Raw genomic sequence first — 144,179 nt, 5'->3', positions numbered from 1 at the left:
AAACAGCCTCTGCTGTGTCTCCAGTGTGAAAGCCCTGAAGGCTTTCACACTTGAGTGGTGCACTAGCAGAATGGTAAAAAAAGTCCTGCAAGCAGCATCTTTGGAGTTGTGGAGGAGCGGTGTGTACACCGCTCCTCCACCACTCCTGCCCATTGAAATCAGTCGGGCACCATGGCTATACTGTACCGTCTCGGCCGCTAGCGGGGTGGAAAACCTCCCCGCCAGTGGCCGAATACCACCTTTAAAAATAGCGGCGCTTTACCGCCGACGCACCTCCCGCCCCAGTGTGAGAGGGGCCTAAATGGCGGAGTGTGTGCTAAATGCAGACCGAGACACTGTGCCATCCGGACCGCCACAGTCCAGCCATTTAGGTGCCGGTGCTGTCTCCCTGCTTCTGCTGCTGTCACTATCACATTGGAGCAGAGAGCAAGAGGCAGAACTGTTCTGCACACAGAGCCAGAGACACAGCAGAAGACAGAGCAGGAGACACAGCAGCTCATAATATTGGGCAAGAACAGAGCTTCTGAACATAACTTTCCAAGTTAACCAGCAGGTGATTGGTTGCTAGGCAGTAGGCAGCCCTAGCAACCAATCACCTGCTGGTTAACTTCAGCACCTCCCGTTCCTGCACTCTATTCAGTGCTGCTGTGCCTCCAGCTCTGTGAGCCCAAATAAGGTAGCAAGGGGCAGAGCTGTGGAGGCTGTATTCTGATGGGAGCAGAGCTGTGGAGGCTGTATTCTGACAGGGGCAGAGCTGTGGAGGCTGTATTCTGATGGGAGCAGAGCTGTGGAGGCTGTATTCTGACGGGAGCAGAGCTGTGGAGGCTGTATTCTGATGGGGGCAGAGCTGTGGAGGCTGTATTCTGACGGGGGCAGAGCTGGGAGGTTAGGATTGGAAACTGGCAGAGATGCTGGGTGGCTGTGATCTGAAGGAGGGCAGAGGACAAAGCTGTGGGGAGGTGCTGTGAAAGAGGGGGAGAAGATTAAGATACCATTGTGAATGGGGGTTCAGAACACAACTGTAGTGTAAACTGATGTAAGAATGGGATTGAGAAATTAAAGAGGGTGGCTGTCAAAGCACAAACCGTTTAGCAACGATTTGTCCTTTTACCTGGGACTTGCTAGGATCCTTTTTTGTTATGAAGTCAGATTTACGACACCTGGCTTCTGCTGTGCTCCCGAAGCCGGATGACAATCCTGCCATCCATTCTCTGGCTGAGAGATTAGCTGATTGTTCTCAGCCAATAAATGGCACACTGTGCAAGAAAAAAATAAATATTAATTAAAGCTCAAATAAGTCCTGTAGCATACCACTTCTCAAAATACGACACATCTGTACAGCACTTTGAGGAAGTGGTTGTACCGGGGTGATAAGCAGCTGCAGCCTTCACCCCGGTACCAGTTTTTACATCTGGTGGTCGGCTAACAACCGATGCGGCTCAGAAACTGCTCAGCTATCATCATATGGAGTGGGAGAGGACACGACACACCGACACAAACCCAGTCCCCCTGCCCACCGCCTGCCCCCGCTTAAAGCGTTTGTTAACCTAAAAAAACCAAACCTGTTCCCTTAACCACTTTAGGACCGCCAGCCGCAGTTATACGTCAGCTGTTTGAAGAGGACCACCATTGTTATGGCAGCAGATAGCTGCCATAACCTCGGTATCTTCTTCGGTATCTTCTTCATCTTCTTCTTTCAGATAAAAGTGGTATCTGTGGCGGATTTGCAGCGAATTCATTTTAATCGGAGGAGTGAGAGACGCGGCGCTCACCGGTCGCCTCTGCCGCATACCGGAGCCGTCTGTAGCGGTGGAGACAATCGGGTCCTCTTCCCTGACAGGCACTTCCGCCCTCCAGTCTTAAAGGGGCTTTTTGAGGGGGAAAAAATATGACATTTTTATTTTTATTAGTTTTTTATTGCATGTTAGTGTAAATATGAGATCTGAGGTATTTTTTGACCCCAGATTTCACATTAAAGAGGTCCTGTCATGTTTTTTTTCCATTACAAGGGGTGTTTACATTCTTTGTAATAGGAATAAAAGAGACCCAATTTTTTTTTTTTTTTTAAAGGACAGTGTCAAAATATAAAATAAAAAGTAAAATAAATATTTTTATTCTAATCTCTAGAAATCCATTATTTTGAATGCTATCATCAACATCTCGTTTATTTCAGATCAACAAGACCAGCCAGAAGGGAGAGCACAGTGCAGCCTGCCTCGCTCACCTGTCCTTTTTTGCAATGGCATTGAGCTCCAGAATGAGCCAGAGCTGACTCCTGTGATTCCCCAGACTCCTGCATTCCATTCTCCCTATGGCCAGCGGAGGAGGAGTTCATGGGCCATGTTTCCCGCATCCTACCACCATCTGATGCTGCCCCTGGTGTGCCTCTACAGGAGCAGCCACAGCTGTTGCCTCCTACCCGGATGCCACTGGCACCTACTGCTGTACCCCCTGGCCCAGCAACTGTCCACAACACAGAGAGTCAGAGGGTCCTCACAGAAATTTGGAGGCTGGCAAGTGACAATAGAAGGTTGTTACGGGCCGTCAGGAGGTTAACCCAGACCATTCAACTTGCAGCCAGGCAACAGACTGACCGTATGGAGATTATGTTGGCCTGGGTAAACCAACAGCAGAACCAGGCAATGGAGCATTTGAGACTCTCATTGATGGAAGCAATTTCCAGGCACAATGCTCCATTGTCTGGGAGCTCGTCTGTTAGTACTCAAAGCAGCAGAGAACCCTCTCCTTCGGAAAAATGAGGGTTGGTTCTTCCTCTGCCCCAGGACCCAAGGTAGCTCAGTTCACCTTTTTGTTTATAGTTGCATATATATGTATACGTGTTAACATACATGTTTTTTTTTTTCTACGTTTGTTTGTGCAAATGAATGCAAATAATTTTCGCCTAATAAAAGCATACTTTAGTGCTTATATATTGATTATTATGTGATATTTTACACTTTATTACATATCTAGTTGCTTATTGCTTAACCACTTGAGCCCCGGACCATTATGCTGCCTAAGGACCAGAGGTCTTTTTCCAATTTGGCACTGCGTCGCTTTAACTGCTAATTGCGCGGTCATGCAATGCTGTACCCAAACGAAATTTGCGTCCTTTTCTTCCCACAAATAGAGCTTTCTTTTGATGGTATTTGATCACCTCTGCGGTTTTTATTTTTTGCGCTATAAACGGAAAAAGACCGAAAATTTTGAAAAAAAATGATATTTTCTACTTTTTGTTATAAAAAAAATCCAATAAACTAAATTTTAGTCATACATTTAGGCCAAAATGTATTCGGCCACATGTCTTTGGTAAAAAAAATGTCAATAAGCGTATATTTATTGGTTTGCGCAAAAGTTATAGCGTCTACAAACTAGGGTACATTTTCTGGAATTTACACAGCTTTTAGTTTATGACTGCCTATGTCATTTCTTGAGGTGCTAAAATGGCAGGGCAGTACAAAACCCCCCCAAATGACCCCATTTTGGAAAGTAGACACCCCAAGGAAATTGCTGAGAGGCATGTTGAACCCATTGAATATTTATTTTTTTTGTCCCAAGTGATTGAAAAATGACAAAAAAAAAAAAAATATTTACAAAAAGTCGTCACTAAATGATATATTGCTCACACAGGCCATGGGCCTATGTGGAATTGCACCCCAAAATACATTTAGCTGCTTCTCCTGAGTATGGGGATACCACATGTGTGGGACTTTTTGGGAGCCTAGCCACGTACTGGACCCCGAAAACCAATCACTGCCTTCAGGATTTCTAAGGGTGAAAATTTTTGATTTCACTCTTTACTGCCTATCACAGTTTCGGAGGCCATGGAATGCCCAGGTGGCACAAAACCCCCCCAAATGACCCCATTTTGGAAAGTAGACACCCCAAGCTATTTGCTGAAAGGCATGGTGAGTATTTTGCAGCTCTCATTTGTTTTTGAAAATGAAGAAAGACAAGAAAAAACATTTTTTTTTTTTCTTTTTTCAATTTTCAAAACTTTGTGACAAAAAGTGAGGTCTGCAAAATACTCACTATACCTCTCAGCAAATAGCTTGGGGTGTCTACTTTCCAAAATGGGGTCATTTGGGGGGGTTTTGTGCCACCTGGGCATTCCATGGCCTCCGAAACTGTGATAGGCAGTGAAGAGTGAAATCAAAAATTCACGCCCTTAGAAAGCCTGAAGGCGGTGCTTGGTTTTCGGGGTCCCGTACGCGGCTAGGCTCCCAAAAAGTCTCACACATGTGGTATCCCCGTACTCAGGAGAAGCAGCAGAATGTATTTTGGGGTGTAATTTCACATATTTCCATGGCATGTTTGAGCAATATATCATTTAGTGACAACTTTGTGCAAAAAAAAAAAAAAAAAAAAAAAAAAAATTTGTCTCTTTCCCGCAACTTGTGTCGCAATATAAAATATTCCATGGACTCGACATGCCTCTCAGCAAATAGCTTGGGGTGTCTACTTTCCAAAATGGGGTCATTTGGGGGGGTTTTGAACTGTCCTGGCATTTTATGCACAACATTTAGAAGCTTATGTCACACATCACCCACTCTTCTAACCACTTGAAGACAAAGCCCTTTCTGACACTTATTGTTTACATGAAAAAGTTTTTTTTTTTTGCAAAAAAATTACTTTGAACCCCCAAACATTATATATTTTTTTAAAGCAAATGCCCTACAGATTAAAATGGTGGGTGTTTCATTTTTTTTTTTCACACAGTAATTGCGCAGCGATTTTTCAAACGCATTTTTTGGGGAAAAAACACACTTTTTTTAATTTTAATGCACTAAAACACGCTATATTGCCCAAATGTTTGATGAAATAAAAAAGATGATCTTAGGCCGAGTACATGGATACCAAACATGACATGCTTTAAAATTGCGCACAAACGTGCAGTGGCAACAAAATAAATACATGTTTAAAAGCCTTCAAAAGCCTTTACAGGTTACCACTTTAGATTTACAGAGGAGGTCTACTGGAAAAATTACTGCACTCGATCTGGCCTTCGCGGTGATACCTCACATGCATGGTGCAATTGCTGTTTATGTTTGACGACAGACCGCCGCTTGCGTTCGCCTTAGCGCGAGAGCAGGGGGCGACAGGGGTGTTTTTTTTTTTTTTTTTTTTTCTTTATTATTTTTTTGCTTTTTTAATCTTACTTTTAAACTGTTCCTTTCATATTTTTTTTTTTAATCATTTTTATTGTTATCTCGGGGAATGTAAATATCCCCTATGATAGCAATAGGTAGTGACAGGTACTCTTTTTTGAAAAAATTGTGGTCTATTAGACCCTAGATCTCTCCTCTGCCCTCAAAGCATCTGACCACACCAAGATCGGTGTGATAAAATGCTTCCCCAATTTCCCAATGGTGCTATTTACATCCGGCGAAATCTAAGTCATGAAATACTCGTAGCTTCCGGTTTCTTAGGCCATAGAGATGTTTGGAGCCACTCTGGTCTCTGATCAGCTCTATGGTCAGCTGGCTGAATCACCGGCTGCATTCTCAGGTTCCCTGTTGAGACAGGAGAGCCAGAGAAAAACACGGAAGACGGTGGGGGGGGGGGGCATTCCCTCCCACGGCTTGTAAAAGCAGTCTAGAGGCTAATTAGCCGCTAGGATTGCTTTTACATGAAAGCCGACCGCTGGCTGAAAAGAATGATACCAAGATGATACCTAAACCTGCAGGCATCATTCTGGTATAACCACTCAAAGTCGTGAATGGCGTACCTGAAGACAAAAAAATGGTTAACAATGGTTAACAATAAAGCACAGTAAAGTGTAAATAATTACACACCTGAAAAACAAACATGATAAAACATAATAACAATAACAATAAAACATTGCAGAATAGAATACAGTAAAAAAGAGCAGAACAATAGAGAGAGAGAATAGAGAGAGAGAGAACAATAAAACAACAACTATTTTTTTTTATTTCATATTTTTTTTTTTTTTTACACTTTTTTTGTAACTAACTTTTATAACGGTAACCGGTTCCAGGTTCGGGTCTCTCAAAATGCGATGGCATCTTGGGAGACCCTGTGAAAGTGTGCCTAGTCTGTGCAATGCTGTACCCTACGCTAATACTCAACTAGTGAATGGTAGCGTTCAAAACATTCACCAATGCAAAGACCAGGATTGTCAGGACAGGAGGGACAATAATAGCGGGTGTCACGCCTATATCCGCGCTTGCTGCAGACACGACATCTTTTTTGGGGGGTTCGTTGGGTAGGGGTACTCGGGAGGACATAAAGAAAATGCCTCTCATGCAGCCGACTGCATTTGGTTGGGGATGTGAATGGGGGAAGTACGGGCGCTGCAGAAGCGGTGGGTTCCCAATTAGGATTGGCGAATGCAGCAGGAAGGGCACTATGGGCATGACGGGCCTGTGTTTGTCTTTTTGGTGGCAGCGGGACACTACTTGTGCTTGCCAGCTCACCAGCTTGAACTGCACTTATGGGACTCGCCACGTCACCAAGTGTTACTGCAGTGCTGGTTTGACTACGACCGGGGTGTACTAGGCCGCTGGCGCTTGCCAGTTCACCAAAACGCTACCAAAAAACGTTAGCGATCGCAGGGATCAGGCCTGACTCTGCGAACGCTGCAGTTATGCGTTTAGTGTTTTGTAAGTGTCAGTGATCGATCGATACTGCACTTGGGTGGGCTGGGCCGGGCCGGGCGGAGGGGCAAAACGCAGGTGCTAGCAGGTATCTGGGCTGATCCCGCTAACACTGCGTTTTTGGGAACCCTAAACTGCTGGTGACGCTAGTATAGATCTGATCGGATCAGATATTGATGCGATCAGATACTATACCACTAAGGGAGGTGTACGGTGCGTGCGTGGGTGTTAGCGGTACTGGCGCTAATCTGACGCTGCCTGGGGCTGGTGCTTGCCAGTTCACCAAAACGCTACAAAAAAAACTGTTAGCGATCGCAGGGATCAGGCCTGACTCTGCGAACGCTGCAGTTATGCGTTTAGTGTTTTGTAAGTGTCAGTGATCGATCGATACTGCACTTGGGTGGGCTGGGCTGGGCCGGGCGGAGGGGCAAAACGCAGGTGCTAGCAGGTATCTGGGCTGATCCCGCTAACACTGCGTTTTTGGGAACCCTAAACTGCTGGGGACGCTAGTATAGATCAAATCGGATCAGATATTGATCCGTTCAGATACTATACCACTAAGGGAGGCGTATGCTGCGTGCGTGGGTGTTAGCGGTACTGGCGCTAACCTGACGCCTGGGGCTGGTGCTTGCCAGTTCACCAAAATGCTACCAAAAAAACTGTTAGCGATCGCAGGGATCAGGCCTGACTCTGCGAACGCTGCAGTTATGCGTTTAGTGTTTTGTAAGTGACAGTGATCGATCGATACTGCACTTGGGTGGGCTGGGCGGAGGCACAAAACGCAGGTGCTAGCAGGTATCTGGGCTGATCCCGCTAACACTGCGTTTTTGGGAACCCTAAACTGCTGGGGACGCTAGTATAGATCTGATCGGATCAGATATTGATCCGATCAGATACTATACCACTAAGGGAGGCGTATGCTGCATGCGTGGGTGTTAGCGGTACTGGCGCTAATCTGACGCTGCCTGGGGCGACGCATATCACCGCCGGGCGATCAGGGGGCTAAACCTTTATTTGGTAATAAACGGCGGGTGCCCTGACACTATAAAAAATAAACGAACTAACCAGCGTCATCCGTAACGGTTATACGGTGATCAGTGGTGAAAGGGTTAACTAGGGGGCAATCAAGGGGTTAAAACATTTATTAGGTAGTATATGGGGGTCCCTGACGCTATAAAACGCTGACGGCGAACCTAAATATTTACCTCACTAACTAGCGTCACCAGCGACACTAATACAGCGATCAGAAAAATGATCGCTTAGTGACACTGGTGACAGGGGGTGATCAAGGGGTTAAAACTTTATTAGGGGGGGTTAGGGGGGTACCCTAGACCTAAAGGGGGGTAATACTCACTGTCCCAACACTGTAACTGTCACAAACTGACACTATGCAGTAATCAGAAAAAAAAAAAAAAAAAACAAAAAAAAACTGCTGGTGTCAGTTTGTGACAGGGGGGGGGTGATTGGGGGGGGATCGGGGGGCGATCGGGGGGGGGATCGGGGTGTTTTGTGTGCCTGGCATGTTCTACTGTGTGTGTGTGTGTATTGGTGCACTCACATAGATGTCTTCTCTCCTCGGGCCGGAACGGAAAATACCGACCCGAGGGGAGATGACATCACTTCCTTTGCTGCTGTTTAGCATACAGCAGCAAAGGAGTGTTTTCATTGGCCGGCGGCGATCGCGAGGGGGGGGCCACGAACGGATGGTCTCCCCCTCATCACCGATCGCCGCTGGACAAAAGACGACCACCTCGGGCACCGGGGGGGGTCCGATCGGACCCCCCACCCGCGGAAGGCAAATCACGTACCCTGTACGTGATTTTGCCTGTCCGTGCCACTTTGCCGACGTACATCGGCGTGAGGCGGTCGTCAAGTGGTTAATAATAACACACATGCTATCACACATGGTAATCATCAACTTAAACAGTTAAAAGAACATCCTTGCCAGTTGTCACCAACAACTTCATTTAGATTTAGTTAGGTATTGTACTGGCTCGCTGACCTTACTATTCTCTTTTTATTTCCGCATCATTATATGTTGTAGTTCAAAGTTGCAGTAACAGAAATGGAAATAGTATTAGTCATGATGACTAATACTATTTCCATTTCTGTTACTGCAACTTTGGACTACAACATATAATGATCTGGAAAAGTGTATAAGTGTTCAGTATACAGCTGTCTTGATTTTATGTTTGAAATGAACATGCATCACTTGAGATTCCCTCTATGTAGGGATGCACTGATACCGGTATTGGATACGAGTAATTTTTTATCTGTACTCGTCAATACCAAATGCCTGCCAATCAAGAATCTGGGAGGCCTGGCTTTCTATTAAGCTGTGAAGCCGGCGTCATGCTCTCTAACAATACATGGATGCACCTGAATGGTCTTTGGTATTGAAGACGAGTACAGAGAAATAATTACTAGTATCCAATACCGGTATCGTGCATCCCTACGTACAAGTTTGCCATTATTCATACATCCTAAAAGATGTGTATGATGGTTAATACGTACCTGTGAAGTCTTCAACTTGTATGTGTCTGTCATGATGAAGCCTCATCCACTCATTCCAGTGGTACTTACACTACATTGGCAAATAAAACAAGAGTTACATAAATGAATGGAAATCAATGATGGATGGGGGAGTATGTGGGCAGTTGAGCAGGTACTTACCTATTTCTGACTCACAGCAACACAATAACAGTCTTTCCTTCCTTGTCATGGATGATGACTTTCCAGAGTGCCAACTTACAAGTGCCATGTTGCCAACAATGTGGCCTGGAGATTACATGAATATCTTGGTGGACTGGATATATTAGCAGCCAAAAATGATTTGCCACAATGTAGGTGCCATCAGAGGGTTGAACGAAAAACATTTTGGTGGTGGGGGTATAGGAGACTTGTAATACCATTGTAGGCCTTCATTTTCCTGTGTCTGTATGTATATTAGCATAGCAGCAGACTCAGTATCACCACTATTTCAACCACCAGTACTACAAGTATAGGAGTAAGCAAGCAAGCAGTCAGGTTGGCAAGCTGCATAACAAAACAACCAAAACAACAACATATTTAACTTAATAAATACAAATACAGTAACTTGAGCCAATTTTCACATCTGTCCAGGTAGTGAAACCCCGACAGAAGGCAATCCTCCAAGGTGCTGTTTGCACTCATGCGTGGTCTGTGCTTTCCTGATATATTGCATGACCATGTGCGCAGTCGCACTGCCAAACGGTTTGCCTTTCCCCTTCATGGTGCTGCTTATACCGAACTTAAAGGGAATGCGTTTGTGTTACAGTGTACTAGGTATTCGAGATTTTAGAAGAAGGCAGGAGGAGAGGAAATAGCAGGAGTCAGGACTATTGCAGCAGGTAAGTTTCACAAACTGAATGTTTTAAGGTTTTAATGTATATGTACAAATGATACAGCTGTCCAATTTATTTTTTATGCTACTAAATGACACAGTTGTCTCAAAAGGACAACTATTTATAATACCAGATCAGTAGCTAAAACCTTGGGCAGTAAAATAGCAGGGCAGAAGGTATGACGTGGGACTTAGTAGGGGATCATTCCATGCCAAACCATCACAAACCAAATGGAACTTTGTTTTCAACCTGACCATCTCTGTTGTTTAATAAATTTGATAGGATGGTATAGGGTCAGACATGGAGTAACTAACTACCATATTTAATACCTCCCAGTAATGGTCAGGATAGGATATGTGATGATTTCTGGCACGGAATGAGGACCTTAGGGGAGACGTGGGACTGGGTCAGGTGGAGAATTCGAAATTATGTTAACATGGATGAGTATTATTTTTTTATTCAGCATCAAACTAAAAAGCAGGGTAACCAAGCTTTGGCAGGTTGACTTTTAAAAAAGCCATTTGCTCTAAGAGCTGGGGGAGCAATTGTGAGCACTGAGGGCATAAAATATTTCCTGTTACAGAAAACACCCGCTCACTCTGGACCATGGTTGAGGGACAGGAAAGAAGCTCCTGGGCTACCGAGGACAAAGTAAGCAACACACCCTTCTTCTCATCCCAAAAACTTAAGGGATCTGTACTGGGGGCAAAGGAGGTTCCTGTAGGTAAGCCCTAACTATGTCACCAGCAGTTTTTTTCTTTTCTAGGAGGCTGTTTAGTGGGTTCCACAAAACTGTCAAGTGCCTCAGCCCAAAAGGCTGATGCTCTGGAGGAGTGAGCACTGGCTTCTTCTCCCTCCTCTAACTGTATTCCCATTTTCCTTTCCCTCTCACATACTCTCTCTATCAATATATCCCTCCAGGTGGTGAGAGTATTTTTCCTAAGTGCTATCTTGCCTTTTATTCTGGGGTCACAAATTGTAGCTAACATGAACTCGGGGCGAGAGTCGATGAGCTCTTTTATGCGCCAATTGATTTGCTCCTTCAGTCTCCTCAGAAGGGCATCAACTTCAGCAAGTATATTGCCACCAGGCCATCGTTCCCTATTGGAAAGGAAGGAATCAATTTTATTTGAAAGGTGTGCAAAGAAGGGAACCACTTCTGCCAGGCTAGCACTCTCTTTGCTTAAATTGTCAGTGACATCCTCAAAAGGCCTGAGCACTGTGACAACTTGGTCAATCATGACTCAGTCCTCCCTGCTCAGTGGTGTGGCAATACCAATAAAATGTTCACATGACATAGCATGAATTGCCCTCTGTTGCTCAAGTATACACTCTAGCATATGTAAGGTGGAGTTCCACCTCGTTCCAACATCCTGTTTGAGGCAGTGCTCCACGAGGCTTGCCTTTCTCTGTTCCTGCCTGAGAAGGTGGCTATTCTTCACACTACGGTGGAAGTGACCAGCAATTTTGCGGCACGACTCTAAAAGTGCTGCTAACCTTCCACTGTTATGCCCCGTACACATGGTCGGATTTTCTGACGGAAAATGTGTGATAGGACATTGTTGTTGGAAATTCCGACCATGTGTAGGCTCCATCACACATTTTCCATCGGATTTTCCGACACACAAAGTTTGAGAGCAGGATATAAAATTTTCCGACAACAAAATCCGTTGTCGGAAATTCCGATCATGTGTACACAAATCCAACGCACAAAGTGCCATGCATGCTCAGAATAAATAAAGAGATGAAAGCTATTGGTTATTGCCCCGTTTATAGTCCAGACGTACGTGTTTTACATCACCGCGTTCAGAACGATCAGATTTTCCGACAACTTTGTGTGACTGTGTGTATGCAAGACAAGTTTGAGCCAACATCCGACATAAAAAATCCTAGGATTTTGTTGTCGGAATGTCCGAACAAAGTCCGACCGTGTGTACAGGGCATTAGTGTTATCATCAAGAGCACACCTAACGACTAGATGCAGGATGTGTGCACAGCAGCGCACACCAACAAATCTTCCATCATGGATAGCCTTTGTCATGTTAGCTCCACCATCACTGACAAAAAATCCCATTTTGACATTCATGCCTGCCTGTTCCCCTAGCCACTTCCCTATCATTTTCTGAAGTGCATTTAGTATATTCTGTGATGTGTGCTGCTGATCCATCACCTCAGCATGGAGGAGGAAGGAGTGCAATCCTGTCTTGTGCACTGTGGCAGCGGCCACAGCACTTGAGGTTTTTCTTGACTTTGCAGTTGTTTGTGGTGGTAGTTGTATATCTTGTGACACATTAGGCTGCCACCAATGGGCAGTCAAGGACAGGAAGGCATGTTGGCCACTTGTAGCACTCCATAAATCAGTTGTAAAGTGAACTGATTGGCCAGCAGCCTTCCCCAGCAAATCCTTCAAAACCCCAACACATGACCGGTACAGCGAGGGCACTACCATTCTACTGAATGTGGTGCATGAAGGGACCTGATAGTGTGGTGCCACAGCCTGCATCAGCTGCTTGAAGGGCTCCCCTTCCACAAAACTGAAAGAAGCCCCCCAACAGCTATAAGTTGTCCGATGAGGCGCGTAAGTTTACAGGATTGCTGTTTTGACATACCCCGGTAATGTACCCCTCCAAAATGGTCAATAGTGGGCTGTATGGATTTCTTTACCATTTTAGTATGACCTGCAGCTGCAGAAGTGGCTGTGACTTTGACACTGCTGCTGGTAATGGTGATGGTAGATGGGGAGCCACACCCATTTTTTCCCTCAGCACCACTGGCCTGTGGTGGGTAAGCATGTGTTGCTTCATGCGTGAGATGAGCCAACAGTCTCCCACGGCTGACTTCTCTGCTGCATAGTTTACTAATGTCACAAAATGCTGCCAAATTTTAGAACGACGGGTGCTGCCACTGTGTAGTGAAGATTTTTTTGAGAGAGTTTCCTCTTTAGCTGCAGATGCTAGAGCAAGTTGCTTAATTTGGGTTGTAGCCTGGCCTGTGCACTCTGCTATGCTGCTGTGTTTTTGTGATAAAAAGGGAGGTGGCCTCATGTCAGGGATAGTGAAGGAGGTTACTTGACCAACAGTTTTGCTGGCAGCTCTAATGTTTATGGGAGACTCAACCGGAACAGGAGAGGCAGGTGCCACTGGTGCTGTTCTTTCAGGGGAATATAACAGTGGGGAATCACATTTAATATGGGAAGGAGAATATTCTATCTCATCAATATTTGGTTCCTGATCGAGATTAAAAGGTAGGGTATAATCTGAATCTTCCATTTCTCCGTTTCTCTCGGAGAGCTAATGGGAAATGTGACTAAAAAATCTCCCTCATTACATCTATGACCTGCAGATGTAATTTTTTCAGTGGTGATGGTGGTGCCAATGTGAGTGGTGGTGGTGGAACTATGAGCACGCAAAATGTCTTGCTCATATTCTATTATTTCACGCTATTTATGGTAGAATTTAGTTCGGATTCGGTTTTATTCATGATTGCTTTGTTCGGATATTCGAATGCTTCGGAATGCCCGAAAGTTGCTAAATTCGGACGAATTTTGATTCATTGCGAAACGAATTGCACAAGCCTACCAGACAAAGGCCCATCTATTGTCCTATTGCTCTATTAAATTCAGACTACAAAATCCTCACTAAAACATTGGCAAATAGACTTTCGAGAATTTTACCGTTATTGATACATAAAGATCAAGTTGGGTTTGTCCCCACGAGACACGCAGGTGATAACACAAACAGTACACCCGTTACGTAACCCCGCCCCCTCTGATGTCACGGGGAATGCCACAGGGAAGTCCCTGTCAAGTCCCTGTGTATCAGAGGGGGCGGGGTCACCGGGTGGCCCCGCCCCCCCATTATTTAAGAACCGTCAGAAGAGGAGAAGCGTCACACAGCGGGAGCCTCCCATCATGCCATCATGTATGCGGAGCGGCCCAAGGAGAAGAAGGGAAGAAGACGGCGCGGAGGAAGATGCCGGACGAGAACACCAGAGGAAGAACCAGAAGAAGAAGATGAAGGAAGAAACCGAAGGAAGATAGAAGATAGAAGAAAGAAGAAGCATTTAAATAAAGGAATTGTCAAAAACTGTCTCTTGTCATTTTTAAAGTTTCTGACACTTTTTTTGTGAAATGGTAGGTGTACTTTTGTACCCCCTTACTATTTTACACAGGGGGGAGGGCCGGGATCTGGGGGTCCCTTTGTTAAAGGGGGCTTCCAGATTCCGATAAGCCCCCCGCCCGCAGACCCCCACAACCACCGGGCAAGGGTTGTGGGGATGAGGCCCTTGTCCCCATCAACATGGGGACAAGGTGTTTTGGGGGGCTACCGCAAAGCACCCTCCCAATGTTGAGGGCATGTGGCCCGGTATGGTTCAGGAGGGGGGCGCTCTCTCGTCCCCCCTCTTTTCCTGTGGCCTGCCAGGTTGCGTGCTCGGATAAAGGTCTGGTATGGATTTTTGGGGGGACCCCCATACCATTTTTTTTTAAATTTTGGTGCGGGGTTCCCTTTAAATTCAATACCAGACCTGAAGAGTCTGGTATAGATTTTGAGGGGGACCCCACACCATTTTTTTTTAAATTTTGGTTTGGGGTTTCCCTGTGGGGAATTCCCATGCCATTGTTATCAATGAACTTTTATGTGTGTTGTCGGACCGGCAATTTATTAATAGCCGCAAGTAGTTTTAAATGACTTTTTTTCCTTTGAAATGTCATTTTGCTGTCAGACTGTTATAAACACGGGAAACATGCGCCCCTTTATAGGCATACTATAGACACCCCCCAGGTACGAAATTTAAAAGAATATTACACTTTTATTGTTTCACTTTAAGCATTATTAAAATCACTGCTACCGAAAAAACTGCCATTTTTAAAACTTTTTTGCATTGATACATGTCCCCTGGGGCAGGACCCGGGTCTCCAAACACTTTTTATGACAATAACTTGCATATTAACCTTTAAAATTAGGACTTTTGATTATTCATGTTCGTGTCCCATAGACTTTAACGGTGTTCGCACAAATTTTGTGTCTGTTCGCATGTTCTGCTGCGAACCGAACAGGGGGGATGTTCGGCCCATCCCTAGTTATCATTGAGAATCATGGGGTACAACTTGTCAAGCAACTCAGGAGGTCCAAAGTCGCCCAGCTGTGAAACAAGTCATATATATTTTAATAGAAAGGAGCTCTCATTTATACTTGCATTTACATCAGCAGAAAAAATGCAGGCAGTGATGTGTGCACATGGGCCAGAAGCAAATGTGTGGGGATGTCAAACAAATCAATGAACCCCACCCACACCAAATCTAACTACCACATCCACCCCCGCATAGATTAAGCACAAGTACATATCATACCCTTATCCGGAAAATGAGCAGCACCTCCTCTTTGCTAAAGAGGGACCTCACCATGTCCACCTAGGAGGTCCTGACCAGCACAGGAACTTCTGGGTGATTACAATGACTTATTTCTGGGTCAGAAGGCAAAACCACACTCTTTTGATCGCTGCTGCAAATATTTAATCGCCACCACTATTAGAATTTTATTATTTTTGCAGATATGAAAATTTGTATTTCTACTTATGATATTTAAAGGCGTTCGATAATAAATGGTGTCCCTGGGTTAGCAGCAGGTGAATGACAAAAACAAAAGGCCCAGTTTGAGCCCTGTTCACACTGACAGAGGGAGGAAATCATTCAGCTGAAGTCACACACTTTCATTCCCGCATGTTAGTTCCGACTGCAGGGGGAAATTCAGAGACATCTGTGCAGGTTTCTGCACTGATATCAATACAAATTGCACCCCAAAGTCGCACCAATTAAAACAGTGCAATTGTTACCGCTTTGACATGTCAAATCACAGCAATGTGAACTAAAGCTGACACATACAACACTGTCTATCCACCAGCTGAATTCATTACCTGCAATTCTCCATAGCTGTTAAAGAAAAAGGTGGAATATTTATATATAATTTGCAGGTGTGCAGAAGCCTAGGTTTACATTGGAGTGATTTTTTATGCGATTTGAGAGATCAAATCGCATGACTATTGGCAGCAATGGCACTATTCCAGTCAATGCAGCATTTGTTTGGTGGAACCGCACCAATTTGCTAAAGTAGTTCCTGCTCTACTTTTGCCGATTTCAGGTGCAACTTCAATAGACATTTGTGTATGAAGCCACACGGATGTCTATCAAGTTGCACCTGAAACCACGCTGACCTTGCTAATTTGAAATTGTGCTACTTCAAGTGAAGTAGCTTGATTTCAAAGTAGCATCAATGTGAACCAGGGCACAGAGATTCGTTTTTTGGTGCACAAATACGTATTGAAATAAAATAAGATATTGCACTTTCCCAAAACCACCACCCACCAAAACTAAAGAACTAAAACTAAAGAAAAAAATAGAAGAAAAAAAAAAAACACCACAATAAAGCTCAATAATGTACTTTTACCAGCAGAAAAACAAAAACAAAAAAAACAAAAAACAAAAAGTACATTCATTTACTAGCTTCAAAAAAAATTTGGACAGGATATATGGTGCTACATTTAGCAATGGGATTTTAAGGGCCCTGCTGATAGGAGCTTACAATCTAAAATTTGACAAAACCTTAGAGTGGACACAGCTTTAATTTCAGTGTATAACGGGCAACACATCACATTTTTATCTGCAAGATTATAGTAACATACTTAACAGTCATTCTTACAAAGCATTCCAACATAATATTACAAAAGACTTATTCAAAACACCCACCACCAACCCACAATCCACACATACATACATTGGTGACCATGTTCTGCTGGAAACTGCACTTCGGTGTACACGATTAAACGAGTTCAAAAAGAGTAGGTCAGCAGATGCTTCCAAACAATGTTTGCATGATTAGACAGGAACAATACACGCACAACATTGACAGCATGGCCACATAAACCCACTTTTGATTGAAAAAACGTACAAGAATTTCATCAAATCTCCCAATATCATTCCTTCTCCCCCACAAATCACAGCAAAAAAGCTGACCTTCCCAGGCCAAATGAACCCCCCTACTGCAGGGCTTTATATAAGAGAGGTTGTATTGTTAGCACACTGACACACTCAATAGAAGTACACGCCCACCAGTATCTTTCAATCTGTCTCTTCATGTATGTCTAAAGTGATTGCACCTGATGAGCAGGAACACATAATAGTATTCGCAACTGTGTTAGCTCTTGGCTATGCGCATCAAATCTCCAACTACAGGCCAAAGATCAAAGTCCATTTGCATCCACATAAACAAAGCAACAGTTTTCTAAGCATATGTACCCATGCAGTGTAAACCCTAAAATTTGAAATGTCCAAGTCCCTGGGCATGATTAGTGCTAATAAACATTAACATCAGTCCCTGGCTGCAATGAGCTTCCAATCTAAATTCCAAAATTAACTTTCTTACATTAGAACCTATTTCGACAGGAGACAAATAATATGCCAGCATGTCTTTAGATTGTGGTGAGAAACCCACACAGGGAGAACATATAAACTTCAACACAAGGAATAGCATGTTGGGGAATTGAACCAACATCCCAGGTGCTGCTAGACAGATCTGCTACCCACTTAGCCACCAGGCAGCCCCACACATGTTCTTTGCATCTCTGTGGTGTGAACCAGCCCTAAGTCCATAGCCATGCTCAGTGTCACAAGCAATATACAATATATTGGCGTAAGTATTGGGACGCCTGCCTTTAAACGCACATGAACTGTAATGGCATCCCAGTATTAGTATTAGGTTCCAAACTCATTTGGCCCACCCTTTGCAGCTATAACAGCTTCAACTCTTTTTGTCCATAAGGTTTAGGAGTGTGTCTATGGGAATGTTTGACCATTCTTCCAAGTGCATTTTTGAGGTCAGGCACTGATGTTGGATGAGAAGGCCTGACCTACAGTCTCCTCTCTAATTCATCCCCAAGGTGTTCTGTTGTGTTGAGGTCAGGACTCTGTCCAGGCCAGTCAAGTTCCTCCACCCCAAACTCCCTCATCCATGTCTTTATGGACCTTGCTTTGTGCACTGGTCCAAATGATTTGGTGGAGGGGGGATTATGATGTGGGGTTGTTTTTCAGGGGTTGGGCTTGGCCTCTTAGTTCCAGTTAAGGGAACTCTTAAGGCATCAGCATACCAAGACATTTTGGACAATTTCATGCTCCCAACTTTGTGGGAACAGTTTGGGGAAAGCCCCTTCCTGTTCCAACATGACTGCACACCAGTGCACAAAGCAAGGTCCATAAAGACATGGATGAGCAAGTTTGAGGTGGAGAAACTTGACTGTATACAACATGCGAGTGTGAGCGCTAGGTCCAACACAATTAGAAACAATTGAAACCCCCCCACCTTATTACTCTTAATACAGAGAGGATGAGATGATTGGGAAAATTAATACTGACATAAATGCAAAACTGAGGGCTGAAAACAATATAATGGGTGATTGAGTCAAAACAAACTATTAGCTGCTAAAAGTCCAAAAAGAAACTAAAATATAGTCCATTGCATATGAAGGCAACTGTAGAAGGCAGCCCTGTAGATAGGAAGAAGCAATCCTCTGGGTACTGAAGAAAAAGAACAACGAGGGCGCCACTCTAAGTGCAGTATTTAAAACAAATTTAATACATCTTTAAAATGGGTACTCACAAGGGTACATGTAAAAAGGCATGTAGGTAACAGGTAAAAGGTGCCAGATATCCTGGGAGTGGTGTCCAATCACATAATTCAGTGACGATTTCCTTCACACGACAGACTGCACTGCTGGATAATCAATGTTTTCTGCCGCTGGAATGCACTGCTCGTAATCGGGGGAGTGGGGTCACTTCCGGGTTTATGCAGAGATAGACAGGCGACGCGTTTGCGGAGTTACGCTCCTTCCTCAGGCCTAACGTGACCTGTGATTGGTCAAAACTTATATGGTCTGTGAAGGGCATTGATTGGAGGAGGAAACCGTCAGTCAGACTGGGGCACAAAGCTATGTAGTGCAAATCGAATGCTGATGTATCTGATGTAGAAGTGGAAAGCGTAGTCTTCGTATGTCTGCTGTGACAGATCTAATAGGACAGCGCTGTATATATATATGTGTGTAAGAGAAAGGGTTGCTGTTATTGTGGTCTGTAAGAAAATAAGAAAATGTGAATAAATGTGAAACTGAAGTTGCATGGTATTTAGATTACTGATATTGATAACATTTAAATAACTGTGAAAATGAAAATAAAGAGAAATAGATGTTAAAAACGAAAATGTTGAAGAATGGGAAATAAAGAAAACTAATATAATTGAATGAGAAGAATGGAGAAATGAATTTAGAGATGGAAATGGTGAATAATAAAAATAAATGTAACGAATGAAAAAAATGTGAAAAAATATATATAATATAATGAAAAATATGTAATGAAAAAAATATATATAAAAAATGAAAAATAAATAAGATGAGATAAAAATGATAATAATAATAATAATAATAATGATAATAATAATAATAATAATAATAATAATAATAATAATAATAATAATAATAATAATAATGAAAAGAGAAAATAAAATAAGAAATAAAAATAAACACTGAAATTAAAAAAATAATAATAATAAAAATAGAAATAAAAATGGAAAAATAATAAAATAAAAATAAAAATAAGAATAACAATGAATTTAGATAGACAAAATACTGATGGTGAGATTGTATGTAAAAGTTGTTGTAGTCTTGGGAATAATACTAACGAAAATATCGGTTTTCATGGATTGTGAAATCGGAACGTGACTAAGTCATAACGTCTAAATCCTAATTATGGAATGAGAATATATAAAAAATGTGTGTGCACCCACGTTGGTTCCTTGTGTGTAAACACACATACACACACATATCTTCTTATGAGAATTGGGGGAGAATGTGTAGTGGCTTTGGAATAGTACTCAAATGAAAAATGAACACTGTAACATCACAATAAGAGAGAAAAATACATAATGGTGGTAAAAGGTGCATAGAGACTGAAAAAAAAAAAAAAAGGGCAAAGGAAACAGGTATATAGGGGGAATCCAATGATCTATGGGACTTGAAAAGCAAGGGGAGCGGTCAGATTAAGCTGCTCATCTCTATCTCCTCGTTGAGACCTCCAGGGGCCAAAGAGTCCAAAATGTATATCCAGTATGTTTCCCTCTGGCAGAGACGTTTAAAATGCTCTGCCAGTGGGAACGTACTGGGAATGGACTCAATAATCCAAACTTTGAGGCCGGATGAAGAATGATCATGTTTTTGGAGAAAGTGGAGGGGAACACTGTGATGGTCATCTCCTGCCTCCACAAGGCGGCGGTGTTCCCCAAACCTCTTTCTCAAAGTGCGTATGGTTCGGCCTACGTAGTATAACCCACACGGACAAGTCAAACAAAAAACAACGAACTCTGTGGAACAATTGTAAAAATTACTGATCTGGTACGTCTGTCCTTTGTTGGTGAATTCCTTTTGACCGTGATGAACATGACATGAGACATAATTTTTTACGGCACTGGTACATCCCGATTAGGGGAATAAGACAAGGAAATGTTGTTTTGGGACTTTGTTGGCATTTATATTTACTGGGTGCTACCAGATTCAAGATAAACCTAGTTTTACGATACGTAAACTTTGGTTTGGGGGTGATTGTAGATTTTAAATGTGGGTCCTGAAGTAAAATCGACCAGTGCTTGGTGAGTATGCGTTCCATAGCTTTGTGTCGAGAGTGGAACTGGGTCACAAACCTGATAGGCTGTACTGGAGATTGATTGGTTTCACTTGTGGATGTGGAGGGTTCTGACAGATAGAGGTCAAATGCTTCGTTAATGAGTTTTTATTTTTATTTCTTATATTATTTTCTCTTTTCATTATTATTATTATTATTATTATTATCATTTTTATCTCATCTTATTTATTTTTCATTTTTTATATATATTTTTTACATTACATATATTTTTCATTTATATTATATATATTTTTTCACATTTTTTTCATTCGTTACATTTATTTTTATTATTCACCATTTTCCATCTCTAAATTCATTTCTCCATTCTTCTCATTCAATTATATTAGTTTTCTTTATTTCCCATTCTTTAACATTTTCGTTTTTAACATCTATTTCTCTTTATTTTCATTTTCACAGTTATTTAAATGTTATCAATATCAGTAATCTAAATACCATGCAACTTCAGTTTCACATTTATTCACATTTTCTTATTTTCTTACAGACCACAATAACAGCAACCCTTTCTCTTACACACACATATATATATATATACAGCGCTGTCCTATTAGATCTGTCACAGCAGACATACGAACACTACGCTTTCCACTTCTACATCAGATACATCAGAATTCGATTTGCACTACATAGCTTTGTGCCCCAGTCTGACTGACGGTTTCCTCCTCCAATCAATGCCCTTCATAGACCATATAAGTTTTGACCAATCACAGGTCACGTTAGGCCTGAGGAAGGAGAGTAGCTCCGCAAACGCGTCACCTGTCTATCTCTACATGACCCCGTTCCCCTGATTACAAGCAGTGCATTCCAGCGGCAGGAAACATTGCCTATCCAGCAGTGCAGTCTGTTGTGTGAAGGAAATCATCACTGAATTATGTGATTGGACACCACTCCCGGGATATCTGGCACCTTTTACCTGTTACCTACATGCCTTTTTACATGTACCCTTGTGAGTACCCATTTTAAAGATGTATTAAATTTGTTTTAAATACTGCACTTAGAGTGGCGCCCTTGTTGTTATTTTTCTGGAGAAACTTGACTGACTTGCACAGAGTCCTGGCCTCAACCCGATAGAACACCCTTTGGCTGAATTAGAGTAGAGACTGTGAGCCAGGACTTCTCATCCAACATCAGTGCCTGGCCTCACAAATGCACTTCTGCACTTCTGGAAGAATGATCAAACATTCCCATAGGCACACTAAACCTTGTGGACAGCCTTCCCAGAAGCTGTTATAGCTGCAAAGGGTGGGCCAAATGAAATTTTAACTCTACAGACTAAGACTGGGCTGCCATTAAAGTTTATGTGTGTGTAAAGGCAGGCGTCCCAATACTTTTGGCTAAATAGTGTATCTGGAAAAGACTTACAATGGTGGTGGAGCCCTCCTACACATAAATACTACATTTAGACATAGTTATAGGACCTGGGAGATGAGCCAACTTCTCTACATGAAGCAATATGGTTGGGATTTGAACCCAGACCCTCAGGGATACTAAGCAGAAGTTCTAACCTCTAAGCCACAGAGCTGCCACATGTGAGAGCCTCCTACACATAACTACACATAAATACACATAAAAACACATAAATACTGCATTTCTATGGACATACAAGTGATGGAATTACATTACTCAAGAGTTATTCTTCTTGATTTATTCTGTGATATTTGGTGTTTTTTTGTGGGTGAGAGTAGAATATTACCCTCAAATTTTTGGGAATTACATTTTGCTTTCTGATGTTGGTACACATATCACATTTTTTGGGCTCAAATTATGAATATTTGGAAATAATAAAAAGCACAAAAAATTGTGATTCATTTCAAATTTGCATCAGCAATGGTATTGTTTGTGGATTATAAAGACACCTGTGTGAGTTTAGGTAAAGATTGTTGTGAGATTGAGAGTAACAAGTGAAAGTGACAGAGAAAAATATATTTTACCAAAACATCAAAACATTTCACATTGTAGTATTCTTTAAATCAAAATATTTTAAGTAGAAGCAACAATGTTGCAAAGGAAAATTTATTTCACAGAAAGATACATTTCATCTCAACATTAAAAGGTTTTTTTTGGTGAAAGTTAGAATTGTTCCATTAGAATCAATGGCTGAAACTTAATTTGGACTAAAATAGAGCAGATTTTCACTTCCAAAAAATGCTCTCTAATTAGCTCTTATTTTGGTATTTACTATAGCGCTGGCTAAAAAGACACTTGAGTTAAAATGAGAGTTATTTTCAGGTCTGAGCATGCTCAGTTGTGTTGGCACCTAGTTGTCCAAAATGGGGAATTTTTCACTTCTCAGACTTTTAAAGATATTTCAGTGTAGAAATCACTTTTTCACAAAGTTTAAAAGCAGATTATCTTTAAATAATATACTGCATATTTCAGTATCATTTAGGCAATTATATCATGTTCTAAACATTATTTCCATGTGCACTACTCCAGGTTTTAGTGGAGTAAGGGTTTGGGCGCTATTTGGTTTCAGGGAACTATAGTAAATTTGATTTTGGGAGTATTTTCTCACCAGCGCTATAGTGAATACCGTTTTAGCGCTAATTACTGTGAATTAGCACTAATTAGCGCTAATTTGCTGTAATTTGCGGTAATTAGTGCTAATTAGCGCCACAGCTCTATAGTAAATGACCCCCTATTAGTTAAGCACCTGAACGACCACAACATACAGGGATATACAAGGTAATACTGACATATAATCACACACATAGGTTGGACTTGTTGGACTTGTGTCTTTTTTCAACCTCACCTACTATGTTACTATGTAACCTACACTACTAGGAATGTACACACTGCAACTACTCTATAATCTTTGCCCTGGAGCCTGGGTCTCCCAAACTCGGGTACCTAGCAACACTGCCAGCTCCTTCCACCTCTTCCTTCTCCATTTTAATGTTAAGGCACTACATACTTTGGTAATGTGTGGAGTGGGTGTTTGGTTTGGACATCTAAACACTCGACATGTATACACATTTGAAGCAAGATTCCAAGAATACTTACTTACGCAAACAAGAGGCTCCTGCATACTTTCTTCCTCTTCTGGTTCACTTTGGCCCTCACTGTGACTTGCGTCAGGGGATTTGACGACCACAATGGTAATGTTTGTGCTGGTTCCAGGAGTCAGATCCCATGGCTCCAAAGAAACATCCTGGGTGAGCTGACCACAATCACTTTCCTCTAAAAAAAAACAATACATCATTCATTAAGCCACCCCAAGTCACATCTGTTTCTAGCACCCATTTTGCTACATTAGTTGACCAACCTTGCACTTAGTCTGATGTCAATGTTTGCTCCTGAGTAGTGGACTCCACCATGCTGCACTCTGTTTTTTTACTGTGAAAAATGCATAGAAAAGGAAAGGTGATGGCATTTTCTAGAGGGCAAACACTTGACAAGTGCCAACATTGAAAAAGTCCTGCAGTTGCCCCCCACCCCCTCTTGACTCCTATGGGATAGGGGATATATGATGACCATCCTAGCAGGCATGACTCTTTGTGACTGGGAGCCCTGAGACCTCTCCTCTACCCATGTCTACACTGGCAAGGTTGCATTAATGGGCACTGATGAGCCAGGCAGCAACCAGAAAGTGTTCTTTACCCCTTAAGTTTTGCCCTAAGCTTTGGCCCACCCAGAAACACCCCTAAATTAGTGTGGCTAAATGAGTGTGTTTGAAGTGTTGGCACTTACATTTTTGGGGGGAAGATGGCCTTGTTGCCTCCCCTGTTGGGGCCCGAGTGAGGGGAGCCTCACTTCGTCCCTTGTGGTGGCTTGGCTGGAGCCTCCTTTTTTGGTGCCTCCCTGTTGAAAGAAGAAAAAACAATAAGTTCCAAAAAAGGGAATGTCCAAAAACATGACCAAATAAGAAAGTTCATATATGCTTTATATTTACCTTCATCTTTGGAATCGCAAGTCATACAAAGATTTTAGAAAAGATTATATAAAATTATCTAGAGCTACTTGTTTAAAGAACATATACAGACAGCTAATTTACACATATACATATAGTTTACATACAAATATTGCTTACTTTTTTTATGATCTGATGTATGTACTCCATCTGGTCTTGTGCACGGCATTTGAGAACAGACAATTGTTTTTGGATTTGGTCCTTTGATCATTCCAACGAAAATTCGCAATGCAAAACAGTGATGATCTTCTCCAAAATGAGGTCCTTTCGGCTGTTGGGCCTTTTGTCTGTGTCACATGCAGAAGAGAGATGGATTCGCCCCAGCGCCATGACGTCTGGGAGCGGAGTTTGATGCATGCGCAGTGTATATAAAGCCAGAACACACGGTCTATAGAATGGCCGTAGGAACGATCTTGGAGTGGAGGACGAACGATCACCAATGCAAGAAAGAAGGCATAAAACGAAAGTAAAATTGGGGCATAGGTAGTCAGGGCATCAGTGACACTATCCCTCTTGTGTTCTTGCTGGAGCATACTCTGCGTGGCATTATGGACAGGGCACTCGAGGCAGAGCAGTGGAAGGAAGAGGAGGACTTCCTTTCCTCTCAAGGCCCGCTTTATGCAGACACCATTCTTGCGATGCCACAGAACATACAAGAGGAGAGGGAGGGGGAGAAGGATAATTCTGGAAATTTTAGAGGCATTTAAGCAGAGAAAGACCTACCTCAAACCTTAAGAGATGGTTTTCAGTCCTCAGAAACCTTTTGAGTAGTATGTGGCTGGGAGGAGGCAGTTCCAGATAATGTGATCCTCAGTGACCCTGAGGACTCTGCTTCTCATGCCTCCGCAAACTTATTCTTCAAAGTCTGCAAAAGAACCCGAGAATTTGTGGCATCAAGGAGAGGTATCATTATTGATTGGCAACCCTCCTTGACCGCTGCTACAAGGGGAAAGTTTTGGAACTCATTCTGCCCTCGCAGAGGGAGCACAGAATGAAATATCCTGAGGACACCTTAAAGAGGAGTTTATGTAACATACAACAACTATCTTGGGCCTGGACTTTTAGTGAGTCACACCTCAGACATATATAAAATATAAAAAAATGTATTTACATACTTTTAAAAACAACAAATCATACATAGATTAATAGTAGAAAATACATATTTGATGCCACACATGGTTCAATAGAGAAACCTTTACATTGAACCTAGACGGTCCATATTGATATCCAACATCAACCTGGAAAATCTATGCTAACATTCTCGACGCGTTTCGTGAGGAAAACCTTGCTTCTTCAGGAGAAGCACAGAAGAGTATCTGGAGATAAAGAACACATATAAGTAACCAAAAAAACGGTAAAAAAAGGGGTGTACATATCAGACCTTGCATTATAAACTTACGATTGTAGAAGGTAGTAGCCAGCCTCCACCTCGGTGTAGTGGTGTGACAGACAAACTTGTTAGAATCAAATATTTTCCAAATATGTGTAGTAATAGAGGCCAGACTAAGGCAGCCCAAGGGTCCACTAATTTCTAACCGGGAGTTGTGAATGGGCACGGGGGTGAGAGAATGAGCATACCACTCTAAGTGTGGAACCCCAAGCGTGGATGTCAGATCCAATGTGGAAGGAGAAAACACCACAATCCTAGAAAATCAATAGGAATCACCTGATGAATTAATAACCAATAAAGAGAATATATATACATATTCAAAGCTAAATATGTGTACAATTAAAGAAGATTGAATAAATATTATCAAATAACTCTATAGACATAGAGAGTATGAATCCATAAAAATTTATGATAACAAACATAAAAAAGAGCAATCAATACTGACTACAAAACGTGATTAGCTAATTGTTGAATGACACAGCTGAAAAAACTCAGAGTAAAACATCAACTGTTGAGTGGGTGAATCTAAATATTAGAAAGAAATAAATTATCCAATATCTATTAGTGTTGAAAATATGTATATTGACAACACTACCACAAAATTACTGTGAACTTGTATACATAAGGGAAATATGTGACTTGTGTGAACAATAAGAAACCAAAGGTTGCCATATCTACAGGGACCTTCCAATATTATAATCACTCAAAAATCAGACACAAAAAACAAAGCCAGTGCATAAAACAAAATAGCAACCGAACATCTAAAGACATGATATAAAAAAATCATGACATGAGAATAAAGTTCATAAAAAGTGCCACATAGAAAGATATTTATCTTTTTGGTGAGCAGCAAGGAGTATCCAGCAGCCTGATCACATCAACAGATGGAGAGCAGCTGAGAGGCTAGCTCGGGGCTAAATAGCCCAGATCTCCACATGGCCCCGCCTCTCCAACGTCACGATGGCGGCTCTGCCGCCAAAGGACTCACGTCAGGAAAGGGAGGCCGTGGGAACCGCCTCACCATGGGACATGGCCGGTGGTTAAAATGCTGGTACCATGAACAAAACATGGCAATTGGAATCAGCCATGTCCGCTCACAGAGATGGGAACCCTACAGCGCACGCACGGGACACAGGGTGCATCACACATTCGCGGGACAGCCACTGCTGCAACACGGTGATGCCACTAACACGGAGTCCACCCATCCATCAGTAAATATACTGTCTCATGAAGAGACAGAGGTGAAGGGGACACTAAGGCAGGCCGCATAGTGGGGGAACACTCCAGAACAACTGATCTCGGTTGGGAGTCTGTGTAGCCAGTGGCAGCATGGACACGGGGGATTGCAACTCCCGGGAAAGAAAACAGAGGAAAGAACCCAGGGTAGAAAAAAGAGAAACAATAATAAAATATATATTCGTTCATCTCCAGACAATGCCATGAAAATAAATATCATGGTGGCAGCACATATTCACATAACACAAAATACAACAAATAAACCCTATAATGTATAAATAATACAAAAATAAATGCATGTATATTAAACAAGCAAAAGAGCCTTTATACAGGTAAGAAGGACCTAAATTAAGTGGCAGTATTCAACCCTGGGGCAAAGGTTGCCCTAAGTGAATGTAACTACCTCATTTCTCTCTGTAGGATACGCCTGTCCCAATCTCCCCCTCGCGGACCCTGTAGGATATGTTCCAAAGTCAAAAATTTTACTTTAAAGGGACGGTATGCATAGTCGTGAGCAGCGTGCCTTCCTATGGAGGAACAGAGATCTCCGATCTCAATCTCATATATATGGTCATGTATACGTCTCCAAAATTCTTTAAAAGTCTAAAAGTTTTCCCCACATAGAATGCACCATATTCACAGGTCATAAGGTCCCCCTTGAGTTTGACAGTTAACAAATTTCTTGGGAAATAATTTTTTTCCCGTTTGGTAAAATAATATTTTTGCCAGTATTAATATATTTACAATAAGAGCAACCACCACATTTGAAGGTGCCCTTTAATGGGTTTGTTTTAAGACTTGGCCCTGAGAGGTGGCTATGCACCAACTTGTCCTTCAAAGATGAAGCCTATCTATAGACAACAGTCGGTTGGGGGGGGACTAACCTAGAGGTAGCCGGATCCTGAGTTAAGAGATACCATTGTTTCTGTAATATAGCTTTTAGCTGATCATGTTGAGAATTGTAACAGGTGATAAATCTAACTGTACTGTGGATTTGACAGTCTTTTTATGAAAAATTTATGAGTCTCTAGATTGGCCTTTAGTACAGTTATAGGCTCTAGCCAAACACTTTTTGCTATATTCTCTTGCCCTAAGTCTATCCCTTAAAAAATCAGCTTCCACCTCAACGTTTCCAAAGTGATGCATTGCGTTTTAGCCGAAGATTCTGTCCATATGGAATGAAGCGTATAACTGGTGCGGGATGTGCACTAGTAGCATGCAGAATAGTGTTGCCCGCAGTGGGCTTCTGATATAGTGCACTTGAGATGTATCCCTCACTATCCTTCTGAACCATAATATCCAAGAATGGAATTTTTTCAGAGTCATTTGTCATCGTAAACTGTAAGTTGCAAACTGTAAGTTTATGTAACACCTTTCCAGACTCTGGAAGGTTACAGTCTCATGGAAAAAGTAGTTTTAAGGCTTCTGTTGATTAAAAGAGGAGCGGTGGAGAAGGGGGCCGCCTAAGTGATGCATTAAAAAAAAAAATCAGTTCTCGGTACCCAGGGCTGTCAGCTTCCACATCTCATCGGCCGTCTCTGCATCATATGGTGAAAGACTATCTAGGGGTGAAAATAGACATTGAGAGCTTTCCAATAGATGATCCACTGGGTCACTGGATTATTAGAATAGATCTGTCCACTGATCCCCGCTGAGAAGGCGGATGACATGGCTGTGTGATCCCCACTGATGCAGAGTAGACACGGACACAACTCTCTGTACTCTGTGGGGTGGTCAGATGGAAACAGACCACCCGTCCGTTTCCATCCAATTCTCATGCCTTTCAATCTGCTAGATGGATAGGGAACAGATCCCCAGCCATCTGTTTTTGCCAGATCAGATGCAGGCAGGTGTAAACGGACACATGTCCATTTACATCAGCCTCTCCATAGAGAACAATGGGTGGTCCGATCAGGTCCATCTGAAAAACAGACATGCAAACCCGATCGGTCTGCTTATGTGAAAGTGGCCTAAGGCCTTGTTCAGACAGGACATACACAGCGTACACCCCTGAAAGGCCATGTTTACCTGTACTGATGTCATTTGGGATGTAGCAAGGAAAGAATTACCCAACACCTGAAAATGGGGAAGCCTGCATAGAGTCTAAGAGTCTAAAATCTATATCTCCTTGAGAGGTAATGTCCTTGAAATGGTAAGGGTAAGTCCATATATATTAATAAGTGTTCAAGTGTCAGCCAACCCCAGAGTGTATTCGGAATACTCTGTGAGAAAATGCCAGAGAGAAAAGGAGGGAGGCGCACCTGTAGTAGTAAAATGATTATTTATTGGCGCAAAGTAATGCACTTACATCAAAGAAGACATCAAAGGCATATCTGTGTAGTGAAAAGTCCTTCTTGAGGGGTGCCAGCAATCCAGTTTCCCAGCGTTCAAGGGCTGTCTGTGCCTACTGCCGGAAGCTGAATCCAGGACAGGATCTGAACAGGATCCAGGCTGTCTGGCATGGAACATACTGAGGAAATGATGTCATCCGGTGGGCAGACCTTGGTCTAGGAAGAACAGGAAGCTAGGCTACACACTCGGAGCATACAGCTGCTTCTACTGGCCTGTCATTTTCTGCATACAAGCATCCTAAATACCATCCGGCCGTGGCCGTGGGTCTAGAAGGGTCAGCAGACCAAGAACATTTAAAAACTTGTAAAATACAAATTCCAGGTCATATATGACTAATAAATGAGTGAAATCAATACAAGCAATGTAATAGTTCTGCAGTGAGCAAGCTATTAGGAATTGCCTCAATCACCCACACTTTTAGACCTTCTGTGGATTTATGATGTTTAGTTAAAAAGTGTTTGGGGACACTATGCTGGTCACAAACTTCCTCAATGAAACGTCGGTGTTCACCAAAGCGTTTGCGTATAGTACGGATGGTCCTTCCTACACATAATAAACCACAAGGACAGGTTAGACACTAAACTACGTAATCACTAGAGCAGTTATGAAATTCATTGATTGTATAAATCTTGCCTTTGGCTGTGAAGCTTTTGTGACCATGAGTTACAAATTGACGCAATTGAAGTCAAGCAGAGTTTTTTGGAAACATACCTACAAGAGGTATCAGGTTAATGTGGTTTCTGTGTATAGATTAGAGAGGTTTCAATTTACTTGGTACAATTTTCCTTTTTATATTTTTGGCCTTGCGATATGATACTTTGGGTTTGGGGTAGAATAACATATTTTAAGAAGGGATCCTCAAGTAAGATAGACCAATGTTTGGACAAAATGTTTCCATATTTTTATACTTGGCATGGAACTGTATTGTAAAACGCATGATTTGGGATTGGTTATTATTATTTTTTTTTTCAATATGTTTGAGTTTTGAGTTTTAACAGAAAAATACATTGTAAAACGGTATCATTCCTATCGTCAGACCGCAAGGCCCATGAACAAAGAAACAAAGCAGAAACATAAGGAACAAAAGAATAACAGTTTCTCATCTTAAGGTGTTTGATATCTAACACTAGTCATTTGTATTAGGCTAGCAGATAACTTAGGACTGAGAGTCCAATCCTTATGGCTCATTGGGGATAGGACTCTCATGTCTGGGTAGTCATCTAATGGTTTCCCACTGCCCAGAACCGGAGTCTCAAGCTGAAGTATTACCTTGGGATCACGAGAGGGGGTCAGCTACCTGACCCGGGAGTTGTCCAACACCCCACCCCTTTGAGAACTCATTGTGGAAATGCCCGGTCCTCCCCAGGCACTGTGCCGTCCCCCCTGCCCGGTCCTGTGGCAGGCTCACTGTGTTACAAAGCCTGTTTGTCACAATATCTTGTCTTAATGTGAACCAAGAACATGGTCTGGAAATACTGCTGCTGGAATAATCTTAACATGCTAGCCTGCTTAGATCCTTTTCCACTTCACCAATGAGGGGTGTAATTACCCCTGCTCTTAGAAACAGGAGAATAGGAACAGGGTGTCCCCAACAGTGAAAGTAAAGGGGGAGAGAGGAAAGAGAAGGGGTAGAATTCCAGGTGCGTCCGGAGTTCAGGTTGGCATACCCGGACAGATAGAGATATTACAATAGGAGGCCCAGGGTTCCCAGATAACTTCAAACTTTCCTATTCTATCGCGTAGTTTTGCAACTATGTTTTCTTGCACCATTATCCAGGATATTTTTCTCTTATCCCCTCTAAAGGGTACAGTTGCAGTTTTTCCAGGCCCTTGCGAGCGTTATCTTGGCTCCCAGGAGGATGTAGAATGTTAGCGATTGTAAATGTTTGGGTATCCCGAGAATTTTGCAGTTCAAGAGGCCAATGGTGGGGTCTGGAGCGATAGCGATGCCTGTTATTATCCTCATAGTGTGAAAAACCTTTTTCCAATAGGACCTAATGCGGGGACCAGATGTTGAGCATTGTGCCCTCCAGATGACACTCTCTAAAACATAAGGCATAAGGCATAAGGCGAGTGGCTCAGCTATATTACAGCTGTCACCAAGAAGTAGCGTCACTTGGCGAGAGCCTCCTATGGAGGCGGAGCTGTCGTGTTTTTATTTTTTATTTTTTCGGTTCGTCAGGTGGCATGATAGAAGATGCATGGACATTGCGGGACATTTTTATTTTTTAATAAAGGACTTGTCCCAAAGTGTCTCCTGTCTTTTTTACAATTTTTGACACTTTCTTTTGTGAAATAGTAGGCCTTACCAATTCACATAGGGGGGCCGCTCTCTCATCACCCCTCTTTTCCTGCGGCCTGCCAGGTTGCATGCTCGGATAAGGGTCTGGTATGGATTATGGGGGGGCCCCTACGCCATTTTTTTTTTTTAATTTGGTGCAGGGTTCCCCTTAATTTCCATACCAGACCTGAAGGGCCTGGTAATGGACTGGGGGGAAACCCATGCCATTTTTTTCAATGAGTTTTATCTATATTGCCAATTCATTACAGCCGCGATCAGTTTTAAATGACTTTCTTCCTTTAGAAATTGAATATTGCTGTGGTATTGTTCTAAACATGGGAAAACTGTGCCACTTTACAGGAATACTATAGATACCCAACAGGCACGATATTTAAAGAAACATTTCATTTTTATTGTTTCACTTTAAGCATTATTAAAATCACTGCTTCCGAAAAAACGTCCATTTTTAAAACTTTTTTTGCATTGATACATGTCCCCTGGGGCAGGACCCGGGTTCTCAAACACTTTTTATGACAACAACTTGCAAATAAGCCTTTAAAATGAGCACTTTTGATTTTTCATGTTTGTATCCCATAGACTTTAATGGTGTTCATTTGTTCATCCAAATTTTTTGCCTGTTCGGATGTTCTGGTGCAACCCGAACAGGCAAAAAACGGGGGGGGGTAGGGGTGTTCGCGTAGGGCGGAGCATCTAGCGTCTTTGTGTCACTTCCGTTTTCGGGCCGTGGAACGTGAATCTTCCCAGCTTCCTGTTTTTAAAGGCTGTATATGTACTTGAAGCAATGTGAGTATGTTTTCAACCTATTTTTGATAATACATGTAATTTAAAACGGAATCACACTATGGAGATGTCTCTTTCCTACATGTGGATGATGCAGAGTGAGATTTAAAGGAGAAAGATATACCTGACACCACAAGCACGGAAAGACACAGCTGATACCGCAGACACAGATCTGGAGATTGATGCACAGTGGCATATATTGTGAATGCAAGATACCCCTGTGTGGGGTGAGTGGTTCGGGTGAGTGAAATACCTATAGGGGGCCTATAAGGATCACGGGGCATGGATTTGAAGAGCACCTGTCACTTTATTTTTATTGTTTACTCATTTTTTTATTTTTATCTATTACAATTTGGAACAACTAATGGACAGTCTATGATAACAGAATTTTTATATGAATTCTTTTCATGTGTAAGGATCACTAAGGTACCATTTTGAAGAGCACTTGTCACTTTATTTTTAACTCTTTGGATTGATGAATGGATTATATATGATCACAGCAAATCTACTTATTTTGCATATGTGTATTGCCAGGACTAGTACACACCAGTGTATGCATTAGGCACTTGACACTTTAAACACATTTATTAATTTTGTTGCTTATTATTGTATTAAATGTATGAGAGTATAATTTAGGGACACACAGATTTTTACACAGTGGTATGCAATATTGCACCCCAGAACAGCGCCACACCTACCCCTTTCCATTTACACCTCTAAAAGCTGTAAGTGAACAATGAAACCTCCAGATTTTTAGAGACATTTTTGCTTACATCTGATTTTCACCATTTCTTAAAAAGGAGTAATTTAAAATTTACAAATATTTGTTATTTATTAATGCTATACAAGTTAAGCTTTTATACTTGGTAGGACTTTAGCATCAATTTTGTAAAATGTGCTGTGTTTCTATCTGCTCATAATGATTTTAGTGCATTTTTAGCGAAAATATTGTTTTGGTAAACATTTGCGCAAATATTGCGGGGCCTTAAAAATCAGTAGCACCTTCCTTTTGTTCTACTGGTCCTATGCTTTCAGAACATGTATAGTTTGGGTGGTCTTTTACAAACTTTGAAAGCTGAAAGTGAAAAATTAAAACCTCCGGATGTTTATAGAAATGTGGTTATTTATAGTTTTCTGTATGTTCAGCTTTCACCATTTTGCAAGAAGGTGCAATTTAAAATTTACAAATAATTGTTTTATATTTGGTAGGAATGTAAGAGGAATTTAGTAAAAATTGCTGTGTTTGTTAAGCTAATAATGATTTTAGTGCATTTTTAGCAAAAATATTTTTTGGGTAAACATTTGCACAAATATCGTGGGGCCTTAAAAATCAGTAGCACATTCCTTTTATTCTACTGGTCCTGTGCTTTCATAAAATATATGGTTTTTTGGAGGTTCTTTTACAAACTTTGAAAGCTGTAAGGGAAAAATGAAAACCTTCAGATTTTTTGAGAAATTTGATTATTTACAGTTTTGTTTACATTAAATTCTCACCATTTTACAAATATTTGTTATTTAATAACTCAATACAGGTTAAGCTTTTCAGATTTAGTAGGAATTTATATCTGCTAATAATGATTTCAGAGTGTTTTTAGCGAATGTATGGTTTTAATAAACATTTGCGCAAATATCGCAGTGCCATAAAGTTAGTAGCAACCTATTTTTGTTCTACAGGTCATGTTTTTTCAGAAAATATATGGTTTGGGGGGTCTTTAACAAACTTTAAAAACTTATTTACATTTTTGCATATATTCGATTGCCACCAGTTCGCAAAAAGGCGCAATTTAAAATTTACAAATATGTGTTATTTATTATGGGTATAGGGTTTAGCACTCAAAGTCATAAAAATTACAGAGAAATAAAGTTCATGGATAAAAGTTCATCTCTAAAAATGGTCGGGTGGACCATAGGCACCAGAGAGGGTGGAGGCACAATTAGTCCAGTTCCACTTGGTCAGAGTTCAAGCAAGCAAAAAAGTGGCAAGCTCAAGGATAAGCAGGCCAGGCACCTCCACCTTCTCCGGCGCCTGTGGTCCACCCGACCATCTGATCACTCACCAGAGGCCCCTTTCTAAAACACAGAACAACAGTTCTTTATATTTTGCCTTTTGAACTCCTTTCAAAATGTGAGTTTATTTTATACTTTGACTTGTGCAATAAATACTTTTTGATTGGATGTTTTTCGCAATGAGCATTCTCTTTTTACTCTTTGCATTTATATGATTAACGAGCCTGAGCCTTTGAATATACCTGGCTGTATATCCTGCTGAGGGGAAGGGTTCTATTAGTCTGCTTTCTGGTCTAATGGGAGAAGGATCTCTTTGGAACACATATGCAGTGGAATGTCATTTTAGCTGGAAGGATCGTTTTTTACCATTACCTGAACGCAATCTATGTGTATAACCCATACACTGATTGTAAGGGTCAGTTATATTGAGTGAAGGTGATGGATCTACATTATTTTCTTCTACATTCCTGTGGTGGATTATAATTATTTTTCTTCTTGGTGGACTGTGTTCTGGTTGTCTTAAGTTCCTTCCTATTTTTAGAGATGAACTTTTATCCATGAACTTTATGTCTCTGTAATTTTTATGATTTTGAGCGCTACACCCTATACCCATATTATGTTTATTGTATCCATTAATTTAGTGTTAAAAGCTTTTCTTATAGCTTATTATTAAGCGCAACAGATTACTTGTCCCATGTGTTATTTATTAACAAATTACAGGTTAGCTAGTATATTTAGTAGGAATTTTGTAAAATGTGCTGTGTTTTTATCTGCTAATAACGATTTTAGTTCATTTTTAGCAAAAATATTGTTTTGATAAACATTTGCGCAAATACCATTGTGCCCTAAAAGTCAGTAGCACCTTATTTTTATTCTACTGGTCATATGCTTTCAGAAAATATATTTGGGGTCTTTTTTTTTTTTAACAGAAAATTTTTATTAAACAAATCAGCATTACATTACAAGATAATTTAGTACATTCAAAGTAGAGAGGATAATGACAGTAAAATCTACCTTCAACCTGTAGTCTCTGTTTATCAGATATTCCAGTTGTGCAGATGTCAGAAATATCACTTAACAATACACCTTATTGCATTATAGTATTATACCATCATAGATAAAGTTATGTATGTAACCAATTTCAATCTGGCCTGATAAGGAGGGGGAGGGGGGAAGGGGGAGGGGGGGGAGGGGAGCGAAGGAAAGGGAAGGGGCAAGAGGGAATGAGCACAAGAAGAGTAGGCGATGAGATATAGGATGTCCTCCAATGAGTTTCACAGCATAATAATTATGGAGTAGGGGGTTCAGGTACCCCACAGGCATCTACCCAAGAGGACCAGATTTTATCGAACTTCCCTGGGCATTGCCTACTTTCATATGTCAATCTATACAGGGGAAGTACCATGTTCACCGACCTTCTCCATGATGCCAAAGTGGGAGGCTCTGCTAGTTTCCATACCAGTAAGATTTCACGCCTAGCATAATACAATGCAAAGGTAAGACACAATTTACTATATCTGTCTCCCTCAAGATCCTCCAAATGGCTAAGCAATAGTATCTGAGGATCGACCGGTACATTTAAACCTGTAACATTGCTCAGTGTGGAGGCTACTGCTGACCAAAAGGGTCTAAGTTTGGGACAGGACCAGACCATGTGCCAAAAGGTGCCCACCTCCTGTCTGCATCTCTGACAATTGGGGTCCCTTTGATTGTAAATGTGCGCCAATCTCTGGGGGGTGAAGTACGCTCTGTGTAGGAACTTAAATTATATGAACCTATCTTTCGTCGCGATCATGGAAGGAATGTAGGAGAGTAAACACTCCTTCCATTCCTCTTCGTCCAGGGAAGGAATATCAACCCTCCACTTTTCCCATGTCTTAGTTAGTTTGGTGTCATATTCTACTGTGAGATATAGATATAATGTTGAAAGTGGCTTCCCATCACACTAGAAATCAAGAGCCGTTCAATGGAGTCTGGTTCCAAAATAAGGGGGGCAGGGAACTGAGCTTCAAAAGCGTGCTTTAGCTGCCAGTATCTAAATTGGAAGGAGGATGGGATAGCAAATGATTGCCTCAGGGCCTGGAAAGTCATAAGCCTACCGTCCTGAACTATATGTTTTAGTGTAAGAATACCCTTTTTTGCCAAGATAGAGGGGTCTGGTATACTGTGAAGGTGAGGGAGCATGGGGTTACCCCATAGGGGCATGTGAGGTGAGATATGATTAGGTTTCCCATATATCTTCCTAGCCTCCTGCCAGACCCTTACGGTGGTTCGCATCGAAGTTGTCATGGACAGGCTAGCCCTAAGTCCACGAAACGGAAGGTTGCTCAGGGCTGCAAAGGAACCCAAAATGGCTGCTTCGAGAGTGACCGCAGGATTCTGTGTGGGCTGGGAGAACCACCACCGAATCGTAACAAGAACAGCTGTCCAGTAATAAATTTGAAAGTTCGGTAGTGCCAGTCCCCCCCCGATAGCAGGAGATATAGGATCTGCTTGGCCACCCTAGGTGGCCTCCCAGCCCACACAAAGTGTATCAACAGACTCTCCAACCTTCGGAAAAAGGCCCTAGGAATGTGTGTGGGTGTGTTGCGGAAAAAATATAAATATTTTGGAAGGTAAATCATTTTTAGCAGGTTTACTCTGCCGATCGGGGTCAGTGGAAGGGAACGCCAAGCAGCGCACCTAGCCGTTAGCTGTGTCATAAGTGGTCGCAGATTGTTGTCCATATAATCCTGGACTTTACCACTAATTTTAATCCCTAGGTACTTGAAGTCCTCTACTCATTTAAGCTGCGCGTGTGGAACTCTAGGGGTCGACGGGTGGAGCGGGAACAGTATCGACTTATCCCAATTAATATGGATCCCCGAATACCCGCCAAATCGGTTGATCAGACCCAATGCAGTCTGTAAGGAGGACGACGCATCCGCTAAATAGAGCAGAGCGTCGTCCGAATATAGCGAAATTTTCTCCTCGATTGGGCCCACCTGAAGCCCCCTCACCTCGGGGTCAGCCCTCAGCAGTATAGCCAGGGGCTCCATCGCCAGAGCAAATAAGCCCGGGGAAAGGGGACACCCCTGTCTCGTACCCCGAAATAATTTAAACTTCTCTGATAGGCAACCGTTGGTGCGTATTCTGGCTGAAGGGCTATGGTATAGCATGCGGAGCCATTTCGTGAAACCTGGGCCAAACCCAAATCGCGAGAGCACCTCCCATAAGTAGCCCCACTCGGAGGAATCAAAAGCCTTCTCCGCGTCGAGTGAGGCCACCATTCCCCGGGACGTCTCATCCGCCCTGTCTATATGAGTATAAAGGCGTCTAATATTAATGTCAGTACCTCTCCCGGGCATGAAGCCTGTTTGATCCCTGTGGATCAGGGCAGTGATGACTAGGTTAAGCCTATTGGCCAATATTTTTGCCAGTACTTTTGCATCCACATTCAGGAGGGATATGGGGCGATAAAGTAGGGTCCTTCCCTGGCTTGGGGATCACCACTATGATCGCTTCACTCATTGTATCCGGGAGTTTCTCGAGGCGCGTCGACACAGAGAAGAGGCCCTGAAGTTTGTCTACTAGTTCTGCCGCGTATTGTTTGTAAAATTCTACAGGGATACCATCGGGTCCCGGTGTTTTCCCCGTCTGCATTGATTTAAGTGCCTGGAGTATTTCTAAGGATGTAATTGGGGCATCAAGCTTGTCACGATACGTTACTGTAAGGGTTGGGATATCAATGTTATCTAGGTATGCTACCAGATCCTCCTCTCTATAGTCTGCCCTGGACGTGTAGAGGGATTCGTAGAATTCCGCAAAGCAGCTATTGATCTCTTCCGGTGTGTGAACTATCTGTATCGAGGGGTCCCTGGTGTAGGAAATGCTCATCCCCCCGCCTGTTCCCTGGAGAGCCAGGCCAGCAGACGGCCTGCCCTCTCCCCCTGCTCAAATATTCGTTGAGATTGAGCTAACATTTTTTTTTTTTCTGGGTAAGAAAGGTACGAAGACGAACCACCTCCGATGTCATAAGTTGTAATTGTGAATAGTGTACAGGGTCTCGGGTACAAACAAAGAGAACCTCCGCACTACTCGCATCCCTCTCCGCCTTTACCAACTCCACCCTGCGCTCCCTGCGAACTCTGGCTATGATGGTCTGGTAGTGTCCCCTCGTCGTGGCCTTGAAGGCATCCCAGACAACTGTGGGGTCAGCCAAGCCCACGTTTACCACCCAGAAGTCAAGGAAGCATCTCTGTTCTGAATTGGGAGTCCATAGCAGTGTCTGAAATCCAAAACCTCGAGAGCCTCCATATCTTGTCTACAGGTCCCAGTGGAAGGTCCAATGACAACAACAGGGGCGCGTGATCAGAGATTCCTCTAGGCAGTATTAGTATATCTGTGACTCGTGGGAGGACCGGACTTCCTGCGAAGACTAATGCCGTGTACACACGGTCGGACTTTCCGGCATACTTGGTCCGGCGGACCAGAGTGTGCCGGACAATCCGCCCGTGTGTAGGCACCGGCGGACTTTTCCGGCGGACTTTTTCCCAAAAGCCCGCCGGACCTAGATTTGAAGAAAGTTCTAAATCTTTCCGCCGGACTCGTGTGTGTGCTGGTCCGACGGAAAGCCCACTCGTGTGTAGGCTGGTCCGACGGACCAGATGCAACACGAGGGCAGGGTATTGCATCTCACGCTCGCTGCAATAGGTAAAACACATTTTCCTATTGCGGCGAGCGCGGGGCATACCAGGCCCTTAGGTCTGGTATGGTTTATAAAGGGAAGCCCCTACGCCGAAAAAAACGGCGTGGGGTCCCCCCTAAAATCCATACCAGACCCCGATCCGAGCACGCAGCCTGGCCGGTCAGGAAAGGGGGTGGGGACGAGCGAGCGCCCCCCCCCCCTCCTGAACCGTACCAGGCCGCATGCCCTCAACATGGGGGTGGGTGCTTTGGGGGAGGGGGGCGCCCTGCGCCCCCCCCCCCAAAGCACCTTGTCCCCATGTTGATGAGGACAAGGGCCTCTTCCCGACAACCCTGGCCGTTGGTTGTCGGGGTCTGCGGGCGGGGGCTTATCGGAATCTGGGAGCCCCTTTAATAAGGGGGCCCCCAGATCCCGGCCCCCCACCCTATGTAAATGAGTATGGGGTACATGGTACCCCTACCCATTTACCTAGGAAAAAAGTGTAAGTAATAAAACACACTACACAGGTTTTTAAAATATTTTATTAAACAGCTCCGGGGGGGGGATCTTCCTCCGGCTTCGGGGGTCTTCTTCCGGCTTCGGGGGTCCCTCCGCTTCATCTTCTCCCGGCGTCCGGTTGGTTCTTCTCCCGGTGTTCCAGTTCTTCGGCCGGCTCCTCTGCTGTCTTCAGGTAGCTCTCTTGCCAGCAGAGGTCCGGACTTCTGGGCTTCTGGGCTTCTGGGCTTCTGGGCTTCTGGGCTTCTGGGCTTCTCTTCCCCAGATGTTGACACGACGCTCTCTCCTGCTGGACTGCTCTCCGAGGGCTGCGTTGTGACTTATATAGGTGGAGACCCCGCCCCCTTTTGATGTCACAGTCCCTGGGCATGCTGGGACTGTGACGTTTTAGGGGGCGTGGTCACTGGGTGATGTTGACCACGCCCCCTAAAACGTCACAGTCCCAGCATGCCCAGGGACTGTGACATCAAAAGGGGGCGGGGTCTCCGCCTATATAAGTCACAACGCAGCCCTCGGAGAGCAGTCCAGCCGGAGAGAGCGTCGTGTCAACATCTGGAGAAGAGAAGAGAAGAAGCCCAGAAGCCCAGAAGTCCGGACCTCTGCTGGCAAGAGAGCTACCTGAAGACAGCAGAGGAGCCGGCCGAAGAACTGGAACACCGGGAGAAGAACCAACCGGACGCCGGGAGAAGATGAAGCGGAGGGACCCCCGAAGCCGGAAGAAGACCCCCGAAGCCGGAGGAAGATCCCCCCCCCCCGGAGCTGTTTAATAAAATATTTTAAAAACCTGTGTAGTGTGTTTTATTACTTACACTTTTTTCCTAGGTAAATGGGTAGGGGTACCATGTACCCCATACTCATTTACATAGGGTGGGGGGCCGGGATCTGGGGGCCCCCTTATTAAAGGGGGCTCCCAGATTCCGATAAGCCCCCGCCCGCAGACCCCAACAACCAACGGCCAGGGTTGTCGGGAAGAGGCCCTTGTCCTCATCAACATGGGGACAAGGTGCTTTGGGGGGGGGGGGCGCAGGGCGCCCCCCTCCCCCAAAGCACCCACCCCCATGTTGAGGGCATGCGGCCTGGTACGGTTCAGGTGGGGGGGGGCGCTCGCTCGTCCCCACCCCCTTTCCTGACCGGCCAGGCTGCGTGCTCGGATCGGGGTCTGGTATGGATTTTAGGGGGACCCCACGCCGTTTTTTCGGCGTAGCGGGGTTCCCCTTTATAATCCATACCAGACCTAAGGGCCTGGTATGCCCCGCGATGGGGCTAGTAAGGTGTCAATCTCGCCGATAAAAGCGGCAAGATTGACATCCTTTTCTAGTCCCGTCGCACCTGAGTCACGTTCAAAATGAACGGACTTGTCCGTGTGTGGGCAAGTCCGTTCATTCTGAAAGTCCGCCGGAACTCCGGCGAAAGTCCGTCGGAAAGACGGGCGGACTTAGCCCGCCGGAAAGTCCCGGCGTGTGTGGGCAAGTCCGTCCGTTTTAAAGTCCGGCGCACCTGGCGGACAAAGTCCGTCGGAAAGTGTGCCGGACCAAGTAGGATAGAAAGTCCGCTCGTGTGTACGCGGCATAAGTCTATTCGGGAGAACGTTCTATGAGAGGCCGAGTGGCATGTGTATGCCCTGGTCTAGGGGTGTCTCCACCTCCAGACATCAGTCAGGCCATAGATATCCGCCCACTCAGTCAACCCAGAGTAATGATGTCCCACAGACGTCAGTCTATCAAGATCCGGGTCAGGGACCAGATTAAAATCACCCAGTATGATATTGTTATCAGATGCAAAGTCGGCTATCCTGCTGGTGATCTGGTTGAGCACCAGCAATGAAGCCAGAGGAGGCAAATACAAGCCCACAATGGTCCACATTAGAGAATATATTTTAGCATGGATGATAACATATCGACCATCAGGGTCCAGGGCCAAATCCAGAAACCGGAAAGGAAGAGATTTCAGTATCAGGATAGTAACACCCCTGGAAAAACTGTAATGTGTAGAGTGGTAGTGGTAGACCACCCACGTTTTTTTAAGGGCCAGAACCCTACTTCCTATTAGGTGCATTTCCTGGAACACACATATATGTGGGTTATATGCTTTAATGAATTGGAACACCAGGGAATGCTTGACCGGGGAGTTCAGTCCCCTAGTGTTCCAGGAAATGATGTTAATGGAGGACATGGTTACTCAGAATGATAATAATATTAGGATCAATGTAGGTCACGGCTCCTGAACTGGACCCCCAGACCCATAAAAGACACACCTGGAAACATTGCAATGCTGATGAGTAGATTTTTTTAGTGCAATTATAAAACAAAAACAAAACCAAACTGAAAACAGCCCAACATCTAATGTAAATTAAAATAGCCCCATTAGGGGAACTTTCGCCACCCCCCACCCCTCCCGACCCCCCCAAACTGAGGCGGGTTTCAATCCCAAACCAATTCAGCTTGCCGGCTGCAACAGGGGGTCCGTGGAAGAGGCGAGCCCAACCCCTGGAGGCTTCACACGAGGGGTAAGCAGCAGTTCAAGCGGCCTTCCAAATGTGAGATCTCTGCTAATGGACTGTAACAGGCTGTGAGGTATTAAAAGTCAAACGGAGGAGAAGTAAACCATATTGCGACCCCACAGTAAAGTCGATCCATCATTAAGAGGATACCTAGAACAAGAACTTCAGTGCTCCCCAAGGGGACATGCAAGTGTCAAGAAGCTTCATATCTCAACAGTCTCCTGACCAAGTTCTTTGGCAGGGGTATTAACTTAGAATTTCCTGGTAGGGGATAGTTAGTTACCCCCCTCAAGTCCGAACACACCATGGGGTTGAACTGGGCACAACCTGTGCAACAAAACTAAGTCATCCATGAAGCAGTTCATGTAGTGGCTCAGACCTGGGCCCAGGTTGTTGTGAGTAGATAATGAAGAGAACATTCGGCACATACCGGTTAGTTGGTCAGCGGATCTGTGGTAGCGAGTCCAGCCAGGCAGAGGCCTCTCTCGGTGGGGTGAAGAATTGAGTTGTCTCACCATCCTGGACCCTCAGACGAGCAGGGAAGAGTATACTGTAGCGAATGCTGCGTGATCTCAATGCCGCTTTAACCTGGTCAAACGATTTCCTGAGTTTCTGGGTCTCCACCGAGTAGTCAGGGAAAATCATCAATTTAATGCTCTGGAATCTGAGGTCCCCAACATTTCTGGAGGCGCGAAGAACTTAATCTCTGTCTCTAAAGTTGAGGAGACGGAGTATGAAGGTGCGGGAAGGGGATCCAGGAGGCCCTGGCTTAGGCGGCATACGGTGTGCCCTCTCAACTGTATAGTAGGGTGACCATCGAGCCTCCGGTAGAAGGTCACGCAGCAAGCCTTCTATGAAGGAGGTAGGATTGTTCCTCTCCGCCCCCTCCGGTAAACCAATAATACGAAGATTATTGCGCTGATTTCTGTTCTCCGCATCTTCGGCTCTGTATTCTAGGGCCTTTACTTTGGTTTGAAGTGTACGGAGTGTTACTCCATGTTCCGCCATGGTGTCTTCAGTGGTACTCAATCTTTGTTCCGTCTCAGTAAATCGCGACCTGATTTTGTCTATATCTTGGTGGATTAGACCCATATCCAGCTGGACAGCTTCAATTTTTGTTGTTAACGTGGATTGGCAAGTTGCGATGGCCGCCATGACGTCCGCCAGCCAGGGGGACGAGAGTCGTCCAACTCCATGATGCTTGTCTGTGAGGCTCTATGGGCGCTACGTGTGGTGTGAGCCTCCGGAGTGGGACAGGTGGGTGTTTGAGGGAAGTCCGACTGTGGCGGAAAGGTCAACCTTTTGCCCCTTTACTGTATTTTGCACTGGACGACCTGCGCCTCATTCAGAATTCCGAAACCCTGATCTGGACAATATTCAGTAGCTGGCTGTGGGAGCCTGTCAGTGGGTTCAGGGGTATTCAGGCAATAGGTGCAGAGCTGTACGTGCCCCCCAGAGAGTCTTCCCCCTCACCTGCGAGTTAAGTAGTACAGGAGCTATCCTCTTCAGACTTCCACAGGCCTACAGGAACATTCAGCTCATCCACAGCGTGCCTCACCCCGGGTGTCAGGGATGGAGATGGTCTAGGGCCTGTTCTGCTGTCCAGGTAGAGGCCTCCAGCCGTCTTAGGGCCCCCTCCTTCAGGCACCCGGGATCAGTCACCCTCCCAGGCGATCCGGTGGCCCTGGGTCCTCAGGAAAGGCCGCGGTTGCGGCCTAGCTGTTCGTGGGGGTGAGGAGGTGATCAGGCCCGAGCCCGCTGTTTAGTCTCCACCCACGGACCGTAACGGGCTGTGATGGTCGTCGGAAGTGCCGATCGCGCCAGGGATCCTCTGCCCCGCAAGGTAGGCTGGGGACGTCTGGCGGGCCCCGATCACAGCCCAGGATTGAAAACTGTCCTCTCCCCTCAGCAGTCGGGAGGTCTGCGGATCCCCCACAGACAGCAGGGATGTGTCAGCAGAGGATTGGAAGCTGATGGATCCGGATTATTGGTATTGATGTGCGGAGCTCTCTAAAAAGCAGCCGCTCACATCGCCATCTTGGCCACACCCCCATATTTGGGGTCTTTTACATGCTCTAAAATCTGTATGGGAAAAATAAAAAAAGAAAAGGAAAAATTGTAAAAATGGTCCGTCCAACTAAGTTTATAAGTAGAGCTCAAGGCCTGGCAGTGAAAAGGTTAAAGGCTTTTTTTTAAAATATGTTTTACTATATCCTCTGACTAACAGGTGTTGCTGCAGGGCTTTTGACTCAATGGTACAGTTGCGTCTATCCCTTAGGTACTGGTTGTAGGGAAAGCTTTTCACAAGTGGTACCGAGTGTGAGATAGTGGTGTGTAATACTGTGTTACCTGTGGAAGGCTGCTAAACACAGGATGCCTTCCTCATTCACAAAGATTTTCACAAAAATGCCCAAAAATGTTATCCATTCAATGGTCATAGTTGTAAGTAAAATTCAGATTGTATTCTGTTAAAAAAAATCCTAGGAACACACTATCCTTTGATATTCTTTGATCCTGCCCAAATCATGAAAATATCATCAATATATCAATGCCTTGATATTTGTTATATGTTGCTCAAGTCATCCATTTGGTCATCACAGGAAAAAAGTTTGCACTCCCACCCTCCCAAGTACAAGTTGGTGTATGAGGGAGCACATTGTGCTCCCATAGCAATGCCCTGCACCCAGAGGTAGTGGGAGCAATTGAAAATAAATATCTCTCACTAGCACTTTTTTGTCTGTACTAGTCAAAGTACAGGCTTCAATTCCATAAAGTATCTATAGGAAGACTGAAAATGTCTGTTCAAAAACAGACACCATCCTAAATACTATACTAATACTAAACAGAGCTATTGTCGTATTTACAAAAAGATCAGGCAACCAATTTAGAAAATTGATGTGCAAAGCTGATAGAGACTTTCCTAAAAGACTTACATCTGTAAATGCGGTCAAATCTGGTTCCACTGAGTACTGACTCAGACAAGTATCTGGTATTGTATGATTACCCTTTGTGTGAAATAAACATGTTTTGCACAGATTGCTAAATATGTTGTGTAAATTGTGTGTCAATTGGTAAAAATCTCAATTAAACCTATTCCTTTCTCTCATACATATGGAATAATGTTTCATGACCTGACTGTCTGCTTACCTCACTGGTCTGTGTATCAGCTTAAGAGACCATGCTCTCACACCTGTGTGTTTAAGTATCTTCTCTCAGCATGGCTCCACACCAGCCTCTAACAGGAAACACTATTTCACCAGCCTTGCCCGAGCAATATTTGTGTAAAGGTTTTCCTGAGTGATTCTTGCCATGTGTTCTACCTTTGATTCCCGTGTACTGACTTTGGCTTGTTCTCCTGACCATCCCTGTCTGCTTGTTGCCCTGACCTTCTGCTCATTCTTCTGACCATCCCTGTTTGCTTGTTGCCCCGACTTTTGGCTTGTCTTCTGACTTTTCCTTGTTGTCCTGGACTGCTGCTTCCTCTCCATCCACCAGAGTCAGCCATGAGCGTGAGCTGGGAGACCCTGGGGGGCTGTGAACTGGAGTCAGCTGCAGCCAAGTCCATCCTCACCATCAGAAGCTCTGGTGAAAATGTGCTGGCTCTTAGACTCCGAACCCTGGGGAATCTTATGCTCTAGCTCCCTGTCCAGGACTGTGGCTTCGACCCTGTGTAGCTTCTTTTTAGAACCATGGACCCTCAGCAGTCGGCCGTTGGGTCCACAACCCCCATGGTGTGCTCCTAGTCACTTGGTCCCACAGGTGACCTGACACTTTGCATGTTGCAATACACCAAAAAATGGAAAATTCCACAGGAAAGAAGGTGAATGCTTATGCAAAACATTATAAATAAACACTTTAAATAAACAATGTCTTTTAGAAAAATATTAACAAAGTTGTATTAGTTATTCTTGCTAAACTATAGCAAATACGTAAAAGTGAACTGTACGTAGGTATCATTTAGCAGAGTGTTGAATAATGAATTTGACATTTAAAACCCCAAACTTGCTGCTAAGGAAATAAATGCATAGTCAATGCTTCTCTCAGTATAATCTGAGCATGTCTCTGTTGACTGTAAAAAGAAAACAGGAGTAAATTTGTATTTAAAAGACAATCTATGATATCCCTCTGTGCATAACATTGGCAGGCCACTTTTCTTTAAGCCTGTCTTCCAAAGCTGAAAGAAGCTTGAATAATTCAATATGCTGGGTAATCAGAAAATATTTTCAGAATCTGCTGTCACAGTGGTTAATGGGAGTATCTTTAATCTCTAAGTGGCAATAATGCCTGGCACATGATATGCCTGAAGATATACTGTAGCAAATCAAGGACTTTCACAATGACCTCTAAGTGTGTGTTAGAAGCATTTATTGTATGAAGGGGGAAACTTAGTCTGAAGCAACAGCTAGGGGTGCAATCATATATTTTTCTCATGGGTAAAAATCATTCTTATAACCATGGTCCATCTAAAATAAAAGTATTCCCCTTCTGTAATAATAAAACTATAGTAAAATATAGACTAAATAATCAAGGCCAAAGATACAAAGATTGTGGAAACTATTGTTTTTGTTTTGACACACAGAACAAATACAGTGTATGAATTACTGAACAAATGGCTAACAAAAAGTGAAATTAAATAAAAGTTGCCACTGCAAAGACAGTTCAATCTCTAGCTTCCATCCATCACTAACATTCGATTCTTCTTAACGAGAAGATCAGTTTCAGTAAAACATAGGGCAGGTTTTATAAATTAATGCCCCTGCTTTAGAGTCAACTGCCTTTATTCTTTTTAACTACAAGTGGCTTGACATGATTTTTCAATGTTGCAGTTAAGTAATAAACTTGAGCTAGAAATGAAGGAAAGTGAGGTGTAATGAAAATAGTCTGCCAAGGTCCACAATGAAAACAATATAAATCTAAGTGCATGTGATGCACAATGAACACCTCATGGACTGTAAGGCAGACTCATAATGTAGAGTAAAAAACTTTACTTTTTATTTGAACATCAACATCATTAAAATTAGAAAGTAAGATGCAGAAAAACATGTGCAAACATTGATGTGTTACATATAAATACCCTTAACACAAAGGCATGCATTGGAAAAGCTACCCATAACGGTTTCGGGCTAGCTGCCATGAACAGTTGTGATGAATCCCAACGTGTTTCAGACTATTTAGAGTCCTTCTACAGAGGTTATATACTGGGTATTATTTTTCTACAATACAAATATATATTATATTAGTAAGCATCATAACAGGCATATCTGCAGTACTATAGCTGTCTTGCATACATAGTGTAATAATGTTGTATATTGCACAAGCTGTCATATATACTTACAGAGATCATTTCAACACATATAGTAGGTATAAAAAAATACATTAGTTCCCGTTGAATGTGGTGGTGTGCAAATGAGCCCCGTGATAGATGGACAAGAAGAATGCCGCCGGGACAGATTCACATACACAAGGACCGAGAAGGGGCAATAAGTTTCCTGGGGTTTGAGTGGATGCGATCCAATGCTAAAACTCTAACTTTGGGTATGGATTCACCATGTACCAGAGCACTATGTCTACCCAAGGGCAGACAAGGGAGGAGGGCTTTGTTATACACACTGTCCCTCTCTCTGTTTATTATCATCCCTATAACCCTTCAGATATTTGACCAACATGTTAGTATTTTTTACTGTTTATTTATAGATCACACTCTGACTGATTGGTGTCTTCTGAGGCTTATTGCCCCTTCTGGGTCCTTGTGTATGTGAATCTGGCCCTGAGGATGATCTTCTTGTCTATCTGTCACGGGGCTCATTTGCACACCACCACATCCAGCAGGAACTAATGCGTTTTTCATACTGTATGTGTTAATTTGATCTCTGTAAGTATATATGACAGCTTGTGTGATATACAACATTATATAGTAATACAGATATGTCTGTTATGATGCGCTTAGATTTTTATTAAGTAATAAACTTTGTCCCTGTCCATAGCCTATGTTTGGACAATGAAGTGAGAACGAGCAGTTAAAAAAAAATATCAGTAAGAGTCGCTGGGGTTTCAACACTTACTACTTTGGAAGGATGGAGTTTTGAAATGTATCCAACAAGCTGACTTGTTCTGGAAAGGTTGCTCACATATAACAAGGTTCCCCTCTGGTGTGAACCCAGAAAGTTCAAAGAATAAAACAAACAACAGGAGCACCAGACAGAACGGTAAAGGTGTCCAAATTGCTTTTAGGTATTAAACCCCCAACCGAAAATGTAATATATCGCAGCTATCCAATCATTAGATGTGGTGGCTGCATTTGTTTTTCAGGCTTTTTCCCTTTATTTCACCTGATGATCCAGCCAGTAACACTCTTCCTGTCTTCGAGTGTCTGCTGGATGAAGTAGTAAAGCTGACACCTTTGGACAGCAGCATTATCAGTCTGGGGAGAGGGTAGTTTTAAGCTAACCATACATGTATCATGCTTGCGGTAATTGTAGCCTTAAGTAGAAGTACTGCTAGGACCTTAGGCTGCATTCACACCTGAGCATAGTATCTTTGAGCGCTTTTCCAGCGTTTTTATGCCCGATTTTGGTGTGTTTTTATGCGTGACTTGCGCATTTTTATACAGCATTTTTGAGCTTTGGCTTTTTATATTAACCAATAGAGAAAACTATTATCTGTGCATCATTTGTTGTTAGGTATTTCAGAGTTTTTAGCTTTTCCACTAGCTTTTATTTCTTCTTTTATTATTATATTAATTTGTTATTATGTTTTTTTGTTAGGATAAGGGGTTAGAGTTCAGTTTAGGTTAGGGTTAGGATTAGGAATTTGGGTTAGGGTTATTTATTATTATTATTTATTTATATTATTATTATTATTATTATTATTGTACTACTACTACCACTACTACCACTACTGCTACTACTACTACTAATAATAATATTAACAATAATAATAAATGAATAAATGTAAAATAAATACACAAATAAATAAATTAATTAATTAATTAATTAATTAATTAAAAAAAAAAATAATACTAACTAACAATACATAATTAACCCTTAACGTTAACCCCTACCCCTTGAAAAAAAAAAAAAACTAAACACCCTAACACAAAATAAATAAATACTTTTTTTTGTTTGTGTTTGGGTATTTATTGTTATGTTATTATTATTATTATTATTATTATCAATAATAATAATAATAATAATAATAATAATAATAATAATAATAATAATAACAATTTAATATTTTTTAAGGTTAGGGGTTAATTATTATTTATTCATGTATTATTACATATTATTGATTTATTTTATTTATTTGTGATGATTTTTAGCTATTTGTGTATTTATTTTACATTTGTTTATTCATATATTATTACCATTTTATTTTTTACTCGTTTTCATTTAAGCAAAAAAACGTGTGAATGGTGCATTTCCATTCATTTCTATGCGGATAAAAACGTGCCAAAAATGCTTAAATCAAGCTACAAAAAAAATCTCCAGTTTGCAAATAAAAAATGTATTACAGACAGTTCTCAATTGTTTCATACACATATCAAAATTCAAGTGGCTCAGCAGGAAGCAGCCACATTTTGATCCATGTATGAATCTAGTGATTGACTTCTAATGAACAGGTTTTTTGGTAGCTTTTCACTTGATCAGTGTATCCTGATGCCAGGGGAATCCCACTGTCAGAATATAATGACAAAGGGGGAATTTCCCCATTCACCTTGAACATGTGGTAATTGGTTCATTTTTTTTATTCAGCCAGCCAGATGAATGCAAAAGATTTAGCCATGAATGGCCAGCCTAAGACTGACAGATTTAGCGGAACTCCAGCTAATACTTTATAAGCAGTAAGACCCCTATCACACTGGGGCAGTGCGGGCATTAGCAGTAAAGTGACGCTAGTTTTAGCGGCGCTTTGCTGCTGTTATAGTGGCGCTATTCGGTCACTAGAGGGGAGCTTTTAACCCTGCTTGGAGGACTTTTTTCACGTCCTGCAAGCGCACCTCCCCAGTGTGAAAGCACTCGAGTTTTCACACTGGGGTGTCTTAAAAGGCGCTTTTCAGACGCTTTACCGACACTATTTTTAGGGATAAAATGCCTGAAAAGCACCCCAGTGTGAAAGGGGTCTTACAGCAAATGTTTTTTTCTTTGGGGGTAAAGATTTTACATAAATTAACCCTTTCACACTTAAGCCTATTAAAATTCATATTTTAAAATAAAATCCGTATTTTAAAAGTTAAAATACGTATTTTTTGGTAGAAAATTACTTAGAAACCTAAAAAATTACAGTATATATATATATATATATATATATATATATATATATATATATATATATATATATATTTTTAGCAGAGACCCTAGAGAATAAAATTGCGATCATTGCAATATTTTCACACGGTATTTGCGCAGCGGTCTTTCAAACCCATTTTGTTTGGGGAAAAAAGACACTTTCATGAATTAAAAAAAAACTAAACAGTAAAGTTAGCCCAATTTTTTTGTATAATGTGAAAGATGATGTTATGCCGAGTAAATAAATACCTAGCATGTCATTGTTTGAAATCGCGCACAATCGTGGAATGGCGACAAACTACGGTACCTAAAAATCCCCATAGGCGACACTTTAAAAAGATTTAACAGCTACAAGGTTAGAGTTACAGGAGCCTTTTCTGTGAATTATTGATCTACCTCTGACGATCACGGCGATAGCTCACATGTGTGATTTGAACACCGTTTACATTTTCGGGCACGACTTACATATGTGCTTTCTTTGCTGCGCGAGCACGCGGGGATGGGGGCACTTTAAAAATAATAATTTTTTTTCTTATTTATTTTATTTTTATTTTTTTTACATTGTCCCTTTAGAAAAAAAAATTCTGATCAATTTTATTGCTGTCACAAGGAATGTAAATATCCCTTGTTACATTATTACATAGTTAGTCAGGTTGAAAAAAGACACAAGTCCATCTAGTTCAACCATAAAAAAATAAAATAAAATAAAAAATATCATACAATCCCATATACCCAATCCTATACCCACAGTTAATCCAGAGGAAGGCGAAAAAAATCACAGACAAGCAGGATCCAATTTGCTACAGCAGGGGAGAAAATTCCTTCCTGATCCCAGAGAGGCAATTGGATTTTCCCTGGATCAACTTTACCTATAAATGTTAGTACCCAGTTATATTATGTACATTTAGGAAAGAATCCAGGCCTTTCTTAAAAGAATCTACTGAGCTGGCCAGAACCATCTTTGGAGGGAGTCTATTTCATATTTTGTAAGTGGTGTTTTTTGCCTTATGTTGTATCTATATAGTGACTAAGAAGAAAAGAAAAAAGGAAAAAAACAGTGGCGCTATCCTAAGACAGAATTGTACAATTAAGACAATACTGAAAAAAATGTGTAAATATTATGATCAACAATTAAACCATCATGTGACAAGTGAAATTAATAAGTGAATGAATTAAACAAAAAAGTCCATGAATTGATGTACAAAAAAAATCTTTGAATGGTAGTGTCTTCTTAATTACTTAGTGTCTTCTTAATTACTTCCACTACACCGGAGTGTTGAGTGATCCCACTCCCTTAAGAAATGCACTCACCGACTCCAAATGCCTACACTTGCGTGCGTGCTTTTGTAACCACACAGAAAGGGTTAAATCGGCAAACCAAAAATCTAATAGTGTGCGCAGAAATCGTTCCACCTCCTCTGCTGCCACTTCCAGCAATGTCTCCTCTTTACTTCTTCCCCTCCACATTTTCACAGCTCTTACTGTGAAGAAACCTTTCCGTATTTGGAGATGAAATCTCTTTTCCTCTAGACGTAAAGTGTCCCCCCTTGTCCTCAGTGTTAAAGTGAATAACTCAACACCAAGGTCACTATATGGACCCCTTATATATTCATACATGATGATTAATCTCCTCTTCTCAAGAGAGAATAAATTCAGTTCCTCTAATCTTTCCTCATAGCTGAGCGCCTCCATGCCTCTTATCAGTTTGGTTGCCCTTGTGACATAATAGGTGGTGACAGGTACTCTTTATGGAGGGATCGGGGGCATAAAAGACCCCAAATCCCTATTTTGCACTTAAAAGTATTCATATCACCAAAATAAGCAATTCTAAATACTGTCATTTTTTTAAAAATCGGCGCCATTGGCAGCCGAGTAAACCGGAAGTGACGTTGTGACGTCGCTTTTGGGATTTTACATCGGAGACCCGATCAAAGCCAAGTCCAGCTTTGTTGGGGTCTCAGGCTAGGCGATGGCTGGTGGCTCGGGTCTCCCAGTGGGACGGGAGGCCTAGGAAGAGCGGCGTAAGATGGTGGGAGAGGGGAGGGGAGGATAACAGCGGGAGCGGCTTTTAGCTGCATCAGTGGTTATCACTAAAAAGCTAACCGCTGGCTCTAAAAAACAGTATCGGGGTGATGCCTGCAGCTGCAGGCATCACCCGGTTAAACCCCTTCAAGCCATGAGTGCAAATTTGCGTACAGTCGGCGTGAAGGGGTTAATAAAAGTGGCCCATTGTAATCGCAACTGTCAGTAGTAAATGGTTTGCCTAAACTACTTCTGGACTGCTTGGTCTGTTAGAATAAGTTGAAAAATAACAAATTTACTGGCCGGATCACCAGGTTAAAATAAAAGGAAGAAGCCCAAAAAAGTAAACTAATGCAGCTAGAACATCTAAGAACTGGTGAGCTGCATTTTATTATACTTTTGTTTTGCAGTTTAATACTGCTTTCATTTTTCAAAATGTGATCCCATAAAACAGCCAACGCATTTTAGAAGCCACCAACACTCCCTTTTATCAGGGATCGGTGGATTTTAACAATGCTTAGAAAGACTCCGTGAATAAGAACAGTTGTGCATCCTTTTTCAGCTTAAGCAAGGACAGCAAACTTGCTGTTTAAACTGACCTATGCTGCACAACTTTCTAGTGACTGTCTAGCAAACTAAAGTTCTATCTGATTTCTCTTTTTACTAAGTCTCTCTAACCTTTGTTAAAGTTCACTAAGCCTTGATGGGGGGGGGGGGGTTTCTGTTGGCCCCTCAAATGCATTTGCTGTTTAATGATGAACAATCAAAAAAAATGTAGACTCTCTATCAATCCACCTTATGTTCCTATCAGCAAGTTCCTTGTTAGCACAAGAGAATTGCAGGACAACTGATTAGTGTCTTATTCTGTTACTCACATTGCCAGTGCCATCTTAAGAGCATTATAGGCCCCCGGCATTACAGTGCACTGGGGCCCTGTCTACACAATCACGCATGATTGCCCATCAAATGCAGCTTTACTGTGCCGTGAATGCAGCCTCATTGTGCCCGTGAATGCAGTCTCACTGTGTCCACCATTGCAGCCTCACTGTGCTCATGAATGCAGCCTCACTGTACCCACCATTGCAGCCTCACTGTGCCCATGAATTCAGCCTCACTGTGCCCACTATTGCAGCCTCACTGTGCCCATGAATGCAGCCTCACTGTGCCCACCATTGCAGCCTCACTGTGCCCATGAATGCAGCCTCACTGTGCCCACCATTGCAGCCTCACTGTGCCGTGGATGCAGCCTCATTGTGCCTACCATTGCAGCTTCACTGTGCCCACCATTGCACCCTCACTGTACAGCCTCACTGTGCTCATGAATGCAGTCTCACTGTGCCCACAATTGCACCCTCACTGTGCCCATGAATGCAGCATCACTGTGCCAATTAATACAGACTCACCATTGCATCTCCTCCTGTGTATCATGGAGCTGGCTGGGTCTGTGTTCGGCAGCCACGCTGTAACAAGGTCCCGCCCCCTAGACCAGCTTGTGTGATAGGCGGAACACTGATTCAATCTACTATTACACGAGCCGGGCCAAGGGGAGGCCTTGTTACAGCGCGGCCACCGAACACAGACCCAGCCAGCTCCGTGATACACAGGAGGAGGAGGAGAGAGGGAAAGAGCAGAGCACTGCAACCACAACTCAAAGTGGCCCCGGGGCAGGCGGCCTACTGGGAAATTTCCTGGTATCTCGGTAGGCCAGTCCGGCCCTGGCTTAGGACACTGCGAAAAGATGGCCCTGCACTTCGCCAGTCTAAAAATGTTTGTTACCTCAACAATTCATATTCCTGATATGTGCCTGCTGTACCATGTACTTGTATGAAAAGGTGTCCTGTTCTTTTGTATTGCTTCCTTTGTGTGAAATCCCTGGTATTCCTGCTAGCCCCTCTGGGGCGGCACAGTGTAGTGGGTAGCACTATCACCTAGCAGTAAAAAGGGTCACTGGTTTAAACCCCAACCATGACACTACCTGCCTGGAGCTTGCATGTTCTCCCTGTGCCTGCGTGGGCTTCCTCCAGGTACTCCGGTTTCCTCCCACACTCCAAAGACATGCTGGTAGGTTAATTGGCTTCTGTCCAAAATTGGCCCTAGTATATGAATGTGAGTTGGGGACCTTGGATTGTGGGCTCCTTGAGGGTAGGGACCGATGTGAGTGTGCGATGTATGTGTGGAGCGCTGCGTAAATATGGGTACCTTAAATAAATAGGGATAATTGTAGACACGCACCCACACTCACTCAGGTTGAACTGGATGGACTGGTGTCTTTATTCAACCTTACTAACCATGTAACAACGTATGCTTTCCTATTAAAAACTGACTGCACTAAGCAGGAGAACACATCGTGGTCAGTTCTCTAGCTATGCTGGGAACACAACCTGACCTCCTCCAATGATAATGATCAGATTTGTCCTGACATGCCCCTTACACAGCCTTTGACTGGGAAGATCAATGTACTGCTTCTTCTTCTCCCACCAGCTTTCATGCAGCTGAGAGCAGAGGGAACAGAGGGCATTTGATCACTTATAAAAAAGGAAAAAAAAAGGTATTTGAAACCTTTTTAATATCTATACACAAATGTTTTGCCTTTCATTTATATTTTAAACTGAATGGGTTGTTTTACAAGGTGATCGTTTACAATCGAATACCAAATCAAATTCAGATACTTAAATTAGTTGCTTGTAAAAATACACATTTTTGTATGGGTACATACTGCATAAATTACTGTATTTTATTGTGCTTTTTGAATTCAGCAATTATATTAAACAAATATTAAATAGAAATACCGGTGTCTTGCTGAGAAAGTTCCCCCGGCGGCTAAGGACCCCCCTGTACTGTGCAGGCGCTGCGCTTGCGCAGTACGAATGACTAGGAGCCACCGAAAATAGCCAAAGCTGAAAAACTTCAATCAGCTGTACACGGCGCTTGCGCCCTAGGTCCAGTTTCAAGCCCCACCATCCAAGTGGACCTAGAGGGAGAATAAAAAAGTGCCGAGCGCAGTGAGGCCGTGCCCGAAGCGTGGCGAGTGAAGCGAGCTCGCGAGGGGCCCTCTTACAGGCGCCGTGTACAGCTGATTTCTAGTCTATTTCGCTTTGGCTATTTCCACCGGCTCCTACTGCGCAGGCGCAGCGCCTGCGCAGTAGAGGGGGGTCCTTATCCGCCGAGGGGAACTTTCTCGGCAGAACACCTGCATTCGGTGAAAAGTCTATAATTAGAACAGTTAAACTATGTAAATGTGAGTAAGACAGCAGCACTCACAATGTTGTACACATCAACAATAACCAAAAATAAGAAAAATGTGTTGCACTGTCAATTTGTAAACAATATACAAACAGCTCTGAGTGCCTTAATGAAAATGTGCATATAAGCTACCATACAATTTCATAGTATTATAAACATGTCCACAGCATGAAAGTTACTATGTTCAATGATAAAACTGAAATAAAGTCCAAACAGGAAAACTCCCGCAATGAAATTCCAAATGTGCAGAAAGAAATCTCCTTTAGCCCACATTCACATTGAGCCAATTTGGCATGCGATTTGACATTGCATGCCAAATCAGCAGCTATTGCCGGCAATAGCACTGTTCGAATCAATGTGGTGCCGCAAAGATTCCCAAAAGTAGTTCCTATACTACTTTTTGCTACTGCGGGGGCGATTTTATTAGACATCTGTGCATGAACCCGCACAGATGTCTGTCAAATCACCCCCGAAGTTGGACTGCATTCCCGTTTTGAAATCTTGTGAGTTCTGCTGAACTTAAACCTGGGCTATATCCTTTATGTGACAAGAACACCCGGTGCTCCCTCCTAAAGATCAAATGGGCATAGCCTCTTACCAGAGCATTAGACCAGTCATGGTCAGTATTCGCCTTAGTGAGCTTCACCTCTCACCACAGGTATGGGCTACCTCAGCTTTTCTGGCCGCCTCTTGGATGACATTAATGGGGACAGGAGAACGCAGGAATCTTAGACCGGATGTTTCACCATACCAATGAGATAAAGGAAAACTCATTGCGCAACATCCAGTTCCATTTAAAAAGATTTAATAAAATTCTTACATCATTGAAGATAAAAACAAGCATTGGAAACAAACAATCATCCTACTCCCTTCACTGGCATGCTGACATCACCGCAATTTCCGTGCCATGCCTGAGGTCTGTCTTATCATAACAGATTTCTTCTGTGAGGCCCCTGCCTCATAGAAGAAGTCTGCTGTGACAAAATGTATGTCGGACACGGCACAGAAAAATCAGTGACGTCAGCACGCCCGCGGAGGGTGTAGGACGATTGTCTCCAATGCTTGTTTTGTTGTTGGTGGGCGGTCCTGAAGTGATTCAAATATTTTTCTTGTTTTCTTCTTTTTTCATCCTAGTGTTTCTGATCTCCTGTTTACATGCATGTGCTCCAGTTATGACCGCAAAGCATTTCTCATGGTGAGTTTTCAATTGTGATAACAGTGGACCATGCCTGCATAAAGTGTGTTGACACAAATGCTTTCAGCTTCCAATTGAACAGGGTGACAATGCAGGAGTGCAAATGGGAGACAAAGAAAGATAATTCTTACTCTATAATAGACAAGGATTTATTTTAGTGAAAGCTGCTGATTTAAAAATATTAAAATGACTTCTAAAATTACATTATTAGTACATAATTACACGTATGTACTGTATATATATGAGATGCTAGTGATTGGGTTTACATATACTTTAATAAACGAAAGCTAGGAAAGTTTTCTTAATTTTTTTCTTCATATTAAAGTGTTAAGGGATTGAACATACAGGAGAAGAGATCGACTCTCCTAAGAGAACTTAAAAAAGTGAAACCAAAGGTGGTCTTTCTACAGGAGACCCACTTTAAATTAAGTAACATTCCCAAACTCTGCGATAACTATTTTAAAAAAGTATTTTACGCAACAAACCCTTTAGCTAAGACAAAAGGGTATTGTTGAGTAAGGATTCCAACCAGACTGCTGGTTGGACGCTAAACAGTGGGAACCTTGAGTGGAGACTGATCAAGTCTTGCTTTTTGACTGCTGGTGATTGCTGGGCTGCATTTTTCTTTTCTCTCTCTTCCTTTTTTTTTTTTTTTCTTTGCTTCCTTCAGCCTACTAATTAAGGGGAGTGGTTAATTGGTCACAGGTGCTTGAGGCCTATATAACCTTGTGTAGAACTCATTGTGAGCCTGCTCATCTTTGAGTCTGCTGGAGCTCTGTCCAAGTGGTTATCGACTAAGAAGTCGGCCCAGTCCTCCAAGAACCCAAACCTGTCTTAGTCGATAACCAGGTGCACAGGTTCAGCACATCATGGATGGTCTAAGTGGTGAGTTAAAACCAGAGTTAGTGGAACTGGTCTAAGTGGTGAGTTAAAAACCGGAGTTAGTGGAACTGGTCTAAGTGGTGAGTTAAAACCAGAGTTAGTGGAACTGGTCTAAGTGGTGAGTTAAAAACCGGAGTTAGTGGAACTGGTCTAAGTGGTGAGTTAAAACCGGAGTTGAAAACAGGAGGTTATAACAGGGGTCATAGAACCTGAGTGTTGTCTGAGTAGTGTGTGTGGATCGTTAGTACTTGTGTATTGTGATCTGTGTATGTCTGCGAATGCACATAGGTCTGCCAGTGCATGTAGGTCTGCGAGTGGTCTGTGAGTGCACGTAGGTCTGCGAGTACCTGTGTATTGTCTTGTTGAGTACCTGTGTATTGTCTTGTTGAGTACCTGTGTATTTTCTTGTTGAGTATTAGTGTCAGGAAGCTAGTTGTTAGGTAATTTGGACAGGGTATAATCCCCAATCCTCATTAAATTTAATAGGTACTATGCCCGGCGGGTGTGGAGAGGCGACTCGTTGTACATCTTGTGGCATGTATGCGTTCCTTGATTATCTGATCGAGGGTGAATACTGCTGTGCAAAATGTAAGTGCATTGTTTCCCTGGAAGCCCCGGTTCTGAATCTGGGGAAGCAACTGTCAGCACTGAGAAGTCCCTCCATACTAAAGGAGAGCCATGAACGTACACAGCAGGTGCTGGCTGGGGCCATCACAGAGGTTGGTGGAGACAAAGAGGTGCAGGCACTAGCAAATAATAAATGGGTGACAGTCAGGATGGGTAGAGGGGGAAGTGCCAGGGAGGCTGATCCAGGGCTGGAGCATCCCAATAAGTACGCTCCATTGAGTGACATTGGTGCAACCAGTCAGGGACCAGCACTGCTGGAGCTGAGAGACTCTCCTAGCTGTCAGGGGAAGAACTTCTCCAGTGAGAGTGGGGGGGGAGCGAAGGGAAAGGAAAGACAGATTCTGGTGGTAGGAGACTCAGTTCTTAGAAGGACAGAGAGGCCAATCTGCAACAAAGACCTGAAGCACCGAACAGTATGTTGTCTACCAGGTGCACAGGTTCAGCACATCATGGATCTGGTGGACAGATTACTGGGAGAGGCTGGGGAAGACCCAGATGTCATGGTGCATGTTGGCACCAATGACAAAGTCAGAGGCAGATGGAGTGTCCTAAAGAATGATTTTAGGGACTTAGGAGCTAAATTGAGGAAAAGGACCTCCAAGGTAGTATTCTCAGGAATACTACCAGTACATTGAGCCACACCAGAAAGGCAGAGGGAGATTAGGGAAGTAAACAAGTGGCTGAAGAGCTGGTGTAGTAAGGAGGGGTTTGGGTTCTTGGAGGACTGGGCCGACTTCTTAGTCGATAACCGGTACTATAAAAGGGACAGACTGCACCTAAATGAGGAGGGTGCAGATCAGCTGGGAATGAAGATGGCCAAAAAGTTAGAGGGGTTTTTAAACTAGGCGATGGGGGGGAGGGTCCAGAGGTAGACATAGTCAGTGCGGAACATATTTCAGAGGGTAGTGTTGGGGGCATTAGTGGTAGGTTGACCAAAGCACATAAACCCAAGGTAAGTATAGTAGCAAGTCCTAGTTGCAATCTCAGAACACCCAATAAGAGGATAATATGCAACCAGTCAAAACTACGTGGCATGTTCACCAATGCCAGGAGCCTGGTGGACAAGATGGGTGAATTAGAGATACTGTTGTACGAGGAGGATTTGGATTTTGTGGGAATTTTAGAGACCTGGTTCAACAGCTCTCATGATTGGCTGGCAAACATTCAAGGGTATACCCTTTATCGCAAGGATAGAGAGGATAAAAAAGGGGGAGGGGTATGCCTATATATCAAGAATAATGTACAAGTGAATGTGAGAGATGACATCACTAAGGGAGCTAGGGAGGAGGTGGAATCTTTAGATTTCTCAGACTTTATAAAGAATGCAACAAGAAATGTAAGGGTGCAATAAGGACAGCTATGATAGAACATGAAAGACACATAGCAGAGGAGAGCAAAAACCAAATCCCAACAGTAAAACAGTAAAAAGGGAGAACAGACCATATTGGCCCCATAAAGAATGAGGAAGGACATCTGGTTACAAAGGATGGGGAGATGGTGAAGGTATTGAATTTATTCTTCTCTACAATCTTCATGAGGGAATTGGGGGGCTTCAGTAAACAAAACTGCAGTGTTTATCCTCATGACACATCACAGGAAGCACCTCCATGGTTAACAGAGGACAGAATTAAAATCAGACTTGGGAAACTTAACATTAATAAATCACCGGGACCAGATGGCTTGCACCCGAGGGTACATAGGGAACTCAGTAATTGCCAGACCATTGTTCCTAATCTTTACTGACAGTCTACTGACTGAAATGGTACCAGCTGATTGGAGAAAAGCCAATGTAGCACCAATATTTAAAAAGGGCCCAAAATACATCCATGGGAATTACAGACCAGTTAGCCTAACATCAATAGTATGCAAGCTCTTGGAGGGGATGATAAGGGACTATATAGAATATTTTAGTAATGAGAACGGTATCATTAGCAGTAATCAGCATGGATTCATTAAGAATTGTTCTTGCCAAACCAATCTATTAACTTTCTGTGAGGAGGTGAGTTGCCATCTAGATAAAGGAAGGCCCGTAGATGTTGTGTTTCTGCATTTTACAAAAGCATTTGACACAGTTCCCCATAAATGTTTACCACACAAAAAAAGGTCCATTGGCATGGACCATAGGGTGAGTACAAGGATTGAAAACTGGCTACAAGGGCGAGTTCAGAGGGTGGTGATAAATGGGAGTACTCGGAATGGTCAGGGGTGGGTACTGGGGTCCTCCAGGGTTCTGTGCTGGGACCAATCCTATTTAATTTGTTCAAAAATGACCTGGAGGATGGGGTAAACAGTTCAATCTCTGTATTTGCGGATGATACTAAGCAGGGCAATAACTTCTCCGCAGGATGTGGAAACCTTGCAAAAAGATCTGAACAAATTAATGGGGTGGGCAACTACATGGCAAATGAGGTTTAATGTAGAAAAATGTAAAATAATGCATTTGGGTGGCAAAAATATGAATGCAATCTATACACTAGGGGGAGAATCTCTGGGGGAATCTAGGATGGAAAAGGACCTGGGGGTCTTAGTAGATGATAGGATCAGCAATGGCATGCAATGCCAAGCTGCTGCTAACAAAGCAAACAGAATATTGGCATGCATTAAAAAATGATAAACTCCAGAGATAAAACGATAATTTTCCTGCTCTACAAGACTCTGGTCCGGCCACACCTAGAGTATGCTGTCCAGTTCTGGGCACCAGTCCTCAGGAAGGATGTACTGGAAATGGAGCGAGTACAAAGAAAGGCAACAAAGCTAATAAAGGGTCTGGAGGATATTAGTTACGAGGAAAAGTTGCGGGCACTGAACTTATTCTCTCTAGAGAAGAGGCGCTTGAGCGGGGATATGATTTTGATATACAAATACCATACTGGTGACCCCACAATGGGGATAAAACTTTTTTGCAGAAGGGAGTTTAACAAGACTCGTGGCCACTCATTAGAATAAGAGGAAAAGAGGTTTAACCATAATTACATAGAGGGTTCTTTACTGTAAGAGCAGCAAGGATGTGGAATTCCCTTCCACGGGTGGTGGTCTCAGCGGGGAGCATCGATAGTTTCAAGAAACTATTAGATAAGCACCTGAACGACCGCAACATACACGGATATACAATGTAATACTATATTGACATATAATCACACACATGGGTTGGACTTGGTGGACGTGTGTCTTTTTTTAACCTCACCTACTATGATTCTGCTTTTTCTGTAACTGGCCAATTAATAGACCCGGAAGGAAGGTATCTTTTTTTCAAAGGTGACCTAGATGGCAAACCCACTTTTCTGATTTCAGCTGACATCTCCTTTTGTCAACAGATTGTAGATGACCTAAAATGGTTTGCTACAGGATATGTAATCCTAGGAGGGGATTTTAATATACCTCTTAACCTGCTCCAAAATACTTCCTCTGGTAAAACTTGTATCGCTTATAGAGTACTTAAAAGAGTTAAATGTCTACTGAGATCTATGACTGTAGTTGACTCCTGGAGAACTCTTCATCCTGTAGATAAAGACTTCACTTTCTACACACCTACACACAATCGTTAGTCACAGATAGATTATCTTTTTATTTCCCAGAGTGATCTCCCTATTTTAGTAGAAGCCAAGTTAGGAATTCAAACCTTTTCTGTTCATGCACCAATTTCTTTAACATTAGATCTTTCACATAAACCATCAAAACCATGCAATTGGAGATTTAACCCATCGCTACTCACTGACCCCACTATTTTGAACATGTAGCTGAGGCTATTAAGATATATTACACTCTCAACTCCTGCGATGAGCTCCCCCCCACTGACAATTTGGGAGGCACATAAATGTGTTATAAGAGGTGAATTAATTAAATGGGGTTCCAGACCTAAAAAAATAAAAGAAGTAAATTAATGATCTTTCTGCTAAAATTGTCCATCTTGAATCCCTACATAAACTTTCCCTATCTACTCAATCAGCGATGGATTTGTTAAAAACCAGTTTAGTCCTACAAACCGTTTTAGATAGGAAACCTAAAAGCTCGCTATATGTCAAAAAACATGTCTATTATGAGCATGATGATGAAAGTGGAAAATTCCTCGCTAAAGCCCTGAAGGATTCTAAAATATTGGGAAACATATTCTGTATTAACGCAGTAGACGATGAACAAGAACACGCCTCTGATAGAATTGCGTCACAATCCCATAATTTCTACTTTAAACTGTATAATCTTTCAACTTCTCATAAACCAGCAACTTTACAAGGTAACAGAGAACAGATTATTAAAGATTTCTTGAGACAGGATAGGTTGCCCTCGATAGCTCTAGATTACAGTGGTTCTCAACCTGGGGGTCGGGACCCCCTCGGGGGTCGAATGATGATTTGCCAGGGGTCACCGAATCCTGGGCTGTTCCTGAAGCCCGCACCACTCTCCCAGCCTTTTTGCGGCAGCCCAGCAGGGCTATTCCAGGAGCCTGCGGCCGCCCACTCACAGTGGCGTCTCCAGCTTTCAAATTTAGGGGGGCACATGGGGGGACAGGGACAAAAGTAGGGGGGCAACTATAAAATGCATATATATATATATATATATATATATATATATATATATCCTGGGGCCCTTTACTACGACCCCACAATGGGCCCTTTCACATGTTCTGCAGTGAGCTCCCTTCCTACTGTATTGGGGTCCCCCAGGGTGGCAGAAAACAAGAGATATATGTCACCAGCATATCAAGAAAATATAAGGATCCAAAGCAGTGGGAGAACTATCAGGGTTGCAAAGGTTGTCTTGCCTCCGGGCCCTGGTGTTATGCCACTGTGGGGTTCCCCAGCCTCCTCTTGCTGTCCTGCCCCTGCTATTGACAGCTCTGGTCTGGCATCTCTTGGAATTTACAGGCTGGTCCTCCTGTCCTAAAATCTGTTTTTTCAGTAACTGAAAGTCCTGGTGGAGTCCTTCCTGCAACTCGCTCTTCTCCCTGCCAATGAGGATGCAGGTGAAGGAGCAGATCAGGCGGCCGTGGTTGTGTGAACGCTCGCATTATGCAGTGTCAGCGAGCAGGGGAGGGGGGAGGAATCACCCGCAGGAGCTGACTGGGGACTCTCTCCCTCTTAGACATTGATTTTTTGTAAAAAAAAAAAAATTTTTTTTTTTTTGGGGGGGCACATGGTGGGGCACAGCATAATGTTGGGGGGGTCAGGGCCCCCTCTGGCCCCCCCCCTAGGGTTGCCATTGCCCACTCAGTCTCTTTGCAGCCGTCCATTCAGTTCACGACATGGCTGGGGGGCAGAGACTAGAGGTCAGCTGACTGGTGAGGAATGTTAAGTGGGAGGGGCTGGAGGAGACCCTATCTCCTGATTACGGCATAGGTGCCACTGCTACGAGACACCACAGAGCTGGCGACACAGTGAATCCGGAGACACAGTAAGTAACACTACCTGTGATTATAGTTGCCAATAAAAGTCCCCACTACAGTTCTCAGATTAGCAGATGACCTTGATCAAGAGCACCTAAGTTGGCTGATCAGAACTCCCCGCAGCACTGCCACTCATCCCATCCCCCCCCCCACCAAGGAGTAAGAGAAGGAATAAAAATAGAGAATAAATGGAAGGGATAGGAAAAGAGAGGGGGGAGCAAAGAAAAAGGCAGAGAAAGAATAAGAGAAAAACGGCTAGAGAGAGGGATGGGAAAAAAATAGGATAGAGAGAGATAAAAGGGAAAGAAAGAAGAACAAAGGAGAAAGAGTGGTACATCCTAAAATGCACGATAAGGGGTGTTAATACTGTATGAGTGGAAGGGACTCAGGGAACGCTAAATGTCCGTGGGTTAGGGGCGCAAATTACTTGTCCTGCCTTGGGTGCTGACAACACACGCTACGAAAATAATTTTACTGTTAGGGGTCCCCACAACTTGGGGAATTTTATCAAGGGGTCACGGCACTAGTAAGGTTGAGAATAGGGATGAGCCGAACACCCCCCTGTTCGGTTCGCACCAGAACATGCGAACAAGAAAAAATATTAGTAATAAGGGGGTAGTGGCTGCGCTGTAATAGGGGGGAAGGGGGAGGAGTGGGGATCGACAGGGGGGTAGGACTATGCTAAAAAATAATAAAAGTCATGTGACCGTGGTGAAATAAGGCAAACTCAACTATGGGTGTATAATCAAATACAATTAAAATATAAAAGTATAAGCACAAACACAATATCTGTATATATATAAAATAAATATATATATACCAGCAAAAATCATATGCAAGGATAGGTGAATCTACTAGGAAAAAGGCATAAATCCAAAGTCTATCGTGATAACATAAGAAATACCTCCAATAACATTACTAGAACCTTGTCTGTAGCACAAATATAAAATGATCAACAAATAAATCCACACATGAAATAATAAATAATGTGAATACAAAGTGAAAAAAGGTGTCCATAAACAGTAGTCCCAGTGATTGGTGTTGGTGTCCCGCCAACACTTGGCGAAAAAAATACCATAAAAATAAAAAATGATAATAGTAAAAAATGACACAAACTAACAGCAGTCCCACCACCAAATTTAACAATCCTGGATGTGAATACGATGTTGAATGAATCAGGGGAAAGGAAGAACCAGTGTGCTGACAGGTGGGGGCACCTTCGTGTTCCCAGGCCCCTTACCTTACGGCTGTAAGGTATACAGCATATGCCAAAGAAGCTCCACAGGCGGGGGAGTTCAGCAATACCGCAGATAACGTTGATTGATGTTGCCGTGTATCATATATGAAAAAACAAAGAGCGAATGCTACATAGTATGATACCGTTTGGTTTAGAGGCACAGGTGGGAGAGAGGAGAGGGGGGTTTGCACTCACTTTTAGTCAATGAGCGCACGCCTCAACCCACGAACGCCGAGCTCGTATAGTCCCAAGTTCTGGATCATCTGAGGGACTCTCCCCGCTTTCAAATCCACCACCCGTTATGCAGAGTTGTTTAGTGCGGTATATAAAAAACAGAAACCGCACATAGCATAATCCCGTCTAACACATACTTTATTAAAATATCTCTAAAACTCGTACACTTACATTTAAAAACAGCTGGGGGGTAAAACATCCACGAGCGCCGAGCTCGTCACGTCCAGCTAGTGTGTGGCAGCGTCCCGTGCTCCTGACGCGTATCGTCACGTCACGTGACTTCTTCAGAGGATAGCACGGGATAGAAAGCCAATGTTTATAAAGGGTCCCCGTGTGATGGACGCACGGCGGCCATTTTTCCGAAGGACGCTGATGTAAACAATATGACAGGCAAACGGCGGCCATTTTCCCAGAGCCACTCTACATACAGAGTGTCAAAAGGTGCAGTAGGTCAAATTATTTAAAACGCAATTGATAATAAAATGAACGTAATGTCCGATGGACGGCCCAAGACTGTAATGGAAATCACAAAGAACAAGGAAGATAGAAGAAAGAAGAAGCATTTAAATAAAGGAATTGTCAAAAACTGTCTCTTGTCATTTTTAACATTTTTGACACTTTTTTCGTGAAATGGTAGGGGTACATAAGTACCCCTACCATTTCACGAAATGGATGAAAATTAGCATGAAAATTAGCGATATGAGCAGGGAACAAATGTTTGTAAATTCTAAAATTGCCGCTAATTAGCGCTTCCGCGTATATACAAATGCCAATTCTTATCAAGTTGTTATATAGCACTGTGCTGTAGCCATGATCCATGTATGTGAAAGATACATTTTTATCAGAGATGTGCTCTAGTTCCCGTGCATCTATTGATCTGGGGGTCACCTTGTTAAAGGGGGCTTCCAGATTCCGATAAGCCCCCCGCCCGCAGACCCCCACAACCACCGGCCAGGGTTGTGGGGATGAGGCCCTTGTCCTCATCAACATGGGGACAAGGTGTTTTGGGGGGCTACCCCAAAGCACCCTCCCAATGTTGAGGGCATGTAGCCTGGTACGGTTCAGGAGGGAGGGGGGCCGCACTCTCGTCCCCCCCTCTTTTCCTGCGGCCTGCCAGGTTGCGTGCTCGGATAAGGGTCTGGTATGGATTTTTGGGGGGACCCCACGCCGTTTTTTTTTTTTTTTTGGCGCGGGGTTCCCCTTAAAATCCATACCAGACCTGAAGGGTCTGGTATGGAATTTAGGGGGAACCCCACGTCATTTTTTTTTTTTAATTTTGGCCGGGGTTCCCCTTAATATCCATACCAGACCTGAAGGGCCTGGTATGGAATTTAGGGGGACTCCCACGTCATTTTTTTTTTTTAATTTTGGTTCGGGGTTCCCCTTTGGGGAATTCCCATGCCGTTTTTATCAATGAACTTCTATGTGTATTGTCGGCAATGCAATAGCCGCGGGTAGTTTTAAATGAGTTTTTTCCTTCAAAATGTCATTTTGCTGTCAGACTGTTCTAAACACAGGAAACATGCGCCCCTTTACAGGCACACTATAGACACCCCCCAGGTACGAAATTTAAAGGGATATTACACTTTTATTGATTGACTTTAAGCATTATTAAAATCACTGCTCCTGAAAAAACGGCCGTTTTTAAAACTTTTTTTTGCATTGATCCATGTCCCCTGGGGCAGGACCCAGGTCCCCAAACACTTTTTATGACAATAACTTGCATATTAGCCTTTAAAATGAGCACTTTTGATTTCTCCCATAGACTTTTAAAGGGTGTTCCGCGGCATTCGAATTTGCCGCGAACACCCCAAATTGTTCGCTGTTCGGCGAACTTGCTAACAGCCAATGTTCGAGTCGAACATGAGTTCGACTCGAACTCGAAGCTCATCCCTAGTTGAGAACCACTGCTCTAGAAGTTGATAATGACTTAGAACACAATTTTACAGAAGAGGAATTATTACTTGCCATAAAAGTTTTAAAGTTGGGAAAAAGGCCTGGACCTGACCTGATGGTCTGACTTCTCAGTACTACAAATCATCCACAGATTTACTGAAACTAAGTCAATACAGGGTTTTTGTATATAAGGAAGAGAGTATACTGCAGCTTTTGCAGATGACTTGTTGTTCCTCCTGTCGCAACCCCATATATCTATCTATCTATCCTGCATTTGGTGCACACCTTACAGATTTGTGGGTATATATACTGTATATATATCTAACTTTAAAGTGAATTACAAGTCAAAAGCGATCAACCTTACACTCTCTCCAAAGACATTAATCACCATTCAACAAAATTGTATCTTTAAATCGAAAGCCCTAAAATACTTAGATACTGGCTCACACCTACATTAAAAAGATAAAAAAGATGATTATGCTAAAAATTTCACCCCCCCCTTTCTTTTTTCTTTTTTCTTTTTTTTTTTTATTTAGTACATTTTTTTTTTCAAAATGATTTATATTGGGTTTTCAATTTACAGGGAAAGAAACACATTGTTGTATTGTAGATAACATGTGTACATACATGAACGAACAATAGGATACAGTGGGGGTCATTTACTATAACTCCAGGAAGTACTGGGCACTATGGCAAATAATAGAGCCCATTTTAGCCAAATGAAAACAAAACGGCGAATTTGCGCATGAAAATTAGCGATATGAGCAGGGAACAAATGTTTGTAAATTCTAAAATTGCCGCTAATTAGCGCTTCCGCGTATATACAAATGCCAATTCTTATCAAGTTGTTATATAGCACTGTGCTGTAGCCATGATCCATGTATGTGAAAGATACATTTTTATCAGAGATGTGCTCTAGTTCCCGTGCATCTATTGATTTTTATTGCAATTAGTATTCCTAGTTTTTTTTCCTTCTTTTGCTAAGAAATGCAGTTCTGAATGATTATTACATAGTAATGTATGCTATTCTGTAAAGTTACATGTATTAATCATTTAGGTTACCTATTTGTTGTATGTTGTTTTTTTCATGTTTTTGATTTATTATTTATTAATTTAGTTGACTATAAAGCAGTAATTATTTATGTTCATTCTTTAATAATACTACACTATTATGCATGTCTTGTACTTAGCACAATGGCTTAGTGGTCTGCTTGGGTATCTTCATACCATTCATGGTATGAGTTCAAACAACAGCCAACCTACCATCCACCAGCTGTGTTTATTTTTTCAGTGCACAAGTGAATTAAAATAAACAAACAAATAAATGTAAACTGCCCTTTAGCTAGTGTGTGGTGTTTGGAATGTCACATCATATTATAACTGAATACTTACATACCAGTGCATGCATTTAAAGAGTTAATACAATAAAAACTTTCACATTAAAGTGCATTGGCTACTACATATTTTCAGTATATATATATATATAGATGTATATTTGTGTTGCTTTGGCTAATTGGCATTATCCTTTTCCCACCAATGCAATCTTTTAGGATCTTTCTGTGGGATTTGAACCCATGAGTCTTTCAATACCTGAATGATTGAAGGTAGAGGTGCTAACCGCTAGCCTATTGGGCTGAGCACAATTATACATACAAAATACTTTTACTAGTGTTTGATGTGTTATATACTATACAATAAAGTTTATCAAATGTAAACTGCTTGTTAGCTAGTGTGTGGTGTTTGGAGATTCACACCATAATATTAGTGAATACTTACATACCATTGCAAGCATTTGAAGAGTTAATACAATAATATCAACCACATTAAAGTGTATTGGCTACTTGGCATTCACTGTATGCTGCTTTGGCTAATAGTAATTCTCCTTTTCTCCACCAATAGTAATCTTTTAGGATTCTTCCGTGGGATTTGAACCCATGAGTCTTTCAATACCTGAATTTTTGAAGGTAGAGGTGCTAACTGCTAGCATATTGGGCTGAGCACAATTATATATACAAAATACTTTTACTAGTGTTTGATGGTTTATATACCATACAATTAAGTTTATCAAATGTAAACTGCTTGTTAGCTAGTGTATGGTGTTTTGGAGATTCACACCATAATATTAGTGAAGACTTATTTATTTGTATTTAAGGTACTTCTATAGTGCCGTCAATTTACGCAGTGCTTTACATAAACATTATACACTCACATGGGCCCCTACCCTCAAGGAGCTTACAATCTAAGGTCCCTAACTCACATTCATATACTAGGGCCAATTTAGACATAAGCCAATTAACCTACCAGCATGTCTTTGGAGTGTGGGAGGAAACCGGAGTACCTGGAGGAAACCCACGCAGGCACAGGGAGAACATGCAAACTCCAGGCAGGTAGTCTTGTGGTGTGGTTGGGCATACGAACCAGTGACCCTTTTTACTGCTAGGTAGGGATGAGCTAACCCCCCCCCCTGTTCGGTTCGCACCAGAACATGTGAACAGGAAAAAAGTTTGTTCGAGCACGCGAACACCGTTAAAATCTATGGGGGTCATTTACTATAGCGCCAGGAAGTACTGGGCACTATGGCAAATAATAGCTCCCATTTTAGCCAAATAAAATTTCAACAGGCGAATGTGCGAATGAAAAATTAGCGCTATTAGTGAGAAACACATGTTAGTAAATTCTAAGCTGACGCTAATTAGCGCTTCCGTGTATATGCAAATGCCAATTCCTACCAAGTTGTTATATAGTACTGCACTGTAACCATGTATGTGAAAGAAACATTTTTATGTGCTCTACCTCGTGTGCATCTATTGATGTATGTTGCAATTAGTATTCCTAGTTTTTTCCTTCTTTTGCTAACTAATGCAGTTATGAATGATTATTACATAGTAATGTCTGCTATTCTGTAAAGTTACATGTATTAAACATTTAGGTTACCTATTTGTTGTATGTTGTTTTTTATTTTTTTATTTAGGTGACTATAAAGCGGTAATTATTTATATTCATTCTTTAATCATACTACAATATTATGCAGGTCTCATACTTAGCACAATGGCTTAGTAGTCTGCTCAGATGTCTCCACAGCACTCACGGTACAAGTTCAAATACCAGCCAACCTACCATCCCCCAGCTGTGTTTATTTTTTCAGTGCACAAGCGAATTAAAATGAACAAACAAAAAAATGTAATCTGCCTATTAGTTAGTGTGTGGTGTTTGGAATTTCACACCATAATAGTATTGAATACTTACATATCATTGCATGCATTTTAAGAGTTAATATAATAGAATCAGCCAAATTTAAAGTGCATTGGCTAATTGGCATTCACCTATTTTCAGCATATGCTGCTTTAGCTAATTGGCTAATAGTCATTTGCTTTTTTTTCACCATTTCAATCTTTTAGTATTTCTCTGTGGGATTTGAACCCATGAGTTCTTCAAGGTAGAAGTGCTGACTGCTAGCCTATTGGGTGTAGCACAGTCACACATAGAAAATACATTCACCAGTGTTTGATGTTTCTTCTCCCCGAACTGTCTCTCCTGCTGCCACCATCTTCTCCCGCTGATGTGTTCTTCAGCGCAGCCAGTTACCCACTAATAAAAAAAAAGCCGCTCTTCTGTAGCCATCCGATAATGTCACCCGGAGAGTCCGCTCCATGGCGTCATGTAAGAGACGCCACACAGCGGGTGACAACACAGCGGAGGAAGACCACCATGGATGAAGAGCAGCTTTTTTTTATTAGCAGGTAACCAGCGGTGCGGAAGAACACAGCAGATGGAGAAGATGGCGGCGGCAGGAGAGACGACTCTGGGAGAATACAGCTTGGGGAGAAGGTGGAGGAGGGAGAGACAGCGTCTGGAGAAGATGGCTCAGGGAAGAAGACAGCTTGGAGCTATTTTACAATAAAGGACTTGTCAAAAACCGGCTATTTATTTTTTTTACATTTCACTGCTTTTTTTGGTGAATGGGTAGGGGTAAAATGTACCCCATACCTATTCACATAGGGGACAGGATCTGGGAGCCCCCTTTTTAAAGGGGGCTTCCAGATTCTGATAAACCCCCTGCCTGCAGACCGACAACCACCGACCAGGGTTGTCGGGAAGAGGCCCTTGTCCCAATCAACATGGGGAAAAGGTGCTTTGGGGCATGTGGCCTGGTAAGGTTCAGAAGGGGAGGGTGCTCACTCGTCCCCCCCTATCCTGACCTCCAGGCTGCATGCTCGGATAAGGGTCTGGTATGGATTTTGGGGGGCCCCACATCAAATTTATTTTACATTTTGGTGTGGGGTTCCCCTTAAAGTCCATACCGAAGGGCCTGGTATGTACTGAGGGGACACTACGACATTTTTTTCCTTGAATTTTAGAATTCCATACCATAATATTATTGAATAAGTACATACCATTGCATGCATTTGAAGAGTTAAAATATGGAATAAAGCAAGCTGATGTGCTTTGGCTAATTATGCTTCTGAGTAAAATGCACACTTCCAGGAGGTGATGCTGTCAGTGGGATTTGAATTCACGGCTTGAACTTTTGGGGGCAGCAGGGTATACCACTATGCTACAGAGCTGAACACTTACCTAAAGAGAAAATACATTTACTAATGTTTGATTCAATACAATAATGTTTTGCATTTCAGGCATTAATATTATAGTAACAACCATGCTCATGCCGATGTGGCATTGGCTAATAGGCATTTGCCTCTTTTCAGCATATGCTGCTGAGTACAATGCAAGCTTTCAGTAGGTGATACCATCTGTGTGATTTTCAGCCATTTGAGCACAATTATATTGAGAACATATGTTTACTAGTGTTTGATGGTGGGACTACTTTATATTCTAGGTATAAAATAGTACTCAGCACAGTGACTTAGGCACCTTTCACACTTGTGCGACCTGAAAGTTGCGAGATTTTAATGCGACTTTAAGCAATGCCTGTGTAATCTTGAGGTCTATGGACGCAGGAGTCGTAGGGAAAGACACGCAACTTTCCCACGATTTTGCATCAGCAATTTTGCCGCAATTCCAGGGAATGCCTGTGTAAACTTGAGGTCTATGGACCTCAACTCGCATCAAAGTCAGACCAAAGTAGTACAGGGACTACGTTGAAGTCAGTGTTACTTGAAGTCGCACAGATATGAATGGTACACATTGAAAATCATGGGGTATGACTTGTCATACAACTCTGATGTCCAAAGTTGCACAAGTGTGACTCAGCCCGACTTTGTCAGCGATTTCAGAGACATCAGTGCACTTTCCTGCACAGATGTCTAGTGAAATCACATAGGTCCCAACTGTTCTCCTTTAAGAAGGTGTCCTATGCCTACCTGCTTTTGCTAATAGGTGTCCCTTATACCCATCTCAAAAAGTTGGGAGGTAAGAAATCGCCCCCTGAAGTCGCCCAAAGTAGTGCAGGAACTACTTTTGAGAATCGTTTAGGCCGTCGCACCAATTTGGACAGTTCCATTGCCATCAATAGGCGCCGATTTGGCCTACAATTTGTCTTGTCAATTCAGACCTATGTGAACATGGGTGAAGTTGCATAGATATTAGAGCTGCACGGTTCTGGCCAAAATGAGAATCACAATTTTTTTGCTTAAAATAAAAAGATCACGATTCTCGTGACGTAAAATCTTTCACATTATCCCACAAGAAATTGGGCTAACTTCTTTTTTTTTTTTTTAATTCATTAAAGTAATTTTTTCCAAAAAAAAATTGCATTTGAAAGGCGCAAATACAGTGTGACATAAAATATTGTAACACCCACCATTTTATTCTTTAGGGTCTCTACTAAAAAAATATATATAATGTTGGGGGGTTTTAAGTAATTTTCTAGCAAAAAAAATGATTTTAACCTGAAACCAACAAATGTCAGAAAAATGTTTAGTGTTTAAGTGGTTAAACTTTCCTCACTTACACAGAATAAATTAAATTCTATTTAATTGACAAATTGTTACAAGGTTTCTAGTTAAGTTCACTGATAAAGAATGTTCTTATTCTTGGCAGACTTCCTGGTTTTTCGGCTGTGGCTTCAGTAGAGCAGAGAGAGTTCTTTACATTATTATTATACAGGATTTATATAGCGCCGACAGTTTACGCAGCGCTTCACAACATTAGGGCAGATAATACAAGTACAATACAATTCAATACAGGAGGAATCAGAGGGCCCTGCTCGTTAGAGCTTACAATCTAGGAGGGAGGGTCAAGTTATACAAAAGGGTAATAGCTGTGGGGGATGAGCTAATGGAGAAAATAGTGCAGTTATTAGATGGACGCAGGATAGGCTTCTCTGAAGAGGAAAGTTTTCAGGGAACGCCTAAAAGTGGATAAATTTGGAGACAGTCTGACAGATTAGGGTAGGGAATTCCAGAGGATGGGCGAGGCTCGGGAGAAGTCCCGGAGGTGGATATGGGAGGAGGTGATGAGGGAGCTAGAGAGCAGGAGGTCTTGGGAGGAACGGAGATGGCGATTAGGTTGGTATTTTGAGACTAGGTTAGTGATGTAGCTGGGGGCAGAGTTGTGGATGGCTTTGTAACCTATTGTTAGTATTTTGAATTTAATTTGTTGGGCGAGTGGCAGCCAATGGAGGGATTGGCAGAGAGGGGTAGCAGACACTGAGCGGTTTGTAAGGTGGATAAGTCTGGCAGCAGCATTCATGATGGACTGCAGGGGGGATAGTCTGTTTAAAGGTAAGCCAATGAGGAGTGAGTTGCAGTAGTCAAGGCGAGAGATAACCAGGGAGTGAATCAGGAGCTTTGTGGTTTCATTGGTTAGAAAGGGACGTAGTTTAGAGATGTTGCGGAGGTTGAGGCGACAAGCTTTGGAAAGTGATTGGATGTGGGGCTGAAAGGAGAGTTCAGAATCCAGGATAACACCTAGCACCCTGACATGTGGGGACGGGTGGATGGTTGTGCCATTGCTCTTGACAGAGAAGTCAAGGGAAGAGGCACGTGGGGGAGGAAATGTTATAAGCTCAGTTTTGGACAAGTTGAGTTTGAGGAAGTGGTGTGACATCCATACAGATATGTCGGTTAGTAAGTTAGTGATGCGTGAAGAGACTGATGGAGTGAGTTGAGGGGTGGAGAGATAGATTTGCGTGTCATCAGCATAGAAATGATATTGAAAGCCATGAGAGGCTATCAGCTGACCCAGGGAAGAGGTGTAGATTGAAAATAAAAGAGGTCCAAGAACAGAACCTTGGGGGACCCCAACAGAGAAGGGAAGAGGAGTGGAGGAAGTAGAATTGTAAGTGACACTGAAGGTGCGTTGGGATAGGTAGGATGAGAGCCACTGAAGAGCGCAGTCACGGAGACCGAGGGAGTAAAGTTTTTTGAGAAGGAGGGGGTGGTCAACCGTGTCAAAGGCAGCTGAAAGATCCAGAAGTAGGAGTACAGAATAGTGTCCGTTGGTTTTTGCAGTTAGTAGGTCATTTGTGAGTTTTAAAAGAGCAGTTTCTGTGGAGTGTTGAGGGCGGAATCCAGATTGAAGGGGATCAAGAAGGTTGTTTTTGATGAGGTGGTCACTCAGTTGGTTGTAAACCAGACGTTCAAGGAGTTTAGAGGAAAAGGGGAGCAAGGAGATAGGGCGTAGGTTGTTAAGATTGGTAGGGTCCAAGGATGGCTTTTTGAGTATGGGGGTGACCAGTGCATGTTTTAGAGCGTCGGGGAAGATGCCAGAGGTGAGGGAGAGATTGAAGATGTGGGTTAGAGAGTGTAGGATGGGGTCAGAGGGTGACCGTAGCATTTGAGAGGGAATAGGGTCCAGGGGACAGGTGGTTAGGTGGGTGATAGAAAGGAGTTTAGCAACTTCATCTGTAGTAGCAGATTTGAATAGGGGGAGTGTCAGTTGTACCTGTTGACATGGGGTCTTAGCTGGGGGAGATACCTGTAGAATGGAGATTTCATCACGGATTGTATCAATCTTGTTTTTGAAGTGATTAGCAATCTCCTGGGCAGTGAGTGAGTCAGTGGGTGGAGGCGGTGGAGGACAAAGTAGAGAGTTGAAGGTAGAGAAGAGTTTAAGGGGATTGGATGAGAAGGTGTTAATAAGAGTTGTAAAATAGGTTTGCTTGGCAGTGTGGAGGAAAGAATAGTATTTTTGGAGGGCAGATTTGTATTGATTGAAGTCTTTGAGAGACTTAGTCTTGTGCCACAGACGCTCAAGAGCACGACTACGTCTTTTGAGACTTTTGGTGTCATCTGTTTGCCAGGGTTGTAGGGGTCGAGGCCTGATTCTGCGTGTAGTGAGGGGAGCGAGCTTGTCCAGGGTGGTGGACAGAGATTTATTGTAGATGGATGTGGCTTGGTTGGGGCAGGACAGGGGAGAGATTTTGTCATAGAGGTGGTCAGTAGCAGAATAGAGGAGAGAGGAGTTGAAGTTGCGAAAGTTTCTACGGGTGATGGTTAGGCGATTGGAGGGAAAGGTGGTGGAAGACAGGGGGAGAGAGCAACTAATAAGATGGTGGTCGGAGAGAGGAAAAGGATTGTTTGAGAAGTTGCATGGAGTGCATAGGTAGGAGAATACAAGGTCAAGGGTATTGCCATCAGAGTGAGTAGAAGCCTGTACCCATTGCTTCAGGTCAAATGAAGAGGTTAGACTAAGAAGTTTAGAAGTAGCAGGAGTGTTTGTATTAGCAGGGATGTTGAAATCACCGAGAAGGATTGTTGGAATATCCGAAGAGAGAAAGTAGGGTAGCCAGGCAGAAAACTCATCAAGGAAAGTTGATAATGGTCCAGGGGGCCGGTAAATCACAGCAATTCTTAGGGAAGTAGGAGAGAATAGACGTATACAGTGGGCTTCGAATGATGAGAGGGAAAAAGAGGGAGGAGGGTGAATAACCTGGAAGGTGCTCTGGGGGGATAGGAGGAATCCCACTCCACCTCCCTTGCGTCCATTAGGCCTAGGGGAGTGAGTCCAGTGAAGGCCACCCTGGGAGAGGGAAGCAAGAGAAGGGGTGTCATATTCGTGGAGCCAGGTTTCGGTGAGAGCAAGTAGATTGAAGGAATTAGTGACAAAGAGGTCATGAACAGCAGTGAGTTTGTTGCAGACAGAGTGGGCGTTCCAGAGGGCGCAGGAGAGAGGGAGGCTGGTGTTGGGAAGAAGAGGAATGGAGACTAAATTGTGTAGATTGCGGCTACTGCCAGAGGATGTAGGGTAATGGTGATGGGTGTGTTGGGTACAGTTAAATAAGGGAGGCCCAGGGTTTGGGGAAATATCTCCAGCGATTAGGAGAAGCAGAAGAGTGAGGGAGGTAATATGAGAATATGATTTGTATGAGGGGACATGCTTCAGTATCCTGGGGGGTATGTTAGCAAGTGGGCTTAGAGTTAGAAAGAGGTGATGAGTGCAGTAATAGGGGGAGGGGAGAAGTGAGGGTGATATGTACAGATTGTGTGGTGGAGCAGAGGGATGTAGAAAAGAGAGCTTGAGGAGAGAGGCTGCAATTGTGAAGAGGAGGAGAGGTAAAGAGTGCATGTTTCAGAGAAGGAGAGATAATATGAAAATGAGATCACCTGCAATCTGCTATGGTTAGCGTTGTGCAAATCGCTGCAGTGCAAGAGCAGAAGTGCCACTTATTTTAAGAACGCCACTTCTTTGGAAGAACCCCTGTATGTGCTCCCCCGTAAAGAAAGCCTTGTTATATACTGTGTTGGGTGTGGATGGAATCTGGCAATTAATCAATTAGGAGGGCATATTAGGAACACAGCAAGCAGGGCATAACTTTCACACCACAATCAAACTGCAAGGGGACTAAAAGGCCAAAATTGTAAAGATAAGGAAACCCATAATTTAGGTAAGACTTAATGGCTAAATAAACATTGAAATAATGTGAGCGGAGGAGGGGGGCAGGAGGCGGAGCCTAGCGGAGCAGACATGCATTGTTAGAGCTCCACACCGCTGAGGAGAGAAGAGAAGGACAAAGCGGAGCCTGCAGGCTCAAAAGGTATCCATTTGAACCTTTTTGCCCCAGAGAACAAACTGTGAAAGTTTGGGCAGGAAATATGGTACTGGGAGGAATAAAAATCACCTCACAAAGAGCTCACAGGCACTCACTGCAGCTGAAGCAGCTCCAGTCATCTCACAAGATACAGCATCAGGGCGCTCTCACAGACAGAAAATGTCACAGCAAGACTCTCCATTTGAGTCAGATACAGAACAAATCCTCTCACAAACTTCTCCACAAGCCTCCTCAGTATCCCCAGTAATATTATTACAATTTGAAAAGATGCTTCATAAGGCTTTAAAACAAACCTCAGACCAAATAACAAAAAGCCTAACCAAAGAAATAAGAGAGCTGGGAAACCGCACCGCAGCCTTAGAAATAAAAATGGATGAAATTGAAATTACAACCCAAGAAAATATAACAGAATTGGAACAATTAAAAAAAGAGAATTTAATACTTCAAACTAAGCTCGAAGATTACGAAAATAGAGCCAGACGTTCAAACTTGCGCATAAGGGGAATACCTGAAACTGTGACAGACCTGCAATCTACTATTACTGCTCTATTACAAGAACTAAAGCCAGATATCCCTATTGAACGTTTAGAACTGGACAGAGTACACAGAGCCCTCACAGCCAAAAAGAAAGATGGACCCCCACGTGATATAATCACAAAATTTCATTATTACAGAACGAAAGAACAAATACTAATTGCTGCAAGAGAAAAAAAGGAACTTAATTTTCAAGGACACAATTATCAAATTTTTACTGACCTATCCCAACTTACTATTACTAAAAGACGATCCATGAAACCCCAACTAATGGAACTGCAACGCCACAACATTATGTATCAATGGGGCTTCCCCTTTTCAGTCAGATTTAACTACCAAGGTACAATTTACAGAAGCAGATCAGCAGATGAACTACAACAAACCCTTTTAAAATTAAATCTGACAGAACCCACAAGCAGCAACACTCCCACATGCAGAAGAATGGCATCATCTTCACCTTCAGGCAGCACCCAGAAAATTTCAGAACAAAATGGGAATCATCATTCTCACAAAAGAGGCCGTTATGCCACATCACCCATGCACCAAGAAGATTCAATGGACTGACATCCTAATTCCTGATATCTCTTCATTTATTATACTAAGAGATGGTTCTCTATAAAAAACCTATATTTATAACTGAATGTAACTGCATTCTGATAGTCACACACTGTGTGGGATCATGTTACATTCCAGTTATATTTCTTATTACTTCTGATTCATATAGCCTTAGAATATATAAGTGAAATAAGGAAATTCTTGTTCAGTTATATATTATCAGGTAATAACAATAGCTTTATTACTTTTTAGGACAAATATGTTCAATAATCCAGAAGTAATGGAAGTTTTTTTCTTTCTTTTCTTAAAACAAATATATTATTACCTAACTAGTTCCTAGAATTATGTTTTTGTTTATTCTAATCTGAAGCAATACAACCTCAATTTTATGAGTTAACATTTCTAAACAGTTGCATATGAATAAAATATGTAATTGTTTACTCTAAAAGGGTTAAAATCCCAAAATAATTCAAACTATCTTCATCAATACTAATGTTATTAACAGTACCTTTCTAACTGAATTATTTAGCCTAGGGCAAGACTAACCATATACAACCACCCTGGAATAAATAATTTCAACAAAAACTATATTCTGCACTCCAATTAATGAAACATCATTTTGATGTCTTTTGACATAGCACTTCTCTCCTGTAAGCGGAAGATCCGTGTACCCCCATTAGCCCTCCTCATTCTCCCAACCATATTATGTGGGAGTGTGACGAAGGCACTTATTCCCCTGAGAGAGATATTTATTCTCTTTCACGGGTAAATTGTGATTACTTGCAAAAAATAATTTATACAATGTATCATCTAATCTCATATGTTTTTTGTTTACTTTTTACTCCAGAATTCACTGGTTTCTTTTCTATCTATTCATCTCTTCAGTCCACACAGGTTGATCTGCGCAGTCAGCTCTGCATAACAAAAAGTAAGTCAAAACTATTTGATCTATTGCCATGGCACCACTGAATATACTTTCCCTGAATGTTCAGGGAATAAATGTCCCTCAAAAAAGGACCAAAGCCTTCCGTACTTTCCATAACAAGAAGGCTCACATAGTATGCCTCCAAGAAACACACTTCACCAAAGATTCTACTCCAAAATATATTTCTCCTTTTTATCAACAAATTTACAAGGCTTCTGCCTGTACCAAGCAAAGGGGAACTCTAATTGCATTTCACCGATCCACACCATTCACCTTATCATCAGAAATTAAAGACTCAGAAGGTAGATACCTGATACTCATGGGTTATATAATGGATACAGCAATCACGGTGATTTCCTACTACGCTCCTAACAAACAACCTACACCATTCCTCTCACATATATTACAAGTGATTAATACACACAAAATAGGAACAGTGATAATGTGTGGAGATTCGAACCAGGTCCTCCTCCCATTTCTAGATAAATCACCTTTTACACCATCCAAAATAACCTTTAGATTACCTTTTTCTCAACTTCTTTCCAAATACAATCTGGTAGATTCATGGAGAGAAAGTAACCCAATGAAAAAGAAATTCACTTATTTCTCGCACCCTCATCAAACCTTCACCAGAATAGATCATATTTTTCTAACAATAGGAATGATACCAGAAATTATTGCATCAGATATAATTCCGATTCCGTGGTCTGACCATAATGCAGTATACACTACTATAGCCTCAGCCATACCAAAAGCTCATGACCCAACGTGGTACTTACCGGACATAATGCTCAAACAACCACTACATCAGATGGCCATTGAACAAGCTTTAAAGGAATACATATCAATTAATAATACAACAGACATCTTCCCAATAACACTGTGGGAAGCTCATAAGCCTGTCTTGCCTGGTACAATACAAAGACAAATGGCACTATTTAAACGGGAACGCAAAAATCTAGCAAAAAAACTAGAACTCAATTTTAATGCAGCCTACATATCATTTCAAGATAATCCATCTCAGAGTACAAAATCTCATCTGGAAAAATCTAGATTGGAATACGATCTATTTCTCACTGAGTCAGTTGATAAATCCCTCAGACGCTCCAAACACAATTTCTACATGAATACAAACAAACCAGGTACATATTTGGCTCGGGCATTAAATTCAACTAACAAATCTTTCAAACCAATACTTTTGAAATTATCAAAAAATGTTTACACTTGTAATCCAGTTAAAATAGTCCATAAATTTCACTCACATCTCGCAACTTTATACAAGACAAACAATGAATTTAATCCTACAGAGGCTGAATCCTTCTTCTCAAAAATAACCTTACCTGAGTTATCTCAGAATCAAAAAAGCAGTTTGGATGAGCCTATAACTATAGATGAAGTTGCTAACGCCATAAAAGACCTAAAACTTAACAAAAGACCAGGCCCAGACGGCTACTCGGCTTTATACTATAAAACATTCTCAGAAATACTCTCTCCCATTCTCACTGAAACTTTTAACAAACTTCTAGATGGACATTCTTTTCGGCAAGAAACACTAATGGCAATTGTTTGTATGATCCCAAAACCCCTTTCTGATGATACTTCCTGTGTGAATTATCGGCCTATCTCTCTGTTAAACCTTGATATTAAATTATTAGCAAAAATAATAGCAAAACGCCTCAATAGCATTATAGGAAAATTAATACATAGAAATCAAGTAGGCTTCATGCCAAATAGACAGGCAGGCGATAATATACGCAGGGCAGTGTTATTGGCACATATTGCTAAAAAATGGAAAATCCCTTTGTTTTCTATCTCTCGATATTAAGAGGGCATTTGACACAGTATCCTGGCAATATATGCAATATTCATTACAAAAATGGGGTTTTGGACCCCACTTTTTAACATGGATCAAAGCATTATATAATAAACCCAAAGCCTATATAAAATATGCTGGATACAAATCTGAAGCCTTTAATATCGAAAGAGGTACCCGACAGGGTTGCCCATTATCTCCCTTATTATTTGCCCTTATACTCGAACCCATGGCCCAATACATCAGAACAACCCAAACTATAACTGGCATTGAAGTAGGAGGTATTACACACAAATTATGTATATTTGCAGACGATATATTACTTTTTCTATCATCACCACAGGTCTCTGGTCCTAACTTAATACCAGCTCTTGATGGATTTGCAGCCCTATCCGGCCTTATGATTAATCCTAAGAAATGCCTAGTGCTTAATATTTCACTCACAAACATGGAATTGATCCCGGCTAGGGCTGCACTCCCATTCACATGGGCAGAAAAATCAATCCCATATCTTGGAATTCATTTAACAGCATCTCATTCTGACTTATTCTCAACCAATTATCCTCCTGTATTAAGACAGATCACAAATCTAATAAAGCAATGGTCGCAACTTCCTTTATCCTGGATAGGGAAGATTAATGCAATCAAAATGACTATTCTACCCAAATTGCTTTATCTATTCAGAGTCCTCCCTATTCCAATTCCTTCCTATTTTTTGAGAATAGTACAAAAAAGAGCAACTTCGTTTATATGGGGCTCTTCTAAACCATGTATACCTATACACACACTACATCTTCCCAAAAATAAAGGAGGCCTGGGATACCCTAATTTTACTAACTACTACAGAGCAGCACATTTGGCCAGTCTGTCCAAATACCATGCAAAACAGGAAATCCCATTATGGGTATTTATAGAAGCTTCAGAAAATGACCCTCTATTAATATCAAATTTATTATGGCTTGATCCTAAAGACCGCTTTAAAATTCATAATCCCATAACTAAACACTTCTTATCTCTCTGGGATAAACTAAAAACCAAATATCAGTTACAATCTCCACACAATCCTCTCCTTTCTTTTATCAGAAATCCGGCCTTTTATCCGGCATGGATCTACCCAAATTCTTTTAAAGCTTGGACAACATCAGGCATTCAGACACTAAATGATTTCATAGCATCTAAATCATTCCTTTCATTCCCATCGCTTAGAGAAAAATATGATCTACCAAACTCTGAGATATTTAGATATCTCCAAATCAAAAATTTCTATACACCATTCCTAAAGGGGGATACACCATTATCCCAATTATCCATTTTTGAATCAATCTGTACAAAAGATCCATTTGCTAAAGGTACAATTTCATCACTTTATAATCAATTATATGGAGTAGCAAATCTTAATAGACCCTCTTACGTTCAGAGGTGGGAGGAGGACCTGGGACGAACTTTAGAAGACACGGACTGGTCTAACATATGGCTCACATCTAAGTCATCTTCACCCAACATCTTAGCACTGGAGACAAATTATAAAGTCCTAACTCGCTGGTACCTTGTACCCGCTAGAGTGGCAAAATATTCACCTAATACCTCAGCTCTTTGTTTTCGAGAATGCCCAGAAATAGGCACATATTTACACATATGGTGGACGTGCCCAGTAATCCAAACCTTCTGGAAGGAAGTCTTCGTGATTGCATCTAAAATATTTAAAAAAATAACACAACCAGATCCATATTTAACTTTACTTAATCTAAAACCGGAATGGTTAACACTCTCTCAATTCAAACTTATGATCCAACTAATAACGGCTGCAAAACAAACAGTGGCCAAGGCATGGAAATCTCCTACATTGGTACTAGCAGAAACAATTCACAGAATGAATAATACAATGTCCCATGCTAAGATGGTAGCCATCGATCAAAATCAAATTCCAAAATTTGAAAAACTTTGGCATCCTTGGATAAAACAACAGTTCCTGTCAAACTTCAATGACTCTGTCCTGTTGCCATGGTAACAGATTAAATGACTTACAGAGACACCCATTCTAAGGCTTCAAAGAGAACTAAAAAGAATAATAAACTGACGAGCGGGACAACCTTGTGGACCATATACCTCTACCTTTCAACCCTTTTTCTTCTTTCTCTTTCCTTTTCTCCACCTTACGATTAAAGCTCATTATCAGATTTATTTGACCTATATACACTCTACTTGTAAACAATATGTATAGTAGGTATAAATCATTTAAATACCTAAAAAAGTAACTAAGGAAATGATATATATCTTTAATTTAGGTTTACGTGAACCCAATGTTTAATATTTGAAATTTCATGATATTTACCTATATAAACCCTACTGTAAAACAATAAGCTTACTTTATAGATCCTTGTAAACTTACTTTATGTATCTTTATAACATTGTATACTCAACTAGAAAAGGTACAATTTCTGGGGAAATTGTGAAAGTGTTCTTGCCTCTACAACTGGAGTGGGCGGAGTAACTGGGTGGGGTGGAGTGGCTTGAGTAACTGTGAAAAGTGTTAAAAAGCTTAATATTTTAAAAAGTATAAATAGTAGTAAAAAAGTTCCATCATTCGCTGAAAGAGCTGAACATTTTTTTCAAAAGTAATTTTTTTTTTTCAAAAATGAATTTTTTTTAATCAAAAATGATTTTTTTTTCTTCAAAAATGATTTTTTTTTTCAAAAGTAATTTTTTTTTTCAAAGGTAATTTTTTTTTTCAAAAATGAATTTTTTTATTTCAAAAATAATTTTTTTTTCGAAATTATTATTTTTTTTAAAGTAATTTTTTTTTCAAAAATATTTTTTTTTTTCAAAAATATTTTTTTTTTCAAATATATTTTTTTTTCAAAAATAATTTTTTTTTAAAAGTAATTTTTTTTTCAAAAATATTTTTTTTTTTCAAAAATAATTTTTTTTTTTTCAAAAATGATTTTTTTTTTTTTTTTTCAAAAATGATTTTTTTTTTTTTCAAAAATTATTTTTTTACTTTTTTCAAAAATTACTTTTTTTTTTCAAAAATATATTTTTTTTTACACGGGGCAGTCATAATGTTTTGGCTGATCATGGGGTGGTCATAATGTTTTGGCTGATCATGGGGTTGTCAGCTTTTGTCACTTCCCACTCTAGTTTTGAACATTTCGCCATTCATTCCTATGGGACCAATTTCGCCGCAAAAACATCATTTCGTGGACCATTCGGCAAAACATTCCACAAAGTAATAACACACCAATCGGGAACAATCCGCTCGTTTCGGTATATTATTTGTCTCTGTAGTGTGAAAACTGTGGGAGGAGTCTACAAGCATTATCAAGTCTAGCAGATGAAGTCACATGCATTTGGAGTGTCTCAGCATCTTGTGTTTACAACCACTGTTTCCTAGCAACGCTCATGCCCTGTTTATGCTTCCCAAATACTGCTTCATCAAAACTGCCCCATCATATTCCTCTATTATAAATCAGTACATGGTGTGTCTGTCCCCTCCCCCGGGCTCTGTAATCAGCTGAGATGCTCCAGCCACCTTCCCCCCTGTGTATAACAGAAGCTTTGGTAACCATGGCAACAAAACAAACACTAACAGTACACTCTGATTAATGGCTAAAATTTCCTGAAATGACCTCTAAACAAATGGCCGTATTTTAAAAACTATACATCCTACAGCGAAGATCTTTATATTGTGAGAATCACAAGACCCAGACCTAGATTTTGATGTATAGTATGTCTCTGAAATATTAAAAATGAAGGCACAGTCGCAGTTTAGAAATTGCCCTTCAAATTTGGAGGGGGCTAGAGTGTAGTTTCAATGAATGTCAATGGACGGCGTGAGTTGCAAACAAATGGTCATATTGTGAAAACTATCAGGACTATGGCTTAGCCGTGGACATGTTTAGTGGCAGCAGGGATAGCTGAACGTTTTGATATAAGATTTGTGTAGGTGGGCTTGAAAATGAGGGAGTGGCGGCAGTTTAGAAATCATGTTCTGATTTTCCAGCTTTTGTCATCTCCCACTCTAGTTTCCCCATTCATTCCTATGGGACCAATTTCGCCGCAAAAACGACGATATTTCGTGAACCATTCGGCGAAACGTTCCACAAAGTAATAGCACACCATTCGGGAACAATCCGCACGTTTCGGTATATTACTTGTCTATGTAGTGTAAAAACTGTGGGAGGAGTTAGGGTGGTAAATTTGGCTATAATAATAAGAATAATATATATGTGAGATAACAGTAAGTGGTCTTGCTATGCAAGAACACTTAATAAACTTCTTTTGACAAGGAAATAATGTGAGCATGGCTACAGATTTAGTTGAGACAGCGGTGACAAACCGATTACCAAAAATGTATGTAAGCGGTCAGTCAATTTTCAGTTTGCAGGACATGGGAATATAAACGCAGATTACCTGTGAAGAGAGAAGAAAATGTTCAGATGGATGGAGCAAGAGCAGAAGTGCCACTTATTTTAAGAACGCCACTTCTTTGGAAGAACCCCTGTATGTGCAGGCCCTCTGTCACAGATTCACATGCCCACGCGACGTGCGTTCCGTGACCAGGGGATATAAGGGAACTAAGGTAATAAGGGGGAATTTATACTGAGCATGTAAGACTGGCTGCGGTACTTTCACAGCCTGCACTACCTTTGGCCACCACTAGAGGGAGACTCCACTCCAATCCAGCTAGCTGACCACACACAGGCAGATACAAATCTTACATACAATCTGGTGCACTCTAAGGGTTGGGGAGCAGTCTAGCAATTACTATAAACTTCTAGGGTTCCTCCAGCTATCCTGCAAGCTTGAACCCCGTTGTTAATCACTCTTCCCACTGTCCCCACACCCACACACCAGACACACAATAAATGATAGCCTGCCACCACCCAACAGTTTGTCCGCAGACTGGTCTGCTGAGCCACCACACACACAGATCTCTGTCTGGAAGATCTGTTAGCTTACAATCTGCATACAATCTGCCAACACACAGTGCAATTGCATACCGATTGGCACGTAATTTAGACAGAGTACTTAGGCACTAAAATACAACAACCTCTCCAGAGATATGAGTCCTAGCTTAGTACACAGAAGTCACTTATTAATTTTAACATTAAATATCCCGAAAGTGGGCAGTGCATAAAAGATATACAAAGAAAAAGGAGTTACGAAAAAAAGATACAAAAAATGCAGAAAGACACACAATTTGGCAATTTGCTATGAAAATAAAAAGGGATAAAAACAGAAATAAACTTTACCCAAGTCTATCTTGTAGAAGCATACTGGAACATGTGGGAACTCCCCAGTTTCGAACTGGCTTCGTGGAAGAACAATGTCCATATCTCAGGCTACCCAATTTATTGAAATATGCATGTGGGGTGGACTTTAGCCCTTGGCCAATCAACCCTGGGGGGGGTGTTCCTGTCTCAGCCCACAAATGTTTTGTGTTCTGAAATGACCAGAGACAAATTGGCCCAGAATGGCGCTGATTGCTGGGTCATGGATAGGATTTCCGATACCAACGCATCAGTCCGATCGCAACAGTACCAATCACTGCCTGCCTGCCGCAATCAGGCGCCATATAGCGGTTTTGTGTGGTTCTCCAGGATTCCACACCTGCTAAACATACAGAGTTACATGTACACGTAACCCATCAGGTGTACGATCAAAAGGAATCATTTTCATCTCTCTGACGTTAATATTTTAGCTTTTATGAGAGATAAAATAGGTTCCTTAGATCTCTTGATATTAATCAAAGCTTGCAGACTGGCTGGGGCCTTATGAATGCCCCCTGTAGCCAAGATGACTAGCAGTTTTCTTTGAGCCTCAGGAAAGTGGCAATCTATGTTTACTCTAATGGGAACTTTTATTGGCATCTCGGTGTCACTTCGATCCTAAAAAAAACTGTCTCTGTCCTTTTCAAATGCTAATGAAAGAACATATGTGCCTGACTGACATAGAATACTATATTTCTAATAACCCAGAATTAAACTACATCTACAATTACACTACTTCTACAGATCACACCACATCTTGTTAAGGAAAAACTATCCTACGCTTACATTTTCGTCACATCTCCCCCTTCCAGATGATGCACAGCTGAGCCTAAACGGGTCAGCTAACGCGTCTGCATGGAAGATTCCCTAGGTTGGGGGGGTGAAGGTTCCCCTAACTGAAGCTTGGCACGGCTGACATTTCAGCCTGTCTCTTTGCAGATAGGAGAGGGGACCGTACCCCTCTCTGACTGATCCTAAGGGGTCTGGATCAGGATTGGCCAGTAGATTGCCCTGCAGATCCACTTCATCCACTGGCCACTGACTACCTACTGAAAGGGTACAGGCAAATTTGTCATTGTGTGTTGTCAGCATTCTCAACCATTGGCCCTGGCCATCTGGTGGTACTCTATGAGCTACCACACCCAGATGTTTGAGCCTGGCATAAGGCCGTCCCTGGGTGATCTGGGCCTGGTTCCATGACCTGGCTACCAGGGCCTCCACTCTTTGGCCTGTCTCCCACACTTTTTCTCGTTCTGCCTCAACAGAAGGCCTGCCAGCACAACCCCTGAATTCCTCTACGCTGACACAAAACATATCAGCCTGTAGGAACTCAGTGCCATCAGCTGCAGCCTCTGAGAGAGCAGATTCAGATGGGGTCAGTTTTCCCCCATAATCCTGTGGTTCTTCCCCTGTTATGCACAGCAACGAATCCTCAATCATGATACTCATGGGGGGACAGAGGATAAAGCCACAAAACACTTTATTCTGCCAGGGGTCATCCTTTGACCCGTGTCACACTTTCCTACTCTGTCCTCCTCAGCAGAAGGCCTGCCAGCACAACACCTCAGCTCCTCTGGGCCAACATCAGACTTATCAGCCAGAAAGTACTCGGTGTTGTCAGCTGCAGCTGCTGAGATGGTAGGCCCTGATGGGGCCAGATTTGCCCTGTCACCCTGTAATATTCCCTCAGTGTCACACAGCAATGAATCCGCCATAGCAGTACTCACAACTGTGGTGACAGAGGAGAAGATCACAGAAGACTGAATTCCACTGGGGGGTTGTCCTTTGACCCACATCACATACTCCTACTCCATCCTCAGCAGAGCACCTGTTGGCACAACACCTGAGTTCCTCTGGGCTGGCAACAAATGTATCAGCCCCTAAGAACTCAGTGCTGTCAGCCACAACTGCCAAGGGAGTAGAGTCAGATTGGATCAGATTTGTCCCCTCACCCTGTGGTCTTTCCTCTGTGATGCACAGCCCAGAATCCACAATGGAAGTACTGGTAGCTGTGATGGCAGAGGAGCAAACCACAGAAGACTTTGCCTCACATAAGGTTACAAGCAAACCTTGCTTGTCCTTACCAGGATCTACTGAAACACAGTTTTCCTTTTCAGGTACTTCAAAACATTCCTTTTCTTTACAAGTGGTTACAGAGTCATAGTCCCGTTCCCCATACACCCTCATCCCGCCATCCCCAACTGGCAGTCCATCAGCCAGACCTCTGTACTCCTCCAGGCTGATGTCAATTTTAACAGCCTCAGGGGACTCAGAGCGATCTGCCACAGACGCCAGGGAGACAACAGGGTGAGGGGACCTCAGGCCTGCTTGACCAAGTTCACAAGGGTCCGACCCAGTTGGATTGGGCCCTTTCACAGACAGTCCCTCTGTAGCAGTGGGCAATGACCAGTTTGGGGCAGACCGGTGGGCCCCGGGAGTCACCACTGCAGCAGAGGGAGCGTCTGCGCAGCACAGATCATGACTTTTTACATCACACAAAACATTATCAATTTCAGAGTTCATTGTGACTTTAGTTTCCTCTCTGGGCCTTGGCTCCAGAAACCCATTAGGGCCTGGACCTGGCACACAGTCACTAGTCCCCTGACCCTCCCCAGAGTTCCCAACGTGCACTGAGTCACCCAACAGTACTTTACGTGAATCCGGGGCTTCAGGTGGAGATGCAGGTTCCAGGGGGGCTGAATTTGGCTCATAGCGAGCTACCAACTGCACCTGGTCAGTACCCGATAGTACATTACTGGCATCTGCTATGCCTACTTCTCTCACTTTGCTTTTTGATCCTCTGAGCAAAGCAACACAAGCTGTTGGTAACACAGGGATGACTCCTCCAACCCCTGTGATAACTGTGGCTTTCTTTGGGACCACATCCTCATGGCTCCTCGATCCTGAAAGAGCTAGGACATCCGTGGATCCCGTATCTCAGAGTCCGACTGAAACATTATTACCTGCGGTAACCAGCTGCAGGGTATCTTCACGGCCTCCTACATTTGTGGGATCTGCTCTGCCCACTTCTTTCACTTGGCTTTCAGATTCCTGGTTCAATGAAACACAAGCCATAGGCACGGTAGGGATGGCTCCTCCACCTCCTGTGACAACCATGGCTTCCCCCGGGATCACATCCTCACAGCTCCTCAATCCTGGAAGAGCTAGGACATCCCCTGATCCCATAGCTTGGAGTCCAACTGTAACACTGTTACCTGCGGTAACCAGCTGCAGGCTATCCGCATGGCCTCCTACATACGTGGGATCTGCTCTGCCCACTTCTTTCATTTGGCTTTCAGAGTCCAGGTTCAACAAAACACAAGCCATAGGCATGGCAGGGATGGCTCCTCCACCTCCTGTGACAACCATGGCTTCCCCTGGGATCACATCCTCACAGCACCTCAATCCTGGAAGAGCTAGGACATCCTCTGATCCCATACCTTGGAGTCCGACTGTAACGCTGTTACTTGCGGTAACTGGCTGCATGTTATCTGCTCGGTCTCCTACATTTTCCCCAACAAGCAACACGGTAGGGGGTGCACTTTTCACACTTGCTGGTGGGGTAGGCCTCCTCCTCTGTGGACAAAGGCTTGAGTAATGTCCACATTGGTTACAGATAAAACACTTCAAGGTTTCCACAGATGTAAGTCTGGCTCTTGTTGTTCTTGATGCAGATGGAGGTGATGTTGCATTTCCATGCTGGATTTGGGTACTGTTCAGTTTGTGCTCTCTCTCTCTGTGCTTCATCTGCTATAGTGATTTCTTCCGCTGAGAGGGTTTGAGAACAGAGTCATGCTGTCTCGCACAGTACTCTGGAGTGGCACAGTCTCTGGGTTTAGATGCCATAGTGAACTGTTCATGGTCATCCTCTATCAACGCACATAAAAGCTGGGTCCTCGTCTTGCCGACTGTACTGATGCCTCTTAGACCACAGAGGTCAATCGCAGTCTCTTCGGATTGCCTCTTGTACCAGCATATCATCTCGTGGGTTACCATCTCCAAGTTTTTTTGCCCAAATAAAAGTTAGAAAAGAAAAAAAAAAAAAAAGAGGGGGTGGGGAGCAAATAGCCAAGTATGTCTTCTACAAAAAAAAAATTATGCACTGAGTGAGCTTTTGTAGGTCAGTTGCTTCTAACAAGCTTCCAACCTTTAGTACACAGGTTAAATGAATAAACCATGTACTAATGTACTAAGCAAATCCCGCTCGCTGCCGCCAATCTGTCACGGATTCACATAGCAAGAATCGTGAAACGCTTTTTTCAAGATCGTAAAGGGGAAAAAAATCACGATGATGATTAATCGTGCAGCTCTAATAAATATGCATGGAAATCAAGGGGGACAACTTTTCATTTGACTCTGAGGTCCAAAGCTCCATGAAAAGTCACCCAAGTGTGAAAGTAACCTAATGCGATTAATTGATAGATCCTTTGAATAAGGCCCCATTTGCACTTGTGCGACCTTAAAATTGCACAGCTTTCTCATGACTTGAAGCAATGTCTGTGTAATCTTGTGGTGTATGGACCTCAAATTGCATCAAAGTCAAACCAAGGTAGTGCAGGGACGAATTTGCTACATTCAGGATGCACAAGTGACAATAGGGCCAAATTCAAAGGTGTTATCCTTGAATCTCATTCACACTGCTGCGACCTGAAAGTCACACTATTTTGGTGCCACTCTGCCGCTGCAACTTGGCCCCAACTTCTGGGAATGCCGCTGTAATATTGTACCCGATATACCTCAAGTCACACCAAAGTAGTACAGGGACTACTTTGAAGTTAGTGCGACTTAAAGTAGCACAGATATGAATGGTTATCATTGAGAATCATGGGGTACAACTTGTCATGCAACTCAGAGGTCCAAATTTGCTGGAAAATTCGCCCAGCTGTGAAACAAGTCATATATATTTTAATAAAAGGAGCTCTCATTTATACTTGCATAGTCCTTACTGATTTACATCAGCAGAACAAATGCAGGAAGTGATGTGTGCACATGGAACGGTGATGACGGATTTGGTGATGCCAACAAATCAATGAACCCCACCCACACCAAATCTAACTATGACATCAACCCCCACATTGATTAAGTACAAGTACATATCCTACACTTACCCGGCCAATGAGCAGCACCTCCTCTCTGCTAAAGAGACCTCGCCATGTCCACCTAGATGGAGATCCTGACCAGCACAGGAACTTCTGGGTGCATACAAAGACTAATTTCCGGGTCAGAAGGTGAAACCACGCTTTTGATTGCAGCTACAAATATTTGATCTCAACCATGATTAGTATTTTTTATTTTCAGATATGCAAATCTGTATTTCTACATATATTTGAAGGTAAACTTAAGGGAGTTTGATAAGAAATGGTGTCCCTGGGTTAGCAGCAGGTGAATTACAAAGGCAAAAGGCCCAGTTTGAGCCCTGGTTCACAGTGACAGCAGGAGGAAAGCGTCCAGCTGAACTCACACAATTTCATTCCTGCATGTCAGTCCCGACTGTGGGGGCAACATCAGAGACATCAGTGCAGGTTTCTGCACCAATATCAATACAATTCACACCAATTAGAACAGTGCAATTGCCACAGATTTGACATGTCAAATCACACCAAGGTGATCCAGAGTTAACACATTCAAACACTGCCTATCCACCAGCTGAATTCATTACCTGCAATTCTCCACAGCTGTTAATGATAAAGGTGGAATCTTTATATATAACTTGCAGTTGTGCAGAAGCCTAGGTTTACATTGGAGCGATTGGTCATGCAATTTGAGAGATCAAATCGCATGACTATTGGCAATGGCACTGTTCCAATCGATGCAACATTTTTTTGTGGCACCGCATCAATTTGCTAAAGTAGTTCCTGCACTACTTTTGCCGATTTCAGGTGCGACTTCAATAAACATTTGTGTATGAAGCCACCTGAAATCACGCTGACCTTGCTACTTTGAAATCGTGCTACTTCAAGTGAAGTAGCGTAATTTCAAAGTAGCATGTGAACCAGGGCAAAGAGATTAGTTTTTTGGTGCACAAATACATATTGAAATAAAATATAAGAGATCTTGCACTTTCCCAAAACCACCACCCACAAAAACTAAAGAGAAAGAAAAGTAGAAGGAAAAAAAAAAAAAAAAAAAAAAAAAAAAAAAAAAAAAAACACACACCAAAACACCACACAAGCTCGATAATGTACTTTTATTTTACCAGAAGAAAAAAAAATAAATTTACATTTACTAGCTTCAAAAAAAATTTGGACAGGATATATGGTGCTACATTTAGCAATGGAATTTTAAGGGCCCTGCTCATAGGAGCTTACAATCTAAAATTAGACAAAACCTTAGAGTGGACACAGCTTTAATTTCAGTGTATAGCGGGCAACACATCACATTATTATCTGCAAGATTATAGAAACATACTTAAGTCATTCTTACAAAGCATTCCAACATAATATTACAAAAGACTTATTCAAAACACCCACCACCAGCCCACAATCCACACATACATACATTGGTGACCATGTTCTGCTGGAAGCTGCATTTCGGTGTACACGATTAAACGAGATCAAAAAGAGTAGGTCAGCAGATGCTTCCAAACCATGTTTGCATGATCAGACAGGAACAATACACACACAACATTGACAGCATGGCCACATAAACCCACTTTTGATTGAAAAAAATGCACAAGACTTTCATCAACTCTCCCAATATCATTCCTTCTCAGGCCAAACAAACCCCCCTACTGCAGGCTTTTATATAAGAGAGGTTGTATTGTTAGCACACTGACACACCCAATAGAAGTACACGCCCACCAGTATCTTTCAATCTGTCTCTTCATGTATGTCTAAAGTGATTGCACCTGATGAGCAGGAACACATAATACTATTTGCAACTGTGTTAGCCTTGGCTATGTGCATCAAATCTCCAACTACAGGCCAAAGATCAAAGTCCATTTGCATCCACATAAACAAAGCAACAATTTTCTAATCATATGTACCCATGCAGTGTAAACCCTAAAATTTGAAATGTCCAAGTCCCTGGGCATGATTAGTGCTAATAAACATTAACATCAGTCCCTGGCTGCAATGAGCTTCCAATATAAAGTCCAAAATTAACTTTCTTACATTAGAACCTATTTCGACAGGAGACAAATAGAATGCCAGCATGTCTTTGGATTGTGGTGAGAAACCCACACAGGGAGAACATATAAACTTCAACACAAGGATTAGCATGTTGGGGAATTGAACCAACATCCCCGGTGCTGCTAGACAGAACTGCTACCCACTTAGCCACCAGGCAGCCCCACACTAGCCCTAAGTCCATAGCCATGCTCAGTGTCACAAGCAATATACAGTATATTGGCCTAAGTATTGGGATGCCTGCCTTTAAACACACATGAACTGTAATGGCATCCCAGTATTAGTATTGGGTTCAAAACTCATTTGGCCCACCCTTTGCAGCTATAACAGCTTCAACTCTTCTTGTCCACAAGGTTTAGGAGTGTGTCTATGGGAATGTTTGACCATTCTTCCAAGTGCATTTGTGAGGTCAGGCACTGATGTTGGATGAGAAGGCCTGACCTACAGTCTCCTATCTAATTCATCCCCAAGGTGTTCTGTTGTGTTGAGGTCAGGACTCTGTGCAGGCCAGTCAAGTTCCTCCACCACAAAATCACTCATCCATGTCTTTATGGACCTTGCTTTGTGTACTGGTCCAAATCATTTGGTGGAGGGGGAATTATGGTGTGGGGTTGTTTTTCAGGGGTTGGGCTTGGCCTCTTAGTTTCAGATAAGGGAACTCTTAAAGCGTCAGCATACCAAGACATTTTGGACAATTTCATGCTCCCAACTTTGTGGGAACAGTTTGGGGAAAGCCCCTTCCTGTTCCAACATGACTGCACACCAGTACACAAAGCAAGGTCCATAAAGACATGGATGAGCAAGTTTGGGGTGGAGAAACTTGACTGGCCTGCACAGAGTCCTGGCCTCAACCCAATAGAACACCCTTTGGCTGAATTAGAGTAGAGACTGCGAGCCAGGCCTTCTCATCCAACATCAGTGCCTGGCTTCATAAATGCACTTCTGGAAGAATGATCAAACATTCCCATAGGCACACTAAACCTTGTGGACAGCCTTCCCAGAAGCTGTTTTAGCTGCAAAGGGTGGGACAAATCAAATTTTAACCCTATGGACTAAGACTGGGCTGCCATTAAAGTTCATGTGTGTGTAAAGGCAGGCGTCCCAATACTTTTGGCTATATAGTGTATCTGGAAAAGACTTACAATGGTAGTGGAACTCTCCTACACATAACTACTACATTTAGACATAGTTATAGGACCTGGGAGATGAGTTACAACTTCTCTACATGATGTAACATGGTTGGGATTTGAACCCAGACCCTCAGAGATACTAAGTAGAAGTTCTAACCTCTAAGCCACAGAGCTGCCACATGTGAGGTCCTCCTACACATAACTACACATAAATACACATAAAAACACATAAATACTGCATTTCTATGGACATACAGGTGATGGAATTACATTACTCAAGAGTTATTCTTCTTGATTTATTCTGTGATATTTGGTGTTTTTTTGTGGGTGAGAGTAGAATATTACCCTCAAATTTTGGGGAATTACATTTTGATTTCTGATGTTGGTACACATATCACATTTTTTGGGCTCAAATTATGAATATTTGGAAATAATAAAAAGCACTAAAAATTGTGATTCATTTTAAATTTGTATCAGCAATGGTATTGTTTGTGGATTGTAAAAACACCTGTGTGAGTTTGGGGTAAAGATTGTTGTGAGATGAAGCGTAACAAGTGAAAGTGACAGAGAAAAATATATTTTACCAAAACATCAAAACATTCCACATTGTAGCATTCTTAAAATCAAAATATTTTAAGTAGAAGCAACAATGTTGCAAAGGAAAATTTATTTCACAGAAAGATACATTTCATCTCAACATTAAAAGGTTTTTTTGTGAAAGTTAGAATTGTTCCATTAGAATCAATGGCTGAAACTTCATTTGGACTAAATTAGAGCAGATTTTAACTCCCAAAAAATGCTCTCTAATTAGCTCTCATTTTGGTATTTACTAAAGCTCCGGGTAAAAAAGACACTTGAGTTAAAATGAGAGTTATATTCAGGTCTGAGCATGCTCAGTTGTGTTGGCACCTAGTTGATCAAAACGGGGAATTTTTTACTTTTCAGACTTTTAAAGATATTTCAGTGTAGAAATCACTTTTTCACACAGTTTAAAAGCAGATAATCTTTAAATAATATACTGCATATTTCAGTACCATTTAGGCAATGATATCATGCTCTAAACATTATTTCCATGTGCAATTCTCTAGGTTTTAGCAGAGTAATGCCCCGTACACACGGTCGGATTTTCCGATGGACAATGTCCGATCGGAGCGTGTTGTCGGAAATTCCGACCGTGTGTGGGCGCCATCGGACATTTTCCATCGGATTTTCCGACACACAAAGTTGGACAGCAGGAGATAAAATTTTCCGACAACAAAATCCGATTGCGTCAATTCCGACCGTGTGTGGCCTGTTCCGCACGCATGCTCAGAAGAAATTCCGAGATGGGACAGCTCGTTCTGGTAAACTTAGCGTTCGCAATGGATACAGCACTTTCGTCACGCTGCAATGTTCAAAATGGTTTAATACAGCGCACTCTCTTCTTCTTTATAATGTGACAAGAATTAAGTCGTTTTGCTGCTCATATTCACACACACTTCTCACAAACTTTTATTTGTGTTTTTTTAGTGGGATTCCCTGAATATATTGTTATTAGTTGTCACATCTGACTTTTTTTTTTTTTTTTGTATTTTCAGCCTTTTTTTTTCTTTAATGTTTGGATTTTTTCCAAGGCTGATCTTTGTTCAATGTTATTTTTATTTTTACTCCAGAATATTTTTGTGTGTGTTTTGTGTGTCAAGTTACCCCAACACCATTGATATCTTGTATTATTTAATCTCCAGGAGATTGTTTGGTGTTGGTGTCCCTTGTTCATTTCACATTGTATATTTGAAATGTACCTGAATCCTCACAAACAAACTGTCCTTTTTGAAGTAAAACACATAGGAGAGTATAATTCAAAACAAAAATCCTTTATTAAGGGATCAGAACCAAACAAATAGGAAGGCAACACTGGATCAACATGAGAAATTAGTGAAGCCTGGGACCCCCACGGCAGACATCAATTCTTGAACATCAAAATTGGTGGCCTGAGGAGTCCATATGTAAGGGAGGGCAGTCTGGTCCAGAATTCGCAGAGATCTGGAAAGCAGCAGATGACATCTATGTTCCCAGGCTGTGGTACCACAAGAGGCTGCATTTTTTGGCCGACCAGACTGGATCCAGGGCAATCACTGTCTGGTCTTCCTTCCACACTTCCTTCCGGGCTGTGGCTGTGCAGTTGGAGATGTGGCAGGAAGAGGAGTAGGACCTGGAGAAGGAGGAGGACTGGGGGGACCTGGAGGAGGACTGGGGGGACCTGGAGGAGAGGGAGGAGGAGGACCTGCAGGAGGAGGAGGAGGACCAACGCGAAGGTGTGTCTGAGGTGTAATTTGGCCCCTCATACCTTTCTCCAGAGCCTCCGATATGAGGGCCTCACACATGACTTTTTGGCCCTCCTCCATCCTCTGCATTTTATATGCTATGAAGGCAGCAATGTTCTCCTCCATGGTGTGGGGTGCTCCCAGGACCTCTGTACCCTCCAAAAGAATCCTATAGCAGCCTCCTCTAGGGTACTCCTCCTACTGCCACTTTCTCTTTTCAGGGGGGGTGGAGGGACCTGCAGATCAGCCAGCCGGCTCGGCCCGGCCACCTCCTGGCTGAGACTTCCCTGTGTATGAAAAAGGGACATGGTTTTAGTTTTTGCTTCATCAATCACAATCCTAAATTACTACTCCCAACTAACATCTAGTTAACATCATTGATTGTACAAGCAGAAATATTTACAGAAATGCTATACCTGGCTCAATCTGGGCTCCTCCACATGCGGCCTGGAAGGCCCAGGTTGGGTGTCAGAAGCCTCAGCCGGGGGGGAAGGAAGCGTGGAAGGAAGACTGGAGAGGGATGACCTGGGTTCAGTCTGGCCTGCCAGAAAGTGCAGCCTGTCGTAGTACAACATCCTGGGGACATAGATGTCATCTGCTGCTCCGGATCTCTGTGAATCCTGGACTTTCTTGCGCTCCCTTAGATATGTGCTCCTCAGGCCACCAATTAATATCTTTAAATAGGTGATGTCTGCCGTGGGGATCACCTGCTTCACAATTTCACACAATTGCTCCAGTGCTGCCTTCCTCTTTGCTTGGTTCTTGAAATGGGGGTGTTTAATCTCCCACAGACAGGGCAGCTCCCTTAGCATCTCTAGGAATACTGACATGAAGTCATTATCTTTGAGTAGCATATCCATGTTCACTGCAAGACACAACACAAGACAAAGCCTAATGTCAGACAAAACTCTCCTAATCTTGTTACAATATAGGCCTCAATCTAGAAGCAGTATAGGCACAAGTTTGTCTCTTACCTTCATTCTTACGATCGGCGCGTCCAATGCTCCTTCCTCCGCTCAAAGATCGTACGTAATACGCACGCGTCTTATGCTTTATACACACTGCGCATGCGTGTAACTCCGCCCGCCCCTGACGTTCTTTCTAGTCTATTCCCCGCCCCTTTTCGTTTGGCGCAGTGGGTGAAGAGCATGATGGCGGATTTAGAGCAGGTGTGTGCTAATTATAGCAACGAGGAGGAGGAGGAGGAAAGCCCGGATCCAGGCACGTCCCGATCCAGAAGGAGACGTTTTAAGGCCACAAATATGTCCTTTGGGGAGATGTTGGAGATGGTCGACATCATGAGGAAGTCCGACTATGATGGAAAATATGGGCCTTACCCACACCCCAACATCCGAAAGGCAAAAATCATTGCTAAAGTGATCAAAAGCCTTCACAGGAATTTCGGGGTACGAAGATCTAAAGATCAGCTCAGGAAGCGGTGGTCGGACCTGAAGTTGAGAGAGCCAGAGCAGTACCGAAAGATCCAGAGAGTGCTGCAAAAAAGTAAGTAGTTGTGCTGTGTTCCTATTCTTTCTGTCTTTATTCCGTTCGTTCTGCTCCATATGCTTTTATTAATTGTAACGTTTAAAAGGGCAACTTTAATGTTCATGGGCACATTATTCGTTCGTATCAAACATTTTTCTTTCGGCCTCTAGAACACCATTGTTTAGGCCATATGCATTTTCACACATTTTTTGGGGCCTACTTGGATGCCAAATATTTGTTTGTGTAGATGGGTTTGTTACTAGAATGAAATGCCAACTAGATTGTGTGTAAGGAGAGGACACTGAGCAGCTGTTTTCACATCTGGACACTGGAGCACTAGTGTGGGACCCCAGAACACCATTTTTATTAGGGGGGCCACACAGGTGCTCCAGTGTATACTATAGGGGGGGCTACATCTGTGAAGCTTGTACTAAACAGGTAAAGTATTGCAGCTTGACAAAGGGCAATAAAAAATATACATCTTGGAACTCGGCTAAAATAGACAATTGTACCCCACTTCCAAGCAATGTTTCCTATTTCTAGTTCTGCCATCAAATATCTGTGTGCTAATTATACCATTTTTGTTTTACATAGGGGAGAAAAGACTCGGAGGATACCCCTCATGCCAGGAGAACACAGACCCCCCACCTATGGAAGAAGGTGAAATACCCCAAACCCAAGAAGAAGAGCAGGAGGAAGAAGATGTGGTGGAGATTGGCACCACAACAGGTGAGTGTCTGCGACCACAGGCTCAGGTAAAAGAGATGGATGGTGGCAGGTTTTTGAGACCTTTTTTTTTGTTCTTTATCTCTTTTTAGGTGATCGTGATGTGAGAGATAGAGATGGCTTTACTTCTGAAAGTGCCCAGATCCTGATCGGGGAGATCATGGGGTGTAATGCCGAACTGCAAAACATCCAGCAAAAAATCAATGATGTGATTAAAAAAAATAATAACATCATTGATGTTTTGGGGCGAATTTAAACCCCACAAAATCACTTGTTTTATTGTGGTCCAATCTTTAAAAATTTTTTTCAATGTTTTGAAAAGCCAAATTTGGAGGATGCACACAGTGTGCCAACATGTGCTATCTGCCATCACGGAAGATCAATGGACGCGTTTTGGGGGTGCAACCCCTTCCTCAATTATAAAATCACGGTGAGGAAGGGCTTGCTCCCCCAAAACACGTCCCTTTATCCCCCCTGATGGCAGATAGCACATGTTGACATTCTGAACTTGGTGTGCATCTTCCAAATGTGGCTTTTCCAGGGGTGATTTCCCCCCATCTGAACGCTATATCAAACCCAGTTCCTAAATACTGATGTCTGATATAGCCTTCAGGTTTTACCTAATGTGAACTTTGTAAGTTCAAGTTTTTTGGCTTTCTTGTTGGTTTTACACAGGCCTGTTTTATCTGAAATGGATATTTCCATTTTTGATAATGCTACTGCAAAAATTGTTATACAACAAACATGTTGGTTTGTTTTAAAAACCTTTGGTAAATGCACATGTGATTGTGCAGGTATAAAAAAGTGGCTTACTCAAGAATGTGTGGATTATTGTCTCAACACTACAACACTTTTGGGGTGATATAATTGCTGTTTTATGCAAAAATGGGGGTTATTTCCTAAGGGCAAATCCACTTTGCACTACAAGTGCAGTTTCAGTGCAGTTGCAAGTGCACTTGGAGTGAAATGTGTTTTTGCATTTAGGAAATACCAGCCAACAGTGCTTTTTATAATAAGGTTACACAATCACGACATTTTCTGGACTCCACACATTTCTGTCAGGGTCAGCTAAAACAAACACAAGTAGTAAATGTCCACAAAGAATTTCTTTTTTTTTTTATTTGAAAAAGGCTTCACATATTGTCTGGCATATTGATAGCCCCCCTACCCGCAAAGAACTCCAGGTATCGTAACCGGACATCACGGGCACTCAGGGAGGGCAAGCCAGGACGGCCACTTTCAAGCGCCGTCAGTGTTGTTGGATGTAGGATTCCGGCCTCAAGCCCAACTGAGCCAGCATGGTTGGCAGAATGTTTTCTTAAAAAATTATGGAGAACACAGCACGCCAGTATTATATGGTTCAGTTTATACTCCGCCATATGGATGGGTGTCAGAAATAGTCGGAACCGGCTGGCCAGGATTCCAAATGTGTTCTCCACCACTCTTAGGGCTCTGGCCAGCCAGTAATTAAAAACCCTCTGTTCCGGAGTGAGGGTCCTCATCCGGAATGGCCACATCAGGTGGTCCCCCAGGGCAAACGCTTCATCAGCAATGAACACAAATGGGAGACCTTCCACATTGTCCTCTGGAGTTGGCAAGTCCAAGCTGCCATTCTGGAGACGCCTGTAGAACTCCGTCTGGGTGATGACTCCACCATCGGACATCTGGCCATTCTTCCCCACGTCCACATACAAGAAGTCGTAATTAGCCGACACCACCGCCAACATCACTATACTATTAAACCCCTTGTAATTATAATAGTACGACCCCGAGTTGGGTGGTGGGACAATGTGGACGTGTTTCCCATCAATTGCCCCTCCACAGTTAGGAAAGTCCCACCGCTGGGCAAAGTGGGAGGCCACAGTCTGCCATTCCTGTGGCGTGGAAGGAAACTGTTGAGGAAAAAACAATAAACATTACTATTTTTTCACAGTAAACATGGCAAGCAGATTATACACAAACATTATGGGGCAACCTCCAGATAGCATTTATTAAGGGGAATTTAACAAGGCCAAAGTATAAGGTACACCTATCATATTCCCCCTCCCCCCCTCTCATGGGCCATTTCTAACATTATAGGGGGGGAACTCTTGGACAGGTAACCCTCTTCACTTCATTGAGAGATGAATGCCTAAATACAGGGTATTACTTGGAACATCCCCTCCTTAGTTACACTATTGGCAGACCACTGGACAGGTAAGAAGTGTCATAATACAAAGATATAAATACACATTGTACACATTTGAGGACATTTGGACATTCTGCTATTACAAAAACTTTAAACAGTACCATTGAAAAGTATACAGGCAGGCCCTTGCACTACATGCTTTGGGGAATTCATCCATACATCTGAGCACTAAAGAGATGGGTATAGTGTGTATGGGTTTGGCAAAGTCAGCAGATAGATGATTGAGGATAGAGAATTGGGATCAGCTGACTTAGCAGTTGGGGGGAGGGAGGGTTACTAAAAATTATTTTGGGACACCACAAAAAAAAGCCTCTGCCACTCTGCCTGAATTTAATTTAATTTAAAAATAACATTACCAAACATTTTAGGGGGTGTTTGGGGTAAAGCACTACTATAGAGCTGATAAAATACATTGTTAAGTGACTACATGAGGTGAATATAGGGCAGGAGACACCATGCTGGGGAGGTTATTGAAGGGCAAATATGTATAAAGGACCGAAAATAATAATTACATAAAAATCCAGCATGCATGAGGACAAAGGGGACATTCACAGCATATTCCAATCATGGTAATTAGGGAATGAGGAGAGAAATACAATATATTATCAAACATTCAATACAATAAAATGTGATATAAAAGGATAAAAATCTTACCTTCATATACTCCTTCTGTAGGACCTGGATGATGGCAGAACAGGTCTCTGGGATAATGATACCCAGAGCCTGGGGGGAGATGCCTGTCGAGAACTTCAAGTCCTGCAGGCTTCTCCCTGTCGCCAAATACCGCAAGGTAGCGACCAACCTCTGCTCCGGAGTGATGGCTTGCCTCATGCAGGTATCCTGCCTGCTAATATAGGGGGTCAGCGAAGTCAACAAACGGTGAAATACGGGGTCCGTCATCCTGAGAAAGTTCCTGAAATCAGGATTATTCTCACGGATCTCACGGAGCAAAGACATATGAGAGAACTGGTCACGCTGAAGCAACCAATTCTTGGTCCATGAACTCCTCCCCACCCTGTTCATGGACTGGACTTGTGTCAAGGTCAGGACCCCAACACCAAGCCCCCGCACAGTACGAACTCTACGAGAAGTACGCATACGAAACATGGCTAGAAAACGGTCGGCTGGTCAGAACGAAGTAACAGAACGCACTGAAGAACAGCAAGGCCTGTGAAGAGCGACCTGAAAAACAGCAACGAGCAGGCAAGATCACACAGAAAACTCTGATACGAACTGACTGCACGCACTGAAGAGCAGATACAAACCCACAAGCACAAACTGAACGGCAGAAAACGATCTGAAAGCCACGAGTCTGAAAAAGCGCAAATCGTCTCTCACCAAACTTTTACTAACACGAGATTAGCAAAAGGAGCCCAAAGGGTGCCGCGCTCGGTTCTGAACCAGCCTTTTCTAGTCTCGTCGTACGTGGTGTACGTGACCGCGTGGTTGTCGATCGGAAATTCCGACAACTTTGTGCGACCGTGTGTAGGCAAAACAAGTTTGAGCCAACATCCGTCGGAAAAAATCCTAGGATTTTGTTGTCGGAATGTCCGAACAAAGTCCGACCGTGTGTACGCCCTATAAGGGTTTGGGAGCTATTTAGTTTCAGGGAGCTATAGTAAATTTGATTTTGGGAGTATTTTCTCACCAGCGCTATAGTGAATACCGTTTTAGCGTGAATTAGCGCTATTAGCGCTAATTCGTGCTAAATTGACACGAATTAGCGCTAATTCGTGGCAATTTGCGCGAATTAGCGCCATAGCACTATAGTAAATGACCCCCAGTCTGTTAATTCAATCTGAACAAAACTCAGTCACAAAAGATTGCAGAGTATGAATTATAAAAAGAAAGAAAAAGGTGGAAAGTATAACCCTCGATCACCTTTGGATTTTCAGCCAAGGCTTCCAGGAGTTGGTGTATTTTGCAAGTAGGGATGAGCCGAACAACCCCCGGTTCGGTTCGCACCAGAACTTGCGAACAGACAAAAAATGTGTGCGAACATGCGAACACCGTTAAAGTCTATTGGACACAAACTTGAAAAAAAATCGGTGGTAATTTTAAAGGCTAATATGCAAGTTATTCCCATAAAAAGTGTTTAGGGACCCGGATACTGCCCCAGGTGACATGTATCACTGCAAAAAAAAGTTTTTAAAACAGCCGTTTTTCAGGAGCAGTGATTTTAAGATTGCTTAAAGTGAAACAATAAAAATTAAATATTCCTTTAAATATCATGCCTGGGGGGTCCCCTTAGTCTGCCTGTAAAGTAGCGCATTTTCCCCATGTTTAGAAAAATACTGCAGCAAAATTACATTTCTAAAGGAAAAAATGTAATTTAAAATTGCTCACGGCATGTATTGCTAGATCTTAGCAATATACATAAAAATCATTTAAAAAAACAGCGTGGGTTCCCCCCCCAGTCCATACCAGGCCCTTCGGGTCTGGTATGGATATTAAGGTGAATGCCATGCCACACGCCAATTTTTTTTTTTTTAAATGGTGTGGGGGTCCCCCCCCAAAGGGCCTGGTATGGACAGGGAAACCCATGCCATTTTTTTTTATTCTGTCATAGGGCTCCCCTTAACCACTTCAATACACTATATTATACAGTCAGGTCCATAAATCGACACAATTCTAATCTTTTTGTCTCTATACACCACCACAAGGGTTTTGAAATGAAACGAACAAGATGTGCTTTAACTGCAGACTTTCAGCTTTAATTTGAGGGTATTTACATCCAAATCAGGTGAATTGTGTAGGAATTACAACAGTTTTTATATGTGCCTCCCACTTTTTAAGGGACCAAAAGTAATGGAACAATTGGCTGCTCAGCTGTTCCATGGCCAGGTGTGTGTTATTCCATCATTATCCCATTTACAAGGAGCAGATAAAGGGTCCAGAGTTAATTTCAAGTGTGCTATTTGCATTTGGAATCTGTTGCTGTCAACTCTCAATATGAGATCCAAAGAGCTGTCACTATCAGTGAAGTTAGCCATCATTAGGCTGAAAAAAACAAAACAAACCCATCAGAGAGATAGCAAAAACATTAGTTGTGGCCAAATCAACTGTTTGGAACATCCTTTAAAAGAAAGAACGTTTAGCAACACCAAAAGACTCGGCAGACCACAGAAAACAACTGTGGTGGATGACCAAAGAATTCTTTCCCTGGTGAAGAAAACACCATTCACAACAGTTGGCCAGATAAAGAACATTCTCCAGGAGGTAGGTGTATGTGTGTCAAAGTCAACAATCAAGAGAAGACTTCACCAGAGTGAATACAGAGGGTTCACCACAAGATATAAACCATTTGTAAGCCTCAAAAACAGGAAGGCTAGATTAGAGTTTGCCAAACAACATCTAAAAAAGCCTTCAAAGTTCTGGAACAACATCCTATGGACAGATGAGACCAAGATCAACTTGTACCAGAGTGATGGGAAGAGAAGAGTATGGAGAAGGAAAGGAACTGCTCATGATCCAAAGCATACCACCTCATCAGTGAAGCATGGTGGTGTAGGGGCATTGGCGTGGGAAGGTATGGCTGTCAATGGAATTGGTTCTCTTGTATTTATTGATGATGTGACTGCTGACAAAAGCAACAGGATGAATTCTGAAGTGAAGCAATATTATCTGCTCACATTCAGCAAAATGCTTCAGAACTCATTGGACGGCGCTTCACAGTGCTTATGGACAATGACCCCGAAGCATACTGCAAAAGCAGCCAAAGAGTTTTTTAAGGGGAAGAAGTGGAATGTTATGCAATAGCCAAGTCAATCACCTGACCTGAATTCGATTGAGCATGCATTTCACTTGCTGAAGACAAAACTGAAGGGAAAAGGCCCCAAGAACAAGCAGGAACTGAAGACAGTTGCAGTAGAGGCCTGGCAGAGCATCACCAGGGATGAAACCCAGCGTCTGGTCATGTCTATACGTTCCAGACTTCAGGCTGTAATTGACTGCAAAGGATTTGCAACCAAGTATTATAAAGTGAAAGTTTGATGGATGATAGTTAATCTGTCCCATTACTTTTGGTCCCTTAAAAAGTGGGAGGCACATATACAAACTGTTGTAATTCCTACACCGTTCACCTGATTTGGATGTAAATACCCTCAAATTAAAGCTGAAAGTTTGCAGTTAAAGCACATTTTGTTCATTTCATTCCAAATCCATTGTGGTGGTGTATAGAGCCAAAAAGATCAGAATTGTGTTGATGTCCCAATATTTATGGACCTAACTGTATATTGTACACTGCACTATATACCCTGCACTGTATTTTATATACTACACTGAGTGCACTATATACTCTGAACTGCAGTATATATACTATACGAATTGCACTATATACTCTGCTGAAGAATTGGGCCTTAGGTGTTGGTGGTGGCAGAACATGGTAACCCCTCACTGTTACTCTTGTTGGGTGCAGGACCGGTCCCTGCTGTTAAATATTATTTCAAAAATTGTAATTACATTCCCCTGTTAAACAAGGGCAGAAATATTGGGCCTTAGGTGTTGGTAGTGGCAGAACATGGTAACCCCTTACTGTTACTCTTGTTGGGTGCTAAGAATGGTACCTGCTGTTAAATATTATTTCAGAGGGCGCATGCGCAGACTCTAACCTGAGTGGTAATGCCGACTTAGAGCTCCGCTCCAGTGAGAACCACACCGGGGCACACAACGCAGCTTAGGCTCCCAGAACAGCACCCGCCGGCATCTGCCACCTCGGAGTACACTCCGCTCAGGCCGCCAGGGTCCTCGGGCTCAAAAACAAAACGAAAGCCCGGAAGCATCAGGGTTGTGCTGGTCCGATCATCAGGCAAGATGGTACCAACCTCCTCCTCACAACACAGCACGCCACGCTCAGCAAAGACCCAGCACCACAATCAGTCACTGCAGGAGGAGAATGGTGAGTCTGACTCAGATGCAGACACCCCGGACACACAGACAGGCATGTTCAAGCAGTTTGAACGAATGCTGCAGAGAGCCCTGAAGCTGACATCAGACCAAATAACAGACAAAATTAACCCGTGAGATTAGGGAGCTGGGGCACCGAACAGCAGAGCTGAAAGGGAGGGTGGATGAGCTGGAAAACCACACACAAGACTATCTTGTGCTAAAGTGTATAGTGTCAATCAATAAATCATTAAAAACTATATATAAACACAAAATAATAAATATATTGGAAGGCAGAAAGGATGTCGTGCCTATTGTGTTACATAACCCTATACGGGTAAAGCGCTAATAATACAACACCACTAATCAATCAATTAGTATATAAGAATAACAGATATAATAAAATACCCAGTAAAGTGCAAAGTGCATAAACAATAATACAAATCTATTTACAAGTATATTAAAGTGCATGCCCCGTACACACGGTCGGACATTGATCGGACATTCCGACAACAAAATCCATGGATTTTTTCCGACGGATGTCTTGCATACACACGGTCACACAATGTTGTTGGAAAATCAGATCATTCTGAACGCGGTGACGTAAAACATACGGGGCAATAGCCAATAGCTTTCATCTCTTAATTTATTCTGAGCATGCGTGGCACTTTGTCCGTCAGATTTGTCTACACACGAACGGAATTTAAAGGATCGGATTTTGTTGTCGGAAAATTTTCTAGCAAGCTCTCAAACTTTGTGTGTCGGACATTCCGATGGAAAAAGTCAGATGAAGCCCACACACGATCGGAATTTCCGACAACAAGCTCCGATCACACATATTCTGTCGGAAAGTCTGACCGTGTGTACAGGGCATAAGTCAATACACGCTTAAGAGCCTACCCACGGCTCAATGGTGATCACAAGATGCACGACTCTAATGCAGCTCCACAATCGTAATATATGATAAAGAGAAAACTCGATAGTGTGATAATGTTTAAAAGGTTTATTAAATAAAAACTCTCCCCGCAAAGGGGTACTCACAATTCAAAGGTGCGTCAGTGCACCAATCTATCCACAGGCTTCAAATAATACAGCGGTAACGGGGGTAAGGTATGCATCTTATCCCAAATAGAACTCACAGCTCCTTGCTCCGTCCTGGCCCCTCCCCTATGCGTGTTCGACACAGGGATCACGTGTCTTCATCAGGGGGATATGATTGGACGGACGCTCTGCAGCTTAAATATACCTATCACGGCCATTTTGTCATAGACCACGGATACTCTAGTGATAGGCTCTATAAAGCACAGATCACTGGATCACCAAAACAAGCGACCAAAGGGCTACTAGTAGCAACCAGCCCTTCACAACGTAAAATTATTGTTGGGAATAATATATACAATTCTAAAAAACTAGATAATAATGAAGGTATAATTAAACATAATCATTTAAGACGTTTTCCCAGGACGGAGACTGATGTGCAGCATACCATATCCCCCTAATCAGACAATGCACAATTATTCCAAACTTTAATATCGTTACAGTATATATAATAAAATCAAAGCTAAATATATAATCATTATGAAAACATTAATGAATAATATAGACCAATACCTGAAAAGACAGCAACAATATAATTCATATGAACACACTACATGACAAAATCAGGTGAGCACACATGTTCGCTGGATCGACATAGTGTCCTGCATGTAGAAGCCGAAAAATAACTTACAACCATAACCACGACAGATATCAAAAGGATACCACATACATGCAATCCCGATAAAACACCTATCGGTCCAGTCACCGATATATAGTGCCATACACAATGAGACCACATGCTGTAGTACCCTTTAGAGGATATGGGAAGAATAAATATCTAAAAATAGAAATAAAAATAGAAATAAAATAAATAATAAAAATAAAAATAAAAATAAAAATAAAATATACAAATAAAAATAAAATATACAAATAAAAATAAAAATAACAATAAATTTAAAATAAAAATATAAACCCCTATAACTCATTACCTTCATGCAAAATAATAATATACACAAATGTTTAATCATTCCATAAACATACGAGCCTGAAGCTCAACTAGACCACAAACTTCATAAACAGGGCCATTGGAAGTTATAATGTATCGATTCCAAAAATGGGAGGCAATTGTACAAGTAGATAACACACATACATATACAACATGCAAAAAGAAGGAAGATGGAAGGAGAAAAAACACCAACCAGCATGATGACACAGGGGTTAATAATTACTAAGGAAACATCCAAGATCAAACTCCTTATTCAATCCCCCAGGTGCCAATGAGCCAAGCAGGTGTATCCGCCAGGATTCCCGCTTACTTATTTCTTTAATGAAATTAAAACCCCTCCAATGGCGTTCTGGTGCCTCTATACCCCAAAATTGCATCCCAACTGTGCTCTGATTATGCACATCCCTAAAATGTACAGACAAGTAATGTTTGTCAAACCCTTTACAAATATTTCTGACATGCTCTTCCATCCAGTCTTTAAAAGCTCTAATGGTGCAACCAACATAAAATAAATTACAGGGGCACCTAACCACATATACAACCCCTACAGTGTGACATGAGATAAAATCCCGAATGGTATACGTCTGGTTGGTGCAAGGGTTACAAAATTCCCTCACTTTCCTAATGTTGGTAGGAACTCTTAGGCAACTATAACATCTTCCACAACCATGAAAACCTTTTAAATCCCAAAACATTTTGGGCTTTGGAGGAGGAGGTTCTACAACATTATGCACCAGTAGATCATGTAGGTTGGGCGCTCTCTTGTAAATAATTTTTGTTTTTTCAGATAGGCAATCCCTAAGGTGGATATCATGCTTTAGCACATTCCAATACTTTTTTATGATCCTTTCCACCTCTCTACTTTGTAAACTATAATCAATCACTATGCACGTACCCTTGTCCTCACTGGCTCATCTAGTTACATCTCTTTCCATTAATAAATCTTCCTTATTTAAATTCCTGACATTAATCTTTTCATTTTCAATGAACTCTTCTTAGTATCCTTTGTCCCTAAACATCCTACTCAACTTATCCGCTTGGGCCTCAAAATCTCCATCCTGTGTACAATTCTTCCACATTCTCATAAATTGACCTCTAGGGATATTATCCAGCCATGGTCTGAAGTGGCAGCTTGTGATGGGGATATATAAATTTCGATCTGTTGCCTTAAAAAAGGATTTGGTTTCAATGCCCCTTTCAGTGTTACGTATCTCCAAATCTAAAAAATGTATATTGTCCCTACTAATGTTCCAAGTGAGGGAGATGTTCCGATCATTAGTGTTCATAGACTCCAATAATCCCATCAGAGACTCCATACTTCCCTTCCAGATAATTAATAAATCGTCTATGAATCTTTTATATAGCATGATATCCAGATGCTCATCTCCAAGAACACCCTCTGCCTCCCACTTTGCCATATAGAGATTCGCCACACTAGGGGCAAATTTTGCACCCATGGCGACGCCTTTTGTTTGCAGATAAAATTTTTTGTCAAACAAAAGTTGTGTTGTAGGCAAAACTCCAAACACTTTCAAATAAAATTATGCAAATCCTTCTCCATCACATTATCATCTTTACTTAAAGCCCACCTGACAGCATCCAAGGACCCATCATGGTCAATATTAGTATAAAGCGAGTCTACATCACCAGTAGCCATAATTATATTACTATCAACCGCACACTCCCTCAATAATTGTAAGGTGTGTTTGGTGTCTTTGAGAAAAGCCTGCGTATTTTTCACTAAAGGCTACAAATGGAGATCGATGTATTCGCCCAGTCTAGATGTTAGAGACTCAATCCCACTCACTATTGGTCTTCCAGGGGGATTGCTACTATTTTTATGAATCTTCGGTAAATAATATATCACCGGAATCTTACTAACTGTGGAAACCAGTTATTTGGCCTCATATCTGTTAAGAAGCTTATTATCTGCACCATACTGTATAATTGATTCCAACTTCTTCCTGAAAACTTTAGAGGGGTTTGTACTTAGCAATTGATACGTATCCCTATTGTTCAATATTCTGTTCAATTCCTCTTTATATTGTTCCAACAATAGTACTACAATCCCCCCTTTATCCGCTGGGCGGATCACTATGTCAGTTCTATTGCCCAATATTTCCATACCTTTCTTAAGATCCCTATGCTCATATACCTTCCTGATAGGTAGTTGCTCCAATTCAGTGGTATCCAGTTTCTTAAAGAGGTTCACGTATTTATTGTTAGCTATATGGGGGTTAAACACAGAGTTATTTTTCAAACCAGTGAACTTATTCTCCATAGATGCTTTTTCAACCGGAGTGAGGGCATAATACTTTTTTATACTTAGTTTTCTAATGCATTTCTGCACTCCAATATACGTTTTATTGAGCCCCTTTTTTGGTGCGAATTTTATACCCTTGTCCAGAGTCATTAACTCCTCCCTTGACAACTTGATGCCACTTAAATTGTATATGCCCTCCCCTAGTCTTCCTGTCTTCTTTTTTTGTTGTAACCTTCATCCTGCTCTTCCCCCCCTTTTTCTGTGTTTCTTGCTCCCTGGGTGGAATCCACCCGGCTTTTCTCTAAAAAAGACCCATCGAGGTATTGTTCTTCATCATCCTGTAACGGTTGATAAGTGTTGTGGATGGGTACCCGATATTGGTCTTGCGGTGGTCTATCATACCTTGCTCTTTGTGGTTTAGGTGAATAGTAAGCTCCGCCCCCTCGGGTGTTTTCACTCAAAAGGGGAGGGTTCCCCTGATAACGATAATCGACTTGCAGGGGACCCCTATAGGGTTGACATGGGCCTCCCCTATAGGGTGTTCCATGTTGGTAACCATGATTCTGTTGATAACCATGTAAATAAAGGTCAGTTGGCTGTCTACCCCTATATTGAGGATTGCTGTATTGGTAACCTCTTCCATTTTGGTTACCCCCTTGGTGGCCTCTGCTTCCATTTCCCCGATAGTACAGGGCTCCAGCCCCCAATAATTCTGGTTTGGTGGTGCACCATATTGAGGGGGGTGATTACCATTTCCATATTGTTCATGGTTTCCTTGCTGGTCATAGTATGGTTTCCTAGGTGGCTGCCATTGTGGACTATTCAATTGTCTTTCATCATGATGATGTGGGAGATAACCCCTATAGGAATTCTTGTTATCATGCTGTGGATATTGCTGCTGCCTCTGTGGTTGCGATGCTTTTACACCCCCATTCTGACTCACCTTAATTTGCTCTTAGGGGTTCTCAGCACTATTAGCATTAACTGTTGATTGCCAGCGAAAAACCTGCTTCTTTTGATAATCTTCAAGATCCCTCAAATACTTCTTTCTCTTGGTGTTCCTACTCTCTAAATCTTTCTTCTGCATATTCCTCTGAAGCTCCCCCATATGTTTGATATATTCAGGGGTGTCCTTGAACGGGTTAATTTTATCTCTAATCTCCTTTATCTGGACCTCTAATGATTTTAACTTACACTGCTTCCTTTTAATCAAAAAGTCCATAACCTCTCTTCCCTTCCCATCAAAAAATGCATACCACTCATCAATATCCTCTTCCCCCAATAAACCGTCATTGATGGGTAAATCCCATCTAAGTTTCCTGGATACCATGTTATCCTTCAGATACTTTTCCATGGTGGACAGATCCCACCAAATATTGCTCTTTTGTCCATACATTGTCCTAATTTCCTAAACAAATGTGTTAAATCGTTCTCTTTACTATTGGAGTCTGAAAATAGATCCTCAAGGTCTAATTCCCTATTGTCAAAAAAGGCAAATGGATCCAGAAGGCTACTAGCAAATATATGAAATAAATGTAAACAAGCAAAGGGAAAATCCTGTGAGCCACACTAATCTTATGCCTAAAAAATTAAATAAAAAATATCCCCACCTAGCTGCATGCGTAGACCACATCTCATAAACCGTGTACTCAATCCAATGTAGAAAAATTACGCTGCGCTAAAGTGTATAGTGTCAATCAATAAATCAATAAAATATATATATATAAACACAAAATAATAAATATATTGGAAGGCAGAAAGGATGCCGTGCCTATTGTGTTACATAACCTTATACGGGTAAAGTGCTAATAATACAACACCACTAATCAATCAATTAGTATATAAGAATAACAGATATAATAAAATACCCAGTAAAGTGCAAAGTGCATAAACAATAATACAAATCTATATACAAACATATTAAAGTGCATACAGCATATAAAAAGTGCTCAGTGTCCAGCATTTAGTGTGATCATCAATCATTTAAAATGCCGCAGAGTGACCAGTGCAATCCTGTAAATCAAATCACATAGGTGTATATCATAAGTGTCCAAAGATGCAGATCCAGCATGCTTAAAGTGTTCCTCTGTGCTGCAAAATCATGCTCCAGCATATAAAAAGTGCTCAGTGTCCAGCATTTAGGGTGATCATCAATCATTTAAAATGCCGCAGAGTGACCAGTGCAATCCTGTAAATCAAATCACATAGGTGTATATCATAAGTGTCCAAAGATGCAGATCCAGCATGCTTAAAGTGTTCCTCTGTGCTGCAAAATCATGCTCCAGTGCTATGCAGTGACCCCCCCCAGGAATTGCGCTCACCTCAGAGCATGTGACCCAGCTGTTACACTAAGGCAATACACGCTTAAGAACCTATCCACGCCTCAATGCTGATCACCAGATGCACAACTCCAATGCAGCTCCACAATCGTAATATATGATAAAGAAAAAACTTGATAGTGTGATAACGTTTAAAAGGTTTATTAAATAAAGACTCTCCCCGCAAAGAGGTACTCACAAATCAAAGGTGCGTCAGTGCACCAATCTATCCACAGACTTCAAATACAGCGGTAATGGGGGTAAGGTATGCGTCTCATCCCGAATAGAACTCACAGCTCCTTGCTCTGTCCTGGACCCTCCCCTACGCATGTTCAACACAGGGATCACATGTCTTCATCAGGGGGATATGATTGGATGGATGCTCTGCAACTTAAATATACCTATCGTGGCCATTTTGTCATAGACTGCGGACACTCCAGCGATAGGCTCCATAAAGCACAGATCACTGGATCATCAAAACAAGCGACCGAAGGGCTACTAGTAGCAACCAGCCCTTCACAACATAAAATGGTTGTTGGGGAATAATATATAAAATACTAAAAAACAAGATAATAATGAAGATATAATTAAATAAAATCATTTAATACAATTTCCCAGGACGGAGACTGATGTTCAGCATACCATATCCCCCTAATCATACAATGCACAATTATTCCAAACTTTAATATCGTTACAGTATATATAATAAAATCAAAGCTAAATATATAATCATTATGAAAACATTAATGAATAATATAGACCAATACCTGAAAAAACAGCAACAATATAATTCGTATGAACACACTACATGACAAAATCAGGCGAGCACATATGGTCGCTAGATCGACATAGTGTTCTGTATGTAGAAGTCGAAAAATAACATACAACCATAACCACAACAGATATCAAAAGGGTACCACATACATGCAATCCCGATAAAACACCTATCGGTCCAGTCACCGATATAGTGCCATACACAATGAGACCACATGCTGTAGTACCCTTTAGAGGATATGGGAAGAATAAATATCTAAAAATAGAAATAAAAATGAAAATAAAAAAATAAATAAAAATAAAAATAACAATAAAATAAAAATATAAATATAAACCCCTATAACTCATTACCTTCATGCAAAATAATAATATACACAAATGTTTAATCAGACCATAAACGTACGAGCCTGCAGTTCAACTAAACCACGAACTTCATAAACAGGGCCATTGGAAGTTATAATGTATCGATTCCAAAAATGGGAGGCAATTGTACAAGTAGATAACACACATACGTATACAACATGCAAAAGGAAGGAAGATGGAAGGAGAAAAAACACCAACCAGCATGATGACACAGGGGTTAATAATTACTAAGGAAACATCCAAGATCAAACTCCTTATTCAACCCCCCAGGTGCCAATGAGCCAAGCTGGTGTATCCACCAGGATTCCCGCTTACTTATTTCTTTAATGAAATTAGAACCCCTCCAATGGCGTTCTGGTGCCTCTATACCGCAAAATTGCATCCCAACTGTGTTCTGATTATGCACATCCCTAAAATGTGCAGACAAGTAATGTTTGTCAAACCCTTTACAAATATTTCTGACATGCTCTTCCATATGGTCTTTCAAAGCTCTAATGGTGCGACCAACATAAAATAAATTACAGGGGCACCTAACCACATATACGACCCCTACAGTGTGACACGAGATAAAATCCCGAACAATATACGTCTGGTTGGTGCGAGGGTTACAAAATTCCCTCACTTTCCTAATGGTGGTAGGAACTCTTAGGCAACTATAACATCTTCCACAACCATGAAAACCTTTTAAACCCCAAAACATTTTGGGCTTTGGAGGAGGTGGTTCCACAACATTATGCACCAGTAGATCACGTAGGTTGGGCGCTCTCTTGTAGATAATTTTTGTTTTTTCAGATAGGCAATCCCTAAGGTGGATATCATGCTTTAACACATTCCAATACTTTTTTATGAACCTTTCCACCTCTCTACTTTGTAAACTATAATCAAGCACTATGCACGTACCCTTGTCCTCATTGGCTTCTCTAGTTACATCTCTTTCCATTAATAAATCTTCCTTATTTAAATTCCTGACCTAATCTTTTCATTTTTAATTAACTCTTCTTAGTATCCTTTGTCCCTAAACATCCTACTCAATGTATCCGCTAGGGCCTCAAAATCTCCATCCTGTGTACAATTCTTCCACATTCTCATAAATTGACCTCTAGAGATATTATCCAGCCATGGTCTGAAGTGGCAGCTTGTGATGGGGATATATAAATTTCGATCTGTTGCCTTAAAAAAGGATTTGGTTTCGATGCCCCTTTCAGTGTTACGTATCTCCAAATCTAAAAAATGTATATTGTCCCTACTAATGTTCCAAGTGAGGGAGATGTTCCGATCATTAGTGTTCATAGACTCCAATAATCCCATCAGAGACTCCATACTTCCCTTCCAGATAATTAATAAATCGTCTGTGAATCTTTTATACAGCATGATATCCAGATGCTCATCTCCAAGAACACCCTCTGCCTCCCACTTTGCCATATAGAGATTCGCCACACTAGGGGCATATTTCGCACCCATGGCGATGCCTTTTGTTTGCAGATAAAAATTTTTGTCATACCAAAAAAAGTTGTGTTGTAGGCAAAACTCCAAACACTTTCAAATAAAATTACCAAATCCTCCTCCATCACATTATCATCTTTACTTAATGCCCACCTGACAGCATCCAAGGACCCATCATGGTCAATATTAGTATAAAGCGAGGCTACATCACCAGTAGCCATAATGATATTACTATCAACCGCACACTCCCTCGATAATTGTAAGGTGCGTTTGGTATCTTTGAGAAAAGCCTGCGTATTTTTCACTAAGGGCTGCAAATGGAGATCGATGTATTCGCCCAGCCTAGATGTTAGAGACTCAATCCCACTCACTATTGGTCTTCCAGGGGGATTGCTACTATTTTTATGAATCTTCGGTAAATAAAATATCACCGGAATCTTACTGACTGTGGGAACCAGGTATTTGGCCTCATATTTGTTAAGAAGCTTATTATCTGCACCATACTGTATAATTGATTCCAACTTCTTCCTAAAAACTTTAGAGGGGTTTGTGCTTAGCAATTGATATGTATCCCTATCGTTCAATATTCTGTTCATCTCCTCTTTATATTGTTCCAACGATAGTACTACAATCCCCCCTTTATCCGCTGGGCGGATCACTATGTCAGTTCTATTGCCCAATATTTCCATACCTTTCTTAAGATCCCTATGCTCATATACCTTCCTGATAGGTAGTTGCTCCAATTCAGTGATAACCAATTTCTTAAAGAGGTCCACATATTTATTGTTAGCTATATGTGGGTTAAACACAGAGTTATTTTTCAAACCAGTGAACTTATTCTCCATAGATGCTTTTTCAACCGGATTAAGGGCATAAAACTTTTTTATATTTCGTTTTCTAATGAATTTCTGCACTCCAATGTACGTTTCAAAATTATTGAGCCCCTTTTTTGGTGCAAATTTTATACCCTTGTCCAGAGTCATTAACTCCTCCCTTGACAACTTGATGCCACTTAAATTGTATATGCCCTCCCCTAGTCTTCCCGTCTTCTTTTTTTGTTGTAACCTTTGTCCTGCTCTTCCCCCCCTTATTCTGGGTTTCTTGCTCCCTGGGTGGAATCCACCCGGCCTTTCTCTAAAAAAGACACATCGGGTATTGTTCTTCATCATCCTATAATGGTTGATAAGTGTTGTGGATGGGTACCCGATATTTGTCTTGCGGTGGTCTATCATACCTTGCTCTTTGTGGTTTAGGTGAATAGTAAGCTCCACCCCCTCGGGTGTTTTCACTCAAATGGGGAGGGTTCCCCTGATAATGATAATCGACTTGCGGGGGACCCCTATAGGGTTGATGTGGGCCTCCCCTATAGGGTGTTCCATGTTGGTAACCATGATTCTGTTGATAACCATATGAATAAAGGTCAGTTGGCTGTCAACCCATATATTCAGGATTGCTGTATTGGTAACCTCTTCCATTTTGGTTACCCCCTTGGTGGCCTCTGCTTCCATTTCCCTGATAGTACGTGGCTCCAGCCCCCCAATAATTCTGGTTTGGTGGCGCACCATATTGCGGGGGGTGATTACCATTCCCATAATGTTCATGGTTTCCTTGCTGGTCATAGTATGATTTCCTAGGTAGCTGCCATTGTGGACCATTCAATTGTCTTTCATCATGATGATGTGGGAGATAACCCCTATAGGACTGCTTGTTATCATGTTGTGGATATTGCTGCTGCATCTGTGGTTGCGATGCTTTTACACCCCCATTCTGACCCACCTTTGTTTGCTCTTGGGGGTTCTCAGCACTATTAACATTAACTGTTGATTGCCAGCAAAAAACCTGCTTCTTTTGATAATCTTTAACATCCCTCAAATACTTCTTTCTCTTGGTGTTCCTAGTCTCTAAATCCTTCTTCTGCATATTCCTCTGAAGCTCCCCCATATGTTTGATATATTCAGGGGTGTCCTTGAACGGGTTAATTTTATCTCTAATCTCCTTTATCTGGACCTCTAATGATTTTAACTTATGCTGCTTCCTTTTTATCAAAAAGTCCATAACCTCTCTTCCCTTCCCATCAAAAAATGCATACCACTCATCAATATCCTCTTCCCCCAATAAACCGTCATTGATGAGTAAATCCCATCTAAGTTTCCTGGGCACCATATTATCCTTCTGATACTTTTCCATGGTGGACTGATCCCACCAAATATTGCTCTTTTTGTCCATACATAAAAAATGGAGAAAGGGTCCCCCAGGGGGTTTTTTAGGCAGCTAACTATAGATATGAGTGAAAAAAACATTGAATAAAGCATTGAAATTCTTTATTAAAATGATGAATAAAAAGATTGATAAATGAGTGTTAAAGTATGAGCTCAAATGGGAATACGCCCAAGCCAAAAACAGGTAGTAGCAAACATATGAGTTATACACAGCATATGGTCATAACTATGGTATAACAATCCTAAATGGGAATATGCCCATGCCAAATACAGGTAGTAGCAAACTTATAAGTTATACACAGCACATGATAATGACCTGCACCTACTTATAACGTATAACTTATATATTTGCTACAACCTGTATTTGGCATGGGCATATTCCCATTTAGGATTGTTATGCAATAGTTATAGGGTTATGTAACACAATAGGCACGGCATCCTTTCTGCCTTCCAATATATTTATTATTTTGTGTTTATATATATTTTTTATTGATTTATTGATTGACACTATACACTTTAGCGCAGCCTAATTTTTCTACATTGGATTGAGTACACGGTTTATGAGACGTGGTCTACTCATGCAGCTAGGTGGGGATAATTTTAATTTAATTTTTTAGGCATAAGATCAGTGTGACTCACAGGATTTTCCCTTTGCTTGCACACACAAGACTATACTGCTGAAATGGAGAATCTCAAGGAAGAGAACCTAGTGCTACAGTCACGATTAGAAGACCAGGAGAGCAGGGACAGTCGCTCTAATCTACGTATCAGAGGGGTTCCCTGAAACAGTGCTTGATCTACAGGCCACAATGCTGGTCATGTTTCAGGAACTGCAACCAAGCATCCCTGTTGAAAGATTATAAATGGACAGAGTACACAGGGCCATGTCCACACGCAAAGCTAACGGTCCACCTCGGGACATTATAGCCAAGTTTCACTATTACCGTATGAAGGAGCAGCTACTTGCAGTAGCAAGAAAGGGGCAAAGAATACCTATCCTTCCAAGGTCACACATACCAGTTATTTGCGGACATTTCCCCACTAACAGTCTCAAAGAGATGTGCTCTCAAGCCCCACCTTCAGATTCTTCAAAGTAACTAGATCACATACCATTGGGGGTTACCCTTCTCGGTACGCTTTACCCACCTGGAAACCAAGTACGTCAGTTGTACATCTGCTGAACTGCAAACTGCCCTACAAGACCTGGATTTGCTTGATCAGACACCACATAAGGATGCATCCCGCAGGCAATCAGCCTCCCGCTCTCCCCAGAAATCTTCAACAGCGAACAATGACCACTCAGGTCACTCTCATCCAAACCTTTACAAACTAGGCAGTTTTGATAATCTTGCAACACTTGCCGAGGACTCGATGGACTGACTTTCAATTCTATCTCCTATATGACATAATTCACCCCTCTTACTGGCCCTCTAGACAGATGTATACATGTTACATCGGCTTTGAATGCTCTCTCCCACAAGAACTGACTTTCTTGTAACACCACTCAAGAGGGCCTATCCTGCTTGAGATGAACTGGCTCCAAAGATTCCTCCATGCTTGGGACTCACCTGGCCAACAAATCGGGAGACACGTAACATGTTACCACAATCCCTCATGGGCCACCCCCTGTGATTCAATCTTAAGCCATACCCCCCTTTTTTTTCATTTTCTAAGTTTTGGGTAATCAGTTTTTGTTGTTTGTTAAATGTTGTTTGCATTTTGTTATACCCTGAGCATCATTTTGTTATACCCTGAGCATCTAGGCAACTCCCTTAAGTATGAGGCACTAGGAGACAATCAGTTGCATTGTCTCTAGATCTAAGCTTTGCCTATGGTACAGCCTCTCAGGGGTGTTCAACAGCTGACCTTTAATTATTGAAATGCCAAGCTAATTGTATGTATGTGTTTATTTGCCTTTTTCTACCCCCCGGTGTTGTTCCCCTATTGGAACTCCTTGCTCTCCAATTTACTGCCTTCTGACCCCTGAACCTATTATGCGGGTTCCTGATGGTAGCCTCAGAGCCAATATGGAACTGTTTGTCGCTCCCCTAGTACACTCCTACACCCTACTGTACTGCTCTGATTTAATGTAACAGGGTTGCTAGACTCTTATTTGTTCCTTCTGACACCGTTCCTTTCTCTCCTGCTTTCTTTCTCACCACTGTAGATGCGGTTCTCAGTTCAAAATATGTTCCTGCCACAGCGACCATTAACAAGCACAAATGACCCCCTTAAATATTTTCTCTTTGAATGTTCAGGGCTTTAACACCACACACAAACGCACCAAGGCGTTACGATCCTTTGCAGCTGCCAAAGCTCACATATGATGCTTGCAGGAAACTCACTTTGTTGATAAATCCACCCCCAAATTTCTCAGTACCTCCTATCTATCTTTACAGCTTCAGCTACAACCAAACAAAGAGGGACCCTGATCGGATTTCACCGTTCCTCAACTTTCACCCTTACATCCCAAATTAAAGACCCCGAAGGCAGATATCTGATCCTTACTGGGCATCTATCAGACACTGTGATCACAATCATATAATATTACGCTCCTAACAAAGGCCTGACAGCCTTTCTCCCACATCTGTTCCAGGGAAAACATAGGGAAGGGTTATCACCCCTGTGACATTTGTTTTGCTGTCTGTGCTCCTCTTAAGAAGATTTCACCTCACTTTTTGTCCCAATGACAAATGTTTTTTGAAAATTTGGGGCTGTTAGTGAAACAAGGATTGGTGATAAAGCATCAGTGTAAAGGAGAAAAGTTTTTCCCAAATTAACTCTACAGGAGAGAATTTCCCTTCCTAGGGGTAGATTTCATCTCACTTCCTGTTGTCTCCTTCCATTTGCAAGTAGGAGTCGTTTGTAAGTTGGATGTTTGAAAGTAGGGGCCTGCCCTATATACTCAGCAGAAATTTGGGCCTTAGGTGTTGTTGTGGCCACAACACTGTAAGCCCTCACAGGGCCCTGCTGTGAAATATTAGATCAAGAATTGTAATTACATGCCCCTGTTGAACAGGGGTAGAAAAATTGGGCCTTTAGTGGTGGTGGTGCTGGTGCCACAACACTGTAAGTCCTCACAGTTACTCTTGGTGGGCGCAGAAACAGGCCCTGCTGTGAAATAATACATCAAGAATTCTGATTACATGTCCCTGTTGAGCAGGGGCTGAAAAATTGGGCCTTAGGCACTGGTGCTGGTGCCACAACACTGCAACCCCTCACAGATACTCTGGTTGGAGCGCAGGAACTAGCCCTGCTGCAAAGAATTGCATCAAAAATTGTAATTACACACCCCTGTTGAACAGGGGCTGAAAAATTGGGCCTTAGGCACTGGTGTCACAACACTGCAACCCCTCACAGATACTCTAGTTGGAGCGCAGGAACTAGCCCTGCTGCAAAGAATTGCATCAAAAATTGTAATTACACGCCCCTGTTAAACAAGGGCTGAAAAATTGGGCCTTAGGCACTGGTGCTGGCGCCACAACACTGCAACCCCTCACAGATACTCTAGTTGGAGTGCAGGAACTAGCCCTGCTGCAAAGAATTGCATCAAAAATTGTAATTACATGCCGCTGTTAAACAGGGGCTGAAAAATTGGGCCTTAGGCATTGGTGCTAGTGCCACAACAATGCAACCCCTCACAGATACTCTAGTTGGAGCACAGGAACTAGCCCTGCTGGAAAGAATTGCATCAAAAATTGTAATTACATGCCCCTGTTAAACAGGGGCTGAAAAATTGGGCCTTAGGCACTGGTGGCGGCGCCCAGAACCAAAAATGTTCTTACAGGCTATCAGCATGATCATTGAGGAGGAAGAAGATAATTACTCAGCATAACAGGATAGTCACTCAGCATCAGCATAGGCAGTCTTTGAAGGGATCTGACATTTCAAAAAAAATTATTCGGTTACATCAGCATCAGGTGCTTGGTAGCTGGTGGTGATCCAAGACTGATTCATTTTTATGAAGGTCAGTCGATCGACCGAGTCGGTGGACAGACGCACCCTGTGATCAGTTACAAAGCCTCCAGCAGCAGTTGTCCAGAAACAGGAGTTTGTAACCTCCCAGTCTCTGGGAACGCGTTGCACAGACCTTTCTGCAAGGCCTCCTGAAGATGTTTCATCCTCTGCTCCCTCTGCGATGGCAAGATAAGGTCCGCAACCTTACCCTTGTAACATGGATCAAGGAGGGTTGCCAGCCAGTATTGTTCCGTCTCCTTGATACCACAAATACGAGGATCCTTCCGCAGGCTTTGCAGGATCAGGGAGGCCATGCAGCGTAGGTTTGCTGAGGCATTCGGTCCGGAGTCCTCTAGGTCACTAAGGACGACATGATCTGCAACCACCTCCTCCCAGCCACGTACAAGTCCATGTGTTTCTTGGGACTGTAAATGATCCCTTGAAGACTGCTGCTGATGCTGAGTGCCAGGCTCCACCTCCATACAGACACAATCCTCCTCCTCTTTCTCCTCCTCTTCTTGTGTGATCGGCGGGCACACAGGAACACTGTCTGGATAAAGGGGGCCTTGAGAGCTAAGGAAGTCGTCCTCTTCCTGCCTCTATTCTGCCTCAAGTGCCCTGTCCATTATTCCACGCAGCATGTGCTCCAACAGGTGGACAAGGGGGACAGTGTCACTGATGCATGCACTGTCACTGCTCACCATCCTCGTGGTCTCCTCAAATGGTGACAGGACAGTGCATGCATCCCTGATCATGGCCCACTGGCATGGGGAAAAAACCAAGCTCCCCGGTCCCTGTCCTGGTGCCATAGTTGCACAGGTACTCATTGATGACCCTCTGCTGCATGTGCAGCTGCTCCAGCATGGCCAACGTTGAGTTCCACCTGGTGGGCATGTCACAGATTAGGTGGTTCTTGGGCAGGTTAAATTCCTTTTGAAGGTCTGCCAGCCGAGCACTGGCATTATATGATCGGTGGAAATGCACACAGACTTTCTTGGCCTGCCTCAGGACATCCTGTAAGCCCGGGTACCTGCCCAAGAACCGCTGCACCACCAAGTTAAGGACATTGGCCAAACAGGGCATATGGGTCATTTGTTCCTGTCAGAGGGTGGAGAGGAGGTTGGTGCCATTGTCGCAAACCACCATTCCTGCCTTAAGTTGGCATGGCGTCAACCTCCTCTGAACCTGCCCATGCAGAGCTGAAAGAACCTCTGCCCCAGTGTGGCTCCTGTCCCCCAAGCACACCAGCTCAAGCACTGCATGGCATCTTTTGGCCTGCGTACTTGCGTAGCCCCTTGAACGCCTACGGAGCACCGCTGGTTCCGAGGACAAAGCACAGGAAGAGGCCATGGAGGAAGAAGAAAAGGAGGGGGTGGAGGAGAGAGGTGTGTCAGAATCACTAGTAGTGGCATTTTGGAGGCGTGGTGGTGGAACAACCTCCAACACTACTGCCCCTTGTCCTGCATCCTTCCCAGCTGCCAGAAGAGTTACCCAATGCGCCGTGAAACTTAGGTAACGTCCCTGTCCATGCCTGCTGGACCATGAGTCAGTGGTAATATGCACCTTACCGCTGACCGCCCTGTCCAGCGAGACCAAGACATTGCCTTCCACATGCTGGTAGAGAGCCGGAATCACAAAATGTGGCGTTTGGGAACCTGCCACTGAGGAACCGCACATTCCACAAACTCACGGAAGGGGGCAGAGTCTACCAACTGAAAAGGTAGCAGTTGAAGTGCTAGCAATTTTGCCAAGCTAGCATTCAACCGCTGGGCATGTGCAGCAGCTGGGGCAGGGAAATTTGCCTGGTACAATCTGACGTCGGTGTACCGATAGCAGATTGCCTGCAAGTACTTGGCTGTGACACACCTAATTCTACACCTTCATTCCTCTCAGTACAGGTCTCAGAAAGGACTGAAGGTATAGTGGGGTTGGATACCCCAGCTGATGAGGAGTAAGGAGAGGTCCTCTTTGTTTTTTGGTGTGGGCCTTTAAGGTACGCTTGCCAATGAACTGCATGGCAGGTCAACATATGTCTGGTCAAGCATGTGGTGCCCAAGCAGAAGATGTTTTGACCATGCAAGATACGCTTGAGACATATGTTGCAAATAGCAGTGGTGCCATCTGATGCACTCGTCTCAAAAAAGGCCCACACCAAAGAACTTTTGGAATAACGCGCAGAGACTGCAGCACCCTGCACATGTGGAGCTCTGAGGTGTGATGCAGTCAGTGTGCGGCCCCTGGAGGGCATTCTGCCTCATTGGTGATGTGCCTCCTCCTCCTTCTCCTCTCTCCTATCAGGCACCCACGTTGAGTCAGTGACCTCATTATCCCCTCCCTCCTCATCACTGGAGCAAACCTGGCAGTATGCTGCAGCAGGGGGAACATGACTGCCAGATTGCTGTCCTTCTTGGGCACCCCCTCTGTCCGTGCTCACATTACTGCCTTCATCTAGCTCAGTATCATCATCAGAGTCTTCTAAACGCTGGGCATCCTCCTGGAGCATGTACCCAACACTGTGGTCAAACAGTTCGAGGAACTCCTCAGGAGGACATGGTGGGGCTAGGGAAGGAGTCACTGATGCCACTGAGCCAAGGGAAGAGGCCGCGTTGGCAGCTGCTTTGCCAGACAAAGTACCCTGAGCATGGGTGAGAGTGGATGAGGAGGAAGATGATGGCTTGGTCATCCACTGGACCAAGTCTTCCGCATGTTGCGGCTCAACACGACCAGCTGCCGAAAAAAAGGCCAAGCGTGTCCCATGGCCACATGATGATGAGGATGCACCGTGTCCATGACCAGCACTGTTTCCTGTAGACACAGAGAATGCTTGCCCTCTGTTATTGGCTTGTGACTGTCTGCCTCTCCTTGTTGGCCTTCCAGACATACTAATGGCCTGCAGTGAGATGTAGCTGCACTAAGCTGGGATATATATATACTGATACTAGCAAAATCAAGTGCCTGCCTGTAGTATTATTAGTATGAGAACACCACCAATCTTCTACAGGTAGCTTTAGCTGAACACTGTGCAGAGGTCGCACTACACTAACTTGTAGCTTTAGCTGAACACTGTGCAGAGGTCGCACTACATTAACTTGGAGCTTTAGCTGAACACTGTGCAGAGGTCGCACTACACTAACTTGTAGCTTTAGCTGAACACTGTGCAGAGGACGCACGACACTAACGTTTAAATAATGTAGCTGCCTGCGGTAGTGATAGGATCAGGAAAACAACACCAACCTTCTACAGGTAGCTTTAGTTGAACACTGTACAGAGGTCGCAATACACTAACATGTAAATAATGTAGCTGCCTGTGGTAGTGATAGGATCAGGAAAACACCACCAACCTTCTACAGGTAGCTTTAGTTGAACACTGTACAAAGGTCGCAATACACTAACGTGTAAATAATGTAGCTGCCTGCGGTAGTGATATGATCAGGAAAACACCACCAACTTTTTACAGGTAGCTTTAGCCGAACACCGAGCAGAGGTCGCACTACACTAACGTGTAAATAATGTAGCTTCCTGCGGTAGTGATAGGATCAGGAAAACAACACCAATCTTCTACAGGTAGCTTTAGCTGAACACTGTGCAGAGGTCGCACTACACTAACTTGTAGCTTTAGCTGAACACTGTGCAGAGGTCGCACTACACTAACTTGGAGCTTTAGCTGAACACTGTGCTGAGGTCGCACTACACTAACGTGTAAATAATGTAGCTGCCCGCAGTAGTGATAGGATCAGGAAAACACCACCAACCTTCTACAGGTAGCTTTAGCTGAACACTGTACAGAGGTTGCACTACATTAATGTGTAAATAATGTAGCTGCCTGCGGTAGTGATAGGATCAGGAAAACAACACCAACCTTGTACAGGTAGCTTTAGCTGAACACTGTGCAGAGGTCGCACTACACTAACGTGTAAATAATGTAGCTGCCTGCGATAGTGATAGGATCAGCAAAACACCACCAACCTTCTACAGGTAGCTTTAGTTGAACACTGTACAGAGGTCACAATACACTAACGTGTAAATAATGTAGCTGCCTGTGGTAGTGATGGGATCAGGAAAACAACACTAACCTTCTACAGGTAGCTTTAGCCGAACACTGTGCAGAGGTCGCACTATACTAACGTGTAAATAATGTAGCTGCCTGCGGTAGTAATAGGATCAGGAAAACACCACCAATCTTTTACAGGTAGCTTTAGCTGAACACTGTGCAGAGGATGCACTACACTAACGTGTAAATAACGTAGCTGCCTGCGGTAGTGATAGGATCAGGAAAACACCACCAACCTTCTACAGGTAGCTTTAGCTGAACACTGTGCAGAGGTCGCACTACACTAACATGTAAATAATGTAGCTGCCTGCGGTAGTGATAGGATCAGGAAAACACCACCAACCTTCTACAGGTAGCTTTAGTTGAACACTGTACAGAGGTCGCAATACACTAACGTGTAAATAATGTAGCTGCCTGCGGTAGTGATAGGATCAGGAAAACAACACCAACCTTCTACAGGTAGCTTTAGCTGAACACTGTGCAGAGGTCACACTACACTAATGTGTAAATAATGTAGCTGCCTGTGGTAGTGATAGGATCAGGAAAATACCACCAACCTTCTACAGGTAGCTTTAGTTGAACACTGTGCAGAGGTCGCACTACACTAACATGTAAATAATGTAGCTGCCTATGGTAGTGATAGGATCAGGAAAACACCACCAACCTTCTACAGGTAGCTTTAGCTGAACACTGTGCAGAAGTCTCACTACACTAACGTGTAAATAATGTAGCTGCCTGCAGTAGTGATAGGATCAGGAAAACACCACCAACCTTCTGCAGGTAGCTTTAGCTGAACACTGTGCAGAGGTCGCACTACACTAACATGTAAATAATGTAGTTGCCTGCGGTAGTGATAGGATCAGGAAAACACCACCAACCTTCTACAGGTAGCTTTAGTTGAACACTGTACAGAGGTCGCAATACACTAACGTGTAAATAATGTAGCTGCCTGCGGTAGTGATAGGATCAGGAAAACACCACCAACCTTCTGCAGGTAGCTTTAGCTGAACACTGTGCAGAGGTCGCACTACACTAATGTGTAAATAATGTAGCTGCCTGCGGTAGTGATAGGATGAGCAAAACACCACCAACCTTCTACAGGTAGCTTTAGTTGAACACTGTACAGAGGTCGCAATACACTAATGTGTAAATAATGTAGCTGCCTGTGGTAGTGATGGGATTAGGAAAACAACACAAACCTTTGACAGCTAGCTTTAGCTGAACACTGTGCAGACGTCGCACTACACTAACGTGTAAATAATGTAGCTGCCTGCGGTAGTGATATGATCAGGAAAACACCACCAACCTTTTACAGGTAGCTTTAGCCGAACACCGAACAGAGGTCGCACTACACTAACGTGTAAATAATGTAGCTGCCTGTGGTAGTGATAGGATCAGGAAAACAACACCAATCTTCTACAGGTAGCTTTAGCTGAACACTGTGCAGAGGTCGCACTACACTAACTTGTAGCTTTAGCTGAACACTGTGCAGAGGTCGCACTACACTAACTTGGAGCTTTAGCTGAACACTGTGCAGAGGTCACACTACACTAACGTGTAAATAATGTAGCTGCCCGCGGTAGTGATAGGATCAGGAAAACACCACCAACCTTCTGCAGGTAGCTTTAGCTGAACACTGTACAGAGGTTGCACTACATTAATGTGTAAATAATGTAGCTGCCTGCGGTAGTGATAGGATCAGGAAAACAACACCAACCTTGTACAGGTAGCTTTAGCTGAACACTGTGCAGAGGTCGCACTACACTAACGTGTAAATACTGTAGCTGCCTGCGGTAGTGATAAGATCAGGAAAACAACACCAACCTTCTACAGGTAGCTTTAGCTGAACACTGTGCAGAGGTCGCACTACACTAACGTGTAAATAATGTAGCTGCCTGCGGTAGTGATAGGATCAGGAAAATACCACCAACCTTCTACAGGTAGCTTTAGTTGAACACTGTGCAGAGGTCGCACTACACTAACATGTAAATAATGTAGCTGTCTACGGCAGTGATAGGATCAGGAAAACACCACCAACTTTCTACAGGTAGCTTTAGCTGAACACTGTGCAGAAGTCTCACTACACTAACGTGTAAATAATGTAGCTGCCTGCAGTAGTGATAGGATCAGGAAAACAACACCAACCTTCTACAGGTAGCTTTAGTTGAACACTGTGCAGAGGTCGCACTACACTAACATGTAAATAATGTAGCTTCCTGCGGTAGTGATAGGATCAGGAAAACACCACCAACCTTCTGCAGGTAGCTTTAGCTGAACACTGTGCAGAGGTTGCACTACACTAATGTGTAAATAATGTAGCTGCCTGCGGTAGTGATAGGATCAGGAAAACAACACCAACCTTCTACAGGTAGCTTTAGCTGAACACTGTGCAGAGGTCGCACTACACTAACGTGTAAATAATGTAGCTGCCTGTGGTAGTGATAGGATGAGCAAAACACTTCCAACCTTCTACAGGTAGCTTTAGTTGAACACTGTACAGAGGTCGCAATACACTAATGTGTAAATAATGTAGCTGCCTGTGATAGTGATGGGATCAGGAAAACAACACAAACCTTTGACAGCTAGCTTTAGCTGAACACTGTGCAGAGGTCGCACTACACTAACGTGTAAATAATGTAGCTGCCTGCGGTAGTGATATGATCAGGAAAACACCACCAACCTTTTACAGGTAGCTTTAGCTGAACACTGTGCAGAGGTCGCACTACACTAACGTGTAAATAATGTAGCTTCCTGCGGTAGTGATAGGATCAGGAAAACACCACCAACCTTCTACAGGTAGCTTTAGCTGAACACTGTGCAGAGGTCTCACTACACTAACGTGTAAATAATGTAGCTGCCTGTGGTAGTGATAGGATCAGGAAAACAACACCAATCTTCTACAGGTAGCTTTAGCTGAACACTGTGCAGAGGTCGCACTACACTAACTTGTAGCTTTAGCTGAACACTGTGCAGAGGTCGCACTACACTAACTTGGAGCTTTAGCTGAACACTGTGCAGAGGTCACACTACACTAACGTGTAAATAATGTAGCTGCCCGCGGTAGTGATAGGATCAGGAAAACACCACCAACCTTCTGCAGGTAGCTTTAGCTGAACACTGTACAGAGGTTGCACTACATTAATGTGTAAATAATGTAGCTGCCTGCGGTAGTGATAGGATCAGGAAAACAACACCAACCTTGTACAGGTAGCTTTAGCTGAACACTGTGCAGAGGTCGCACTACACTAACGTGTAAATAATGTAGCTGCCTGCGGTAGTGATAAGATCAGGAAAACAACACCAACCTTCTACAGGTAGCTTTAGCTGAACACTGTGCAGAGGTCGCACTACACTAACGTGTAAATAATGTAGCTGCCTGCGGTAGTGATAGGATCAGGAAAATACCACCAACCTTCTACAGGTAGCTTTAGTTGAACACTGTGCAGAGGTCGCACTACACTAACATGTAAATAATGTAGCTGTCTACGGCAGTGATAGGATCAGGAAAACACCACCAACTTTCTACAGGTAGCTTTAGCTGAACACTGTGCAGAAGTCTCACTACACTAACGTGTAAATAATGTAGCTGCCTGCAGTAGTGATAGGATCAGGAAAACAACACCAACCTTCTACAGGTAGCTTTAGTTGAACACTGTGCAGAGGTCGCACTACACTAACATGTAAATAATGTAGCTTCCTGCGGTAGTGATAGGATCAGGAAAACACCACCAACCTTCTGCAGGTAGCTTTAGCTGAACACTGTGCAGAGGTTGCACTACACTAATGTGTAAATAATGTAGCTGCCTGCGGTAGTGATAGGATCAGGAAAACAACACCAACCTTCTACAGGTAGCTTTAGCTGAACACTGTGCAGAGGTCGCACTACACTAACGTGTAAATAATGTAGCTGCCTGTGGTAGTGATAGGATGAGCAAAACACTTCCAACCTTCTACAGGTAGCTTTAGTTGAACACTGTACAGAGGTCGCAATACACTAATGTGTAAATAATGTAGCTGCCTGTGATAGTGATGGGATCAGGAAAACAACACAAACCTTTGACAGCTAGCTTTAGCTGAACACTGTGCAGAGGTCGCACTACACTAACGTGTAAATAATGTAGCTGCCTGCGGTAGTGATATGATCAGGAAAACACCACCAACCTTTTACAGGTAGCTTTAGCTGAACACTGTGCAGAGGTCGCACTACACTAACGTGTAAATAATGTAGCTTCCTGTGGTAGTGATAGGATCAGGAAAACACCACCAACCTTCTACAGGTAGCTTTAGCTGAACACTGTGCAGAGGTCGCACTACACTAACGTGTAAATAATGTAGCTGCCTGCGGTAGTGATAGGATCAGGAAAACAACACCAACCTTCTACAGGTAGCTTTAGCTGAACACTGTGCAGAGGTCGCACTACACTAACTTGTAGCTTTAGCTGAACACTGTGCAGAGGTCGCACTACACTAACTTGGAGCTTTAGCTGAACACTGTGCAGAGGTCGCACTACACTAACGTGTAAATAATGTAGCTGCCTGCGGTAGTGATAGGATCAGGAAAACACCACCAACCTTCTACAGGTAGCTTTAGCTGAACACTGTACAGAGGTTGCACTACATTAATGTGTAAATAATGTAGCTGCCTGCGGTAGTGATAGGATCAGCAAAACACCACCAACCTTCTACAGGTAGCTTTAGCTGAACACTGTGCAGAGGTCGCACTACACTAATGTGTAAATAATGTAGCTGCCTGCGGTAGTAATAGGATCAGGAAAACACCACCAACCTTTTACAGGTAGCTTTAGCTGAACACTGTGCAGAGGTTGCACTACACTAACGTGTAAATAATGTAGCTGCCTGCGGTAGTGATAGGATCAGGAAAACACCACCAACCTTCTACAGGTAGTTTTAGCTGAACACTGTGCAGAGGTCGCACTACACTAACATGTAAATAATGTAGCTGCCTACGGTAGTGATAGGATCAGGAAAACACCACCAACTTTCTACAGGTAGCTTTAGCTGAACACTGTGCAGAAGTCTCACTACACTAACGTGTAAATAATGTAGCTGCCTGCAGTAGTGATAGGATCAGGAAAACACCACCAACCTTCTACAGGTAGCTTTAGTTGAACACTGTACAGAGGTCGCAATACACTAACGTGTAAATAATGTAGCTGCCTGCGGTAGTGATAGGATCAGGAAAACAACACCAATGTTCTACAGGTAGCTTTAGCTGAACACTGTGCAGAGGTCGCACTACACTAACGTGTAAATAATGTAGCTGCCTGCGGTAGTGATAGGATCAGCAAAACACCACCAACCTTCTACAGGTAGCTTTAGTTGAACACTGTACAGAGGTCGCAATACACTAACGTGTAAATAATGTAGCTGCCTGTGGTAGTGATGGGATCAGGAAAACAACACCAACCTTCTACAGGTAGCTTTAGCTGAACACTGTGCAGATGTCGCACTACACTAATGTGTAAATAATGTAGCTGCCACGGTAGTAATAGGATCAGCAAAACACCACCAACCTTTTACAGGTAGCTTTAGCTGAACACTGTGCAGAGGTTGCACTACACTAACGTATAAATAATGTAGCTGCCTGCGGTAGTGATAGGATCAGGAAAACACCACCAGCCTTCTAGAGGTAGCTTTAGCTGAACACTGTGCAGAGGTCGCACTACACTAACATGTAAATAATGTAGCTGCCTGCGGTAGTGATAGGATCAGGAAAACACCACCAACCTTCTACAGGTAGCTTTAGTTGAACACTGTACAGAGGTCGCAATACACTAACATGTTAATAATGTAGCTGCCTGCGGTAGTGATAGGATCAGGAAAACACCACCAACCTTCTACAGGTAGCTTTAGCTGAACACTGTGCAGAGGTCGCACTACACTAACGTGTATATAATGTAGCTGCCTGCGGTAGTGATAGGATCAGGAAAACAACACCAACCTTCTACAGGTAGCTTTAGCTGAACACTGTGCAGAGGTCGCACTACACTAACGTGTATATAATGTAGCTGCCTGCGGTAGTGATAGGATCAGGAAAACAACACCAACCTTCTACAGGTAGCTTTAGCTGAACACTGTGCAGAGGTCGCACTACACTAACATGTAAATAATATAGCTGCCTGCGGTAGTGATAGGATCAGGAAAACAACATCAACCTTCTACAGGTAGCTTTAGCTGAACACTGTACAGAGGTCGCACTACACTAACGTGTAAATAATGTAGCTGCCTGCGGTAGTGATAGGATCAGCAAAACACCACCAACCTTCTACAGGTAGCTTTAGTTGAACACTGTACAGAGGTCGAAATACACTAATGTGTAAATAATGTAGCTGCCTGTGGTAGTGATGGGATCAGGAAAACAACACAAACCTTCGACAGGTAGCTTTAGCTGAACACTGTGCAGAGGTCGCACTACACTAATGTGTAAATAATGTAGCTGCCTGCGGTAGTGAAAAGATCAGGAAAACACCACCAACCTTTTACAGGTAGCTTTAGCTGAACACTGTGCAGAGGTCGCACTATACTAACATGTAAATAATTTAGCTTCCTGCGGTAGTGATAAGATCAGGAAAACACCACCAACCTTCTGCATGTAGCTTTAGCTGAACACTGTGCAGAGGTCACACTACACTAACGTGTAAATAATGTAGCTCCCTGTGGTAGTGATAGGATCAGGAAAACAACACCAAACTTCTACAGGTAGCTTTAGCTGAACACTGTGCAGAGGTCACACTACACTAACTTGTAGCTTTAGCTGAACACTGTGCAGAGGTTGCACTACACTAACTTGGAGCTTTAGCTGAACACTGTGCAGAGGTCGCACTATAATAACGTGTAAATAATGTAGCTGCCTGCGGTAGGGATAGGATCAGGAAAACAACACCAACCTTCTACAGGTAGCTTTAGCTGAACACTGTGCAGAGGTCACACTACACTAACGTGTAAATAATGTAGCTGCCTGCGGTAGTGATAGGATCAGGAAAACACCACCAACCTTTTACAGGTAGCTTTAGCTGAACACTGTGCAGAGGTCGCAATACACTAACGTGTAAATAATGTAGCTGCCTGCGGTAGTGATAGGATCAGGAAAACACCACCAACCTTCTACAGGTAGCTTTAGCTGAACACTGTGCAGAGGTCGCACTACACTAACGTGTAAATAATGTAGTTGCCTGCAGTAGTGATAGGATCAGGAAAACAACACCAACCTTCTACAGGTAGCTTTAGCTGAACACTGTGCAGAGGTCGCACTACACTAACTTGGAGTTTTAGCTGAACACTGTGCAGAGGTCACACTACACTAACTTGGAGCTTTAGCTGAACACTGTGCAGAGGTCGCACTACACTAATGTGTAAATAATGTAGCTGCCTGCGGTAGTGATAGGATCAGGAAAACACCACCAACCTTCTACAGGTAGCTTTCGTTGAACACTGTACAGAGGTCACAATACACTAACCTGTAAATAATGTACCTGCCTGCAGTAGTGATAGGATCAGGAAAACACCACCAACCTTCTACAGGTAGCTTTAGTTGAACACTGTACAGAGGTCACAATACACTAACGTGTAAATGATGTAGCTGCCTGTGGTAGTGATGGGATCAGGAAAATACCACCAACCTTCTACAGGTAGCTTTAGCTGAACACTGTGCAGAGGTCACACTACACTAACGTGTAAATAATGTAGCTGCCTGTGGTAGTGATAGGATCAGGAAAACACCACCAACCTTCTACATGTAGCTTTAGCTGAACACTGTGCAGAGGTTGCACTACACTAACTTGTAGCTTTAGCTGAACACTGTGCAGAGGTTGCACTACACTAACTTGGAGCTTTAACTGAACACTGTGCAGAGGTCGCACTACACTAACTTGTAGCTTTAGCTGAACACTGTGCAGAGGTTGCACTACACTAAAAAATAATGTAGCTGCCTGCGGTAGTGATAGGATTAGAAAAACACCACCAATCTTCTACAGGTAGCTTTAGGTGCACACTGTGCAGAGGACGCACTACACTAACTGTAAATACTGTAGTTAATAGGACTAATAGGATCAGAAGAACACCAGCAATTTTCTTCAAATACTGTAACAACACCAGCCTGCCTGTCAGTAGGAAGATAATAACAGGAACGGATCTAGCTAAACTGCATATATATATATATATATATATATATATATATATATATATATATATATATGTATGTGCACAATACACTGTAAGTGCAGCTAACTGACTGACTGTCTTGCCTAATCTATCTAACTTAAATCAAATGACACTGTCTCTCTGTCTCTGTCTCTCAACGCCGGAACACACTACACAGGGCCGACGTGCAGGCGGCCTTTTATAGTGTGGGGCATGTACTAAACCCCCTGAGCCATAATTGGCCAAAGCTACCCTGGCTTTGGCCAATTACAGATCTCTGTACAGACGGCGCTGTGATTGGCCAAGCATGCGGGTCATAGTGCATGCTTGGCCAATCATCAGCCAGCAATGCACTGGCATCTCTATGGCCTAAGAAACCGGAAGCTACGAGCATTTCATGACTTAGATTTCGCCGGATGTAAACAGCGCCATTGGGAAATTGGGAAAGCATTTTATCACACCGATCTTGGTGTGGTCAGATGCTTTGAGGGCAGAGGAGAGATCTAGGGTCTAATAGACCCCAATTTTTTCAAAAAAGAGTACCTGTCACTACCTATTGCTATCATAGGGGATATTTACATTCCCCGAGATAACAATAAAAATGATTAAAAAAAAAAAAAAAAAAAAAAAAGGGTGCGCATGCGCGCGGCGCCGGAGCAGGACATGCTGTGACCGAGCTCCGTAAGTCCCGACCTGAAAGAAGCTATTAACGGCTAAACGGGACGCCCGGATCACCACCGGACAGCTAGCATATATCCCGGGAGCGGATCATGAAGCGGGGGACCGTGGGGAGCTCCAAGAAGGCCGAAAAACAGCCACAACAGCCCCGCTCCACTCGGGCCCAGCAACAGTCCCCTCAGCCTAAGATGGCGGCCGGAACACAGAAGGGAACACATGGAGCAGAATACCGCGCGGAGGGACAGACACCAGAGCCCGGTAAGGTGCAGGGGACGGAGGAGGAGGGATGGGATATCCCCCGATCCCAGCAACATTCCCCACAGCTAGCACCCCCATTAAACCAGAGGGCCCAGAGGAAGATTGGCGCCTCATCACAACAGCCAAGGCCTTCCATCACACAGATGGCGCCACAGCAATATACCCATCCGCATCCAGAAACATCCATAGATAGTCTGGGACGAGACCCCTTCTCGTCCCAGTCTCAGGAAGAACCACAGACCCCCAGACAAGCCGATTTAAATATGTCTCCCCTGTCAGTTTCTCCAGACAGAGCGCAGTTTAATAACTCTCCTGCCTCATCTACAGACAGACACATGGCAGAAATAGCAGAGATAGCACTAAGCCAAAGTAGTTCAATACAACCTCAAACATCAGAGCCCACTGCTTACTCCGGAGATGCCATACTACTTGCTAGATTTTCAACCCTCCTACAACAGGAACTTTCCAAAGCTTGCACAATTATAACTACAGGGATAAAAGATGATTTCCAAACCATAGGAGAGAGGCTAGACACCATAGAATCCAAAATGGATGGTACTGTAAAAAGAGTTAACCAAAATTCCAGAATGATATCATCACTACAAGACCAATTGGATCAAGCCAATGCAAAAATCGAGGACCTGGAAAATAGGTCGAGAAGATATAATTTTCGCGTGCGTGGCCTCCCCGAATCTGTAACTGACATGGAAGGAGTTGTTCATGCTCTGATGAAGGATCTAATACCTGACATTGCACCACATCAGCTGGAATTAGATAGAGTCCATAGAGCCCTCACAGCTCCCAGACCTGATGGATTGCCCCGTGACGTGATAGTCAAACCTCACTTTTATCGGGTCAAAGAAAAAATAATGTTGGAAGCAAGAAACAAAGATGATATTTTGCTACAAGGAAGTAAAGTACAGATCTTTGCCGACATATCACAGACGACGATCCAGAAGAGAAGGCAACTGAAACCCCTGCTGACTCACCTGATTAACCGTCAGATCAAGTACCGCTGGTCTTTTCCATTCAGACTGTCCTTTACGTACAGAGGGAAGTCGCATTCATTTACAAATTTTCAGTCGGGAGAGGAGCTACTCCTAGAATTGGGAATAATCAATAGAGATTCACATCACCCCGACTCCCCAAATAATGATGGTCGTCCGGTCTCCCCCATATGGTCTCAACAAAGAAGATCAACTTCAAGGAAATCGCACCCTTTCACCTGAACGCCCAACAACATCTTTATGGAACATCACCCATACCACTCAGGCAAATTTTGCCAGAAGTTGATATAAATCTACTGAAGAATTCCTACCTGCAAAAAATGACTACGGACTGCCTTAATGCCTAATCAGGCGAACACTATGATAATACATCGACCCCCTTCCCTTCCCCTCCCCCCCCCTCCTTCTTCCTCTTCTATGAGCTAAGTTGGAGTCCTGGTCCCCTCCTCCCTCCTATACCTAAAGAAAATGCTCTTCATTTTGGAGCTCTCCTTCCCCCCTCCAAATTTTTTACCCCCACCCTTGTCCCCTTGTTCCTATTTTTAGTCCCTTCCAGTTACAGCACAAGAAAGGTCGGGGCAGTAACACATGCCACTCCTAGTGAACTTGCCTCTACTCCTTGAGTGGAGGCAACTTTACAATATTATGGGGCTGAAAACCCCTGAGATCGTACTACCAAATAGTGCGATGGTTATTTTTTACCTAATGATACTGTTGAATTGTTATGGTTACAGTTTAATGAACGAAGCGCAATATATCTCTAACTCTATTTCTTTTCTTTTTCTCCTTCTAATCTCTCTCTCTCTTGGTGCACTCCTGATACAGAAATGGATTCTTTATACACATCGGAGAAGATCTCCAAAACGTGAGTACGGTTTACCGAACAAATATGACCGATAGATCCTCTACTAAATTCACTATATTAACACATAATGTACAGGGTTTGAACTCTCCGGTTAAACGAACCAAAGCCTTCCAACAATACCACAAAATGAGAATAGATATCTTACTACTTCAAGAGACACATTTCTCCAAAACATCTGCACCTAAATACTTACACGCACGATACCCCACGTTTTTTGTGTCAAACGGACCAGATAAAAAACGGGGAGTAGCAATCTGCATAGCAAAACATATACCATTTTCACCCATTAACATCATCCGGGACAAAGAAGGACGTTATATTATGGCTAAGGGGAAAATACATGATAAGGTAGTTACACTACTCTCCTACTACGCCCCTAACACAGGACAAAAACAGTTCCTACGCACAATGCTAACGACAATAATGCCACATGTGGAGGGACACGTGATCCTAGGCGGAGATAGCAACATTTCTTTAGATCAAATACTAGACAAATCCAACCCAAGCAAAACGCTCCTAAAACACACCCCGAAACAAAGTGGAGAGATTGCTCGTCTGCTCCATAGTTATGACTTGATTGACATATGGAGAAATGCCCATCCCACGTCCAGAGACTTCACGTTTTATTCCCATGTTCACAAGACATACTCCCGCATAGACCATTTATTTACACTCTCCCCACTACTTTCATTTATCTCATCGACCAAAATCATCCCCATGGCTTGGTCCGACCATTCATCAATACAAATCACTCTTGTTGATTTATGGTCAAAATCAGCACCGTCGTTGTGGCGATTAAACGAATCCTTATTGAATGATCCCATTATTGCAAAGGAAACAGAGCTAGCTATTAAGGAGTATTTCCAAAACAATCTCCCCTCATCCCCGTCCCCTACGATAACATGGGCGGCACACAAGGCCACCATCCGTGGTAAGTTGATTCAGCTTGCCTCTAGAGCAAAACGAGAACGCGAACTTACGATAAAAAAACAAACAGAAGAACTTCAACGCCTCACACAAGAACAAAAGACTAATCAAGCCATTGATCTTAGAGATCAGATTGATACCGCTCGCACAGCCCTAAATATGAGTCTTACCACAAAAGCGGAAAAAAATATAAGATGGGCTAGACATAGATACTATATTGGGAGATAAACCAAACAAACTTCTAGCTCGGAAACTAACCCCTAGACCATACACACCAGCTCTACCTAAATTGCGTCTACATAATGGTCAGACTACACAGGATCCACAATTAATACTACAAGAATTTCGTTCTTTTTACTCCAAATTATATGACACCCCTACACCTCTACAGGCAAACAAGGCTGAGGAATTCTTCAGTGATATTACATTACCCACATTGGAACGGGATCACACAGAACTAATGGAGGCGGAATTCACAGCAGGGGAAGTGGCCGCAGCTATTAAACACATAAACCCCTCCAAAGCACCAGGTCCCGATGGTTTTTCTGGACATTATTACAGAAAATACACTGAAATATTAGTTCCCCATTTATGCTCTTTCTTCAACGAATTAAGAAAAGGAAACCCACTCCCATCACATGAAAATAATGCCTATATTCATATAATACCCAAACCAAATAAAGATCATGGAGACTGTGCAAATTACCGCCCAATATCACTAATTAATTTAGACTTAAAGATAATGACAAAAGTTTTGGCCACTCGAATGAATTCATTTATATCCAAATATATTCACCCAGACCAGGTGGGATTCGTACCCAATCGCCAGGCCTCAGACCAAACTAGAAGAATTATTAATATAATATCTGCCCTGAACTCAGGGTGGGACGGGGGGGGCCAGAGAGGAGCACTTTTGGTCTCTCTGGACTTACACAAGGCCTTTGACTCCATTTCATGGGACTATCTATTTTTCATATTGAAACGCTATGGGTTTGGTCCTAATTTCCTGAAGACATTAGAAAACATTTACCATACTCCCACAGCACACCTAATTGTCAAGGGTTTCCGGTCTCAGCCAATAGACATACACAGAGGAACCAGGCAGGGATGTCCGTTGTCCCCCTTGTTGTTCATTCTAGCAGTGGAACCATTAGCTATAAAGATACGAGCCCACCCAGACATACTGGGAGTGAGGAGTGGTGACAGGGAACATAAGTGCGCGTTATTTGCAGATGACCTGCTGCTGCTCCTCTCCTCTCCGATCACCACACTACCTACCGTGCACATATTACTAACACACTTCACGACAATCTCAGGCCTAAAAGTGAATCATTCGAAATCCCAAGCCCTTAATGTACTGTTACCAACGCACATAATTCGTGCTTTACGAAACTCATACACATTCTAGTGGAAAGATACAGCTCTTCCATATCTAGGTATCTTTCTTACCCCATCGCTAGCCACATTATATAAACATAATTACCCCCCCCTTATTTAAAAAACTATTGGAGGATCTCAAAAGATGGTCAAACAATCCCCCATCCTGGTTCGGTCGACTGTACTCAGTAAAAATGACTATCCTTCCAAAGGTGTTGTACCTGTTCAGAACTCTTCCCATAGCAATAGATAGAGCGGACCTAGCGAGGTTCCAGAATAAACTCCTGGAATTTATCTGGGGGAACAAGAGACCCAGGGTGAATAGACGAACATTATACACCCCCAAATTGCAAGGTGGATTGGGGGTACCAGACCTGATAAAATATTATCATGCAGCACAATTAGCTCAGCTAACACGATTCCATACCCGACAATCAAACCCACTTTGGATGAAAATGGAAACAGCGTTATTTCCCAATAAGGAGATCAGCCACCTAATGTGGATGAAACCGAAGGACAGACCGACAATAATGTGTCCGACACTGTCCTTGTCATTTGATCTGTGGGATAGACTAGCAACTACTTATAAGTTTAAATCTCCTCATACTCCATTGGCCCCATTATTAAATAATCCTGTCTTCGCCCCGGGTCTCTGTCCCCACGAATTTAAATGGTGGACCAACAAGGGATTGTTACGGATAGCAGATTTATGCGACCACAGAGGGGTTATATCTAAACAGGTTCTGCAGGAAAAGTACCAACTACCGAATACAGAAATATACCGCTATTCCCAGATAGCGCACTTCTTAACTACATTGAACCGTAGTTCGGATCTAACTAAATCCACCCAAATGGAAAATTTCTGCAGAACCATAGATAAACACTCGGGCCACATATCATTGATATATGGTATTTTATCATCATCCTCTCAGAAATTGTTTTATATGGAAAAATGGGAGCAAGATACAGGTATCAGCCTAACAGTTGAAGAATGGCACAAAATATCTCTCCAGGCTTCCAAGTCATACATTAATACCGCTTTGATAGAGGCAAACTACAAGGTTCTGGTGAGATGGTATATGGTTCCAGTGAAAGTGGCAGCTTTTGTCCCGGGGGCCTCCCCACAGTGCTTTAGAGGATGCAACAACGAAGGCACCATGATACACACATGGTGGTCCTGCCCAAAAGTGCGTAGATTTTGGATCCGTACATACAACTTTATATATTCATTAACCCAAGTGAACTTAATCAAGTCACCCTTGCAAGCGCTGTTGGGACACCCAGTAGATGGCGCATCGAAATATATGCGAAAACTCATAAATTTTGTGTTTGTTGCAGCAAGAATAGCGATAGCGAAATCATGGAAGTCTCCAACGATTCCCTTTTATCTCATCAAATCTAAACTGTCATGGATTATGGTTAATGAACGTCTGTCTGCTATCTTAAATGACAAAATGCACTTATTTGAAAGAATATGGGACCCCTGGATAAAATATATCTCGAATACATAATGTGAGGGAATACTTAAAAATCCCTCGCTCTAAGACAGGAGTGCACCTTCCCCTCACCTTCTTCTCACTATCCTCTACTTCCCACTTTCCTATCTTTTTCCTTCTTGTTACTTTATCAAATATAATAAGCATTAAAGAGTATAGGGTTGATCGAAGCCCTAAAGCTGTTATAGGAGGATCATTTACAGGTTGCACTAGGTTGGGGAGCTTGGGAGTGAGAATTCTCCTCCTGAGACTCCTCAAGCTATACATGAAACACCATAAAGAATTAATAATCATATTGAATTATCTGTCGTGTAACCTCCCTATCTCTTTCATTTTGTTCTTTTTATTTTTGTACGGTTATTTTGTATAAACGTCTTGTTATTGGTTCTTATACCTCAAACAAAACATGTAAAACTCTAATCTTATATCTTTTGTAAAATCTTGAATAAAAATATTGGAAAACAAAAAAAAAAAAAAAATGAAAGGAACAGTTTAAAAATAAGATAAAAAAGCAAAAAAATAATACAGAAAAAAAAAAAAAAAAAGCACCCCTGTCGCCCCCTGCTCTCGCGCTAAGGCGAACGCAAGCGGCGGTCTGTCGTCAAATGTAAACAGCAATTGCACCATGCATGTGAGGTATCACCGCAAAGGTCAGATCGAGGGCAGTAATTTTAGCAGTAGACCTCCTCTGTAAATCTAAGGTGGTAACCTGTAAAGGCTTTTAAAGGCTTTTAAAAATTTATTTATTTTGTTGCCACTGCACGTTTGTATGCAATTGTAAAGCATGTCATGTTTGGTATCCATGTACTCGGCCTAAGATCATCTTTTTTATTTCATCAAACATTTGGGCAATATAGTGTGTTTTAGTGCATTAAAATTTAAAAAAGTGTGTTTTTTTCCCCAAAAATGCGTTTGAAAAATCGCTGCGCAAATACTGTGTGAAAGAAAAATGAAACACCCACCATTTTAATCTGTAGGGCATTTGCTTTAAAAAAATATATAATGTTTGGGGGTTCAAAGTAATTTTCTTGCAAAAAAAAATAACTTTTTCATGTAAACAAAAAGTGTCAGAAAGGGCTTTGTCTTCAAGTGGTTAGAAGAGTGGGTGATGTGTGACATAAGCTTCTAAATGTTGTGCATAAAATGCCAGGACAGTTCAAAACCCCCTCAAATGACCCCATTTTGGAAAGTAGACACCCCAAGCTATTTGCTGAGAGTCATGTCGAGTCCATGGAATTTTTTATATTGTGACACAAGTTGCGGGAAAGAGACAAATTTTTTTTTTTTTTGCACAAAGTTGTCACTAAATGATATATTGCTCAAACATGCCATGGGAATATGTGAAATTACACCCCAAAATACATTCTGCTGCTTCTCCTGAGTATGGGGATACCACATGTGTGAGACTTTTTGGGAGCCTAGCCGCGTACGGCACCCCGAAAACCAAGCACCGCCTTAAGGCTTTCTAAGGGCGTGAATTTTTGATTTCACTCTTCACTGCCTATCACAGTTTCGGAGGCCATGGAATGCACAGGTGGCACAAACCCCCCCCAAATGACCCCATTTTGGAAAGTAGACACCCCAAGCTATTTGCTAAGAGGTATAGCGAGTATTTTGCAGACCTCACTTTTTGTCACAAAGTTTTGAAAATTGAAAAAAGAAAAAAAAATAGTTTTTTCTTGTCTTTCTTCATTTTCAAAAACAAATGAGAGCTGCAAAATACTCACCATGCCTCTGAGAAAATAGCTTGGGGTGTCTACTTTCCAAAATGGGGTCATTTGGGGGGGTTTTGTGCCACCTGGGCATTCCATGGCCTCCGAAACTGTGATAGGCAGTGAAGAGTGAAATCAAAAATTTACACCCTTAGAAATCCTGAAGGCGGTGATTGGTTTTCGGGGCCCCGTACGCGGCTAGGCTCCCAAAAAGTCCCACACATGTGGTATCCCCATACTCAGGAGAAGCAGCTAAATGTATTTTGGGGTGCAATTCCACATATGCCCATGGCCTGTGTGAGCAATATATCATTTAGTGACAACTTTGTGCAAAAAAAAAAGTGTCACTTTCCCGCAACTTGTGTCAAAATATAAAATATTCCATGGACTCAATATGCCTCTCAGCAAATAGCTTGGGGTGTCTACTTTCCAAAATGGGGTTATTTGGGGGGGTTTTGTGCCACCTGGGCATTCCATGGCCTCCGAAACTGTGATAGGCAGTGAGGAGTGAAATCAAAAATTTACACCCTTAGAAATCCTGAAGGCGGTGATTGGATTTCGGGGCCCCGTACGCGGCTAGGCTCCCAAAAAGTCCCACACATGTGGTATCCCCATACTCAGGAGAAGCAGCTGAATGTATTTTGGGGTGCAATTCCACATATGCCCATGGCCTGTGTGAGCAATATATCATTTAGTGACAACTTTTTGTAAATATTTTTTTTTTTGTCATTATTCAATCACTTGGTACAAAAAAAATAAATATTCAATGGGTTCAACATGCCTCTCAGCAATTTCCTTGGCGTGTCTACTTTCCAAAATGGGGTCATTTGGGGGGGTTTTGTACTGCCCTGCCATTTTAGCACCTCAAGAAATGACATAGGCAGTCATAAACTAAAAGCTGTGTAAATTCCAGAAAATGTACCCTAGTTTGTAGACGCTATAACTTTTGCGCAAACCAATAAATATACGCTTATTGACATTTTTTTTTACCAAAGACATGTGGGCGAATACATTTTGGCCTAAATGTATGACTAAAATTGAGTTTATTGGATTTTTTTTATAACAAAAAGTAGAAAATATCATTTTTTTTCAAAATTTTCGGTCTTTTTCCGTTTATAGCGCAAAAAATAAGAACAGCAGAGGTGATCAAATAACATCAAAAGAAAGCTCTATTTGTGGGAAGAAAAGGACGCAAATTTTGTTTGGGTACAGCATTGCATGGACGCGCAATTAGCAGTTAAAGCGATGCAGTGCCAAATTGGAAAAATACCTCTGGTCCTTAGGCAGCATAATGGTCCGTGGCTCAAGTGGTTAAAATCTTCGAAGTATTCCGCTCCAATCTCGCCAAACTTTATTCATCCTCTCAAAACTTTGATCCCGCTGAGGCTAACGCTCTATTCTCTCATATTACCCTCCCCTCATTTAAACGAGAACAGCAGGATTCACTTGAGTGTCCTATCACAGACTTGGATGTGACGGCAGCCATTAAAGCTTTAAAACCACATAAAAGACTGGGTCCTGGCGGGTTCTCGTTGGCCTATTACAAACAATTTGCAACCATATTGGTACCTTTGCTCACAAATGCCTTCAATTCCCTGCTTAAAGGACACTCATTTAGATCTGAAACACTAACTTCTATCATCTCTATGATACCCAAACCTCGTTCAGTTTCCTCTTCCTGGACAAACTACCGTCCCATCTCCCTTCTAAACCTTGACATCAAATTACTAGCCAAGATCCTTGTCACATGTTTAAATTCTATCATTTGTAAATTAATACACCATGACCAAATCGGTTTTGTTTCAATCTGCCAAGCAGGGGACAATATCAGACGTGCCCTCTTGCTCTCCCAGGCAGCCAAAAATAGATGCATACCGACATGCTTTCTGTCCCTTGACATTAGGAAGGCATTTGATTCAGTCACCTAGCCATTTCTGAATTACACCTTTCAGCGTTGGGGCTTTGGGACCCATTTCCTGACCTGGATCTCTTCCTTAT

This window comes from Aquarana catesbeiana, linkage group LG03, assembly GCF_042186555.1.
Source record: "Aquarana catesbeiana isolate 2022-GZ linkage group LG03, ASM4218655v1, whole genome shotgun sequence".
In the NCBI taxonomy this organism is placed as follows: Eukaryota; Metazoa; Chordata; class Amphibia; order Anura; family Ranidae; genus Aquarana; species Aquarana catesbeiana.
The sequence above is the reverse complement of the archived record's forward strand: the minus strand, read 5'-3'. Positions refer to the sequence as shown.